Source organism: Cygnus atratus, chromosome Z (assembly GCF_013377495.2).
Source record: "Cygnus atratus isolate AKBS03 ecotype Queensland, Australia chromosome Z, CAtr_DNAZoo_HiC_assembly, whole genome shotgun sequence".
Lineage (NCBI taxonomy): Eukaryota > Metazoa > Chordata > Aves > Anseriformes > Anatidae > Cygnus > Cygnus atratus.
The window spans coordinates 5,678,132-5,822,310 of NC_066396.1; the positions used below are offsets into that span (position 1 = coordinate 5,678,132).

The window sequence follows — 144,179 nt, forward strand, 5'->3', positions numbered from 1 at the left end:
ACAGACCTATTTCTTTCATCACAAACTATTGTTCAGAGAAAAAAAATATCACTCCTCCCCAGGTGTTTTGGATTTCTTTGTATCTTCTTTGAAGAAGACAAAGAGCTATACAAGAGCCACCACATGGAGGTCTAAAGCACTTCATTAGCTTTTGCTAGGGCATTACAGAATAGATAGTATTTGATTACTTTAGAGCTTACTCTCTGTCTCTAAGATATTAGTAGGATTCAACAAGTGTTTTCATCAGTTTGCCTGGAAAATGCTAAACACCATAGCCGGCTCGACAAAACTATCAGTTAATAGTTGTTGATGCAGTCTATCTCCCTGCCTACAGTTTTGATAGTCAGTAATGCAGACAGGTTGTGGCAAAACAAGCCCAATTCCATGGAAACTCAGGATTTACATCATTTTCACATCGCTGTTATAGCGTGTCAGTGAGAACAAGCAGTAAAATAACTTAATATGCACAAAATGAGCAGTCAGCCTGCAAATAGCTGAAAATGATAATGGGTGACTGCAAGGACTGCAAACAAGCATGCCAGGCAGATACTACATCTTCCCACAGCAACAGCACCCTGCTGCAACAATGCTTTCAGGTTGCTGCTGGATTAGGATTAGAAGCAGGTCCCACCCTGGGTCAGGATGGATTAGGATTAGAAGCAGGTCCCACCCTGGGTCAGGATGCATCTCACCTGAAGCTGGCAAGTCTAACACTGAGACCTGTTATCTAAGCTAGAGGTTTTGGTCTCCCTTTGTCATCCAGGGAGAAAAAAAAAGCTGCAGACTGTGCCCCACTGTCCCATGGGTCTTTAAATCAGCCCCAGAGATGGGAAAAGCCCAGCTCCCAGAGTGTCCAAGCTTCCACACCCAGCACTGACAAGGTTCTGTACTCCTGCTGCACATCAGAGCAGCCCTCAGACTGCCTTACACACACACACACACAGACTCTGCTGGAACATAGCCACCTGCAAATGCTGCCAGCCTGCATCGCCACCAAGCACGAAGAATAAGGAGGAGCCATCCCTGCATGTCATGGTGGGACACGCATCACATCCTATTGATGGCCCCACAGCTCTGCACCGAGCCACACACTGTGATTTATTTTTTTTTCAGCAGTATGCCCCCTCCTTGCTATATCAAACTCCTTAATTTAATTATTCCTTTCTTTAGCTTTTTCTCCCTCCCAAGCCTCCTGTCTCCCCTGTCAAAGCCTTGCCATCACTCCCCAACCTAATTAGCTCCCACAGAACACCTGGGTTCTCCATGCAGGCCTGACATCTGTGCTGCACCAATCCTGGGCTCAATTGTCTCAATTAGGTGCCACTGGACACCAGGGTACGGCATTAATGTGACATCTGTACAGTTCAGGGAACGTCTGCTCTGCTATGGAGCTCTTCCATCACTTCTTGGCAAGAAAGAGATTATCGTTCCCTTAGCTGCATCCCTGCCATAACCAGAGGGATCACTCTCTGCCTCCTTGTCTCACATACAGCCACTCAGATCCTCTGCAGATGTTGAACCTTGGAAAAAATGGCTCCGCTGTGAAAGAGGTGAAATGACAGACCTCCAAGGCTTTGGAAACAGGAATTTATCGGAATGCTTAGAGCCACAATTGCAAAGCTGGGTAGAGCAGCTATAACAGTTGCACCTTGATTGAACTCTGCTCTAATCCCAGCAAAGTGCAGCTGTTCGCCTTGCTTGGGCTGACTATAAACTTGACTACCTCCTCAAGCTGCATTGCAGGATTTTAAGCCTTCATTAGGCTCAGATTGCTCAAATTGTTTGCAATAAATTGCAGGCCAAGACGTTCAGCGGTAGCACAGAAAATTTACATCTATTAGCTGCTGGCTAAATTTGCCCCTGCTCTTCAGGACTTTGGAGGACAGTCAAAAGGGCATCCTCAAAAGCTGAAACTGCATAGATAATATTGATGAATGTAAATTTAATGCTAATTACAATAAAAGGTGTAACAAAACAGCTTGTTCAGTGCAGATGAGGAGAAAAGAGGGACAAAGGTTTCCTAGCAAAGATGAAGGCTTGCTTCCTAGATCCAAAGTGAAATAATATTTTTCAACAAGTCACCAAGTTAGGCTCATACATTAGACTTTTATAAAATCCAAGCTCCTATTAGACCTTATTTTGTGGATTGGTAGGGGGAAAAGTAGCTAATTTAATTTTATTTGACAGATATCAAATCTAAGAACAGCATTTTTAGTGACATTATGCTGAATCTAGGAGGCTTATCTTATCACTTTTCATCTACCTGTCCATTCTTCCCAGTATAACTGTTGAAGTTGTTAGCCAATTTCAACTATATGTGGTGAACCGGTGAGGTCTCAAAGACATCATGGGTTTCATGGAAATGAATCTTTAATCAAGAAGGGAGAACTTATTAATTTCTCTGCTGATTAAAATGGCTGTAGTCTGAAAGCAAGAATCATTAAAAAGTGAAGTCGCACCAGACTTTTTTATGAAATCCTTAGCTTTAGGAAAAAGACAAAACCCAAAAATCCCTACCGTCACTATTTGTACTTTAGCAAGCCCCCAAAAATTCAGCTAAGAGTCTACTCCATAACATAATGATCTCTTCAGTTCTCCAGTGCTTCCACTGGTCAAAGAACAAGTGGCTATGCTGCATTATTTTGGGACTACAGAATGACCCTTTGGAAAGAAAAAGGGCAAGAAAACACTTTCCTAGACCGGATTTCTGCTGATGTGATGTGGAACTTACTATGAGTAAGATTTGAAATAGGTATCCCGAGCTGCAGCACATGTGAGCTTTCCTCATCCTTTAGGAAGAAACAGAATTAAAGAAGAGCTTTTTCTTTGCTCCTGGTGCTGAGACATGAAATCATTCCCCCTAGAAGCAGCACGTCATTTTTCATGTCTCTCTGACCAGGTGACCTGTAGGCAGTAATTTCCTTTTGACAGGGGTCTCTTTTACATGCTTAGAGGCAATGACACACAACTTACAGTGGAATCCCAGAATCAGTTCTACAGACCTTCAGGGGGAAACTCTTCCTTTCAGAGCAGACTCATGTACAGCTATTTTACGCTGGATTTTTTCTGTAGCTAATAGTATTCATATATACTATAGTTAATCTGCTGAACAACACAGCTCCACCAGCTGAAAAAACTGCTCTGTAAACTGAATTGAACTACATATATATGTATAAATACATCTGTAGATTTTACTGCTTTGGGAAAAGGGAGAAAACCCTAATGCTCACAATCCCATTTGTCAGCATAGCCAGGTCTGCTTTCATAGCAAGTCACTACATGGAAGAAGGGAATAATTAAAGAGAACAAAATCAGCATATGCTTAGTTTTAGAAAAATGTCCAATCAAAATGTCCAATGAGAATCATTGACTCACTGGAGTATAGGCTAGACTGTCTTATGGACTAAAAGTAGTTTTTCAGAGATCTTTGTCTTCAGGAATGCTATCTGTAACATCTTCCACCAGTCAATGTTCACTGTGCCTTTTCTGCAATGCATGGTAATGTGAGCTCAGGCACAATTAATAATTAGCAGCCAATAGGCTACAAGTAATGGATATGGAAACAGGTTCTGATTTTCCTCTTTTCTCTCTTCATTTTTCAGCAGAGTATTTGCATAGTCAGGGACAGGAGGGATTATACTTTAAAGCCAATTAATATCAACCAATCACCAAAACTAGCTGTTTTGGGAACTCTAATAAACAGTGAGTCCAATAGCTCGGTGGACTGGGGCAGACAGCAGGGTTCTGGCCATCTGCTTGCTCTAAACCAGGAGTAATGCTCTGGAAAAGGGCTTCAGTTCCTGATTTGCAGCCTGGCCCCCAAAAAGGGCCCTGACTTTGGCCCTCCTTTTTCTGGAAAAGTTTTATAAGTAGCAGGCAACTGGTGTGATATGGCTGGATTGATCCCATGTGAAGTCTGAGTTTCCTGAAGGACATTACACTTCCTCAAAGCAAAGCCATCGCACTGAGCCTTCCACAAACTGAGATCACCTGCCCTCTGATTCCTCATTTAAGTTTCAGTCTGCTTTAAACCTAGCAAAGCAGGCAGAATATTATCCTGAGGCACAAACTTTAAGGTCAAAGAGAGCAATTGAGAGATGTGTCAAAGTCCTGCATGACTTAGTGGGTGGTGTCAGCACCAAGGACATTAAAAATTTTCATTAAAAGCCATTTCAAGCACTTTTTTTTTTTCCCCTTTGAAGATCTCACTGTTTAAATGAAGTTTTTTTTGTTGATGTTGTTGTTTTTTCTGCATCCAGCACTGTTCCCTCAGGTTTCTTTTTTGTCCAATGCTTTAAGCGTTCTGTCATCGCACATGACGGAAAAATATTATCAAAGCAATCAGACTATAGATGAAGGGATTTAGCCACTTACAGCTGTGTTCAGCTCTCAGATGAAGCTCATGGCAGCTGCAGAAAGCAGCAGGCTCAGTTGCCAGGCACAGCAGGTCAGTAGCCATCCAGGGCAGACATGTATGTTGGGGGAAGGCTGGACTACCCCAAACACACTCAGAGGAAGAAGCAGATGCTATATTCCATGGGATCTTTCTACTCTAACAAGGGTGAGTTCCAGGTAAGTTACTAAACTAGAGTTCCTCCTTTTTACCATCTCATTCCAATAACTTGCAATGCAGGCAACAGGAGGAGAAAAACAGTCTAAAACCAATACGGACATATAATTGATCTGGGTTCCTAATCGCTGCACCACAGGGACAGCAGTGCTTTAAAAACAAGATGTATTTAATCACAGTGTCCCACTGACATCAGTTCAAAGGCAGTTTCAGCTATTCTCATCTTCAGGAGAGAACTTTCTTGCCCAGACTTCAATTAATCCCCATGCTGTCTAATTTTTCAACATTTTCAACCTTGTACAGATTCTTTGCACAAAATCCTGTCTCTTTCACTTGTTTTCTTCTCAGTTTTAATATGCAGGTCTTCAGCCACAAGGAAATAAGAAAACTTTCTTATCTATCCAGACTTCTCCTTCCCTGCACTATGATAAGACCATAGCTGCCTTTTGATATGCTTTATTTAACACAACCAAAACTAACTCCCAGGGCTCAGTCTCCTTTTAGTCCATTATGGAGATTGTCAGTTTTCTGTCTTGTGCAAATTAAGTTCTTCACTATTTTGCCTATGAATTAGTGATAAACTGTTCCTTCATCATATATTCCAGATTTTCCTAAAGAATCTTATTTTTTTTTTTAAATGAGAAACTCTTTAATATCCTAGTAAACAGATATACTTCTATGTCTTGCAAAAAGAACAGATTTCCTAATTCCAATTTGACTCTGTCATTTTATTTATATTTTTATAAGTCAGAAGTATATTAAGTCTCTGAAAAGAATGCTACATTTTCACTTGTAATTCTGTAAGTTTTTTGGTATTGAATTTTCTGTTTTATACATTTAATTTTAATTTTAAACATCTTAAAACAGAGTACTAATCAAAAGAAGACATGAGAATGGAACTTTCTCAAATCTGCATCTATGCAAACAACTTGTCTCTACTCAAGGCATATTTTCCTTTCCTAAGCTAGACAAGGCATCACAAGGTGCACATGTATTATACTTCTAAACACACGACCATCTATGCAAGGTCAGCTCCACCACTGACCAGTGACAAAAGCCAAAAGAAGAACAAGGGGAAGGGTAGCAATATGTTAATACACCTCTGTTGCAGACTCTCAGTTTCCAATAATTTGTAGGTTCAAGAAATTCAAGAACTGTATATAATATTGTGTTTAATTGACCTTGATGAATGTTTCTTCTGTGCATTTATCTAATTGCTATTTAGCATCCACAAAACACTGTGATAACGAGTTCCACAGTTCATTTATGCACTGTGTAAAAAGCACTTTTATTTGTTTCAAAACTTTCTCTTGCTAATTTCCTTCTGATACCATCTGTTCATTAAGAGAGCAAACAATCTCTTTCTGGTTCACTTTTTTTTACGTATTACTTAGGATTTTCACAAAATCAGTGAGGATGGAAGAGGGCTCTTGAGATCACCTAGTCCAACACTCCTGCTCAAGCAGATTGTCAAGAACAGTACCTCCACTGATAGAGACCTCAAAGTTTCTATGGGCAACCTGTCCCCATTAATAAATAAATAAATAAATAAAGTTTTGAGTTCAGATTGATTTTCCTGTGTTTCCGTTTGTGCCCATTGCCTCTTGTTCTGTCACTGGACACTACTGGGAAGAGTCTGGCTCCCTCTTACCATCAGGTATTTATGTACATTATGTATTCCCTGAACCTGCTTTTCTCCAGACTGAACAAACCCACCTGTCTTAGACTGTCAGAAAAACAGGCAAGTCCCATAGTCATTTTTGTGGAACTTTGCTGGACTTGATTTGCTTGCATTCAGCGTAGAGATGTATATGTATACAAGCAGTGGGCACGAGAATGTTTTCTGTACATTCTCTATTCCTTTTCTAAAAAATTCCTAACTTTCAATTGCTCTTTGAATGCTACTGAGCATGAAAAGATGTTTTCCTGAAACTATGTATTTGAACTCTGAGATGTCTTTCTTGAATGAGCATTTAACAGATGGGGCTGTAAAATGCCGATTTTTCCTTATGGTATTATTATTATTAGAATCACTTCTGAATGCTTCCTTCTATTCTTCCTTCAGTTTTTGCTTTGCTTTCTCAAAAATTGAAAAAAGGAATTGATTTTGCATTAGCATTTCTGTCCCCTTTCAATTATTTTCCAATAGGAAAACATAAAAGCGAAAGTAGGGAAAAATAGATAAGGATAAAAAGGGTGGAAATGTGTAAAGATGTGGTATTGAAGTAATGTATTGATTCTGTAAGTGATTTTCATTTCAAGATGGTTACAGCATAGCTTTTTGCCTTCTACACTCACTTGCTGGTCTATGTGCTGGTCTAGAAAATGGCAGGAATAAAAGAGGTGAGACAAAACCCCACAGGATTTGATAAGAAAGAGCTGTTCAGGGACAGAAGAGGTATGTCACATTATGAGTGAGGTAGGACTTGGAGTAATTTAGGATTTCATTCCAAAAGGATAAGAAATACTGGAAACATAGTGAGGCCCAAAGACACAACTATTTTGCTACAGGCAAACCTTAGCTATTTGTTTTTGTGACCCAACATGAGCTTCTTGGCATAGTGTCAGAAATTCACAGAAATATATTACCACCATCTTGACAGTAATAATTTTCTGACTGAAGTTTTGGACAAGGAATTTCTTCTCCACATAGTGGTAAGGGGTGCAGAGATATTTGAATATATTTTTTCTTCTCCACCGTATCAGGTACAGTGCAGCAGAATGACAAAGGATTTCATCGGGTGCTTATACGCTTCTCACTTTGATATAGAAAACAATCCCCCCCATATATACAGGTTGACCAACGTGAAAGTCTGTGAGGTGAATTATTTCTAGCACAGTGTATACACCCTCAGAGGGCTTCTCCTATCTTTCTTGAAAGTTCCCTTCTCATTTTATAGTAGATTAACCATCAACACCCAGACATGTTATTTACATGTGCCTTTTCATTTGAGCTTGGACTAATAGGTCCGTCCATAATTATTTCTATTATAGGGGTGCTCAGAGATTCCAGGCATATGAGAATCACTTTGAAAATGTAGTATGACCCTTGCTCAGATGAGCTTACAAATTTAAAAGGTCATGAGAAGAAAACACAGATGCAACAGTTAAAATAAGAACCACTTGGATCCCTGATGCCAGGTATATAGGATTTCAAGGAGACTGGATAAAAAGTTCATACATATGAAATGGCAAACAGCTGCATGATATCTACAGAGCACTGGGATCAGGTCCCTTCTTTATTGTGCCAGCAGAAATTCACCGTAGTGATTTCAAATTCCTTTCAAGTACAGCGTTCCTAATTTATTTAGATCAAAAACCCAAAACCAATAACAAGAAGCAGCCTCCTTCCCACCCTCAGTCACACTAGATTAAAAGGGATTAAATAAATTAGGAGGAATGATCAATAAAAGTTTCAAAACATTCAAAAACTGCAATCAGTACAAATTCATCTTTAGCTTCAGATTAATTCTACATCATAAAAGTTAATATTTTATGCCTCACTTAGCATCATTCTAATACCAGTATCTAAACACATTTGTTATTGTAAGCTTCATAAAACACCTGAAACAAGAGATCAGAGCAAGCACAGCTGAAACCTTGCTACCATTGAAATTGAATGCTACATGTTGATTTAGAGCCCAAAGCTGGGCATAACAGAGCAGCTAGTTGATCTCCAGCAAAGCTAGTTGATGCAATGCAGTCATCTACTCTGATATAAACTTGGCTGATGTGTCTAGCTGTGTGAAACACATTTGACTCTGCTCCAGCTTCTGAGAAAACAGCATTCCAGAAACCTGGTACCCTCTGCTGCAACATCATCCAGTAATAAACTTAGGTAAAAGTGGTCTGTCTTGTTGGGACACCATCATCTCCTGTTGTTTTGGGGGGAGATCTCTCAACCACATCATGTTAGTTAAGTTCACGGACACCTGAATGTGGGATAAGTATTTCAGTGTTCATCAAAAAGGTCTGCACTCTTAGTCCTTCACTAAAGGTGAAGCTCTGAACTTCTGCAGAGATTGGGTTCATGGAAATAGCTATTTTTTTAAGGTTAACTAGATGAAAACCTGATAGAATTAACCCTTTCTCTGAACATTTCTGTATCCTCAAAAAAAAAACAATATGTGTGACCATACAAAGTAAAGCCTAAATGTGAATTGGATGCACACTTAATCCAGCATGGTTCATGGAAATTACTCAGTACAGTAAGTGAAATCTAGTAATTTCAGAACCAGCTCATCCTACAGCAGGCACATATGCATTGATTCAATTTGGCTATAACTAAGCACGCAGTGCCACCATTTGAAATGGTCTGGGGGTAGCCAAGACCTCCACGGCAGGCTGGTAAATATACCATGGAAACTATATTTGGCTCATGCTCTTCTGCAGCGATAGCTGGAGTCCAGGAGAGATACTGGCTAAATTTGTTATCTACCTCAAACAAACTGATTTAGAAATCCTCATCTATGAACCAAATATCACAATATAAAGCTAGGGTTGATGATCCTTATCTGCTTGACTAACAAGAAAAACTGGAAGGAAGAGATCATTCAGTAGTTATCCAAGGGCAGCAAAGAACTGACCAGGATCCTGCAGATGCTCTTACCCACAGGATATGCATACATCCAGCATGCATACATCCAGCATGCATACATCCAGCAGCTTTTGTCTAGTTAACTGCCCCCAAACTGTGTCTGTATGGCACTGACTGCAATGATCCCAGATTCCTTTTCCATGCTTCTGTATTACAGTACAGTATGTTGCTCAAATACTTGTCTACAGCTTTCAGTGATTGCACTGTGCTTCTGCCATCTTCAGAGTTATTCTGGTTCAAGTTCAACACGTTGCAGGCACAAAAATTAGGATAACTGGTAACCCTACCACTGTACCTGTTCCTGCCTTTGTACTGGTACTAACACCATGGCTGAGAAATGGCAAGCTACAACAGCAAGGCACTAGAGCTCAGTATGTGAAAAACTGAGCAAACTGAACAGTTCCTATGTCTTGAAAGGCTCAAAACTAAAACTGCTATTGAGGAGCATTAGTTGGTACATGACTAGGAATTTTAACATGTGCTACATAAAATAATGAAATAGCAGGAAAACATATGCTAAGCCTTTTGTACACATACATAATGGAGGTGTAAGACTGAACTGTGGGTATGCTGATTTACAAATCTTAAATGAGTTGGACTGCTCACTTATTATAAAGCTTTAGCTGTAAATGAGAAACTTAGAACTCGCAGTTCTTAGCTGTACTTGAACACACCCATTTACAAACCATGCAGTGCTAAGCTAGAAAAACTGTACAGCTTTAAGCTATCCTTCTGGCTATATCTCGTTATTGAATAAAAGAATTTATCTGTTGTTGCATATTAAATCAGGATCAGGTACCCATAAAGCTGATGATGTTCATGCATAAAACGTGGACCCTGATAAAAAGGGCCTGACAATGTGCCTTGTGGCTACTGCTTGCTTAAGCTGAACACACAATCATCACATTTTGCTGTATTTCAGTTAACTTTTTTTGTTTGTTTGTTTTGTTTTATATTAGTTAATGAAAGCAAAGCCACATTCTCATTCTCACTCTTTTTACTACAGCTTTCTAATATGGAGAGAACCAGGAAAGCAATGTTTGACAGGAACATGAGCTCCAGCAAGTACATTTCTTCAGGCATCTTTCAGCTGTAACGTATGGGATGAACGCAAACCAACAAACCAAGGCTGAACGCAAAATACAATCAAAACGAACTGCTGCTTGGTAGATTACAATAGCACTTTCTGGATCCATCTGTAATTACAGCCCCAAGCTATGGCACTTTTGTGTGAGAAGTTAAAAGTGGGTCTGCACCACCAAGTTTACAGAGCTCAGAGGGAAATGGAAGTTCTTAAACTGAAAAATCTTCAAGGCCAATGGACAATGAAAGCTACAGCCAGAACTGTAACAGTTTCTCGACTCTCATTTCAAAAGCAGCATCTGTCAAATTAGAAGCAAAACCAGAACTGTCATCTCATTTGTAGATTAAGATGCCACTCAGCACCTTGTTGGTGGCATCTTGTTTGCAACTTGGAAAAGAGAAGTGCAATATGGCCCAATATCCTTGAAAAGATACCACCCACAGATTTTAGTAAGTTGTGTGGACTAGCCACACAAAACATCTCCAAATTATTTAACACCACTTTTTTCCTCATTCATTATTTAACAAGTACTGCTCTTGTGGTAGATAGTTCTCTGCTGTATATTTCTTCTTCAAAAAGGCCTCAGTCTTCTTGCTAAAATCTGCATTGTTGCTGTGCTCTCCCTTGGAAAAAGAAACTGAATAAAATTCCAGTGTAATGCTGCCTTGGCAGAATCTGGTTAGAAATCTCAGCTGAATCACTTCTTTATAGAAAGCTTCCTGCCATGCATGCTGTTGTCATAGAATCATCCAACGGCTTGGGTTGGAAGGGACCTTGAAAATCATCTACTTCCAACTGCCTGCCATGGGTAGGGACATCTCCCAGCAGACCAGGTTGCTCAAAGCCCCGTCCAGCCTGGCTTTGAACACTTCCAGGGATGGGGCATCCACAGCTTCTCTGGGCAGCCTGTGCCAGTGCCTCACCACCCTCTGAGTTCTGAGTTCTTAAATGTCTCCCTGGAGCATTCTTTTCTGCAGGCTAAACATCCCGAGCTCTCTCTTTCTTCATAGGAAAGATGCTCATCCTCGTAGCCCTCCTCTGGGCCCTCGTCTTTCTCGTGCTGGGGGCCCCTGACCTTGGAAAAGATAATTGCCCTGACCTGGGCACACCAGTAAGTGAGGCCTCACAAGGGCAGAGCAGAGGGGCACAATCCCCTCCCTCCACCTGCTGGCCACACCTCTGTTGATGCAGCCCAGGATGCAGTTGGCCTTCTGGGCTGCAAGCACACACTGCTGGCTCATGTAGAGACTTTTGTCCACCAGACAAGTCTCTCTCCACAAGGCTTTTCTCAATGAGTTCTTCTCCCACTCTGTGCTCATGTCTGGGATTGCCCCAACCCAGGTGCTGCACCTTGCACTTGGACTTGTTAATTCTTTCCCATCTTCTCAGTTAGGAAGCTACTTATATATGATTGTGCCAGAAAAGATACCTATTAAAAAAAAAAAAAAAGACATTTTTCTTTCACAATGTGGGTTCTTTGTCTAATCAGCCAGAAATGATGCATTAAGCAGACATGGGAGAGAAAAGGCTTTAGTTACAATTAACTTCACAGTCTGTTTCCAAGTGAAAGAAGACATTGAAGAAAGGACTGCACAAAACAATCTCTATTTTATTGATCAAGGACAGAAGCAGCAGTTTGTTTGGAAAGTGTATCTGTATGATTTACCTATTACATATTCCAAATCATGTTTAAACACCTATCAAGATAGGAAAGGTGCTGTTGTCCATCATCACTGTGAAGGTACACATTGGAGAAAACTGTTCAGCCTGCCTGTGGAAGAACCGATACCAGAGCTCCCCAGAGACCCCCACATTGGCTCAATCCTCCCTTGTCACTTTACTTATTGTCTGTCACAGTTTATGAATAGTAAATCCTCCCCTTGAACAACTCTATAAAATCATCATCTTCCAATCCGTCAGCACTGATGAGAAGGATGGGGAAAAAATTTGGATAAACACACTTCTGTGAAGGGAAGGAATTCAAATTGGTTTTGCTATGTTTTGCACAACCTCTAATTGTGGAGAGGTTTTTTTTTGGAATGCAAGTACCTTACTGTCACAAAGCTTAATCCACTTTGAAAGGATCATTCCACACACCAGCTTAACTGATTAACATCCGTGAGTAGATGAGCTATGAACTCCTCTCCAAGGAACACTCCTGCAGTTTCAGGTTAGAATCTGTGCGGGTGAACTACTTCACGGCTCAGTACTCTAGAGAAAACTACCATTAGGGATTTTCCTCTCCAAAGAGAAATTTCTTCCCCTAAGGAAGAGTCCCTTCTAAATCACAGAAGCTTGGAAGGACAGGAGGACACCAATATTGTACTTTAAGCAGACTCACTATTACAAAGAATCATCACATCAGCTGGAGGGGTTAAAAAAATCTATTTTAACACAATCTACCTGCAATCTGTTTTCAATTACTCCCTTAAGACTCCTTAGACGTACGCACTTCAGATACTTCATAATAACTGCTGTATTTTCCATCCACTGATGATACTAGGTCTTCTACGTAAAACCTCTGCTGACTGCAAAAGAAGTGCCATTTAGCAACATCACTCCTCTTTGCTACAAAGACATCACGAGGCAGTGCTAAGATTCACATTCTCTGCTCCTCCTTCCCCTTTCCAAAGCTATTATTCCCCCAAAGACTTACAAAAGTGCACACAAAAAGGCAAGATAACTGTCTATAGGAACAGGCACATCTCCTGCTAAAGAATATATGACCTTTATATTAAAGCTAAGAGCCCCTCCTTTTTTTTTTTTTTTTTCCCTTCTCCCCATGAAATATATATTTGCAATTACTGCTTGAAGACATACATACACCCCGGAATAAAAAAAAAAAAAAAAAAAAAAGGAGAAATTTGCACCGCTTTCTGCTCTGGCAATTGAAAATAACCACGATGACAGTGCATAAGTAGGGGAGGGAAAAGGAAAAGGAACTATTTCATTGGCTTCCCTCACTTTCAAACCCAACAGAAAGACCAGAGATTACAGGAAAAAAGAAAATGAGGGTGAGACCACGAAAGGCATGAATGCCAGTAGGCAAATAAAGAACTCACAAGCCGGCTTTCTAACACTTTTTGTCCCTAGTTATAGAAAATACAAATGTTGGGTAAAACAATTCCTTAGCAAAACTATTTTCTGTCTGTTGTATTTATTTTTTCTCTGTAATGCTTCCTGGAGAGATTTAACAGGATGATTTTTGACAGGTTACTCTGTGACTCAGCTGGATGGTTTTCTACCAACTACTGCTTCATGCTTTGATACATATAACGGAGCTCACATCCTGACTCTATGTAAAATTTTGTGCGTATTCAAACACACTCTCTCCATGTATATGTACAAATACTTGTTCAGGGTGAAACTGCTGTCTGACATTCCCCTGGGAGCCTTCCTCTATGATCTATCTTTGTGAAACATGTAGGGATTTCACCTTTAAGACTCGCAGCATCCCTCAAGTCAAAATTGGCAGTAGTTATTCAAGGGATTCAGAATTTATTGGAGACAGACACATAACGTGCTCACAGTACTAGATTACATACAGCCATGATAGAAAACCTGTTAAACTAAGCATTTTTTACTCCTCTTAGTCAAGGTTTCAGACTAACGTACTGAAAGATAACCCTTCATTTAAAATAAAATAGATAATTCCTCCCAAATTCTACTTTTGTTTTGCTTTAAATAATGTTGCATACAATGCTAAGAGCTATTAGAATTTACAAAATCAAGTTGAAATCAAGAACTTATTTTGGGTATCAGGATTTAAAATATATTTAATAAAAACAACTATATTGATGTGTGGACTTCCAAGAACAATTTTCAATGATATTTGATGTTTATCATATAATACTTTAAGTAATAAACTTACCTACAACTAATATATTTTAGCAGTCAGCCCGAAGACAGTCATTTCTTGGATCAGAGACACACCTGGACGGTTTGTTAGCACTCAGCTGGTGTTTATTAAATTGTTAGGAAAATATACTGAAAAAATGTGTGGTCATTTGACAAGTAGAAAGGGATAGATACTAGTTGTTTCTCTTTCACTGACTCACACAACCTTTTTGATTTCTGCAACATAGATTCTTCATTCATAATGTGATTTACAGTGAAATCAGTGTTTCCTAAGCCTCACATATCATACTTAGATCTCATTTTGGATTCACGTGCTAACGTTTATAACTGAGTTAATGTACAGTTTTTATAGGTTGCCGCACAGTCCAGCATACGAACAGGTTATTATATTCATTTTAAACCAGATGACATAGTGAAAACCCTGTATTCATTGGTAGTGTTCATAAAAGTTACATTTAACACTTTATAAATATACTTGAAAAGTGCTGTATGGTCAGGTTGATGATGTCTTCTGGGTTAATAACAAGGAGTCATCCTTGGCCTGTCTGGTCAAGTGGTGCAGCCAGCCTCAAGCCTACATGTTTTCATAATTACTCTTATGCAGGGAGAACAACAAAGATCAACACTTGGAGTAGAGACAAGTAACAATGATCAACACTTGGAGTACAGCCTGCCATTAGTACATGGCTCACATAACTATGAGGCTTTTATCTCTGGTGCAGTACAGACTTCAACAAATCCATTGATCAGTGGAGATCAAACTCTCAACTAGCAAGTGAATCACCAGTTGGAAAATAGGAAATTCAGTATGCGTGTCCCTCTCAGATGCCATCCTTCAAGTCTTAAATCCATGTGGTCTGCAGCAGCCACATCCTCAAGGTTATGCAGGGCTTCGCACAGATTCCCAGTCCAGAGGGGTTGTTAAAGTGTACCATTTAGACACTGCTCAGACAACCCTCAAATACCTTTTAGGAAGCCGTCTGTAGTACAGCCTGTTAATTCTCTCATCCTGCAGATCAGTGTCAATCACCATAAGAGAATCATGGCCCAGTTTCACTGGTGAAGCTCAAGACGACAACACTACAGAATTCCAAAGCCCAGGGACACCAGAAGGTTCAAATGCCAGAGTGTACCTTGGCTGTTGCTGCTTACCATTTTTTAGCACTGGACTGAAGCTTGCATTTTGACAGACAGAGAGTATTTTCTTCCACGTGCTCAATGCCTGTGTGCAGCAGGACAACAGCTATATTGATGGACCACAGGACAGACGATTCTGAGATCCCAGCTGGCTGGCAGGTGGGGTATTGCAGTCAGGCGCAATGACTGCCGTAATGTGTACAACCTGTGTTAGGGTGCTAGTAATTTTCTTTCACATGGGTCTCAACACCGCTCTGTTTGTGTATGCCTGGCCCTGCCCAGCACTTACAGCCTTGTGACAGGACACAGGTAAGTCCACCTGCACACTCATATCTCAGAGTAGAAGAACAATATGATGAACAGCGTTCTCCTAGCTGTGAGGACTCCTGCACCTCAACCAACTTGCAAACATACACTTTCTCTTCACCCTTTCCAACCAATACACCTCCATCAACCACTCTCCCCTTTGCTTTGGACATCTGTGAAAAAAACCTAGAAACATCAATCTTCTTTATACATCACAAATGTTTCTCACCTTGAAGGTTCCCAGAACCTTTTACTCTGAATTGCACTTCCAGTTTTCTTTGTAGCAGGTCACAGAGCGCGAATAGTTTAACTGACACCCTGAACCAGAACTCTTGCACTGCTTAACAGACTGGAAATGAATTCACTAACATGCATCGAAGTATAACCACTATGGACCTTCCTGAAACATGATTGTAAAATTTAAAAAATTGTATTACTCAGTGCTGTGAATATAAACTCTTAGTAAATAGCCAAGTATCTTCATCACAAGACAGAGAAGGACAAAGTCTCCTATGACAGAAATGGGAAACTGTCCCTGATTTCGGGGTTGATTGCTGCACTGCATGTGAATACCGTAGAACTAAGCCTGGAGCAAGTTCTCTCTACTGCTAAATATCTCCTTCTGAAGTTTTCTTCAAAAGAACTGGAGGAAAAATTAAGAATATATAAAGTGCAAAGGACTGGGGATCAAAGTGAAGAGCTGAGATGAATGAAGTGTGGCTACATCACACAAATCAACAAATTGTGTGAGCAAATTGTGTGATGGCCCTTCAAAAACAAATTTTTTAAAAAGTGGTTTTTTTTTGGTACAATATTCTCTAAGTAGCTGAAAATCCCAACCTCTCAGAAACACCTTAGGAAAATACCAAAAAAGTTCTGCATGTAAGATGAAACAATAGGAAATAAAAGCAGTAGAGAAATCCATATTTCTGCCAGATGAAGCAAGAATAAAAAACAAAAACACCCCACAATGATAATTAGTGCTCCTCCAAAGAGGAGTCAGCTAAAGATTGTAGGTACTGCGGTGCCCCCTCTGCAGCAGTTTTGCCAGCTAACACAAACATTAAGTAACAAGAGTAATATAGATCCTACTAAGTAGCACCTTATGTGGAGAAGAGGTGCTGAAACAATGTTGTGTTTAACTAGCAAATTTGGTAATATACTGAAATAACTAAGGGCCTATTACAGCCTTTAGTGGATTTTCCTCTATCAAAGCACTTCTTGTGTTTGCTAGCAGAATCAGCAAAGAGCAACACTTGATTCACAAACACCAGATTCGGATTCAAATCAGTCCTTCTTATGTTCATAACTGGGAGGACTTTCCTCCTGACAAACAAAAAAAGGAGTGTAAGTGCACTCTTTCAAAAGATCCACACATTTATGAAGAGCTAATCACACTGTTGATTATTCAAAACAGATTCATTATGCACTTAACATGTGGCACAGAAGTCATTTGATCAGTGGCCTTATTCCCGAATCAAACAAACTCAGTAGTGAAAATCCTTGCAGAAAGCCAAGAGTTATGAACAGAATCCTCCAGCATGCCATGTCTCAGCAGGTAAGATGAAAAAGACAAAACAGAATACCTCAAGACTGCAACAACAAAGAGTTTATTAGTCATGAATATATAATTGCTGTACAGAAAACATTTGTATTTAAAGTGTGAAATACTGAACGCCTCACTGTGCATCCTGGTTGCTGAGCCTGTTAGTGATGATTTAATTGACTGTGTACAGCCGATGAACTTATCAGCACTTAAAAACATTTTTGTAAGCAGGGAAGAAATGATTGTCCTTTCTAAACGATGACGTTGTCCAAGGTGAGAAATAAAGGAACACACGAATCATATTTAAAACTTACACAAGGATTAAAGTTAGTAGGAGGGGAGGAGAGGAGATTAACGTGGTTTCGTGTTCTTCTCCACTGAAGAACTGTAGCCTCACTGCTGCACTTTGTACATACACATATTCAGTATAGCAATGATTTCCATTTGTAAATAAAATATTTTAACAGGTACAAGAATCTACCATCAAATCCAGCCTCTTCCAGTTATCTTTGGCTTGGGAGGAAGTTGCTCACTTCAACCTTTGAGGCTGACATTTTTCTTAGAAAGAAATGCCATTATATCTGAGCCTGAAGGATGGTATAAATAAACATTCTCCTTTTTTTTTTTTTTTTTTTAAAATGGTTATTTTTAAACCTTTAAAGAAATGAGACTCAAAAAGCTTCTCTGCCTCCTGAGCTCTCGGTTCTCCATGCTACCAAATCGGCAGCTTTTGCCTTCCAAAACTGTTTAATGAAGTCCACAAGGGCTTGAGAAAGTCTCTTTCTTGAGCATTTGCTGAGGCTTGTTTCCATCACAGGAAAGCAAAGGGCTTATTTTCTCCAATACTACAAGGGAAGAAAAAACAGAATGGAATTTATTCAACCTGGCTTATTCTCACAGACCAAAAGTTATGTGTAAATTGAACTGGGTTTAAAAACCATTGAACACAACCCTTCAGGAGACAAGACCATTTGGAAACCAACACTGTCTGACACTGGACACAGTTTCATCCAATATACACAGTCCTGGTAGTAGATTTTCCACCTGTTTTATTTTCAGCATGCAAGACAAGCTTCTCCAAAAGGAGAAAAACAGAAGCCCTGCTATGAGTGAAAGGAACCACAGCAGCATTGGACCACAGCTTCCGAATATCCTAAAACCTTTTTGCGTTTACAGTTTAAATTGAGTTTGCTCCTTAAAGAGCAACTGCCTATTAGTACAACCTCAATTGCAATACTATATTTTAGGTGGGACACCCCTCATCTCCCAAGTTTTCACTCTTTAAAAGTCACTGATTGCTACATGGTTGCTATATATCATAGATGAAAATGGTGATTAATTAGAAGGTATTGGAAAGAGTGTAACCTGAGCATGACATAAATGGTATGGAATAAGGGGTGGATATCTGTCCTGGTTTCAGTTAGGACAGAGTTAATTTTCCTCCTAGTAGCTGGCAGGGTGCTATGTTTTGGATTAGAATGAGAAGAGCGCTGATAACATGCTGATGTTTTAATTGTTGTAGAGCAGTGCTTACACCAAGCCAAGGACTTTTCAGCTTCTCGCTCTGTCCTGCTAGCGAGCAGGCTAGGGATGCAGCAGGAGCTGGGAGGGGACAGACCCAGGACAGCTGACCCAAACTGGCCAAAGGGGTATTCCATACCATCTGATGTCATGCTGAACAATATATAGGGGTGGCTAGCCGGGGTGGAGGGGGGGGCCGGCTGCTCGGGGATAGGCTGGGCATCGGTCAACGGGTGGTGAGCAATTGCATTGTGCATCACTTATTTCGTACACATTATTACTATTAATACTATTATTATTATTATTATTATTATTATTGTTGTTGTTGTTGTTATTCTTTTCCCTGTCTTAATAAACTGTCTTTATCTCAACTCACAGACTTCACTTTCCGGTTTCTCTCCCCCATCCCGGAGAGGGAGGGGGGAGGGTGAGCGAACGGCTGTGTGGTGTTTGGCTGCCAGCCGGGCTAAACCACAACACTCATCTTGAGCAGTTGAGCAGTATTATACCATGCCATTAACTTGTTCTAAATGTTAAGTTTATTTACTTTTGAGACAAGTTTGTTGATAACCATTAAGAAGGAAACAAATAAATAGCACATAAAAGGGCCTGTAAAATATCTAGTATGACAATAAATTAGAGATACATTAGAAACTAAAGGCTTCATAACAGAGCTTTGAATTGAACATGATTTATAATATTGTTATGAAAGAACATGGCTAAGTCGGTGCCAAAATATCTAAGAGTGCTTTACTGAAGAGCTCCACTTTCACAGAGAGTGACACGGAACGCTCACACAATGGTCACTACAATAACCAACCTTATTAAAAAGTGCTTAACTATCGCAGTAGATATCACAGATTCCCTGTAGACCTATTCTGAAGGAAGCAGGATAATAAATATCTATTGATAAATTTAAAGAAAAACATGCTTAAGAGCATTTCAAATGAAAAATTGTGTGGCTTTAGGTCCAAATTTGCTATTTAAGCAGGTGTAATTATACCCGCATAGTTTTTTTTTTTGTTTTTTTTTGAGACAGTTTTTCTTACTATTTAGAGCAAGGCCATTGGTAATTCAGTGCAGCATTATACAGGAACAAATTGAAAGCTTCAATTGGCCATTGTGTAAGATGACCGCTTTACTACAAATTCAATTATGCATTAATTGTTCATTTGTTCAACAATTTAAAGACTCTGAAGACTTCAGCAGCAAATTCCTCTAACAAAGACAGTCTCAGAAAAAAGGTAATGATTTTGACTAATGAAATACTAAATATCACTACAAAGTGTCCTACCTCACTTGTAGTATAAAGATAATAGACTTATTACATTTAATTTTGATGGATTTTTGTTATTATATTTTTTTTTTAATACACGAACACGTTTCAGAATCTTAATACATGTCAACTGCCAATTCATTTGTGACTTATTTTTGTGTCCTCCTCACGCTGATACTACCCAATGTTCTTGCAAGGGGAAGCCTGCAACTGTAGCTATTTACAGAATATGAATGAAGGCAGTAATTAGAACTCCAAAACTAGCAGAATCCTACAGTGCATAAGGTTAAAAATGCCTTAAGCATTTAAAATAACACATTTTTGTTCACATTTTAATGTGCAATTTCATGTGATCCCAGGAGAGAAAAAGGATAGCTAAAAGGACACAGGTGTCAAACTCTACAGCACCACATAGAGAGAGTTCACAACCTCATGAAAAACAGCTTGTTACTTAAAACACCCTTCCGTGGATCTACAATCCTTGGGTTCAAATTCTTAGTTACTTTACCTATTCTGAACAAATCTGTCTTGCAATTTTAAAAGCAATTGTAAGTGTTGAAGAAAGGTCAAGCGAGTATACATCTTGAATGGAGAAAGGAAAGGTCACCTAAATCAAATCCATGAACTTTGACTTATTAATACAGCTTCACAAATGCATTAACAATTATCTGGGACAGACTGGCAGTCACCTAAAACCAATGAAGTAAAAAAGACGTCTTAGGAAAAGTGACTGTCAGTATGTCATTAAAAGAAAGGTCTAGGCGCATATTGGAGTCACTTAATTTTAATCTTGAATTTTTGTAATGGCCTTGTTTATTTTTAAAAACCTGAGGTAGATGCTAGAGTTTTTCACTTTCTCTTATGAAATTACCATCCTACATCCTATGACCGAAGTAATCCATAAGGAATAACAATTTTTGCAATACTTTCGTGTAATTACTCTTTTTTCTCCCACACTGTGCAAAAGATCACCCTTGTTAAATACACATGCAGAAAGATGTTTTTACTTTTTACCCTGCATTGTAACGAAGTTCTTCAAAATAAAAAATCGATTTGCAGGAAACAATAGATTAGTTGGAAGACCTTCAGCAAAACAGATAGCCCAAAACAGATAGCCATAGAAACTGAGAAGTGTTTTTATCAGATTTTGATCAGTTTTGAATGAAATTTTTCAATTTTATTTCTTGTCATGAGCCTAATACTTAAGGCAAATAGCATAATACCTTAAATCCCTCATAAATACAAACTAGCCAGAGAGCTTTAAGGAAGAAGCATTATAAATTCAAAAACGAAATTTGAATAACAACTTTCAATGTAAGATTTTTTTCCTCCTCTCATGGAACCCAACCTTCCAATTTGCAGTTCTTACCCCTGGTAAGATGACCAGTTACATTCCACTTGGCATGTTTGCCAAGAAGTTTAAAATAATTTTCTAGTACCACTGCAAGCTTGCTCTCCAGTCCTGGCAGCAAGAACACTTAACTTGTATGAACTACAACATCATTAACAATGAGCTCAAGTCTTGAATTTACTCCTCTGGACCTCTCACCTTACTCAGTTTTCAGTAAGACAACCAACTGAGAAGCTCTCTCACCTGTGCAAACTTATGTATCTGTTCCACCACAGCTGCAAAGAGGGCATGGACACTTTCATCAATTAGACTCTGCATATAATGGACAGCTTCTTCGTCAGACAGGTCCAAACGGAACTTGTCCTGCACCTGGAATGGGGTGGGGAGACAGAAAAGATGACAAATATGATTTCAATAGTTATAACATACACTATTGTATCAGACCTACCCAGTAGCAGACATGATTTAAGCTGTCAAAGTTCAGTAAAGAATCCTTATTTTACTTCTGAATTACAGCAGATTACTGGAAATTAACAACTTTTATTTAAAATGTCTGATTTTTAACTGTTTCATAAAAGTGAGCATTTAAATAAGCTAGAAACCCCTTCCAACCCTCCTCCATGAACAATCAATTGGAGACACTGCTACCCGCTACACTGATGTTTCTTTGACAATATATTTTAACTATTATAATTACTGCACCTACAACACATCTTGCTTGGTACTTGCAATTTCTCTAAGAATTAAAGCAGTATAATTAAGAATAGAGCACCAAGATCTACATTCCCCTATTACAGTCTTGGTAATGCCCTGATCCACGAATATTTACAAAGGTACAGTGGATGCCTGTTTGTGAATTCCAACTGATTCCATGGCAATTGTTGAGGACTGCTGCAGATGGCAAAATCTCATAAGCACCGTTACTACAAACATTTCTTTTAATATTCAGAACCTCTGTACATAGAACTGGCAAGAGCTTAAACAGTTTCAGAAAAAGAAACAACATTTTGCTTTTTGAGAGCCAAGTAAGTTTTGCAGACATGCCTTCTCCCTCAGAACACGAGAGGTAGATGCATAAGTAAGCATTTTGGATGAGTTCATGTAATTTGATGCACAGATTCAGTAAAGTGATAAAAATATCAAGGCATCATTTTCTCAGTTTTACGAAGTGATGTCTGTAAAGCAAGGTTTGCGAACAGGAATGGTGAGTGTTCAGATTTTTTCCAGGAAAAACAAATTTCTTGCATAACAATGCTAGCTATGGGAGCTCAATTTGGAAAGCCATTTGTGCTGTTCAAGAGCTCCTAGCAAGTCCATGATCTCCCTGAATAAAATTAAGGACACTAAGATCCCAGCATTCCCTTTGCGAAGTAGCACTGGTCACAATATAAAAATCGCTCAGCAAATTCCCATTACTTGCAGAAAATAGTTGCAGCCATCTAACCATTTCCTTTATGTTCATAATGGTAAATTTCAAAGGATGTGAGCTCTTGTAGAGACCGTTATATCCATCTACTCGATCTCTTGCATAATGAGCTAGGTAAAATAGTATAGACTTGATGCAAAAATTGTTTGATAATTTCCAGTTTATCTGTGACAATCTCTTTTACAGAGTCTCTACAGTGAGAAAGAATGCATCACATCCTAGGTAAACTGTTTCAATGATTAATTGCCTTGTTTAAAAATTGTGGCTTATTTCCTATTTAAACTTGTCCAATTTCCATCTCAAACAGTTGAGCTCATTATTTTTTTTTACATTATAGAACTGTCCATCACAGATATCTTTCACATAGGCAAATATCAAATGATTTAAGTTGCTTCTTAACCTTATCCTGGCTAAGACTGAAGAAACAGACTATGAGACAGAATCAAGTCTCTCCTGAATATTTTCCATTCATTTACCTTTACATATTGAAACAAAATACCAAATTATTTCAGCAATGTTCTTAATAAAGACATTAGTGAGATAGTATCACCTTCTCTTCCCCTTTTGCATTCTTTTTACACATCAAGGATACCACATAGACAACCGCCCTCTTTATGATAAGAAAATTCTCTGAGATATCAGTTAATTATTACTCTGCATCTTTTCCAAAGGCAAGGTATTTCAGAGGAGCACCCTTCAGTGCTACCATAAAAGCCTAAGTTAGCCTGCCAGGTACAGAAAGACAACACCACTTCACTCAAAATACAGTTGTAACTCTAAACATACTTCAAACATACTGCCACAAATTGAGTTCTTCTGCAACTTCAAAAAGTTTCATCAGTATGAAAGGCTAGATTAAGCTAAAAAATGTTCAAACTCCCAAGGAAGCAGATCACAGGGAGGGAATTAAAAGGTATTTCAGGCTAATTTTATACAACTTTCATTTTCATAACAAACATAAGAAAAAGTTTGTTATCTCCCATATATGTTAGAAGTTTGACAGTCAATAAAACATGCAGAAGAATCCAACTGAACTTGGACTACTCACACGCCTGCAATTATACACAAGCTTAAATACCTCCCCAAATGAGACCACAGACTTCTATCAAATCTTTTTTCATGCTTGTAGAAAAAGTGATGCAATGAGATTTTGCCAAAATTTCTAACTGCAGTTTCAAAAAAAAAAAAAACAAACCAAACCACTAATACTCTTAAAACTCTAGAACTCTAGTAATGGAGCACTTCAGCTGTTTTCTAATCCGTTCACAGAACAACTCAGTCCTGCAGTTACTGATGTTAAAATGCTGCTTTACTCTATGGGATTAAGAATTAAACTACTTCCCACCTTCCCCAGGAACAGACTGGCACACTGATATATGTGGAAAGAAATTTAGCCACTGCTAGACCCTAAAATCAGTTTGCAATTAACAGCAGGATCAAATGCTGCTGACCACTAGATCTTTGCCTGGAAGTTTTTCAGCACTGCAATTAAAAATGACTGCTGCAACCTAGCTGAGAAGAAACATGGCAAGATGACAAATTACCTCTTGAGCTGTAACAGCAGCAACAAGATTAATATATACTGACTTATGGTTCGTGTAACAAAACTAATAGTAATTGTTACCTGAAATCTCTCAGCTCCAAACTAAACGATATATTGTGAAAGATGGGGGTTTCTCACAGAGGAAGTGCAATTAGCAAGAGATTTCTGCATGGTGGTAGAAGGGAATTTGGGGGTCAAGTTCTGATGAGTTATACAATTATCTCATTTTACACATTTAAGAACAAAATTTCTCATTCTACACATTTAAGAAAAATGGTCACCATGAATGCATCAAAAACATCCCACCTGAATTATTTACCTGGAGTTCTCGTTTTGGCATTTGAATTAAATGAGTCTTGTTAGCTTGCTATTAGCATTGGTCGAAGAGGAAAGAAACATACTTGATGAATCTAGTTAAGCTTTTGTTTTGTTTCCAGAAAGGAAAGTTTAAAACCCCATACTGTATGCACACAATAACTTTAAACACATTCCTTTATGTCTCAACAGTAACCTTGAACATTTAAGGGTGAAAAGGCTGTATAAAGAATGACAGAACCCATGAAAATACTGACATTCAGCCTAAAGGTTTCAAATTGCCCACTTTCTATCCACCTGCACAGTGGATAATTTAGTCCTAAATACAGGGTAAAAGAAAATAAATGCAGAGTATATGAATTTACGTGACTAGGAATTTTATTGTAGCTCAGTTAAATTGGAAGTGTCCTGTAAGAAAGCTACTTAGAGACATCATGGTAGAGCTTGGTTTTCAAAGCAAAAGCAAAAGAAAATAAAAATCAGTAGGGGAAGAGGTAAAGATGAAGCATGAAGAAGAAAACATGGTGTGTGTGACTAGGTACAAGAGAGCAAAGCAGTAAGTATTTAAGTATTAATTTACCTTTGTCTGAATTGATGAAGGGTATATAAAACCTGACAATCACTTGCTGCAGAGTCATATAGAAGAGGAAGGAAACTTTGCAAAGTAACAAGCGAAAAAAAGGAAGATGTTCTATGGTATAACCATGAATAAATACCACTTTGCACCATGATTGTCCCATGTAAAATCACAGGCTTATCAGCTATGATAAGTTTGCTGGTGAAGCAAACTCGAGTGAAAAGCAGTACAAGAGGAGGAACTGGATACATAACAGCTTCTGCACCTTCCCCACATTAGAGGTCAACCACAGGTTGCAAACAACATAGTAACAGAAAGAGGGTGTTTGGTTTGTTGGGTTTGGTAACTGATACCGAAACATCAAAGGTCTTCCCACAGCCCGTAACTGTCACTCTCTGCAAAGAATTTCTCAGTATCTGCAGTGACTGAAGATTAAAGCATTAAATGAAAGGTCTTCCTTCTCTGTGCAAAGATAAACTCACACAGCACTTTTACTATCGTCTAAAACTGCATTTACATATTTTAATCAGGTCACAATTTGCAGCTATATTATGCTTTTATATTATGCTTTCTAGAATAGTTTAAACAAATGGAAAGGTGTTAACATTTTTTGCACATGGGTGGTAACCAAACAGTTGTCAGTTCTGACTACCCTTTTGCTGCAGAAATACCTGTGCTTCATTAGAAATGGAATCAAAATCAGAATTAATGCTCCCCCACCCTCCCAAAAAAGAAAATCAAGTAGTCACTTTACCCACGCATAGCAGAAAACCCAGGATCTTATAATGACGCAGCCTGATCAAAGCAAACAAACTAGAATCCCACCTGCTAACTTCTGGAGTAATTAAAAGGAGTCCCACAGCACAAGCATTGTTACTGGGAAGTAGAACATCATGAGAGATCAGACTACAGCAGGAATTAAACTATTTCATGCAAAATACTGATAATTCCCACCACATAATCCTGCACACCCAAACACCCCTTTCAAATATATGAAATTTCAAAGAAAATTAAACATTAGGTATATTTACATTTCATGTGACAACTCACTAGAAGGGAAGTTGCAAAGGTAACTCATATGGAAAGAAGATAACATCAACCAGAATAACAGACAGTTATCTGCTGGTAAATTCATACTTCACTTTTGCTTGAAGTGTCTTCAGAGAAAACTAAAAAGACTAATTTTCAAAACAGTATCAATGTGTTATATGAAGATCATTTCAGAGAAAACTCCACATCATGTCCACAGATCTCTGTACATTATGAAAATCTGGATGGCAGCATAGAGGAGACTATACTCAAAAGCCTAACCACCATATTAAAAGTCGTAGTAGAAGTGTTTAAGATAAGGGACAGGCCTCTGTTTTCTTCCAGCAAGTAAATCTCCAGGTTTGTCCTTCTCCCTTTTGCTATTTTGCATTTTTGGATGTGTGACAGGCCTGAGATTTAGAGATCATACACAAACTCAGTTCAGAAATACTGCCGGTGTAGTTAACCAATCTATGTTTCATGAACATTTGCAGCTATGATTGACATAATTACTGAGGAAAGTAGCAAAATATTTTGAGCTAACATCACACAGACATATGAAAACCCTTTCTCCACCCTATTCTTCTCAGACTAATTGCAAGTCAACCATTCCAAGACTGCTGGTTGCTCTAGTCTTATTCTTCCAGCACCATTAAGCAGCACTGCTGGTGTTTACTGCGACAACTAGCTAAGTAGCTAGTTATTGTGTAGTTTTATCACTCTAATATGGGATTGCTCTTTGCAAAGTCAGCTACTCAGATTGAATAGAAGCTTCAGTGTTCTTTTTGTTTGGGTCATAATATGCACCAACTACTATTAAAGCTCAAATAAAATAGTTGATAGCCAAAAAAGTAATGTTTAGTGAGGTTTTCATGATTTTTACTGTTTTGCCGTAAGATTGCTTCAAGAGTTAGCATTCAATGTACATGTAGCAGAAATGAGCACTAAATTCTTGGCTTAACCCTTATCACATTTCACCTATTTCAGCAAAGGGCTTTCCTGCTTTCCTTGCTGCTTGATTACAACACAGTCCAAACAACTCACTGTACAAACTCTTCAGATGCTCTATTTGAATGAATACTTTTATTTGAAGGACTATTCCAACAATAGCTTTTGTTTTCCAGGCTTTGATTTGAACAAAATGCACTTTCAAAACAAGCCTGTGCAGACTTCTATTTAAAAGAAACAGAACAAAACAAAAAACAGATTATAAACATTTATTATATTATTATATTATATTATTTATTATAACAGATAATAAAGACATTAGTGAGGATCTGTAAATTGAACTTCCAGAAAAATATGGGTTTTAGCTGACGCAATATGCAAAGATCACACTGTTCCTGTTCAGAATTTCATCATATTGGCCAAATAATTATGATCAAATGAACAGCATGATATAAAGCACCAGGAACCAGGAGTGTTCTTGCTCTCACTTCACTCTGTGAGGTTTATTCCAGCCTTTCTGGATTTCAAAATTAATATACATGCAGAATCAACAGCCTAGAAAGAGAAAAGCTGGGTGTGCAGCTGCAGCATCATTACCCAAATGGATAGAAAGATGAACGTCTGCCTAGGCAAAATGAGCTCAATGTCAATGTGACACTATTACAAAGAATAAACTTCCCCAGAAGAGGAAGTAAATATAAATACTGGAACAGACAGACTGATCAAGCAAAACTGAGTTTATTTCTCCTACAGAGAAATAATACTCCTCTTGACATTAATAAACCTCAGAAATGTTTCCTAGCTCCACCTTTCAAAAAACACTAGTATTTTCAGTTAGGTAAAAAGGGACAGATATCCACTGCAGTCTAAAAAGGAAGATCAGACAACAAATGAGAAACCTTTTCCTTTACACTGACTTGTGGACTTAACTCTCAATTATCCACTGACTGACTTCAGGGAGGAGGGAGAAAGAAGACAGGGAGTTTTACTACAACCTCACAAATTAAATCAGCATTAGAAACAAGCTGTCTCAAACTTTCTCTGCACCTCAAGTCACACTGTTTCTCTGTTTCAGCTTTTCTGCCTGTAAACAAGAATTACTTCACTTTGATGTGTTTAATGCAAAAGAAATAAAGCATGACTGTTTTCTCTTCTTCCCAGTTTCCAGACATTTCTACCACTTATTTCTCATCAGGTGTGGTGAGACGTAGTTAAAGGTTGCATAGATTTGGAAACACAAAGTGTTTTAAGTGCTACATTCTGTAAGAATAAAATTCCCCACTCCAATGAATCACGAGAATTTAACCTTTTCCTGTGTAAATCTAAAGGTGCTATCAAATCTGAACGGGGCTTTCTTAAACAAGTTGCCTTCCATCTACAATCCCTTTAAGCTCACCTATAAATGACACACTTGCAGCATCTTTGCAGCACCTTCTTTAAATCAATGGGCATCTGAAACACGGTTCAGTCAATTATAACACTGTCCTTTAATGCCTGCCAAGTTCTTTGTGTGCCAGTGAATCACTGGTCCCTGATGTTTTCTAATTTAAAGGTCAAACTTCCTATGAAGGACAGACAGAAGACATCTGGCTTTCCTGCAGAAAAATCAGATTTTTTTTTGTTGTTGTTGAGAGGTGACAATGCTGAATGCATTTGTTACATTGGAAGAGGGATGGCATACCTCCCCCTTACACAAAACTGGCTGCGTATTTGACTGCAGATTCTAGTTACCACTACTTAAAATTATAGCATTATATTATTTCAAAAAAGTAACAATTGACAATTAGCATTGCAGCTGCAAAGGAAATAAAAAGGCCAAGTAGCAGTGGCAGACAAAGGCACGTGGGGGGATTTGCATTATATCCTAAGTTATGCATTGACAAGTCAACATAAACAGATTTCAGCCCAGTCCTTTTCCTGAAAATTGAGATTTGGAAAAGAATAAACAAAGAGTGGAAAATTTAAAGGCAATTACCTCAGACGTCAGCGAAAGCAAGAGGCAAACTGGGGAGAACCTTCTGCTATTTTCCAATTTAATTTCATTTTGTAACATTTTTGAGCCAAAGGGGGTTCTCAGGGAAGCCGAAATCAAAGGGTAGCAGTAGGAGATGGTATCCTGACCCATGAGGTGAAGCACACTAGACACACTAGGTTTCTTTATGAATAGTATGGAGAGGACAAAACGAGATGAAAGGTTAAAAAAAGACAACTAATTTCAAGCTTTGCTGCTCCTTTTTCTTGGCCAAAAATTGACAAATGTTTTCAGGTTAAACAAAACATCAAGAATCTGAAGAGCATTTCTAAAGTTTTATGGGGTGAAGATAACCTGTATAGCTGGCAACCACTTTTCTGCTTTAATTTGCACACCCCGTCACCCCCCCATCCTTTTACTGGGAAAAATACTGATTGAAATTGGATTGAGGGAATTAAGTCAATAAAGCAAAACTTTCTTTCAATTTAAAGGTACTAGATGATCTACCTAGTGTTACTCGGTGCACACACTAGAAGTGGAGAGCTGGTAAAAAAATATTTTCTATACATGAAAGAATAATGGTGAAACTTGAAACCAAGAGCCTTCCTCCTCCCCCCAGCCCAGCCAATACTGACATTCATTTGCAGTTCAGTTTTAGGTGTGAGAAAGCACCATTAAGGTCAGCATTGGTTTAATTTCTAAACACAGATGTTATACAAAGCAAGTAAGAAGGTACTGTCAAATTGTGGTGTGTTCCAAATCCACAACTCCAGCTGTAATCATCAGAAGTTTCTGGTACATTTAACACTAACGAGAAGAAAATATCCAGTCTTCTCCCCCTGATAGGCAAAATCAGTTTGTGTAGAGCTTGCTCACTTTTGAACAAGAAGAATGTGAAAGTACCTTCAAAGATGCTATAAACAGAGAGTCCAGCTCTGCTTACTCCGTCCTGTGCCATAAACCATGTCAAACAGCTGTAATCTATACTTATTTTACAGAAAGTTGTACATGACAAGCTGCTATTTCAATTTTGCCTTGACTCGATACATATTTCTCCCAAGACATATCACAAGCATTGGACAGAAATGACACCCAGACAACACGCTTTTTGATTAAATGTAATTTTATAATCAAGCTTAAGATCTTCCAGTTAGCTCCTTGGGCTATAAAGTGTTACTGGAAGGTAGATGTTTCTTTGGCAAAAACAACTTACAACTAAAGATCCTGCCTTCCCTTCTCTTCCTCAGGTTACTAACATTTTCCTTAGGTGTGCCTTCTCATTCAGATTTCTCTAAAAAGTCGCTATTATAGCAGAATGAAACTGTTAAAAAACAAAGAACAATTCAGATCATCCACAGCCTCATTGAAGAGGGCATACTCTACATCATACTTTTTCCATTATCTTGGTTTGTTTTCTGTTTTGTCTGAACTTAAGAAAGGCAAAAGGTGGCAGACTTCCAATTGCCTTTTCAGAGTGATTAGTTAGTGTCTTGTTATACATACACATACCACAGGTGACAAAAGAAAGTACAAGAAATGAAGCCATACAAAATGGCTGTAGTGTTCTTTACTCGAATTAAAAATAAAAATTAAACATTCATTCATACTCAAAGAATTAGACATACTATTTTCTGAAAGTTTAGAAAAAAAGAACATCAAATATTTCTGATGTTATGTTTTACTCCCCGGTGTGTTTTTATATATTGTCCATCAGCAGGCAGATATTTCCTGCAGTATGAAGTACCTCTCTGAAGCAAGAATGACACGTTACATCTCTTTGCAAAGCTGCTCAGAACACAGCCCAAGGTACTGCCTAATAGCATAATGCTTTCCCTTTGAGGAATCAGAAGAGTAGCCATTCGAGAAAAATCCCCCTTACTACCTCGACTCTGTGGACTGTACTCTAGCATACCTGTTTCAATGAGAACAGAAACCTGTGTGGCATGAACAGTTCAGTGAATGAATTTGCTCAGAATACACTCATTTTAAGTATGTTATAAGGTGCCTTTTTTTTTGATCCTGTTAGGAGAAACCTATGGAAGTATAGTTAGAATACTTCATACTTGCTCCTAATAGCAGGATTGCTGCACCTACTAAAAAATTCCAATATCAAGGAATGCTGAACAGTTTGAACACCAAAATATATTGAAATATAATGTTCCATCTTCAATAAGCTTTCCTTTCATTAAAAAGGAAAATTATTTTTTGTACTATATACATTTCCTTACAGTTTCATCCTAAGTAATATTCTGATGTATCAGAGATTTTGAATAAAGGTAACCTATCCTGTTTCCTCAGTGACCTGACTTCAGCTGCCTGCGAGATCTGAGCCTAACTAGATCACTGGCCCTCTAAAAAAAAAAAATGAAGGCTCTACAAAACAGAGAATGAGTGTTACTACGGCACCAATAAGGAAAGTAAAGAAAAAATTTTCCACTGTAACTATTAAGAAGAATACCTTCTTAGATACAGAAATGTTTGTAAATCTCCACCTTTGTCTCCCATGAAAGTGATATCATGGTTGAAATGGCTATTGACTTGACTCACATAAAGGTAATTTAATTTTATGGGTCAGTCCAAAATGGATCTTTAGCTTATCTGAGTCTGTTGAAATATATATGGATTTTTTGCTTAAAGCTTTAGAAAAAGGCAAACAAAAAATCAATTGAGATGCTGAAGGCATTTATTCAATTTTCCTACAACAAGGTACAGTATTATCTTGTTAAATGACTGAACAAACTTGTCACTCAGCCCAAGAGATACACGACACCTTGTTTCATTTTTTATTGGTACTAACAAAGCTCAGAACTGATTTGAGACAGGCTAATGGGTATTAAACATTCAAAACAAAATTTCTAACACTATCTGAAAAGTGACCTCTTCACCCTTCTACAAAGAATTAAGATGATCCTGCTGCGAGGCCATTTTATAGCTGTTTACCTAATGTTTTTTCTTTAAAGCAAAAAAGAAATAGATAAACCAAAACCTGAACAAAACCAAAATACTTTCATAGTTGCTTTGAACATAGTTGTATTCATCCAGTAGATCATAATATCAACACCTGCTTTGTAAGAGAGTCCTCTATTCACCTGCTCTTTCAAGATCTCACCATAATGTATCATTTTTGCAGAAATTCCAGAGGTATATTTAAAGGACAATTCTTAAACCAAAAGGACCCAACCTGAACAGAATGTTATTTGGAATTATAAACATTTGACCTGTCAAAAAATGAGTTTATTCAAAATAACAATACTTGGGGCAAACGATTGAGAAGACTATACAGTAAAAAAAACATTTATGAACAAGCCAAACAGTTTAGTTATCTTTCTGATAATACCTTATTGTGTTTGTTTTACTCTGGTTTGCTTTTTTAAGGAACAAGCACACTCTAACTGAATTTACAGAACTTGTGACAGTGAAATCTGTTCTCTCAGTATACTAACTCTACCCATTTATAATTATTTTGCATCAAATTTTAAGGTCTTCACTCTTCCCCAGCTAAACAACATTTTAAAGCATGAAAGCGATCTGTGTTCCTTATAACAAATACTTGCCTCACTGACTCAGTTCTAGCTCTCAAAATTTTCAAGCCTCTAAGATGACAATGGACTTCATAAGGGTAAAAACCACAGATATAAGCTGCAGCATTGCCAGAGCTTAGTATAACAACAACTTTGTTGTACTTGACCTAAGTGACCTACCAGACAGCAAATAAACAAACTATTTGCATGAAAAAAGGAACTATTATTTATACTTAGTAATGAAATATAGAGGTAAGCACATTGATCTAATTCATACACCTATGAACTTCCTTTCAGATTTTGCTTCTTTCTTCTATTATCTCTGATTGGATAAACTATAATTATGCTTGATATGAACCTGATTTTAGCTCCTGTATATCAGTGAACTGTAACATACTTCTCAGCTGAAGAAAAGACTTGTTGGTTTTCAATTCTGTATCTTGATTTAATATTTCAAAACAAGGGAGGAAACTTCTATTAAGTACAAATTTTATAAGCATCTGAAACACTCAGACGTCACTACAGTAAAAGCACTCTTTAAAAATATTTTAGAGAATTTGACATCCTACTATCATATACTACAAAAAAAAATCTACCCTTGGTATAATTCACAGAAGTGTTGTCCAAGATAAAATGTGATGCCAAGATACTAACAAGAAAAATTTATGTTAATTGGCAATGGAAACCAGGAGACTGAATTTGATAAAAAAACAACAACAAAAAGAAACCAAACCACACTATGTCAGCCTTCACAGAAATGAAACAACGACTATATGAACTCTCTTATATCAATTTTAAATTAGGAAATTCTAAACATAGATGCTTATTATTACAGGCTACAAGAAAAACTTCGTTGGAGTCAATTCACTTACCTTCAAGAGCATTGCATTAGAACATGAAATATTAATTTAAATAATTTTGAATCTTTGCATTCATAGCTTATTGAAAACACTAAAGATCAGGTTGATCTTTAGAGAAAGTACACTGGTTGAATCAGAAGTGAACTGAACTGATTTTCATTGGATTCACAGGCTCCACACAGTCTTTTGTGGAATTAAAAGAGATAGCCCTTCACTATAAATCAGGTTATAAACAAAGCCAACATTTGCCCAAAAACGTAAGTGCAATGAAATTTATGTGAACATTTATCTGGTATTTTCAACGTCAACAGTAGATGAAATAGAGAAGAATGATTCAGGCTGGAGCAACAGGACAAAATCAGAATTAGGGGACAAACGTCAGAGTTTGTTTTCACAATAAACAAAGATTTCTTAGTGAAGAAGATGTAAAAACAGCCTCAGTTACTGTTTTATAAAACTATATGTGACTGTTCCACCTAGTTTAGAATCCTGCAATCTTTCATGATACAGTCAGTGTTGACTGCTTCATGACTGCTTTTCATTAAGGTGATCACTGTTCTTAGCAGAATGTTGAAATATCACTTGGAACAGAGGGCTAGAGCAGACTAGGCATGGACTCCATGGATGGTCGAGATCAATGCTGCATATATGGATGGGCACACATGCTAGGCAACTTCAAATGTATATTCCCACCTCTAACTTCAGTGATTCTAGAAATCACTCAGTCCTCATAAAACAGGAGCAAGCCTCCTCAGGTCATTGGTTACACACAAGTCACCAGAAGTGACTGAAAATTTCATAATATGATGGCTTTGGTTAATGAAAGACAAAGAAAGCTTTCCCGTTACCTTTTTTACAGTCTTGTCAGGTTCAAGAGCAATATCTGGAATGTTGGCATCCACCATGAGGGAAAATAAGTTCAAGATCAAGTTGGAATACCTGAGTAGAAGAGCAGATTAGATAAATAGACTTTGTAAAATGTACAAAAGACAACATTTTGTAAACTTCATATAAGAAATCATAAAATCAACTTGAGTTGGTAATGTTTCAGAGGAGATTCATACACACCACTTTATTTGGACATATTTAAGATATCCAGTAATAGGAATGACAGTTTAAACCTTGTCTTGAACTGCCAAAACTGAACACAGACCACTCTTTCTTTGGTGTTTTTTATGTTTTTTTTTTTTTTTAAACAATCTTATAAAAATAGAACATTTTTAGAACAATGTTTATCCAGAGACACACCAAATACAAACAGCTTCAAATACTGTAAGATTTAATGCCTTCTCCCACTCCTAGGAGACCAAGCATAAGTTTGGATATTGATTCAAAGGTTAACTTAATTAACAGGGGTAACAGTTACATAGCAATATTATATATATTAGCATTCAAACAAATGAAGTCTTCACAATTAGAATGATTTTTCATGTTGCTGCAAGGGCTTTCGCCATAACAGGTTGACTATGAGTGGTTTAACCAGATCTAAGTCTGCAGTTGCTCAGTTAAGCTGCAATAACTTTGGTAGTGCAGATGTCAGTTATAACCATTTAAAGAGAAAAGACAGAGTAGTTTTCAGTTTTAATACGGTGTTGGTAGTACTTTTAAATCTTTTAAAGAACATCATTTTGCCCTTGCAGGAAATTAGCTCTAAGTTGCTATTTGAAAGGATAATTTCCAAGCTGTTCAACATAAACTGAAACTTCCCTTGCTCTGTAAAGAGAGCGCGTCTTCTTTTAGAGACAAAGTAAGCAACTAGCTTCAAAATCTGAAATACTGCTTTCCTAAGAGCAGCAGGAGCTTCTTTGATGATAGAAAAAGAATTCTTAACAGTAAAATTTATTAGCAAACTTGTGAATACATATAAATTGGCAATCATAATAGTATGAAATATTTTAACTACAGAAAATGACTCTTAGCCATACTCTACAAAGTAAATATTGCTCAACAAAAATCTCTCTTGGAAAGCTTAATTCTACCAAAAACTCTTGACATTTAGTAACAGGAACTAGCACTACCTAGAACATTTCAATAGAAGATTCATCTCTTTAGAACACAATTATTTTAAACTGTTTGGACAGAAATCGTTTGTCTAATTTGTTTCAGCTGTTCTGCTTCACTTTCCCAAGGGCAAGGGGCTGGAAGTTGGAAAATATCTTTTAGCACAATAAAAATTACACTACCATTTTGTTTCAAATCTGGCTACAAACTCTGGAAGTTGAGTTGATTTAGGTGCCAGAAATGCTTACCACAGGTTTTCATGAAGATTTGTTTTACTTGCCTGAAACTAGCAAATTTCAGTTTAAACATACTTAAAAGCTTACAGCTAAGCGCTCTCAAAACTATTTCTAGGTCATTGGTAGCTTAGAGCAATAGCAATTGCCAAGGGCAGACTACTTTCTTTGCTTTTCATGCTCCTTATAATAGCATTCAGACAAATGCAACCTGAATTATGTAGCAAGAAATTGGGCAGAAAGAGGAGGTAAAGAAGGGCTGGACAAACCAGAGACGGAACAAGATGTGTAACAGGGTGTGACAGACAAAGGGCTAGAGTGCAGAGACTGATGCTAACTCCCCATAGAGTCTTATGTAGGAGCAGGGTACGCCAGGGACAGACAAAAAAAAAAAAAAAAAAACACCAAGAGCCAGAAGCAAGGGTGTATGCATACTGGTACATACTGGCACATGAGACACAGGGTGTCAAGATGCTCACAGCTGGTCCACTGACAACCCAAATTCACCCTAACATCAGACATTTTCTTGGAAAAATATCTTCAGGTATTGATTCTAGATTCTTTTCTGACGGATCCTGCTGAAGACTTGTAAACTGGGAATTCAAAGGGGAGGGAAAGCTGACACACAATAGGACTTGAGCCTTTTTAAGTAAGCTCAACATGTACAAAAAAATGCTGCTATGCCATAAGTGAGGATGCAGCTACAACCTGCCCTGCAGCACATTCAGCACACATGGGCTGCTCCTTCATTACAGCACTGCTGACAACCGCATACAACTGATCAGTGGTGTTCAAAAAAGTGGAAAGCCATCTCTCCCCAGGGGAAAAAAAAAAAAAAAAAAACACCAACCACAAAAGTCCCTCAGCAATGATCATATGCAAAACTTCTTTCATGTAAAACTAAGAACAAGACTTTTTCCACTTGTAAGTTGGAAATTGTTTTTGTTTTTGCTTTGCAACAGTATTCTACCAGGAACCCTGCAAGGCAGATTCAGCATTTGAAATATGCAGAACACTGTCTATACCCCAGGGAAATGAAGAATAAAACAGGAACTGATAGAGATAACAAATAGGGAATTTGCATTCTGACTTAGCAATTAGAGGTTATGATTTCACCATACTTAGCCAGAAGTCTCTGTGACCAGGTTGGCATCAGTGTGCAGAACCATTAGAGCTAAGATGTTCCTCCATATTTATTTTTTTTTCCTGCCTCAATAAACAAGTAATCTTGATCATTTTTAATTCTAGCTGCTTAAAGTAATAGTTATTGTAATACCAATATTATTCTATGCCTCCTCTGTTATCTTATGCCTTAAAAATATTTATCCAGAACCATTTAAAAATATTTTCCTGTAAACCTGAACAAATATTGGAGAGAGAATTACAACTACAGTCCCAGAATTAAAAATGAAGCTATCTTGATTTACAGTTCAGTTTTATACCAACATGACTGCTGCACTCCACATCTGAATATGACCTCTGTAGCAAAACATTACATAAACTAGTTAATGCAATGGATAACCCTTCACTGACATAACAGACCTTTCCACTGAAAAAAACTAAGTTTAAACAACAAAAACAGAATTACTTTCATAATACCGTATTTCTGATTTGTGAAGTTTTGAGCAAAATTTAGAACACTGAATATAAATTAGCCTTCCTGATTGTTCTCTGAAGTCACACATTCTTTGCCACTAACATGCCATTGCTTTTTCATTCTAATGAAATGCTTTTAGTAAGTGTACAAAACAACACCTTATTCTTTTTCTCCTTTTAACAACGGAGAAACTACCTGTGACTTTTTTCTGGTATCACTTCATAACACTGGCTATGTACTTTTCATATAAGTATTTTTCACATTCTTTTCATATTTCTGCTTTATTTCATGTATTTGATGGTTTACATTGTGTGATCTAGATATTAAGGTGACATTCTTTCATCTCCAGGGAAAATGTACTAAATCAGTCACTGGACACACCAAGAGTGCTTACCTGCATTCTGTGCAAACACAAAGATGAGCTACTCAGCTCAGAAAGCTGATGGTAAATTATATGGTCACTACAAAGGAATGAAGCTGCTTCAAAATCTAAAGCAGTGATCAATTCGTCCATAAATAGAAATCTAAAGAGGCCTTAGCTGCCATTGTTCTGTCTATCTAAAGAAGTTGCTAACGTACTTGACTACCACACGCAGCAGCTAGTATTTGTTCGGCAGGACCTGCATCCAACTAAGCTTATATATACCATCTTCAAGGCAAAGAATTTGATTTTGATCATCACTCGTCTGAACTGGAGGAGGGTAAAGCAGCAAATAAATAATGATTTACAGTTAAAAGGATACTTACTTGATCACCAGTAATCAGAGAAGTTGCTTAAGGGCAAAAACACATCCAAAACCAATTTAATACCCCCACAAAATTTATGAAAAAGCTGTGTTATTAAACAAGTAAACCTGAAGACCTTAACTTAAAAGGCAATTATATTCAAGCTCCGCATTATACCAGTGTTGTGACGGTTTCCTTCCTTTGTTTTGTACAAATTCTTGTTTGAATTCTGAACATAGACACAAGTTTTGAATTTTCAACAGGAATATCTTCCCTGATTCATGCAATATTCTATTTTACTGTGGCTCTATTAACTTATCCAAATAGTTTTGTTACCTGCGGAGATGGAGAAAGGCTGTGTAGCACTGCTTACGGAATTCCTGGTACTGCTCACTCTGCGTGCCTCCCATGCCTTCCACCATCTCCTTATTCAGCTTCATTGGGGGAGGTAGAGGCTTAGGGTCCCGACCCAGAATGTAACCAAAGTCTATGTGAAACAGTTTACCTACAGATGAAAGGCAAACATTTACCTCAGTATTTCACATATCAAATGGCAGAAATACTCAAAAAATAAATAAATCTTTAAGTACAATTTCCTGAAGATACTAAATTGCTCTCAAGAAATACAATTCACTATTTTCTATGAGGCTTATAACTGTAATTCATGTCTTCAGATAGCAACTTGAAATTATGGACTTAAATAAAGCTGATCTCAAATTCGCTTAGAGTACAGAGTACTAATAAATAAGGTAAGGATTTTGTTTGCTTTTTAAACATATGGAGTATATTCATAAAGACTGAACCAATGTTCAAAATAAGTAGACATTAAATAGACATTAAGTACAGAGTCATGTTACAGATACTACTAATTCTTTGCTCCTTCTTAAGAACTTCTTAACAAATTAAAGTGCTAAGGCACATATTGCTTTTTTCCTAGTATACCATTTGGTTGCCCCAGCATGCAATAAGTTATTTTAGTCGTATGTTATATTAACCAAAGGGAAAATAAGAATCATGATCCTAAAATCCTTTAAGTGTCGTCTAAGTACAGATAAAATTTAACACCTCTGAAATACTTTGAAGAAACATTAATACCATTTCAATTGTATTTTGAATGCTCTTAAGTCTCAACATGTTGAGTTTTTCCAGTACAAAAATGCATGAGTTACACCACTTGATCTCTACTTTTCCCTTCTCAGTGCAACTATGTTTATAATGTTCCTGTCGTTAACTTGACAAAAACTTCCATAAATCTCATTTCAAATGCACAAGGCAACTTTTGTTCCTATAAAGAACTTGTGTATTTGCAGGATTGTCCATAACTTCATTGGAAAGCATTCACTGTGTTCCCTTTCACTAGTGCCAAATCTCACGTGAGACGCAACATGGGGCAAAATGAAAAACTGAAACAGCAATTTCCAAATAAAACCACTAGAATATTTACATAACCTAAAGATTAAGTAACATATAAACATACAGACAGAAACAGTCATCAAAAGACTGAGTGGTTCAATTCACAAACCCTACAAAGCCAGTTTCTAGGAATATTCCTGACTTACTAAATTGAAAATATTGACCACACAGAGCAAAAGTGTTTGTCAAAGTGTTTTGCAATCAAATTTTCGGTTTGATACTAAGCTTTTAAATTGCAGAATTTAAACAACACTAAAGCTGAATTAAAAAAGAATTCAGTTCTGCCAATGTCAAAATGTTTATATAGAAGGTACATAAATGAAATTTCATAGAACCACCTAGGTTGGAGAAGACCTTCTAAATCATTGTGTCCAACCACCAACCTGACCCTACTGAGTCCCATCACTTAACCATGTCCCTTACTATCATGACTGTATCGTAAATATTTATCTCCAGGGATGGGAACTCAATCACTTCCATGGGCAACCCGTTCCAATTCTTGGCCACCCTCTCCATTACAGAAATTCTGTCTCTCCCCTGGCTCAACCTGTGACTGTTTCCTCATATCTTATCACTTGTCACCTGAGAAAAGAGACACCCCCGTTGATGCAACCTCCTTTCAGGTAGGTTGCAGAGAGTGATGAGGTCTTCCCTACACCTCCTGTTCTCCAAACTAAACAACCCCAATTCCCTCTGTCACTCCTCAGTCTTGTTTTATAGTCCTGTCAGCAGCTTCACTGCCATTCCCTGCACACGCTTGAGCAATTCAATATCCTTCTTCTAGTGAGGGGCCCAAAACTGAACATAATATTCAAGGTGCTGTGTAATAGGGGACATTCACTTCCCTACTTCTGCTGGCCTGTTAAATGATTGCCTTCAGACAAAGGAAACATGTTCCTGAAGTCCACGTTAAGAAGTATCAGGAAATAAATTAAGTACAAACAGGTGATGTGCATTTGAAATGTTAGGTAAGTTGAGTTTTGCATCCAAAGCAGAGCTCTGCAGTAACATTAGTAAATTTATTTTTAGATGACTACTTCATAGAAGAAAATGAAATGTGGATAAAATGAAATGTGGATATAAAAAAAATGGAGAAACTTTTAAATAATAACTAGAAAATGATTAGCATGACTTATCTATTCTCAGATACCATAGAACACACAAATACAAAGTCTTGCTTCAGCATTATGGAACAGAACTGCATTACAAACAGAGATTTGTTTGCCTGCAGGTGTTTTAACTTGCAGTGTCTATATTCATTTTAATATTTTCATAAGCTTAGATGCTCATCACTCTTGGAAAAAAAAGGAACATGTAGTATTTTTCAATTAGTCATCCCTCTGTCCATTTCATTGAATAACAGATGTTCTATCATCGGAGAAGCTTACTTGAAATCTGTCGTAAGCACTCTTCAAGCCAAGAAACAAACTCCATCACAGTCAATTTTCTAAGGGAGATCACAAGGATGCTTAATAAGTATTCACTAGCTGATACATACAATCATTACTTTTTGCATATCTAATTGTGCTAAAGAATTTCCTTCAATAGTTTTTTCAAGCTGTTACTGGTTACTCTTAGAGTTCACTTTTGTAAACTAAGTATTTTGAAGTAGACATTGATACACACAGACAGATTAGATTATAAAAGGTGTTTAATTAAAGTTTGGGGAGGGGTCTGTAACTTATTCAAAGCTGTCATCATGAAGAATCAAAGGAGAACACTTGAATAAAACAATAACTTTTGTGGCAGTATTTTTTTCTAGTTTGCTCTAGAGATAAGTAATAATAGGTACTAATTAATAATGTAGCCTGGTAACTAAAACATATCTAAATCATTCTAGAACATTAATACCTGAGTGATATACATTCATATACATTAGTTGGCAAATACTTTTTTATATCTCAGTCCTAAAAAAGAGTAAGCAAACTATAAGGTGAGGCCATCCCCACTTAACAATACAGCTTCCCTAGCTATACTTTGAAATTCATCAGGTTTTTAGGCTGACTCAAAATGTATGTCAAATGCTTTAACTTGAATACAGTAAATATATTTAATATTTTTCAAATCCATGTACTAAACACAGCTATAATTTGTTTTCTTTTGGACAGCTCAAGATCAATTAAACCAGCATACCAAATTACAAAATAAAGACAGAACGCTCCCTTGGTATTAGCCTGAAACTGCTACTATGCTAAAGAAAAGACTGACCAGCCACAGCTGGAGGGAACACTGCTGTTTCAGGGCTTTCTACAAAGAAGCTTGACTTATGTTGTCCTTGAGGACATAACTAAAATTGGAACAAATGAAGAAGAATCCCATTTTGAACAAATTAAATTGGTGGTATAATATTGAAAATTAGGTGGAACTTACATTATTAATGTTAATAAATAATAAACTTATCAAGATAATAAATTTCATGACTTTAATTTTTTAATGCTAAGATAAAAGGTTGCAAGTATCTCAAGTGATCATCCAAAGCAAAATTTGTATCAGGGCATGACAACCAGCATCTCACTTTCAAGATGATTAATGACTGAGATAGCTCAGCTGCATTCTTGGATATTTTTAGCATTTTTTCATCCCAAGTCGATGATGTTGAGGATGGTGTTTTTTCCCATGGCACCCTACGGAAAATATCACCTGTTAAATCTCATAAAGATGACCTATACAAAAATATGTTATGAAAATACAGTGTGTGGGAGATGCTACTTCCTTGTATTATGCAGACAGCAGAGAACGTAACAGGTAAAGATACAACAAAAAATAAATCAGAAACCAAGACAAAAAAGTGCAAACTTAACCAAAACCTGCTAAAATAATAAATAGCAGCAGAAAGAGAAGGACAAAAATAGGAACTTGAACTCTCCAGCTGTACATAATCTAGAACAGCAGCTTTGTGTGAGCTTCAAACAAAAATATCACGGTAGTAGGTTTACGTGGCAAGGTGTCAGTAGCAGGGGTGGCTTCTGTGAGAAGAATCTAGAAGCTGCCCCATGTTAGGTAAGGGCCCCACTGCTGGCCAGAGCCAAGCCAATAAGCGATTTTGTTTGCGCCTCTGTAAGAGCATATTAAGAAAGGAGGAAAAGAACTGCTGTCACACAGCAGCTGGGAGAGTGAGAGGAGTGAGAAACAGCCTTGCAGGCGCCAAGGTCAGTGAAGAAGGAGGGGGAGAGGTGCTCCAGGTGCCAGAGCAGAAGTCCCCTGTGGCCTGTGGTAAGGACCATGGTGAAGCAGGTTGTCCCACTGCTGCCCATGGGTCCCATGATGGAGCAGGGTTCCACGCTGCAGCCCGTGGAGGAGCCCCTGGTGGAGCAGGTGGACCTGCACTCATGGAGGCTGCAGCCCATGGAGAGCCCCCGCAGGAGCAGGCCTCGGGCCGGAGCTGCAGCCTGTGGAGAGAAGCCCATGCAGGAGCAGGGGGTCTGGGGAGGAAGCTGCCACCCGTGGAGGACCAGGTTGGAGCAGTTTGCTCCTGACGGATGGACCCCATGGTACAGAGACATACCTGGAGCAGTTCTTGAAAAGCTGCTGCCTGGGGGAAGCCCACACAGGATCAGTTCAGGAAGGACTGCATCCTGTGGGAGGGACCCCACGTGGAGCAGGGATAGAGAGTGACCAAGAAGGAGCAGCAGAGACGAAGCCCTGTAGACTGACCACAGCCCCCATTCCCCTGCGCCACTCAGGGGGAGAAGGTGGAAGAGGGCATATAGGGGGAAGGCATTTTTGGGGTTCTTTCCTTTGTTTCTCACTTCTCTAGCTTGTAATAGGCAATAAATCTTACTATTCCCCTTTGCTGAGTCTGTTTTGCCCATCACAATAATTGTTGAGCAATCTCCCCGTCCTTATCTCAACCCTTGAGCCCTTTGCATCGTATTTTCTCCCCCCTTCCCTTTGAGGAGGGGGAGTGAGTGAGCAGCTGAGGGGGAGCTCAGCCACCCTCCCAAGTAAAACCACCACAATCACTTTGATCTAGTACAATCGGTACAATAAGTTTAATAGGAGAGAAAAGATATTTAATTAGAAGTTTTATTCTGTGAGAAGTGACTTGCATTGTGAGTAGCGTACTCCTTAACATAGATGTCATTCCTGTTACACACCTGCAATGAAGGATGCAAAGGTGCCAGCAACTTAGTTTGTCAGCTTAATCATGACCTTTCTGCAAGAGCTCATCTCCTCAAAAACACTACTCATTCGAGATTTGTCAGCCTCAGCTGTGACAACTTTTAAAAAAAATAATCTTGGCTAGTAGTCACATCTGGAAAAGAGTCTACAGGAGAATCAGCATCGTATCTAGGTAACTATTGAGTGAGGTTTTTTAATTCTGAAATTTTAATTCTGAAATGTCACATAACAAAATCTATGATGTCTTCAACTGAAGGTTCTTTAAAGTTACATAGATGGTTTCTTACCAGCCAACTTTTCTCATCTGAATTTAGAGGATTACTCTTAAAATTTTATTTCACAGAATGGTTAAGGTTAGAAAGGATCTTCTGGAGGACATTTGGTCCAATTCTACTGTAAGTCCACCTAGAGCTGCCTGCTCAGGACAATGTCCAGATGACTTCCGAATATCTCAAAGGATGAAAACTCCACAACCTTTCTGGGTAGCCTGTACCAGGGCTCTGGTCCCCCTCGCTATTTCACACCACAGTATTTCACACCACATGTATTTATAGACAGTTATCATCAATCCTCCCAGTATTAGACTGGTTGTGAAATCTGTGCAACACGTTACTTTTTCTAAAGGCTTTTAAATTCCATGTTTTAAAATCAAACATTTCCCTCCTTCAACTTACAGTCAGTACCATAACACACGTATACCTCAATCTTATATAATGTTTTTACTCTGGCTTCTAATCCATCTTCTTCAGTTATTACATCTTAATTTGAGAAGGCTCTAAATTATTAGCCATGCTTATAATTAAAGACAAATCTAGATTACAAATATTGATTTACTACTATTCCTGAATAACTTCTAAATCCCAACCCCCACCTTTCATGAGTGATTTATTTTTTTTAAACAGAAAGAGAATTTAAGAAAATGGGTGAAACATTTGATCCTGAGTCACCTCCATTTTTGCACATCTAGATATAAAGGCCATGTATTTCTAGTATATAGATACTAGCTTCAGACAGCTATTTAGAAATTTGAGTTCCTTTAAAAAATACAGGACTTTAGGCACTTGAGAAAACACATACAGATCTAGGAAATGCCTTGAGGGAGAAATACCCCTGAAATTCCTGCCATATTTTAATTCCTGCCATGTTTTGACGTCAGAAGCAAGACTGTATGTAGGTACCTACATACAGTCAAATAACACAGCTTTGGACAAACATTTCTGACCTTGAAAGCATCTCGCTCATCAGAAGTTTTAAGGACAACATTAGCATCCTTTCAGAAGTGGGAAAGTCTGAGGAACAACTTTGAGTAAACTCAGATCTTAGAAAATAGTGCCCTAACCATCCTCCACTCCCCTGCTCAAGGATTTTTTATTTTTACTGCAAAAACTCAAAAATAAAAAGCAACAAAGAAGGCATTTACTGATTGGAAGAGGATTGGATATTTCCAGAAATATGCAATTATGAAGTGTGCAGACAAAATTTAGTTCAAAACTTAAGAGCTGATACAGTTGTATATTTTAAACTTTTGTTTTCTTTTTTAAATTTTACAAGGTTGACTATCTTTTCCATATGTCAGAAAACCAGGTGTTCAGCAGAAAAATGGAGGACAGGCCCTTGGTGAGCTCAAGGGAATGGCAAACATGTAAAGATCCCCTGACCAGCAGTCAGGCCATAAGAAATCTGAAAGTCAGTCTTAGTTCCTTCCAGCCTTGAGACTGAAGAGAACTTTGATTAACTGAAACATGAACTTGTGGAGACTAAAAATTGGTATCTGGTGCTTACAATAGCCAATAAAAAAATCGGACTGCAGCTGGGAAGGCTGGTTTTTTCCCAATCGCTTACTGCTAATATCTAGACTCTAATACAGGAGAAAGTTCCTATACAGCAGCACAGAAATTGTTTTATTTCACTGGAATACTATTAGGAAAAGTTACTAACAACCTGCACAGAACTCCACAATCCTTAAACAAAAGGCAAAGCAAATTAGACACAACTATTAAAAACTGCCACCAGTCTTATTCTATTTTAACAGGCAAGCAAGCCTCAAGTTATTCCAAAATTATCTGTTCCCACTACTGGTAAAAGAAAAATCAAATTCTGAATTTCAGTGTAATTTCTGTAAACAGCCGTCATTATTATTTTAACCTGGTTCATGCAGAAAAAAAAATACCATTTAGTGACTACTTTAACTGAATTCCTGTTTTAAATATGAACAGGATAAAAACACCTCTGATGAAAATAGGTGGGGAGACAGGGTAATTTCCTGGCTTTCCCAGCAATTTCTGATGTCACCATCAAAATCTCTCCTTTACTAATAGAGCAATGCCATAGTGAAAAAAATATCAGAATGCCTGATTTGTCATCAGTAATCTTCACGTCTTCTAACTTTTCTAAAACCGTGCAAAAAATAGGACAAAATAGTATGAACTGTTAAGGACTTACTTAGGATACAGATTTTCAACTCAATATGCTGGCAGAAAAGCAATAGCTGTAGATAAACTTTATCATCATCCATATAATGGATAAGGGCACAGCTTGTGCTAAGCATTTTAATATCCTTCCCCTAAGCTGTCCATTATCAAAATATATTCTTATGCTATGCCTGCATACAGAGAAGATACCAGCTATATATTGTTAAATAGGAAATACTGCTCAAGATACCTTTAAGAGGAAAAAAATCAGCAGTTCAACAGGTAAATACATATTCTCTTTAGCAGGTATCACAGAAATGGGTGTTGCACAGAGAAATCTAAAGGATAATATTATGTCTTAGTGTTCTGCTTTTTTTAAAAAAGGATGATCCCCTGTGAAGATCAGCAACATTTAAATGCCTATTTAAAAATTTCATCGCTTTTTACATATTATCGTAGTTGGCGACATTACTAAGTGTATTTAGCAAAGCACTTATCTAAAAACTAATGCTGAAGGAGTATTTGACTCCTACTTTTTTTTTTTTTCCATTGTCATCATCTTCAAATCTACTTTGACACAGATGTTATTAACTGAAAAGCACTGCGAGTGCTATCTTGCATATGGAAATGTTCAGATCTTTGCTGTCTTACCTTGCAACTCTTTCTGAGATATAACTTATTTTAAACATTATTCACAGATGAGGATGTTTTGACTGCAGGTGCCCTAAATGAGAAGCATCTCTTTCCAAACCAACTACTACTGCTGCCTTTGAAGTAAAATGGTCCAGCATCTAAAAATCTTAATATTTTTTATTTATTTATTTTGACATAAACAAGCCATCATATTTCTAGAATCAGAGGCAAGGAGTCATGAAAGATGATAGAAATTTTTTCAACGAGGTGACAGACATTTTCACCCCTCAGCGCAAAAGAGTTTGAGTGGAGAACAATTTGTTTTTATGAACTTCAGTATCTGTTGCTTAATATTTAAATTATACCATATCTGCTATAAACATAGCCACTTACACAATAAAAGATGATGCAACAATTTTATTGGAATGAGTCCAACAAATGCAGATACATCCACCAAATTGAAACTCAGGCAGACAGGTAGATACAAAAAAATGTACTGATATACGTTGTCATATTAAACAAAAAAGTATGTGAACCCCAGACTGGGACTCTGTCTTTTACTCTTCGAAACTTCAATTTTTTAAGTGTAGTTAAGAAATGACCATATATGAATCCTATCATTTATTAAGAAAGTTGTTTCTAGCTTATATTCTTCTAGATAAGTTAACTTTTTCATTATAAGTCAATGAGATTTTCAGTAGCAAGAAACAGAAATCTTGGTAGCAAGTCTATGCAGTGTTCGAAACGTAAGAATTTCTCTTGGTAGCTTAACAAAGTCTCTTAAAATATGACCAACACAAACCTGTCTTGGTATGTTACAGAACCTAGGTAGCAGATTTAAAGAATTTCAGACTTAGAATTTACTGTGGATGTGTGCTGCCCTCTGCTGTTCTGTTTAAATTCTTCAACAGTGCCAAACTAAGCCATGGTGTGGTTACTTTTTAAACACAAGATACACATTACCTCAAACTAAAACACTAATGACAACTCTGAGCATCCAAACAGTGCCTGCTATAGAAAATGCATTATATCATCACTTTTGACAACTGATAGGGACCTCTCAAGAGAGATTTTTAAATGTCCATTTAGACAATCCCAAGCAGATAAGGGGAAATACATTTCCTTTGGTTGCTTGTCCCCACATGAGCTTAGATCAAGATGCGGATGTTTCTCTTTTCCCCAAATAAGATTTTTTTATTTACACATTTCTCCTTCAAGAAATGCTTTATTAATTTATAAACACAACTTCTAACTCTTCTTCATGAGGAAATTAAGGTATTCAAGATACCGTAACACCTATGAGAAGCTGCAGTTCAAACATATCACAGAATCGTCTAGGTTGGAAGAGACCTCCAAGATCAACCAGTCCAACCTCTGACCTAATACTGAGAAGTCCTCCACTAAACCATATCACTAAGCTCAACATCTAAACGTCTCTTAAAGACCTCCAGGGATGGTGACTCAACCACTTCCCTGGGCAGCCCATTCCAAGGCCTAACAACCCTTTCAGTAAAGAAGTTCTTCCTAATATCCAAACTAAACCTCCCCTGGCACAACTTTAGCCCATTCCCCCTCATCCTGTCACCAGGCACATGGGAGAATAGACCAACCCCCACCTCGCTACAGCCTCCTTTAAGGTACTTACAGAGAGCGATAAGGTCACCCCTGAGCCTCGTCTTCTCCAGGCTGAACAAGCCCAGCTCCCTCAGCCGCTCCTCGTAAGACTTGTTCTACAGACTCCTCACCAGCTTCGTTGCCCTTCTCTGGACTCGCTCGAGCACCTTGACGTCATTCTTGTAGCAAGGGGCCCAAAACTGAACACAGTACTCGAGGTGCGGCCTCACCAGAGCCGAGTACAGGGGGACAATCACTTCCCTAGACCTGCTGGCCACACTGCCTCCTATACAAGCCAGGATGCTGTTGGCCTTCTTGGCCACCTGAGCATGCTGCTGGCTCATATTCAGCCGACTATCAACCAGTACTCCCAGGTCCTTCTCGGCCAGGCAGCTTTCCAACCACTCATCTCCCAGCCTGTAGCGCTGCTTGGGGTTGTTGTGTCCCAGGTGCAGGACCCGGCACTTGGCCTTGTTGAACTTCATACAGTTGGCCTCAGCCCATCGGTCCAGCCTATCCAGATCCTCCTGCAGAGCCTTCCTACCCTCGAGCAGATCGACACACGCACCTAACTTGGTGTCATCTGCAAACTTACTGAGGGTGCACTCCATCCCCTCATCCAGATCATCGATAAAGATATTAAAGAGGACCGGCCCCAGCACTGAGCCCTGGGGGACTCCACTAGTGACCGGCCTCCAACTGGATTTGACTCCATTCACCACAACTCTTTGGGCCCGGCTATCCAGCCAGTTTTTAACCCAACGAAGCGTACGCCAGTCCAAGCCAAGAGCAGCCAGTTTCTTGAGGAGAATGTTGTGGGAAACGGTGTCAAAAGCCTTACTGAAGTCAAGGTAGACCACATCCACAGCCTTTCCCTCATCCACTAAGCATGTCACTTTGTCACAGAAGGAGATCAGGTTCGTCAAGCAGGACCTGCCTTTCATAAACCCATGCTGACTGGGCCTGATTGCCTGGTTGCCCTGCAAGTGCCGCGTGATGACACTCAAGATAATCTGCTCCATGAGCTTTCCTGGCACTGAGGTCAAACTAACAGGCCTATAGTTCCCCGGGTCTACCCTCCGACCCTTCTTGTAGATGGGCGTCACATTTGCTAGCCTCCAGTCGACTGGGACCTCCCCTGATAGCCAGGACTGCCAATAAATGTTGGAAAGTGGCTTGGCCAGCTCCTCCGCCAGTTCTCTCAGTACCCTCGGGTGGATCCCATCCGGTCCCGTCGACTTGTGTACATCCAAGCGCTGTAGCAGGTCTCCAACCATTTCCTTGTGGATAGTGAGGGCCACATCCTGCTCCCCATCCCCTTCCACCAGCTCAGGGTACTGGGTATCCAGAGAACAACCGGTTTTGCTGCTAAAGACTGAGGCAAAGAAGGCATTAAGCACCTCAGCTTTTTCCTCATCCCTTGTAATTAAGTTTCCCCCCACATCCAGTAAAGGATGGAGATTCTCCTTAGTCCTCCTTTTTGTGTTGATGTATTTGTAAGAACATTTTTTGTTATCTTTAACGTCAGTAGCCAGATTGAACTCCAGATGAGCTTTGGCCTTTCTAATTTTATCCCTGCACAGCCTCGCAACATCATTATAGTCCTCCTGAGTGGCCCGCCCTCTTCTCCAAAGATTATAAACCCTCTTTTTTCTCCTAAGCTCGAGCCACAACTCTCTGTTCAGCCAGGCCGGTCTTCTTCCATGCCGGCTCGTCTTTGGGCACGTGGGTACAGACCGCTCCTGAGCCATTAAGATTTCCTTCTTGAAGAGTGCCCAGCCTTCCTGGACTCCTCTGCCCTTCAGAACCTCCTCCCAAGGGACTCTGCCAACCAGTGTCCTGAACAGCTCAAACTCTGCCCTCCAGAAGTCCAAGACAGCGGTTTTACTGGTCCGCCTCCTGACTTCGCCAAGAATAGAGAACTCTACCATTTCATGGTCACTCTGCCCAAGAGAGCTCCCGACCACCACATCCCCCACCAGTCCGTCACTGTTTGTGAACAGGCTCTCTAACCAGCTGTGTCAGGCAGCTATCTTCCACGCTCTCCAGAAACCTCCTAGACTGCTTTCTCTGGGCTGTGTTGTGCTTCCAGGATATGTCTGGGAAGTTGAAGTCCCCCACGAGAACAAGCGCTGACGATTTCGCAACTTCTGCCAGCTGCCTGTAGAACTGCGATCCGTCTCCTCATCCTGGTTCGGCGGTCTATAACAGACCCCCACCAGGATGCTTGCCTTGTTGGCCTTGCCACTGATCCTAACCCACAGGGACTCAACCTTATCATTCCCAGCCTCAAGTTCCACAACACCAAAACACTCTCTAATATAGAGAGCCACACCACCACCCCTTCTGTGCTGCCTGTCCCTTCTGAAGAGCCTATAGCCAGGCATTGCAGCACTCCAGTCGTGGGAGCGGTCCCACCACGTTTCCGTGACGGCAACCAAGTCATAGCCTGCTTGCTGCACAATGGCTTCCAGCTCCTCCTGTTTGCTACCCATGCTGCATGCATTAGTGTAGATGCACTTCAGCTGGGCCATCGCCTTCTCCCCCGGCCTTGCCATTGTTCCCCCGGCACAGCTCCAACAAGCCTTATTTCAGTAAGTATGCCAAATATTTTTTTTTAAAGTATCCAAAATATTTGCTAAGAGTTTCTGGACTTTATCTAGCTAGAAACAGACTTATCTTCAAATAAAATATTTTAATTTCCCTTTAACCCAAGGCATAAATAGCTTGATGTTCAATTGCTGTATTTCATCTAGAAGAGATCTTTGATACAACTCATCCAAGACTTTTTCTCAATACTACCAGTGTTCAATTAGAGGAATCCTAGAAGATGAGCTGATAAATGAAGCTAAGTTAGCTAGAATTCCACCTGCAAAACAATCTAAGATACCCAGCATTTTTATTTCACTACTCAGGAAAACAAACATTTCTAAATGCCAAGTATATTATATAAACAAAAAGCTGTAAGAAAATATATGCTAATTGTCTAAATGGTTTCATTGTCACTTGCAATTAAGCTGCTTAACGCTTTCGTGGAAAACAGTTTCCTTATAGATTGAGCATTTCATTTTTTTGTTGTTTTTACTGGTTTTGTGTTTTGTTTTTGTTTAAACCTCCCCCACTCTAAAAAATGAAACGTTTAACTTCAAATTAAACATTTTTTTATACTTAAAAAAACATACAAAGCACAATTCAACTTCAAATAAGCACAGAATTCCTCCTGAATTGCTGAATTATTTTAGTTAGAAAAATATATTAAAATATTTTTTTAAACTGAGTTATTGATTTAGAATTTGCTATGATTATTTATTCTACCTGGTCCATTTTTAATACACATAATGCAACAGAAATAACATTAAAAAGTTAAACAAGATAGGGAGGGAGAATCAAAACACTTACCTGCTATTTTGAACTTTTGAGATACATGGGGTTTGCTACAAAGGATATTTGACTAAATGGCAACCTTTACTATTTTCACGCCTTCAACCATGAATTTGTAGTAAGTGGAGCACTCTGTCTAGTTCCTATCGTTTTACAGAAAGCTGGAGAAAAAATATAAAATAATTCTGCTTGAGCTGAACAGTCTAGACCATCAGGCTGATGAAACACTTGGATTTTTGTTGTATAGTGGTTTGGTTTCATCAAAAACACAAAATACATAAGTAGGAGAAAGTGCCGAAGTGAGCCTTGCTCTGACAGGTCTTATGTGGCATTTCCAGTTTTGGGATGCATCATATTTATGTTTTTTTTTAGAAAAACATGCAGACCTGGAAAGCTCACAGAATCAATTTTGTTAAAAGAAAATCCAATCTGAGACAGGAATTAGCAAGGATCTCACTGAAGTCATCAAGATTATACCGGATTCCATAGGACTACTAACTATATTTGTCTAAATATCTACTGTCTTTTGAACAGTGTACATAAACGTATTAAAATACAGCCAGCATCCACTTAATAGATCTTGAAATTGCTTTCTGATAGCATGTTAGAATACCTACTAAATAGGAGTGTAACAATTTAGAAAATTGTTTGATAAAGAACAATTAGGATACTTGGACTTAGAGTTACTTTACAAATACTTATTACAGCATCCTTTTTTTCAGCTTTCAACAAGTTCTGGAAAAAAAAACAGCAAGAATGATTTTTACCGAAGTTTAAGATGACAGTGACAGGTTTCATGATCTTAAGCAAAGGCAGTCAAATTTTACCCTGTACCCCACATTACTTTCAAAAAAGGTCAGCATCACTCAAGAAAAAAATTGTGTTGAACAAAAATAACTTACAAGTCCAGCTTTCATGTGTGTAAGAAGTGTGACAGTAGAACACAAGACTGTAAAATAAGCCAAGCGAAACCTACACAAAAATCCAGTGCTTTTAAACATTCCTGAGTTTAGGTAAATTCAGGACTTCCATTACCTACAGATGCATAAATGGTTGTTACACTGACATCAATACCACATATTGGTTGTTATCTATTGCCCGATTTGATTACAGTGCACTTTATCTACTTGCTTTCTTATTCTTCAACTACCACTTCACACTACTAACAGTTTAAATCTAAACTTTGATTCACTGAATCAAATATTACCTCAGATGAGTCAATATACCTTTACATTTAGAATATATGAATATTCTACAGTACTCAATGGGCTGTATCTGCAAGCAAAATGGAGCCAACACATTTGAATGTTACCAACACACTTGAAATTAAACAACTGCTGTTATAAAATTATACTGCTAAAAAGAATTACCTGTTTTTGTTAGCAAAAGATTATCCAGATGTCTGTCTCCAACTCCAAGGATGTAAGTAATTACACAATAACCAGCTGTAACAAGTAAAATGTAAAACATCAATACAAGTACCTTTCCTGGAGAGCAACAAGTTCTACACAATTAATAACAGCATATAATGTTATCTTAATTCTTGTTCACAAGTAGTAAGTATGCCACAGAGGCTGGGAAGGTGGGAATGAATAATCAAGATTATCAGCAGTATGAAGTACACAAAGTAATAAATTAAAACTCTGAAATATATTCAGTACTGCCTAGATTCAGCTTTTACTACCCTATTATACACCTAACAGGTATACAAAAAACACTTCCATTCAATATTAGGATTAAGATACTTCAAAGTAAGATGAGGTATTTTGAGCAAAATAAATGTACACATTTTGAACTCTAGATACTTACAAAACCCACGAACAAGCGTTAGACATTGATGTGAATTTGAATGGGTATGTCAGCAGTACTTACAAGCTAAGCAGTAAGGCAGAAAGTGGTAAGTTACAACTAATGCAAACTGTTATATTTCTTTCACCCACTAACCAGAAAGGTTTAAATAAGTTTTAAGGATGGCACCGTCAGAAAGAATAGAAAAGTAGAAGATACGGTACAGCAACAACTGAATGACTTCTTTGATAGGAAAAAGCTTTTTAATTTAATGGACAGCAAATGCAATGTTTCAACATCAGCATCAGTTTACTGAACAAGAACTACACTACTACATTTTCTTTTTATCAAATGGAGTAGGAAGTTGAACACAACCTCCAAGGAAAAGATGACTTTTAAAAAAACAAATTGAACTTTTCTACTTCAAATACTGATGATTCATTACTTTACATCTCCCCAAATTATGAATATCCCAACTCATGACATGGAGGAAACATAGGTAGGATTTTTTTGCTAGAAAGAAGGGCGTACTTCTAATCTCCTTCAAGGAGAAGGAAAGAGGTCTGAGGAAAGAAATAGTGTATCACATGTCTGACTCAAAACCACTCTTTTCACTAGACAATGCCATTCCCTTGCAAGGGCTACGAAGACTCCTTGAGCGCAACATAAGCAGAAAAAATTTACAATGCTCACAAAAGGCACTAAATAGAAAGAAAATCCTAGCTCTCATGTCCCTTTATCACAAAAATCTATGCACTGATGCTAATGACCAGGAAAAATTATGACCTCTAATTCCACGCTGAAACCTAAACTGGTACATTGTTGCAGTCATGACAAATTAAAGATTAGCTTTTCACTTATTAGAATCTGACAACTAGAAATGAAAATTTAATAGTAACAACAAGAAGGATTCATCTCCAGATTAAGACATGAAGTACACATACAGCCATCTAAATATCAAACACAAATTGCTATTACAGTCAATTGAGAAATATCTGATACTCAGTAGAATCTTGACCAATTCAAACCTACCCTAATGCTGACACTGAACTTGACTGGTCTGCTGAATTAGCGTTAGAGCTCACTGGTGACATTACTAAGATCTACAACAGGTATTCTGACTGTAGGTAAGGAACTATGCAGGTACTTTCTATCATCTAATCTGAAGTGTCTCAACAGCTCACTGATCCCACCCTTTATACTTCATATCTGAAGTTATCAGTTGTAGGAGTTTAACTTACCACAGCTCTTAACATACGTGTCCATCACCTCTGCACTTATTCCATGAGGCCCAGTCTCACTAGGTGCGTGCTTTCTGAAGAAGTTCTGGAGGGAAAGTCATCAACATATTTAGTTACTCCACATGATCTCAAATGTGATTCTATAACTAGTAATGAAAGACTTAAAACAATACCACAAATGCCCAGTAGTGTAAACTGTTAAACAAAGAATTATCCCCAACAAACCCAGTGAGATCTAATTTACTTCTATATTGCTATCTTTATATTGTCTTAATCATCATATTCTTACATTCAGCAGAAAAAGATCTGAAATTTAAATTGAAATGCAGTTCTTTTAAACAGCCTCAGATTAACAATGCATTCAAGATTTACTTTTAATAAATTATGAATACAAAAATACTTCCACAGGAACAGGTTGATGTGAGATTATGAAAACCATACAGGACTAAGTTCAGGTCAGTAACTACACTTGGGACACACATTCTAACTTACAAAGTTTAACATGGTATGCCTCTATATTCTTCAATACAACTGAGTTTAAAAGGAAGATCTAAATCACCAAATGGTACATGGATGAGCCCAAACAGTCCTTCCCACTACTTAAAAACACTGTTTTTCTTGACCAAGATAAAAAGATGTGTAAATTATATCCAAGCCTAAACATAAGATTATTCCACTAAATGAAAGTAAAGGCACAAAAGCTAAGCAAGCACTGGAAGAGGAGCTTTCTAAGTATCTACAGAACAAATAACTGCCCTAATGAAACACTGAAAGGAATCTCACAAAATAAGGAGGTGCTGAAAGAAGGTAACTGTTGACTATTTAAGAAAGTTTTGCATGAAAAGCAGCCTTGTTATAAATGGAAAAAGCTTTAATTGTCTTTGTTTACACAGGAGCAAGCACTTCAAAGACATGTTCAAGAAGCTGACAGTAGAAAGATTCTGTTGCCCGGTACAGAGTTAGGAGCTGGATTCAATGATACTTGTGCATCCCTTCCCTTTGGATACTCTATGATTCTTCAAAATGAAGTCCATAAGAGCAACGTGGAACAAAAATTTTAACTGTTTAATAGCGTAGTAGAAAATTCTAGTTCCAGTGCTCCAAAACTTTGGACACTGTATGTTAAAAAACAACTTCAGATAATCCAAATGGCAAGCTGCGCAGAGTGGAACACAAACCCTCAAAAACACAAAACTGAAATCTCAAGATTATTAATGTAAATTAAATAACATTCAAACATCAAAACATTTTTTTCTTTCCTGCAGATCTGTATTATCAGTCCATATTAAATTACTTGCTTTGAAACTTCAGAAGACTTTTTTTTCATTTTCAGATACTGCCAATTTTCATTAAAACACCTGTGATGCCCAAAACAAACATTTACAAAAACAACAGAACAAACTTTCACCACACTCAGTGCTTATTTAATTTTTACTCCTTGGCCTACAATGCACAGCTATTTTATCATCACAGCACCTTCACAGCACAGGAAATCTGGGTTCTGTAATGTATTTTGTCATTGCTCTATGAAGTAATCTCAGATTACATTTCTTTTTGTTGTCTTGTCTATTTAGATTAGTAGTTCCTCGAAGGAAGAATTGCTCCATATGTCTGCACAGCAATCAACAGTGAGGCATCTACCTTAGGTTCGAATAGGATGTTATAATTGCAAAATGACAATTTCACGTTCATTTCTAAATGCATTATTCTATGAAAATATAATGGAATAGAATATAAATAGTAGGATTCTAAGATTACAGAGGACTACAGAGAAGGAAACACTTCAGAAACTGTATGGCGACTCAGTGTAATTGTAGCTTATCACAATCTTCACAGAAGTGAGAAGAAACTTGTGCAACTTTATGTTGGTCACTGTCCAATTGGAGAGATTAGTGTTTTTTTTTTTTTTTTTTTTTTAAATATATCTCCATGTTTTCAAATATATATAGTTAACAGAAGGGTGTAACTATTTATTTTGACTCCCAGTTACTGCATTATGACCAAATGCAAGCTTCAGTATTAGCTATAAAAATGTGAAAAAAGGTAACGTAATGAACTAAATGCAACATAAATATGCTGTGCTTTCATTCAGAACGTATTGTCACAGAATGGTTAATGCTGAAACAGACCTCTGGAGGTTATTTGGTCCAACTGCCCTGCTGTAGCAGGAATACCCAGAGCACAGTGCTCAGGTCCATATCCAGGCAGCTCTTGAAGATCTCCAAGGAGACTCCACAGCCTCTCTTGAGAGCCTATTTCAGTGCTCTGTCACTATTTGTGTCTATGTATCTTATATGGAAGCTTGGTATGTTTTATTTATCTGTATTTATCCTGACCAACTAAGTAAGCTCTGCAACCTAACTGGTGCTGTGCTTGAAGCTATCAGGAGTTTTGTGTCATTATTCAATTACATATCCCTACTCAATTCCATTATAATCAAAGAAAGCTTGCTCCAAATCAAATCACACAAAGTATACATCAACCACACATGGAAACAGATTTCAGAAGTTACATAGATGAGCTATTTAGTTGTTTAAACTAGGAAGCATTAAGAGGTTTGCTCTGACAACGTATCAAGCCTAGTGGCAGCTAGCAAATGTGACACCCGTCTACAAAAAAGGCCAGAAGGAAGACCCAGGGAACTAACTACAGGCCTGTCAGTCTGACTTTGGTGCCAGGGAAGCTCATGGAGCAGATCATCTTGAGTGCCATCACACAGCACATACAGGACAACCAGGCGATCAGGCCCAGTCAGCATGGGCTGATGAAAGGCCGGTCCTGCTTGATGAATCTGATCTCCTTCTATGACAAAGTGACGCGCTTAGTGGACGAGGGAAAGGCTGTGGATGTGGTCTACCTTGACTTCAGTAAGGCTTTTGATACCATTTCCCACAGCATTCTCCTGGAGAAACTGACTGTTCATGGCTTGTATGGGTGTATGCTTCGCTAGGTAAAAAAACTGTCTGGGTAGCCAGGCCTGAAGAGTTGGGATGAATGGAGGTACATCCAGTTAGCAGCCAGTCACTAGTGGTGTGCCCTAGGGCTCAGTACTGGGGCCAGTTCTACCATATCTTTATCGATGATCTGGATGAGGGGATCGAGTGCACCCTCAGTAAGTTTGCAGACGACACCAAGTTAGGCACAAGTGTTGATCTGCTCAAGGGTAGGAAGGCTCTGCAGGAGGATCTGGATAGGCTGCACCAGCGGGCTGAGGCCAACTGTATGAAGTTCAACAAGGCCAAGTGCCGGGTCCTGCACCTGGGGCACAACAACCCCCTGCAACATTACACAATGGGGGAAGAGTGGCTGGAAAGCTGCCTGATGGAAAGGGACCTGGGGGTATGGGTTGATAGTCGGCTGAATATGAGCCAGCAGCGTGCTCAGGTGGCCAAGAAACAAACAGCATCCTGGTTTGTATCTGAAATAGAGTGGCCAGCAGGACCAGGGATGTGATTGTCCCTCTGTACTTAGTGATGGTGAGGCTGCACCTTGAGAAGTGTGTTTAGTTTTGGGCCCCTCACTACAAGAAGGACGTTGAGGTGCTGGAGCACGTCCAAAGAAGGGCAATGAAGCTGGTGAGGGGTCTAGAGAACAAGGCTTACGAGGAGTGGCTGAGGGAGCTGGGGCTGTTTAGCCTGGAGAAGAGGAGACTCAGGGGAGACCTTACCACGCTCTACAACTACCTCAAAGGAGTCTGTAGGCAGGGTGGGGTCAGTCTCTTCTCCCAGGCAAGAATTTCCTCTTATCCTAAGTTGCCCAGGGGAAAGCCAGAACCTCAATATCATAACTGAGCTACACTTTATTTCAATCTTATTACTGTTAGGTCATAAGACACTCATGGGGTGATTTAAGTGTTTTCTAAAGCAAAAAATCTGATGTGTTTCAAGTTCGAATCTGTCTTCTAAACAGTAGGTAAAGATCAGTTGAGAGACTGTAAAGACTGATGTGTGAGATTTAAGGCTTCAATTCATACTGTGTTATCAGTAGAAAACTTAAAGAACCCCACATTACATACCTGTATACTTTCCTCAGTAGCAAGAACTTCTGCAACTGGCACTGACTGAATAAACTGCATGAAACCTGTGACACAAACCAAAAAATCTCCAGTGCATACAAGTTTGAAGCTACTCCACAAAGCATTTTTATTAAAGGGCACCACTAACACGTGCTTTCATTCAACTGCTTCTCTATAGTAAAAAAAATTCCCCCAGTTTTTCCCCAAAATTCAGTAGTTCTTTAACAACCAGTTGTAACTGCAAGTTGTCCAAATTTTCATGAAAAAGGAAATAAACCAGTCATTTTCTAAATGTTTATCCACAATGCATCTAAAAGTATAGTTAAGTTTCATTTTGTTTTGGTCTTTTTTCCCCCCCTATCTTCAAGCAAAGGTCAATAAGAGTGTTCACATGATTTGCCCAAGATCACACAGCAAGCTTGCACCAAAGATAATGCTGTAAATAGTCTAAATGACTGTCACGCATTTCAGAAGTTAATAACAGGTTTCTTTTATGAAGATATTTGAGTCACCTCTGGAATACCACAGCCACTCAACTTGTTTACTTCCACAACTTAATAGTGGGACACAATTTTCTTACACAAGCTCTTCTTCAGAATGCTGTCTTAAGCAAATCATCTTTCATGAAAATACTATGTCACAGCAGTCTAAGAACTGAGGGTGAAAATTCTTCCCAATACTGTACTTTTAGAAAATAAAAGTCTTCATACCATGTTTTGTACTAGTTGCCAGCACTTTATAGGGTGTCAGCTTCAAATCCAGATTCTCTTTTCTTAAGAGCTGGGAGTGGGGAGAAGGAAAAAAAAAAAGTAAAAAAACCAGCTAATTTAAAAAAAAAAAAAATCAGGAGACACTGATCTATGCAGTTCTTCATTAAACTCAGTGATGTGCAAAAGCCAGTTTGCCAAACTTTTTTTTTTTTTTTTTTTTTTGGATCTATACAGAATCTATGTCTGTCTGTAAAGAAAAAAGCCAAGTGAGGTATGAAAACCCTGGAATGTATTAGCAACATCAATAGCCATGTTAGCCACATGAACAGTTTCTACCAGTCTTGCTCTTGACCAGGAGAATCAAGAGCTTAGACCAACAACATGGGTAAGTAATTCTCACCTTATCCATGAGTGAAATAATCTGAAGAATAAGTTGATCTTGACGTAAGTCATCACCATGCTTAAAAATTACAGGATATTTACCTCCATCTTCTGTCTTGAAGAATAACTGAGCAGGCATTAAGGCACTCTGAAAAAGGAAATTTATTCCACTAAGCTCGTTCACAGCAATGTTCACATTAATATCTTTCTACAGTGAATTCCTAAGATACAAATCCTTATTTACTGCATTATTAACTATACGTGAACTAAACATGAATAAGATCATACGATACTGATATAAATTTCAGTTAGGAAAAAGCTTAGGATAATCTCATCGGTTACAAATAGCATAACAGCAAGAACCAGAAGTCTCTTAATGTTCCTCAAATTTGGCAGTAAAGAAGCAATTCTAAAATATTTCTAAAAGCAGTTACCTACTGTCTAGGTCTCAGACCATATCATTTCCAGTTACCAGAACTGTGATCTACGTATGTTTAAAAAAAAACCACTCAGGTTCTCCACTGTTTAGAGAAGAAAAAACAAACAAGAAGTACAAAGGATACATTCTTCCCCCGCATGCCACCCCATCCCTCATGCAACTGAAGAGGGAAGGACAGAAGGATTCAGATTTTGTTTGCATGCGTGCAATTCCAACCGATGTAAAAATGCTGTGCAAAAGGTCACAACAAAACAAATTGTAACTGACCAGATCAAAAAGAGACAATTACAGGATAAACATTGAAGAAATGCTAGGGGCAAGTCATCCTAATTAATTACTTTCTTAATCTATTTAGTAAAAGAAAAAAATGCCTTTTTACTTTGCTGTTTGTGAAGAACAATTTGTTTGCTCTCTCTGAACAAAATGGATTGAAAGGGATCAATTACCTACATGAATTTCATCTATTGCAACTGACCAAGTCACTTCCCTCAAAGCAAAAACAATTAAAAAATCAAGAATATGGTTTAATATTTTCACATGCAGTAAGTGTTTCAAAAAAAAAAAGTTCCATAAATAAAAGAAAAATGATTCTTTGAATAGTCCTACAAAAGCTGCCATGTGATAACCAAGAGCACCAAAAATTAGTCATTCACCTCTGACTATTATCCCGTAGCACAGGATTATAGATTAAGTGGAAATGAGTAAGCATTCAGAATCAGGACAATCAAAACCATCTCCGACTTCAAAAGAAGTTTTAAGAGCATAGAATGGAAGATGGGTCCTCTTCTACGTAAGTAGTAGGTATATAAAGAAACAAGCCAAAGGTGGGGAACCAAAGGTGGCAGAAAACTATCAAAAATGTTCAACTCTTATTTTAAGTAAACAGAAGTTACTGGATTTCACAAGTGATTCCCATGAAACTAGAAGGCATACATTTACAACTTACTAGAAATCACATTTGTTGCAACAAAAGCTTGAACTTTTTTCCCCCCTCTTTTCTTTAAAACTAGCAGAGAATGCCTCCTGGTTAGAGACCTGACTGGTAAAACACATTTTGGTCATCTTAAAACTGGATAATAGTCAACTAGATTACTTGAAATTAAACTTATGATGAGCATGGGCTACTTACACTCCAAGTAGCATATGAAGCAAAAGAACATTTTAACAGCATACTGACTGTCCAATAACTATGTTAAGGAATGGCTATGTAATCACAAGCAACTGATCTGGTTCAATTTAAGGAGTTATTTACACTTGGGATACATCATCTACTTGGCAGTCCACTGCAACATAATGAAATGGACCACCTTATTTCTTCCCACTCCCTAATAAACTAAGTTTCATTTTGCAGTACAATAATGTTAAAATGTAGATTAAAAATCAAAACAGGTACGCTACATGTAAGATTTTGAACATAAAGTGATGATCCCTCTGGACACAGACTAAGGTTCAGAGAAGTTCTGAACTAGGAAGCATTCAGCTACCTTGGAGACAATGTCTCCGGCTTGTGAACCACTTACTCTTAAGAAGATTTGCGCATAACATTTCGCCTTTTTCAAAGTAGATTATAGTTATTTAATAAAGTATATCAGTCTTATAAAAGCTGCTGTGAATTTAGCACGTTAATTTGAAATCAGCTTTAGAAAAAAGCAATGAATCACTTTAAGAGCACATTACAATTAGATTTCTCCTTGACTACATCAGCCTCTTTCAACCTTTCAACTGGTGTTTCTAAGCTTGGTGCTCATTAGATTTGTTTATATTTCAGCTATTCAGACGTTATTTACCTTGAAGAGTGTGGCTTTTTCAGGGATTATCCCTTTAATTTTCACCTGAGGCTCCAGAGGAAGTGGAATAAGTTCCATATCCGCTAAATTCATCTTTTCATTATCCGCTAACAACGCCTGAAGCCTCTCATTCTAAAAGAAAAAGAATCAAAATCTTGTGTTTTATCCCCCCACACCAAGCAAAACTATTGGGCATACATGAACAGTTAAAGTCTTAACAGCAGATAACTATTACTAATAAATCACCAGCTTCTTCAATTACTATTCCAAAGATTTCATTCTTTAAATGCAGTGAAATAAAAATTCTCCATATGTAGTAAGAACAGAGATGTAAGAATACCTGAGGGTGGTCCTGGTGGACACTGAGTTAAACATGGGCCAACAGCAGGTTAAGGGAGGTGATCCTTCCCCTCTATTCAGCACTGATGAGGCCATGCCTAGCATATTGAGTCCAGTTCTGGGCTCCTCAGTACAAGAGAGACATGGACATATTGGAGAGCATCCAACAGAGACCCACAGAAATCATTAATAGACTGGAGAACCTCTCCTAGGAGGAAAGGCTGAGAGAGATGGGACTTCTAAGTCCAGAGAAGAGAAGGCTCAGGGGACATTTTAATCCATGTATATAAATACTTGACTGGAGGGTGCAAAGAATATAGAGCCAGGCTCTTTCCAATGGTGCCCAGTGACGGGACAGCAGCCTGTGGTGGTTTTACCACGCTAGGCAGCTGAACACCACAACCGCCCTCTCACTACCCCTCCTTAGAAGAGGGGAAGAAGTAAAGGAAAGAACAACTCACAGGTTGAGATAAGGATTATTTAATTAAAGGGAAAAAATAATTATTAAGGAAAGATCATTATTAATTAAACAATTTAACTAAAGGGAAAAAAGGGAAAGGGGAAAAGGGAGGGGGAAAGGGAAAAATAATAAAAAACAAAACAAGTAAAGGCTGTGTGGAAGTGCAGGGGAAAGAAATTACTCTCTACATCCCACAAATGAGTGATGCTTGACCAAGTCATTGAAGCAGGGCCTCAACGCACGTAGCTGGTGTTCGAAAGGACAGATGTTTTCGCAATGAGAGCCCACCCCTCCCCTCTTCTTCCTTTTTCCACCTTTTATTGCTGTGTGACATCATATGGTATGGAATATCCCTTTGGTTGGTTTAGGTCAGCTGCCCTGGCGATGTTTCTTTTCTCACATCTTTGCCCACCCGTAGGGGGGTTAGAGAGAGTCCTGATGCTGTGCCAGCACTGCTCAGCAGCAGACACAACACTGGTGTGATACCATTGCTGTTTTAGCTACGAGTGCAGAGCACAGCACTGTATGGGCTGCTGCAGGGAAAGTTAACATCCCAGCCAGACCCAGTACACAGCCCTGGGCAAGCTGCTGTAGGCAGACTTGCAGGGAGGTAGGACAAAATGACCTTCAGAAGTGCCTTCCAGCTTCAGCCATTACGTGACTCTGTGATACACAATTCTCACAACTTCTGTTCCCTTCTATCTTCTGCAACTTGCTCACCCTCAAATCACTACTTCAATGATTTCTATACCTTACTTTAGCCAAAATACCCTGAGACATTTCTGAAGGGCCTCTTCTCTTTTTCCATTTCTGAAGTTTCAGAACATTTTTTAACTTTGACCCATCTAATCCTTTCTTAGGTTTCTTTAAAATTACCTAAAATTGTTATAGGATAGACAGACATCTGTTATACATTTGAGTAGTGAGAATTTTTAGTGAAAGGCTAACATTCATTTCTGGGTAGAATTTGACAATGTAAGTTTTCCAGTCCTTTATTTACCTTTTTCTTACGATTCCCACTTTCACGCTGCACTGCTTTCATTACATGAACCAGGCGATCTACAAACGTCTGCTGAGCTGCCAACAACGAACGCATCACCCTGACAGACTTATCACCCTAAGTGAATTAAAAGAAACAAAATTAGTTATTTGTTCCATAATTATTTTACCTAGAAATATTTTATTCTTTATTCTTTATTCTTACATCTTTGGGCTTTTAAGTTGTAAGTGAATAAAGATCTATTCCCTCCCAATTCAAAAGATATTTTCTGTAAAGCACAGTCAGAATCGTTGGAGCTGACAATCAATTATCTGACCTATCAGTTCACTTTAATTTGAATCAACAATTTTAGTTATGAACATTCATGCAGAAAAAAAATACTCACACAACCAAAATAAGGTAATAAGCACAAGCACATTAAATACTCTATGAAGTGTTAAGAGTCAGATTTACATAGCATCCCTAAAACAGGAATTAATATGATGTATAAGATTCACAGTCTCGCTTGATTTTAGTGCATCTACTATAAAATTATAGACTGAAATTCACAAAAGCTTTTTTATTTTGTTTTTGCTTTCTTCTCCTGTTGCTACAGCACCCTTTGCTGCTGGCATACAGAACAACACAGCTTTTGGATTCAAAAGACACGCCCTCTTGTCTAAATTTGCACTAGTAGAGAAATATTTCTAGTAAAGAAATTAGAAGTTTCTAATAAAGAAATTAGAAGTGAACTAGACTGATCATACAAGGCATAGGATTTCAGAATCAGCATGTTATTAATGGGAGCAAGCAATAAGACAGACGAAAATTTTCTCCATAGTTGTTCTTTGCTTTACCACAATCACTGAAAATTCAAACAGAAGTAGAAGCTTTCTAGATTTCAATACATGATAATGACAAGCTGTCCTCTTTCTAGAGGCTTGTGTCTTTTTAAAAGAAAAGAATCACCTATTTCCTTACACAGAAGCATTACCTTTAGCAAAGCCTGACTAAATCTTCTCATCACATTTAAGTACATTTCATGAGTCTTTGGGTCCCTCTGCTGAGTGTCTTGGTCTTCACATTCCACTATTACATACCTACAGCACAGAAACAATTCAAGTTATACTGTACTCTGGCGCTGCACAATTTGAGTGAAATACTGCAGTCCTGTATTTTTAGCTCCAGGTGTATAGTAAAGTTGTTAAAAATAAAGTCGTTCTTTGACCGATACTAGCTGAGCTCTTCAAAATTGCATAGTAATAAATTCCCATTTGGATAGGGCAGCCTATAAAAGTTTGAGGTCCTTCACTTGAAACAGTCAATCATTACTCAGACAGGACAGAAGTCCAAATCACAAGAACACTCCAAACAGGAAGAGCGGGTAGTCCACTACACTACTACCCTCTACAGCACAGAGATAAAATAGTTGCTGCAAACTTGCTATTCCAGTATGCCTTAAAAAAATCCTATCCTACTTGTTCCTTATTTTATGATTAGCAACAGTGGAAGAAACTGTATTGATCCTGAAATAGCTCTGCAAAGGCTTTTCAAATCAAGTTTTCATTTCTAGAATTTTCCAGGCAGTTACACTGACAATTTATTTTGTTGTGCTAATTAGCAGTTTGGAAACACTTTTGTGCTTATTTCTATTCACAGAACTGACAAACAAAAAGTAGCTGTGCACAGGTCTTCCTTCTGTTTACTATATTTCATAGCTTTACCCAGGCAAAACAATCCCACTTTATAAAAAAAAAATTTAGAGATTAGCAACTGTTTTCAAACACTGCATTTGGATTCAAAAGTGGCTCTACATATTCAATAAACATGCTCACACTTCACACTAATAACTATTTTTTTCCTTTTTTTGGACTTGCAACTTCTTTGCAGCTGAATGATTATAGGACAAGATTAGAGGTCTTGATTGCAGCTGAAAAAGTGACGTTTCTTCTCCTTTACAGGTGACTTTTCACATGGATAGAAGACTTTCTGTAAACAATTAGTAATGTCATATTTGGAGCCTTCTATAACTTCAGCTAGTGCTAAAGAATGCTGACTGCAGATGAGAATCAAATGAACACCACATAGATTGACTTGGTGGTGGTGGCTGTTACATTTTAGTTTTACACTGATTTCAAATCAGCTTTATATGGTAAGAGACAAATGCCAAAACACCCTGGGTTTCTATTTTAGCTGATAATCCAGAAAATTGCTATCATAAAAGGGAGAAGTTAGGAAATCACTTGTCAATAGTTTAAGTTAAAAACAACTCCCTTGCTCTATAACTCAAACCTCCTTCCTCCTGAAAAGAAGGGGCGAAGTAGGAAAGGCAAATCCATCTGAAAGTAAATAGCTACAGACCTGCACATCCCTGGACTGCTTGGAAAGTTACAGACAGATATCCCGGAAAAATTTCACTGCAGCTTTGGTCTAATTCTGACTAAATAATTTATTTAAGTTTTGGATGTAAAAAAAAAAATCTGAATTTTCTTTTTCACGTTGATGTAAGAAATCTACTAGAAGTGATTCAAAATTAATTTTGCTTGAGTCAAATTCAACTAATTTTATTTACAAATGTGCATTGTATACATTAAGGTACATGTAAAGTATTTTATGCATATTATCTCAAGAAAATCTATAACCAGAAATAACTTCCAAATCTTTGCTGATACTTTTTTCTACACACTGTTACCTTACTAAAGTGATAAAGTTAGATTGCTGTAATATGAGCAAAAAAACCAAACATATTTAAAAAAATCTGTGCACTAAAACTTCAAGGAAAAAAGGGTGTCACTAATTGAAACATGCCTTTTTCATTTGTTAAAAATTTGGGCAGTTTCTCTAAACCACCTTAGAACAAGGAGGAAGAAATACTCCACACATAGGTAAATGTCTCATACATCCAGATGGGGGAGAAGTAAAAAGCAGTAGCAGTGACTTCTGCAGGCACTGTTAAAGTATAAGAATAGGAGAACTTTACAATGACAAGTGAATGAGCAGGGAGGTTTGATTTTCAAGGGACATTGTACTTTTCCTTGATTATTTTGGTACACCCTGTGTCTGGATAGATGAAACAAGCAATTGATCAGCAGCCACAAGGATTTATGGCTATGTCAGCTCAAACAGTGGCTACAACATTTGTATTTTGTCACTGAGATTAAGATGTCTGGAAAGAAAACAATGAATGAATTGACTCTTTTGTGGTGGTGGATTTTTATTTTTATTTTTTGTTTATTGTTTGTTCCTGCAGTTGGAAGACAAAAACTTTGGAGTCCTGGAAACTTTTAAATATTCTGTAGATTCTGACAAGTTGCTGAAATTTAAGTGCAGAGTTTAGCTCATTTTTATTATGTCGATATAATCCACCGACATTTATTTTCATGAAGAAAGTTTAATTAGGTCAAACATTTGGCTTCTACACACTCCAGTTCAGCCTGCAATTATTTTAACCATTTACATTTATTAACATCTTTATTCTGAAGTCAAACATCATATTTGCCACTACAAAAGTACAGCTCCCTTGCATAAATGTGTAAGTAATGCATCTGAATTATCTTTCATTTAAATTACTGAATTACACATCTCAAATTTCTGAAAAAGCAACAGAATTTAAGAAATTTACAGACTGGGTCACTCCCAAGATAGGTTCTTAAATTTAAACAGGAACAGTTTAAGTTTATACCACCTAAAACACCCAATTCACCTAATAAGCATATACTAATGCATATGAATATTTTAAATTATTAGATGAATCTAAAAGTATACATATAATAATTATTTGATTTAAATCATTTTTAACCATGTGAAAGGTACCGAAACTGTCCATTATAAAATACATGTGCATATACAAGTATATGCTTGTGTGTGTTTATATGCATATACACATAGACACTTTCAGGGAGTACATTTCATGGAGTACAGCTCTAGTCACCTCAGCTTTAAGTGAGATCATATCTGCAAATGCTTATTTCATTAAGTACAGAAGGCATGCAGATGACTAGTTTAGGCATTTAATTCTTAAATTGCTTAAGTGAGATAACATTTTACCTCTTCACCATGTACATGAACTATTCATAACTAAAGTTCCTCCTAAAGAAAGCACACATCTGCAATGACTGCGCTTACAACATAACCACAAATTTAATCTAAAAAAACAATTAGATTAGCACAATCTAATTAACACTTGTATGAACGTTTATAAAGTATGCTCTTGACATATTTAAGTAACTTTAATATTCTAGTCAACACTGCCAAAAGTATAAACACAAAGCAAACAAAAGCAGTGCAGAAGATGAACTTGATTTCCTACTCAATACCAGAAACAAAGTGAATGACAACTTAAAAACTATACAGTTAGCTTGGGGGACTTCCCCCCCCCCTCCCCCCCAACACTGTACTTAATGCCTTACAGATCACCTTCCTTTGCCTAACAGAGAAACACCTTTTCTATGCTTTAAAAATCAGTGTCCTCTTTTTAGTGATTATTCTGTTCAGCTGCGTATTGTAAATATACTACTTCATCCTGACTGAAATTAAGATTCTGAAGTTATCTATTGCTGTGCATTCTTCTGGGCGTTATAGCTTTGATCTCAATTACATATTGATACAGTATGAATGAATAGTTTCTAACATACCAGTATAAGTAGTTCGCCAACGTGGAATTTTTGCATGCTCGTGATATCAAGAAAGTGCAAAGGTCTTGCTGAGAGAGATTTAAGAGAAGCAAAATTACATTATAAAGTAAGTCTGACACATCATAGAGATGAAGGTAAGGAAAAAACACAAATGCATGAAGGTTTGAGAGACGTTCCTTTGTAAAGGCTGAATCCAATCCAACCTAGGACTGAATTCATATTTTTAATTTTATTTCAAACATTTCCAGCAGCAACACTACGTAAAAAAGTCTATCATGGTAGCATATTTACCAATATATCACAGGCACATGATGTTTTCCAACTATAAACCTTCAATGTTAGCTTTCTATTTACAATACCTTACTTTTCTCCTATGCAATTATCCAAGTGTGCGAATCTACCCTGAAAGGGATTTGCTACCTGTTTCACATCCAGAAGAGCTGAAACCCATTAAGATGTTTTACATCTTAACATAAAGAATGAATTTGTAGAGTATACACAGCATTTAGCTGCTTTTCCAAGGTGTAACAGTCCAACTAAAAAAAAATATGAACGTCTTTACCTATATGTTCCCTTTGAGGTTTAATTTCCATGCAGTCCTGAGACCCAAACAGGAAGATTTACAAAGACAATGGATCTTTTGTTTAAAGACCAATTAACTGTACACCAGATTAAAAACAGACTCCCCCAAATTGTCTTTACCTTGCAATTTTCCTTCCTGCAATTTCTACTAAAAGCAGAAGAGTAAAATCCTTGGCAGATATAAATCACAGCGTCTTTAAGGTCTATAATGATGGCACAAATGCCGAAGAATCTGGGCACAGGAAGAACACATTGCAGGCATTAAAAAATACTTGGATAACTGTTTTCTATTTAAAAAAGGAAGGCTTTAAAACACCTTCAATACACATAGTTGTCAGTATCTAACCAGCATGTGATCACCTTTGCAGTAATTTTCTACTTTAAAAGACAGTTTGTTATTACGAAAAAATCAATGCCTAGTCCCCCAGTTTCAGGTAATGTGACCAAGAAGATAAATAGACAGCCTGTAAGAAAAATTCAGATAACCTATTGCTATTTTTTAAGCATTTAATTAACATGCATGTTCTTAGAGCACTTCAAGTATTCAGCAAAATACAGTAGAAAAATGCAAGTATGCACAAAAATGTAAAAATAGTAGTAAGTCCCTGAAGTCTCAAATATCACAAATGCAAGATAAAACATTCAACTTACATCAAGATTCTCATTGTCTGCAGGCTCCTTTGTTTTAGAGGTAAGAGGTGGCGAGGAAACAGATGGAATAGGAGTCATGATCTGGGAACTACATAAAGGAAAGCATGTAACTGGCATGATTCAAAGTTCTTGCTTGGGGGACAGGGAGCATGCAAGAAAACAGCAATGCAATTTTACTTCCACATCATGATAAACTCAGAAAACTGTAAGGTAATTATCTTTAAAAAACACTCTCAACCCTTCTCTCTCAATTCTGTTTTGGAACAAATTGCATGAACAGCAGCTTTGATCACTGTATCTGGTTAGTTACACAGCTTATGGTTGTAAAGAACATTGGGTTACATCAATCTTAGTATTTTGTTTCAGCTTCCATGAAAAATAAACAAACATTCATGTGAATTTAGCAAATCCACATTTTCAGTATAAGTTTCTGTTTTAAAAATACGCTTTCAATTAAATTACCAACACACAACACCTGCAAGCACTCAGATCTGGAATGCAATCACACATACCAGAGTAGACACATCCAATGCTTGCTAGGCAAAATTATGACACAGTAAGTTTACCTAAAAGGAAGTAATCAAACAGATCTATCGATGTCAAAGTGTCTTTGCAGCATGCATCCCAGGACACCTAATCTATAGCTTAGTGGTAAGATCAGTGGAAATCTTGTAACATAAAGAGTACATATGAGTGGCACAAGTGATTAGACACTGAAGCTTAATACTAGAAATTTGGAAACCTGTTATACATATTCACCTGAAGCTCAGAAGGAGACTTCTGTTAACCAAACTTGTCTGCACCTTAATCCGGTATTAATCAAGTATTTCAGCATTTGTTTGGGATTCCAAGTAATAGAAAGTATGCCGCCAGCAGCTACTTTATATTCACAGGATTATCCCTACATGTTCTTTTGAAGGAGCAGGAAGAAATTTATTTCCATTTCAGACTGATCAGATGTTTAGATTGATATTCTTTGTTGAAATTCAGAAGTGGAGTCATGAAACTGCTTCATGGAAAGCAACCTACCTTCTGTAAGGACAGAATTAAGCAATGTCATTGCTCCTCCTGAAGTTACCTTTCTTCTGCACAATAAGGCCAAAGGCCACAACTTCTAGATTGAGCATGCTAGTTCTGTAAACTATCTCAAGTCAGTAAATACATTCTGTGAAAGTTTAGGATTTTTTGTTTGTTATTTTAATTTAAATGTCACCAGTTCAGATTATAGAAGAACACTGAATATGCAACAGTCCCTAAAAAGGGGAAAGAATTTGAGGACTTGTTACATATTTCTGTTTTTCTACTAGAAATCTTAGCTTCTTACCTGTCTATTTCTGTACCATTAGCTCCAGATGTTGTCATGCTTTCTGACACTGAACCTTGACTATCCCTCTTGCTAGGTTCCAGTCCATTCTTTATGTCATCAAAGTTTTCATATTTCAATGCCTGGACCAGTTGTAGCAGATACATCAGCAAATCCTCATGAAGGGGAAAAAACGGAAAATTAATCAAGAGGATCAAAGCTGCACAGTTTCTTAATCTTATGAAAACTTGGTCAGAATTTATTGACTATAAGGAACTGGAAGAGAGTCTCATCAGAAACAAATATACAACAGAAAAAAACTGATCTAGGATAGAGTTTGACTCCCAAAAGACAGCAAGTTGTTGCATCACTAATTCACTCAAATTTTAGTAAGTGCTAATTAAGGATTTTAGTGAAAATACACCTTTAAAATACGCCTTTAAGCTACCCTACTTGCTTCCAGCATCCACAAAATAAACTTTCCAGTTTGGGGCTTCTGAGAATGAAACTTGAGCACAAAATGTGGACCATGGTACCAGGAATTCACTTTTCCTCCTCTCTTCTGTACAGTATTTATTTTTATCCTTAGTAATGAATCAATGCATCTGATCTACTTAAGACTGAAGAATAGAATTTTAATCACTTGCCGCTTATAATGAATTAATTTCCTCTACTATTCAACTTGCTCAGCTGACTTTAAATGTTTTGTAAAAGGTACTCTTTACAGACAAAGCAGTATGACCTTGGCTATTGAAGAGGGCTTGCTAAAATTAGAGAAATTTATGCTCCCTATTTTAATCTCAATTGATTACCAAGGATTCAAGAGCTATGGCAATACATTCACAGTTTTGTGTTTTGTTTTTTTTCCACTGTCGAAAGAAAAAATACATAATTAAAATGTTGAAGATTAACAACTATTAAGTGGGCTCTACTCACAAATCACACCTCATCACATTCTAATCAGTATACAATTAGAAATACCTTATTTCCACATATGTTTTTCTACTCATTTTCTTCAGAAAGTTTATGATGATATTCTGCTTCAGTCTACCAGGTAGTTTTGTTTGGAAATCTTGTAGTAGACTATTCAAGTTTAGCATAGTTAACAGGTTAAGATAGAAAATTTATCACTGCTTTGTGGGGAGAACATAGGGTTGTTTCAACTTGACAAAAAAGAGCTGTCACTGACCGTTCAAGCTAAGACAATTATCAATGAATATTCAATAATAGCAATTAATGTTTTAAACTTCCCTCCATAAAAAGGTTTTAGTAAAGAGTATCAAGGTGAATTTTTGTTTTGAACTTATCCATTGCTGTTATCACTTAAATGTAGCAAACATCTGAAGTACTTGGTAAGACTAAAAATCCTCCGTGCTCCAAGCCCTGAGATCAGTTAACTTCCACATGTACTCATGGAACAGCGAATACCTCATCATCAGCCTGCTGAAGCCTAGCAACAGCATATCGTCGAACTGTTGGATTAGTGAAGTGAGATGACAGGAGTTCTAGAGAGTCTTCCACGTCCATCGGCTTCCATTTGCCCAGTAGCTCCAGTGCTTGCTTTGCCTCTTGAGGTAGGTCCCAATTGACACACTTCAAAAATTTTGTCAAGGCCTAAAATGAAAGATTGGATAATTCAACAGCTGAAACCTGGGACAAACAAATCTATTTCAGAAATGAAAAGTTAAGGCAGAACCAGATTGAAACTATCTTTATATAAGCACAGACCTGTGGAGCTTTACTGACATAAATGACAATACAATTTGAAGTATTTTAATACATCTTTTGAAACTGTAGAGCGATCTTTAAGCAAAATGTAAAGTCAGTGATTACTGCTCAACCACCATTGCAACTACACAGAAGTATTTACTGCTGGGTGATTACTTAATATACTTTGATATACTTTGGGCTTTTGGTGTTCTGCTACGTATTTTGGTAACACTAACCCTTGTCTAAAAGGGATGGACAACTACTTTTGAAGCATTTTAGTTTGCTTCAGAAGAATTGGTACCACTAGTATATTAAGCCGTCACTCAGGCTTTGCAGAAAGACTGCTGCAATAATAGTTATTAGGATTTGAAAAGGAAAACTATGGTCTTTAATTTTTAAATCAGTACGACTATAGAAAAGGTTAAAATAATATTGAATAACTACGACAGAAACTCTGTATCTGCAAGGACAAAACATTGTAAAAATCAGTGCCAGATGAAATGCTTCTTCCATTAGTAAATCTTCTCAAATAATTCAACTTACCTTCTCCTGATTAGTAAGGTAATATCTGAATTTCCAAACTAGATCCTGTTCCTCATATGTCAGCTGCTTTGTTGGTGGATAACTCACTATGATCTATTAGACACACAGTCAGAAAGTGAGTTTAAAACATACAAGCAGGCATAATCACCGAGTTAAGACACTATACTGTGACAAAACACTGATGAGACAAATACAGCTAGAAAAAAGCTTTCCAACAACACAAATTTCTCATGCCATTGTGGTGATGCTCCTCAGTTATGCTGAATGAACTGGCAGTGTACGCAAACAGAAGCAGTTATTTTTAAGACTACCATCAACACCAACATAAAGGTACAATATGTGTTCTTATCCAAACAAAACTGCAGCAATAGTTAAAAAAAAAAAAAGTACATTCTGCTCATTCCTGAGTTGGACCCATATAACTGTGTAAGAAACAACTTTTCTTTATTAATGATTTTATTTAAAGTGAGGTGAAACATTTCCCTGAAGTTGTCACTACATATTAATACCAAGCTACCTAGTAACTTCAAATTTAATCATCAGATGAGTGACTTACATTAAGCTGATCTCGTGTAGCTGCATTAGGCTTCAGATCATGATCAGAAGGTCCACTTCTTAAACTTCGAGCAAGCTTGTGATGTTTGCTTTCTACTAAGTTCTCCTAAATGCAGAGGGTAAGTCAATATTTATAAATATTTAAACTCGAGAGAAAGTTACTACTGAAGTGAAAAATCCTAGCAAAAACTCACCAGTATCTTAAATAATGCATGACAATTAAAATTCACATCTACAACTACAGCATCTTCTGGATTGTTTATTTTTCGTCATTGCTGTTTACCAAGACATTCCTTCAACAATATGCTCTTTTACTCATTAGAAGTAAGGGTTGTTGGGGTTTTAGTTTATTTAACTTCACTTGACTTACAAGCCCTATGTTGCCTTTTGGTGAATTGCTGCAGAATGCAAGTGTTCCAGTCAACGCATCTGTGATTTAGACAGCACTCAAATGTGCTAGTCGCTTTGAAAACATTTTTAGGATGTTCGCAGTATAAAGCTTTGTATGCAAGAAACACATTCTCAGAAACTTTTCCCACTGTTAATAACACGTTAGCAACAGTAGGAGCCACAATAGGAGCCACAGTGTCAACAAGATTTCAGCAGCCAAGGCAGTTTTCAGCATTGTCAGACTTGCTCTTGCAGTGTTAGATTAAACAGTGCTCAAACAGTGTTGCCAGTAGAAGCCCACTTACATTAAGGTTCCCAAAGCTGCCAATACCAGTCCCACTGAATTGGCATCCACAATAATGGAAATCTTTTCTAGAACTGTATTTAGGCACTGTCTACATGAAAGACAACATACAAGAGAGCGTAGGGAGAAAATATTTTAACAGATGAAGTGACCAAGAGTTACTGCACTTTCTTCTATACTTGATTTCTCTCTTCTTCAGCTCCTTCTTACCTTATATTCCCACCCTCTCCCCTCTTTTACCAACAATCCCCCTATTTTGCTTTTCTACACTTCAGAAGCAAGCGCAAGAGGTATGGAAAGGAAGAGAAGCATCATTAGCATTAAATCACTTCTGGTATTTTATATTTACCAGAAGCAGCAATAAAAAAAAATGTCACAACAACATATTTTTCAACTGGTCAAATACATGTTTCCAGTGGAATTCTGAACTACTGCAAATAGTGATATGACAAACTTAACTCCAATTCTGAAAACTGCTCAACAAAGTACTGTTATACACATTGCTTGACATGGAAGCTTTACACACTCTGCTTACCATAGACATTTGTGGATCTGGAATCTTAACAATTTCAGAACTTGTTAAAATTGGAGATGACTCATCACCGTCCTGAATGACAGAAAGTTAAAAGCATATTTAATATTTCCAATTCTAAAAATAAAATAGCATGCCATATTAAAGCATTATATAACATACTGAAGTAAAAAACGATGCAGCTACACCTTGCAGACTTTCGTGGGTATAAAGGGGAAAAGAAAAAAATGATTTTTTGGTTAGTTTTCACTAGATGATAAATAAGGTCACAATAGAGATTGAAGTTCATCTGAGGAGATGCATCTTGGCAACTCACTACCATGGAAGCAAACAAGCGAGTGGAAAAAATTGTTGTTATCATTACTCATGTCCTCTGGAAGCGCAAAGAAAAACTAAATCGGGATCCGTGCTTCCACTAAAAACAGTTTCCTAGAAACAGCAGCAACATAGCAGAAAATATTTCAAAACAGTTCAACAATAAAGGTCCTTTGAAACAGCCAAATTTAGGAAGATTTGTGCCCATCTTTTGCAGGTTCCACATGCAGTGTGATATGGTCTTTTCTGGAAGTTCATGCTGTGCTTGCTACTCTGGAGCCATAAGGCAGATGCCTGATAGTTTTTCCTTATAGAAGACTAAGATGTTGCTGGTTTCACTGGAAAAGCAAAATATTTCTTGTTTGACCCTGGCAGAAAGAAATAATAAAGTCTGCCACCACAAGACAAAATCCAGCAATACTGTTTCCCTTCTTTTCAGTCACGTCCAGAAGACTGGTTTTGTTTTATTTTAGAAATGCAACCAAGCATTAATTGACAATGTTCTACAGAATATTTAAAAGACAATATAAAACACTAAAATAGAGAAGTCACCAAAAAAACACCAAGCCACTAGCATAATACATCCTATACTATACTTAAATAAGTTTGTTCTCATTTATTTTGGAGTAATTTTCAGGCATGAATCCTAATGAAAAGATTTGATGCCAGCATGGTCAAACAGGACAGAAGTAATGGCGAAAATTCTAAAGGCTGAATTGAACACGTAGTCCAATTTTCAAATGTGAGCAGGAACTAAAGATGCAAATAAGGTGCCTACTGGAATTATTATCTCAATCACAATCTATATTTTACCTTCAAAAACTAAGCCCTGAAGGTTTAATCAAAAAGACTATCGCTAACACTGAATCTTCCCACCGACTTCAACAAGCTTAATTTATTTTTCATCTTCAATGCGTTGCCTCTCCACAGTTTCCATAGGATGCATGGGGAGGGGAAAGAATTGCTAGATCTCATAGAAGTATGCAGCCTTAGCTAAAAAAAACAAAACTAAAAGTTAATGGCCAAAAGATGTTCCATGTAGTCTACTCAAATCACAAATAGAATAGCTTCTTATATTTTGATTTATATATATATATATATACACACACACACACATATACTTTATATATACACACACTATATATATATATATGTGTGTGTGTGTGTGTGTGTGTTTTGTTGTGTTTTTTTTAATAAATGTACACATATTAAACATACAAAAATATCAAACCTTCATTTCACAGGAATCTATTCCAGTTTTATTTCATTTTAGAGTATAATACACATTACAAAGGTAAAAGCTAAGCACTTCAGTGAGATAGGTTCAGCAGCTTCATTATAAGGGAAACAGACATTTCCACTCAAATCAATTTTATTTTTTTTTAAACATAACTCTTCTGTCAGTAATGCTTTGAGGTAATTTGCTTCAGTTTGCTTCTGCCCCTCTTTTTTTTTTTTTTCCCCCCCTTCTTCAGTCCCATATGCCTCTTGGGATGCTTTTGCTTTTATATTTTTCAGAGGTAACTTTCAAAGAATTTAAGAACTTGTATCAAGGAGGAAAAGGAAATAATTATCAACAACAAGAAACAGGAATTAATGCTGTCTTCACCATTTCAGGAGAAGGGTATTTTGTTAATCTATGTATATTCTGTGTTGCTTACTACAGTAAAAGATTTCTTAATATTAAAAAAGCATGTTCCAGAAGACAACGCCGCATTTATTAGTGTCTGATGTCTTTCTGAAGTACAATGCTATGGTCAAAATAATGGCAACAACTACACATCTATCCATCCTAGTTAAATGTTTTGTATATATATACACACACACTCTGTGGCTGATGGCGGTCCCAGAATGAGCAGTATTGTTCTTCCCATCAGTCCTCAAAAATGCATGCAAATGCACACTGAAGAGGACATTTCACATTAACCTAACTACATAGAAATATCAATTCTGAAGTAGTTCTATTATAGCAAAAATACTACCGCACTGATATAAACAGTAGATTGAATAAAGTAGGAGATACACACATCAGCAATCACATTATACTAAAACTTCTGTCACCTCACTGCAAGCATGCTTTCAAATCATGATATATTAATATTAATATTATTCAAAACCAATGAAATATTAAGGAATAATATTTTGGCAGGAAAAACCCTCCAAGAAATAAATTTAGTGACAAAGGATGACAGACCAAGTTCCATCAAATAATTAGTTATCTTCCTAATCAAAACTGTAATAAGGCCGCAATGTGATGTGTGTGTGATTGCTTTAAAAGCAATGGAGGATTACAAACGCCCCGAGACAAACAATGCTTCCCCTCAGTTTGGGCCCTTCCCACAACAGCTCTGTAGGAAAAACTTGACACAGCAGTGGAGTCACTAGCAACTAATATATGTTCAAAACCCATACTGAAGCATTTTTAACATCCATACCCCATGTAGAGTCTCTAGGGATAGGGAGTAATGATACCCATACTACATCTTTCCCTCAGTAAATACACTCAGATAAAGTAGGCAGCTGAATGAAGGAAAAATTCTGACAAAGCTTTTAGACTTGTAAAAATGGAGCACCACAGTCAAAACCCTATGACAGAGATTACCAATTCAGAGTTTATTAGGATGAAAATGACCAAGTGCCTGAAATTTGCTTAAACAAGCAAACAAACAAAAATTTAGAAAGACACCAAGCCTTCCAATGACTAGCATCAAAATGTTTATAGTGCCCTCTAAATGCAAGACTAGTATTAAAAAAACAATGATTTCCAAGCTCATCGGTAATGCATCTCTGTAAGCTCTTGAAAGAAATAAGGTTTTCTTTATCCACCTTTGCTCAAATGCAGTTTTATAATGCTGAAGAGCCAAGCTGGAAAGTTCTAGCTATTCATCTCAAGTACTAAGAAAATTTTGTTTCCTTTGTTTCCTAGCGTTTCATTACATTTTAGAAAACAGTCACATGCTTCAACCAAAACTTGCTATGAAGCCAAGTTTTGCCAAAGCACTTATGTCAAATTGCTGTCAGCAGTTACAAACATGTTAAAAACTGACTATTTTGTGAAATCCTCAAAGAAGGCCAATGTGAATAGTTTGCCTGTGTAGGAAGCCAGCTGTTTTACTCACCTTCCAATTAGATTAGTGCATAGCTCTAATTCTGCGTCATACCTGAAGAACATCACATGGATCACCATGACCCCGACCATACAAACTTATTAAACCACACCAAGGTCCGAGGGTCAAGTTTAAATTTGCATTTTGAGTTTGGTCAGGTGCATGCTTTTGAAATATCTCTCCTGATTATCCCCATGTAATAAGAATTGGTTTACGACACTGAAGTTTTAAAAATACCCTCCAACTGTTAAGAGTCATTCAGCTCAGGGGACTTGAGTAAAACTAGACCCAAGTAAAAGAATCTAATGCAGACATTAGGCCTTCAGCAACCATTTCCTCATGGGAAATCTGCTTCTCTTTGCTGCATGACTTGTTAACATTGCCAGAGCTGGACACGACCTGTTGTTTTGCAAATGGGAAACAAAAACAGTGACAATACTGAAAAGCATTAACTTGCTTTAAATTAATCTTAAGAATTTTAGAAGTATTTCAATACATTAAGGTCAGTGTAGAACTTTATATAAACATTATAAACTATTTAAAGTCAACAAAATTTGCAGTTTTCTAAACCCACAAAGTTCTTTCCTGAAAATTAGCTTCACAGTATAAATAAATAAGGAAGTTCTATTTATCTTATTCTTTACTACTTTCTTCCAAGACATGAAAGAGGTTCTCTGGGAACGTGACACTTTTAAAGCCAAATGCAGCAGTGCCATCAAGTTATTCAAAGGTTTCATTTGGAACCTTCGCAAGAATACATATTAATGAAAACTGGTGTTATTTGCACTTGGAAAATCACAGGGAACTTTTGCCTAAAAGAATCAGAAATGATGCTCTTGTCACTAGCAGGCTGCTATCCTTCACATCATGAATGTTGTATTAAAATTAACAGAGAACATGGAAAGAGCCACTGCCACTTTACGTCATTGTAATTGAAGGCCAAGTCAAGCAGTAGATGATAGAATTTGAGATTCTTTAACAGGCTATTTCTTTGTAAACACTTGAAAACAAATTTATCACCCAAACTGTGACATGTAATCTTCACTTTACCTATCGGTCACAGACAGGTGACAACAGAACCTAGTTTCAATATCCTGGGTATGTATACTGTACACTGTAATTGAAAGCATGAAAATACTGAGAAGACAGGCACTAATTTATGTAGTTTCCTACTGCTGCCAGAAAAGGGTCAAGAACTTGCTGAAAAGCTACTTCATAACAACAAACCCCTATAACTAACTGCAGCTTGAGTTTTAATATGTACTATTACACATTCAATTACTTTATCATCACAAGAGCAGACAATTTATAGTTATTTTGTTCCATGCACTTTTAATATGCCTCAGTAAAATCTGTCAAGAAATAGATGCACGTTTCAAGTCTGAGTCTTCTTTCCCTCACTTTTTATATCTTTAAGACTATAATGACGACTGGAAAAAATTGTGTGTGCAAATCAGGTATAACTCATCTATAATGGTAGGTTTCTGGAGGCTGAGGGAAGAAACCACTTTTAGGAATATTACATACAACTATACAAAGTGTCAAGACAATACAAAGCTGCATGTTAGCCATGCTCATTAGTTTGCACCTGTGACACATACAACACATTCTAATTTAAGCTTTCACCCTACTCCAGAGTAAACTTGTTAACAAGTTTTAGTAAGATGTTTCAATGTTTTGACCATGTTCCATTATGCTCTCAAAAAAAAAAAAACTTCCTTGATTCCCAAAGAAGTAAAGAACTATTTGGTTTTGAAGAGGAATTTGACACATACTAAGTTGCCTTGTGCTTTGTAACACAATGGAATTTTGTCACAGTAAGATCCTCTAAACCAGACGGTTCTAAGAGAAATCTACCGAAACACTAACAAACAAGCTATTCTAAAGGTAAAAAAAAAAAAAAGACTTGGGAAACTGGGTCCCATTTTCAAATACAGTCTGCCAGAACAAATGCTAAATGCTTGGACTCTCAGGCAGTAAGCTGGTAAACTGAGCAGGTTTTTAACCTAGACACCTGCCTAAAGCACAGAGTATCAACATTTTATCTTTTTAAACTCCTCAGGATGTTCTTAGATTTTAAACGAGCTCTGCTCATTTAAAACGTCAGTCTTAAATTCTTCTGCAGTGCTTAATGCCATAACAAAGCACCTAACACACTCCCTCTGGTCAATAAGCGCTCATTCACAAGTGACCCATTCAAATAGGACAAATACTTCAGAACTTCGAGACATAACCAGCGACTGGAGTATCTGATGCATAAGCATATTCAGTTTCCTCACCAGAGGTGCATAGAGGAAAGGACAAATAACTTCTGCCTTAAGACATCAGCTCTGTCGTCAAAAACGGAATTGTGAAGACTCAAGTCTAACTGCTGGCTCTGTGACAAGAAACACAACAGTGGGACAAGATGCAAGAAGCCATTTTTAGAAGGCAGCTCTCTACTTGGAACCCAGAACACCTTAGAACATAGAAGACACATAAAAGATAGCTTTGCAATGGAGTACTCATCCCCAAACCCAGCAGTGTTCCCTCTTATCTGAAGAACGTCTCAAGTACATTCTGAGCCTCTTGCTGTCTGTAGCCCTACAGATGGGCTGATCTTTCCTGCAAACCATCTTCAGAGTTGCACCAACCCACTGCTTGGTCATCACAGATTTACTTTAGTGTGCAGGAGAATTTGCTAAGAGCCAACTCGGACCACTGTCGCCTCCAGAAGCACTACAGAGACAGCCACTACTACATGGGACAGAACATAGCATCCACCTGCTTTAGTTCTATATCATGTCTGCAAGACTGAACTTTCACAAGGGCTTGCAAAATTTCTTAATCAGGTGCTCATTTTTGGTATGACAACAAGAAAAGCTAATTATTTAAATAACTACATTTAACTAATTTTTAAAACTAATTTCCAACAGAATAGAACTTATGCAGATTCTGATTTGTTTTCTCAGGTGTTTTTTTTTTTGGTGGAATATTGTTTTTTGCAATTTATTGCTGTATTTCTCACTGCCTTCTAGTACCTTACCTAGATCACAGTTCCACTTTTCAGACCAACCGGTAATGTTGCCACAAAAATAATTCTAACCTATCTTCCATTGTATTAATATTTTCTATATTGAATCACATTTCTTTTTTAAATTCTCAGAATAGATGCTACTTAAAGTTAGTGTCTCCAAGCTTAACATGACTCCAGTCTATCATCTTCTACTTTCTCTTTTCCATACGGCTGCATTATTCACTAGTTTTCTGAATTCTTATTAATAGAAACATACTGAAAAAGGTAATTTCTGTTGAGTTTTCTTTTTTTTGAAAACAAGCGATAGAGATGCTGTCTTCTCTATTTCAGTGGATCTTTCTACTATGCACATGTCCACAGAAACATTGATAATGCCTGCCAAAGCCACAATACTGCCTGTAAAGCTCACTGTTAATCCTTTGTTTCAATAAATTTGAACTCACAATACTGGTGTCACTCCTTAAATGTCTCACTACAACTTTACGTCTTGATCTTTTCAGTTTCAAAATCTATTTTTAAAATCTGTATTTTTCTGGATACTTCAGAATAACAAAATTGAAAAGTTGCTCAAGAAGCTTGAGTTGTGGTGTTTTAACAATTAAATTTTGCATGCATACGTACAAATTGGCAAGCCCTATTACAGACACTGAAAAATGACAGCAGGATATCCCTTTTAGTAGCAATTTCTACATACACACTTTCTGTGCAAGAATATTAAAATAGTTAGCAGCTTCAGATACTGCTTTGGAGATCTGTTTCCTGTAAACAGGAGGAAAAGATGGAAGACACTCCAATCAAGAGTCTTTTCTTAAATTAACTTTCATAACATTTTCAGCATCGAAGTATAAGCTTTTAGTTGTCGACTTTAGAGAACGTTCACAAGCTGAGCACCTGTGCAAAGTTTTAAATTTTTTTTGTATTTTATAAAATTACCAATCAATACAGGTACACTTCTTGATGAGACAATTTTGCATACAGCTACTCTGAAAGTACCACTGGGTGACTGGAAGAACAATAAATCAATAAAGTTTTTAATCACTCACTTAAAAATTCTATAATCTTGAACTGTTACATGAATGACTTCTGTAATTTCATTGCATCCATACCATTTGATTTATATGTACATAAACAGCTGCCACTGTCAGCTGCCTGCTACTATCCTGCAGCAGAATATTTCACCTCAGCAGAAAAAAATATCTATTTCAGATGCACACACTGCTTTTTAAAGAAGATAATAAAGTCTGCAAGGCACATACCTTTTCGTAGTAAACTATTCCGTATTCTTTATCATCACACTTGACACAACGGAATTCAATCATCAGGTACATAAAATTAGAACTTCGTTTTTCCCTCTGAGAAGAGAACCACCAGATGTGTATCACATACTAAAGAGCATCAATCTTTAGCATTCACAGTACAGCAATTACTCTACTTCCTTTGTGCTGTAACTGATTAATTAGATTATCAGTCATTGAAGCAGTTATTCAGTTAATCATTTCATAGCACTACTTGAGACCTTTTTCCCGACATTCTTCCTTAACTTACATTCCGAACTCACAATAAACATCCACATGTAACAAAATCATATCGTTTTCATCAGTAGCTTGCAATTATGGATTTAAAAGTCTGCAAAGAAGCAATGAAGAGTAACCAGCTGACTTTTCTTTTAAATGATTACATGTAATTATGCACATCAGTCAAAACCCAGAAGACATGAAAAATCACTGCTTTAGATGAAACAATGAAAGAGACAAATTAAGCTTGGACCAAAATTAGACTTGCAGCTTTTATACTTTTAGAGGAAGATTTGCTCGTGTACATGTTTTTTAAATGATTTATTAGTAAAAGTGTTTAGAATTTTAAAATCTTTAAAATCTAGATGGGTAACAAAGAAGTTTTATATAAAACCACTATCAGGAACATTTAATTAAAAAAAAAAAAAATGCCCTTTGATATCAAGCAACTCAAGCTCATTTCACGCCTTCATAATAGATTCAACTTGCCAGAAGAAACAATGCAATTTTGCATTTAAGACACAGCTCTAGGAATCAGAAATGTTGAATTTAATGTAGTTTTGTGCAAAAAAAGGAAGACGACAAAAATATCCATTTCTAACAAAGGATAGGCTGAGTTCTCGAAAAGACTGGAGGAGTTGTTAAAACACAAGTATAAATATAAATTCCCAGAGCTCTAATTAGCTCTAATTAAAGTAAGAATAAAAAAACCTCAAAATACAAAGCAGAATACAACAGAGTTCTGTTGTGCAAGGTAAGTATAATCAGTTAGCGAGTCTGCAGTCATTTTTCTCAGTGATTAACACCTCATTCAGGTGTTAGGTTGTGGTTTTTGTGTTTGTTTAATTCACTCAAATCTTATAAGTGTTTTACCTCAACACCCAAACATCAAAACCAATAAAGCTGAACAGGTCTAAAGCCAAAGAACAGTCTGTATGGCCAGAAAGCTTCCCATCATGATCTAAATCCTAGAGGTTATTCAATCATATCTAACAACATTTGTTCCAAGCTATACCAAATTATATTAAATACAAGTCACTTAAAAGTTGGTAAGAGAGCTTTCTATTCTCATAATTGCCAAAATCAAGTCCAAATGGGAAGCTTAAAGTATTATTTTTCCGTTGATTGTATACATCAGTAATTGAAGAAAAATAGGACAGGTTAGTCTCCCAAGCATGTGAAGGTTCCACATTAGCAAGATTCAAAAAGAAGATTACAAATCTGATCTAGGATGACCTACCTCATTTATCATTTCTATTTCTCTAAAGGTCAGCCTGTCCAGCCAGTCCACTTTCACCATGTGGCCTTGCCGATGAGACTTTGTGAGCTGCATACAAAATCACAATGATAATATTTAAATTGTTTCGAGCAAGAAAAAGAATATCATACTCAGTTTTACAGATACGTTAACACAGGAAATCAGGGAAAAAAGAAACTGTAGAAAAAAGCCTGTACATTATGCATACAGTAGATCCTTGTAAACAGTTAAGCTGTGCCATAGCAATACTTCTAATATCTCAAAATATCATGGTAAATATGAAAACCACGCGACAAGCACACAATCTTTGAATGTGTGAAACATTAAAACAGGAACCTATTTTTTAAGCAGTCACACAACAAAAACATTTGACTGAGTTACTGATTTTCATACAGCATAACTTACCAAGTCAAACACAAAAAGAATGTATTTCATAAATTATCCAAACTGAGTAATTCTGCATTTATAAGCCTTACAAAAGCAAGGTCTCAGATTGAGACTTACACATTGAAAAAGGTCAATGAAGACTTACAGCAAATCAGAGTTCATTCTCCTTTTCTTTTTAGGCATCTGAAAACAGCCTACCAGAAAGCCCGATAATATCTGGACAGGAAAGGTCTCTTTGCTTAGTTGCTATTTCCCACGGTACACAGAAGCTGCCACTCAGAAGGCAGGCAGCATCTCACCAATATTCCACCTCCCTGCTTTGCCCAGCACACCCTCACCCGCCACAGCCTTCTATTTAGAAGCCAAAGAATGCTGTTGGAAGGACTCTGGAAATTACCTAGTCTCAAAGCAGGGTTACTGACTGCACATTGCACAGGACATTGTGCAGTCAGGTTTTAACTGCACAAGGACAGGGACTCCAAAACCTTTCCTAGCAATCTGCTGTAGTAATGTTGGACTACTCTTACATTTAAAAAAAAGTTCTGTGTTTCAGTTTGCACAGACACCTTTACACACAGTAGCATTAATAGGCATCCAGCAACTGATGAGCCAATCAACGGAAAATCTGAAGCTGGCTGTATGCAAACAATGGCTATTCAGGAACGAAACATCACAAGAACCTTGTCTGCTATGGAAACAGCTATAAAGATGAAAGCTCACACGGACACTACTCAGAAACCGTATTTGCTTTGCTAGCCAGCAGCATCTGTGGATAAAATGCCTTTATAAAGGAACACAACAAAATACCAGTGAAGAAAACAGTAATATCTTTCAGAAATTAGTATCTTGAAAAAACAGCTTTCAAAAGAGAAGATGGTGTCAGCTATGTTACTAGCTATTCATTAGAACTCTCATTTGGGATGTGAAAGAATCTCCTCCTCTTCCTGAAATGTTTTGGGCCCTCATTTCCCATCTGCAAAAGAACAGGCTAGAACAGACCCACGTATTTTGAGATCGCAATACTTAGTTATTTGTTCTTGAGTAGGGAGCAGAAAGGAGTGATGGGGAAGAAAAGCGCTGATAGGGTATGATCACATTTGCAACAAAACTAACATGAAAGTGAAAATCTACACTAATACCTTTCTCAGAGACCCACCACCTCCATCACATAACCATGCAACAAACTGTAAAAACAGTCCTGATAGTCAGTGTCTATCTACAGAGCTTCCTTGGGCTAGATGGGATTTATTCTGCTACGATCAAGAAATGGGACACCATGGCTGGCAGAAAGCTTGGAGTAGATGCACTTAAGCAGAACAGGAACATACAACTACACTAACCCAAGACAAAGGTGAGTTTGTCCTCTGTCAGGTATATAAAAGCCTCCTGGCATAGTCTCCTGCTCTTCTTCCCAAACCAAAGCCTAGAGTAGTTCTTTCCAAAAAAGGTATGCTCACACCTGAGCTTGCACTGAATAAAGCAGGTTTGCACATCCCATGCTTTCTTTAGAATACTATACAATGTTAGTTTGAACTCTCAACAAAAAATCACTATTTAATTACATCACTTCTGTATCTCCCAAAGAAAAATATGTCTGCATCTCAGTGTTCTTGTAGAGCCACTCTTGAAACAAACCTTCTTCATTATAGTGACCTACTTCCTACAAGTCAGAAAACATTTATGATGAGTTTTCCATTATAAATTCAAGGTCAGCAAGACTAATTAAATAGACTGTAAATCAAAGTTTATTTCTGTGACAGAACTCTAGATGACAAATGGACATATTTATGGCACTGGACCTTTCTTTCACCTGGAGCTGAACAAAGGTGAGGATGAAAACTAGGCAACCAAGATTAAGATGCAAGTACACACACTAAATAAGAAGGGCTGAGACATCTAGCAAGCTTGAGGTAAGCTCACCTGAAGAATGAGAGATCAGCTAGTCAAGTTCAAGAGCTAACATTTTGTTGAATTCCAGAGGTAGCTTTGATGGCAAAAATACAGTCTGCCAACAAGCTGTGAATAGAAATATTAATATGCACACATATGCATGATCTTAAATTAATGCAACTTTGGTTACTTTTTGCAGGTCTACTCATTTTTCTTCTCTAATGCAGAGGTATATCATACATGCCTGAACTGTACACCAGACAGCCCTAAATCCAAAGGACAGCTACTGAAGGAAACTTGACTGTCCTCACAAGCTACTCTCAGGAGCTACTCCTCTTGAACTGGATGCAGTTCTGTTTCTGAACATTTTCAAGGTGCATTGATATTTTCATTTTTCACAAAGAATAAGGATTTTAAGTTGCTACAACAGAATGCTACATATATTACAAGTTTCTTATGCTGTCCAACGTATTTATGTGCCAATTTAAGGAATACTTGTGGCAAGAGACTTTATCCATTTGTGTAAATCCTGTAAAACACCTAAGTCAAAGTAAGATAATTTTCATGTGAGAAAACAACATGGGAAGTTTGTCTTGATTAAAGTCTAATTTTGCTCCAATGATAGTTCAAACTTTCCACGTACATCTTAAAGGTTGCTATTCTACTACCTTTGCCAAGCGGCTCATTTGATCCTCAGAAACTGTGCTGCTGGTTCTCCCAGGAGTTCTGGTGGGCTCCGAGCCATCAGCTTCTACGTTGGGCCAGACCTTCAGATCATGCATTCCTTGACGAAACATACTGCAAGGAAAAATGTGGGATCACTTCGACAAATTGAGAACATAGCTGTCAGGAATCAAAGTACAGCAGCAGCTGTACAAAAATGAACGGGATTCCTCTGCCAAACCTACAAACATGTACTGCCATGCATAAGTTAACTGAACACAGAAGTGCCTAGCACCTTATGCCCTCTGTGGCCTTCATTTTTATCAGCACGTGAAGTTTAAAAGAAAATGAGTAAATCTGAGATAACTTATCTGGCAAGTGGAAGAAAAATGGATAATTCCCGAAGTCAACAGGGTGGTACAAACATGAACTGAAGAGAGAGCTTGACCTTCATAGTTTTATTATTTGTGATGAAACAGAAAGAATTCCTCTTGACTTGCAAATTACAATATTGACTTTAGGTCCACCAAAAAAATTAAACTATAAAATGATGTAAGTTTCATCTGAAGGTCAACTGATAAAAAGCAGCTTCCTCAGCTGAAAAAAAACCCACAACCCTCATCACATCATTTTTTCCATCTATGCCTGAAATTGAATTGATAATTGAAATTGTGCAGACAGCAGAAATTTACAGGGAAATTCACCACATCTCTTCTCTTCAAAACCCTGTTTCCCTTGCATATTTGCACTGATCCACCTGTAAAAGGTACCCCAACAAATCAAGTGCAATATTTTTGTAAATAAGAGCTGATCAACTGATTAACATCTTCAGGGATATACAACTTTGAATACATTAAAAATTATTAAGAAATATTGACGAAAAGGACCATCTCACCTTAAATTCACACATTGTTGAATACTACTACAATGGTTTACATTTACAAGCCAAGAAAAAAAAAATGAAGTATTTCTGTACATCTAGTTCTCTCATCCCCCACACTCTGGAAATAAGTTTCATTTATAAAATACTATCTTTTTCAGGAATCATGATTTAATATTTTAAAAACTACCAGCAATCTTCAGGCCACAGTCCAATTGATCCAGTCTAATTTTCTGCCCTAAGACAATGTCATTTTTTTTTGTCAAAGGAAAACCTTCAATGACAGATGCAACCTCCCACTACAGAGATTTTCTACATTCAATACCACTAGGACAGGTTTCCTAGAGCCAACCATTTCCTAATGCCAACCTAAACTTGCCCTGCCTTATTACTCCTTACCCACACACAAGACACAAAGATTACTTCTCTCCATTTTCGAACACTACCTACATAGTAGGAAAGTGTTCCCACAGTCTTTTCTTCATCCCCACCTGTCCTTACTCCTCCTCCATTACACCGATTTACTAGATGTCCAGTGATATGGATTCCCTTGGGCTCCCAGCTGCCAGAAACTTGTCTGAAATTACATAGAACTGGACACATTCCCACAGAGGAGACAAATAAGAAGCAGCAGGATACAACGTTGTCCCTGATGTGCATACTTGTGAACTATTTATATATTCAATGTTGTTTGCATATTTCACAATATCATGAATGAATCACGTAAATCTTAAGATTTAATTGAATTAAATCTTAAGATTCTAAAACCCAAATTTTTTCCACATTTCTCCTGGTAGGTACTCTCTATTCTGGATTTGAATACGATCAATTACACAAAGTATCCTTAATTAATATCAATTACACACACTATCCTTAAACTGCATCCTGTATTTTTCAGTCCCCTTTGTACTTAGTCAAGATCCTTTTGGTGCACTGCCACATTCCAGTGTACTTGTAATCCCTTCCAGCTCCATGTTATCTGCAAATGTACTGACCTTGCTCTCTACTAAATCATACAGATTATTAATTTTGAAAATTCCCTATTTCCTGTATTACATGTCTTTTTCTTACAGATAGTTAACAGCTGCATTAACAGACAAATCGTATGGCAATTAAACAAATTATGTTAAGTAATCAGAACTGGAATTAATTCATTAAAAGAATATACAAGAAAGTGGTATTTTTAAAAAGCCTGACCTTTGTCTTTTTACATGAGAAACTGTATTTTTTCAAAACCATAGCACGTATGAAGCTACAGTGGGGGGGAGGAGGAAGAAATAGAATAAATCTGATCTTCTAAACATATATATATATATATATATGAGTAATTCTATATATATAAGTGTATATACATATTTTACCCATATTTCCCAAAGAGCGAGACCGTTGTTCCTCCCACAGGAACTGCTTTACCAGGCCCATATACATCCCAGATGGTTAGAGCCACCTGTGCATTGCGAGGTAAGTCTGGATACTTCACAGGCAGTTTCAGCCATTCATTCCAGCTGCAGAGAATGAATTTTTATCAGTCATAAAACCTCAGAATTCAAGTTACCCTACAGTAGTTTACAGAATACAATTTCTCCTCAGACTATGAACTTCTAATGACAGACTGACAATTTCCCCATGGGCTTTAGTTATTCAAACACTTACGTGTTGTCTTGAGTCACTACATTCATGTATGATTAAAAGGCCATCAACCAAACGAATAGTTCCTGAACTTTATGACTAAGTACCCAAGATCAGTCTATCCAGTAAACAGTGTAGAGTGTGCTAGTTCAGGCCCTAAAAAAGTTACTACATTAGTGAACCATGCCCAAACACAAAATTATATTTTTTCTTACCCATTACACAAAAAAAAAAAAATTGCTTTAGTGTTGTCAGGGCAACAGTTAATAACTATACAGAGACTTGAAACATAAATTATTTGAAAAAGACAACAGAAAATATTTTTTTCTGACAAACAAAACCCACACAATTACTTATAGAACTTGATGCCCCAGTAACTAAGATATATGAAACAAAAGGCAGTCACTTACTTCCACCTAGTGCTAAAAGCTTTATAGGAAGTTCTAACTGGAAGAGCAAGAGGCTTCCCTTCTGCAAACACCTGACAAGTTACATACAAATCAGAGCAAGTTTCTTGATACAGTCCTGAGAACTTCAGCATGGGGTCTTCCAAGAGAGCTTTGTAACTCTTCTGTTCTCTTTTCCCCTCCAGACTTCCTCTATACAAAAAAGGGAGGGAAGAGAGAAAGGAAAAGAAGAAATAAATCAAAGTTTATTTTATGCACGCTAAAAATTCTACTCTATTTCCATAAGGTATATTTAGACTACTCAGTACAGCAGCTATATTTGTTTTGAATTACTAGCAAGCAGTGAAATCTAAATATCTGAGAGAAACTCTACATTTGTTCATCCTGAAGAAGAGAAGGCTCCAGGGAGACCTCATTGCAGCCTTTCGATACTTAAAAGGGGCTTATAAAAAAGATAGAGAGCAACTTTTTACTCAGGCAGACAATGACAAGGGAAATGGCTTTAAACTCAAAGAGGGGAGAGTTAGATTAGATGTTAGGAGGAAATTCTTCACTCAGAGGGTGGTGAGGCCCTGGCATGGATTGCCCCGAGCAGCTGTGGATGCTCTATCCCTAGAGGCTGGATGAGGCCCTGGGCAACAAGGTCTAGTGGGTGGCATCTCTACCCATGGCAGGAGAGTTAGAATTAAATGATCTTTAAGGTCCCTTCCAACCCAAGCCGTTCTATGATTAGAAGTGATGAAGAAAATACAGAATTCATTGAAATCCTGATTTAGGGGAAGAGTATCAAATGGAATAATTACTTGTTTGCCTTTTCAATGGAGGTAACTTCTAATACAACTCGTAGATTCTTAGACTGTACCCTAAGCACGGTAACAATGAGATGATATATACTGCAATCATCCAAAATAAAAATTACATCAGTAAGCATCAGCATAAACTTGCTCCAAATACAATTTAGAAAAAAAATAGCAAACCTTATTTTAAAGGCACATGAAATTTGAAATATATGACTGGCTTTGGATGCCATTCATTTCTAAACTCAACAACAAATCAAAGATCAGCTAAGCAAACTATTCAAACCAAATGATTAAAGCCCTGCAACAACCTACAGGACACAAGCATTTGATCAAATAGATGTAATTTCTCAGGCCTCTGCTATACAGCGATGAAACAGTTTTGCATATTAAATACCTGATTGTGGATGCACAAGTGGGAGGGAAAAAAAAAAAAAAAAAAAGGAATTTTGGTGTTGGTGTGGAAATGAGTAAGATGTATCTTCCAGCAAATAATAATCTTTCAGTAGCATAAAATATTCAGAGTAGATGAACAAGTTTCTTGTAAGAAACAAGCACAGTACATTCCAGGAAGACACACACTCTGATGCACAAACAAAATCAGAGTTTTTGATAGGCAGTACCAATTAGCAAAGAGGACACATGCAACTGACTTTAGTTCCTATTTTCTATTCAGATGAAACTATTTAGGCCCTAATTAAGCTTCCTCAAGTTAGTTTTTCACCATAGAGAAATATACCTCAGCATAACTACATTAGGTACACATTTCAGAACCAGCCACATCTACTCTACAAGAATTTAAGCATCCCTGTGATGCAGGAAAAGAAACTCTAAGAAAACATGAACCAGAAAATACATCAGTACGTGCAAACACTAGGTTCAACAGGAGTGCTTGCATATAACCAGCTAAGCACATACTTACAAGCTGCATCTCTGCCTATAATAGAGAACCTAAGAGCGACGTGCTTTCAAAAAAGCATGCAAACAAGTAGGCGAAAGAAGTGTCTTCGGATTATCTCCTGCCTTTATCACTGAGGAGCTGCAACACCAGCAGATGACAGGTTATCAGAGGCATTAGGACTCAGCTCAATCAACCTGTGCCTTACAGCACTGCCCTGCCCCACAGGACCTGAGGCCACGAGCGCTTCTAAGACGGCCGGGGCAAAACCTGCAACGGGTGTCCCGCTCCCCCCCAGGGAGCTGCTGGGCTCCAGGGGAGCTCATAGTCCTCAGTAGGGATACAGCAACACCGACCCGGCCCCGGAGCCCCCCAAAAAGCACCGCTGCGGGATGCCCGGGGCTCCCAGCTGCGCTCCCCAGCCGCCGGACAGGGCCGGGCCCCTCCTCAGCTACCCCCAGAGCCGGCGGAGACTGAAGTCCGTGCCTCTCTCACTCACATCTTCAGCTGCACGTTGATGTCAAGGTCGCAGCTATACACATAATAAAGCTTCTCAGCCTCGCCCATAGCTGCTGCTGTTGCCGCCCGCCCGCCGCCTCAGCGGCACCCCAACCCTGCAGCGGAAAGTCCAGCGGGTCCGAGAGGCGCAGACATCTTACTCAAGGGAGGAAGGAGCAGGGACGCCCCTCCTCCCAGCTGCCCTTCTCTAAGATGGCCGCCGGCCTGCCCCTACCGAGGGGGCGGTCCTAAGATGGCTGCTCCCACGGCGCGGTCACCAACATGGCTGCCCCCAGGTGTACGGTGCGCAAAATGGCGGTTCCGTCCCCCTACGTTACCCGCGGCTGGATGCGAGATGGCCGACTGAGTTGAGAGCACTGGACCAGGCCACGCTGCAACTGCCTCCACGGCGATGGGACTGAGAGCGTCAAGGAGGTGACTCCTGCCCCGTTTTCCAGGAGAAGCCCCCAGCAACACCTACGTTTCCCCCCTTCTCTCTCCTCAGGCTGTGATTCTCCATGCTGGAGCACAGCTGGGGCAGTTACAGCAAAATTCCTCCTGACTGAAATCCTTCTGTGCCCCCAGAGATACTGCTTTCTCACAGAGGAAAGGGATGATCTGCATGGTGTACCTGTGCATTTCTAGGAGCAGTCACATGCTATTTAATTCTATAGTCAATCCTTTTTATTTCAGATTACAGACTGAAGAAGGCCAAGCAAAAATAGCAGTTGTCTTCTCCCACAAAACAGCAAAACAGTACCAGACAAGATGTCGAAATTACAGGTTGAAGGCTGTAGTCACTGTAATGATTTTGTCATGAGTCTCACTACACTTGATTTGGCAACATTTTTGCTCATTCATTTTGTTGTTGTTGTTGTTGTTTTGTTCGTTTGTTTTCTGAAGCCTTAGCTGTCAGAATCTGTAGTTGATCTCCAGTCATCACCTAACAACAACAACAAAAATATATTTGCAGAATGACTCTATAACTGAGCCTTACAGGCAACCAAAAATCACACAGAACTTATATTTTGTAAATAAAAATATGGTTGTAGAAAAATTCTTAGTATTTTGAGGTTTATAAGGATTGCAGGTACTTCAAGCAACATAAATATACATGTCATTACTGTAACAGGTAAAGCCTTGTTTGTTCATTAAATGTTGCTGATAGGGGGGTTTCAACAGTTGACTGCTTATATCCCCAATATTCTGTTGAAGGAAAAAAAACAAGTATGGGAACTTCCTGTTAAGTTAACAATTGCAATAGAAACCAGCTCCAAATAAGGGCAAAATGGCATTCCTCCTTGCATGGGAACACACACACCGCAGCAAAGACATGACCCCAACGCAGAGGAAGATGACGATCTTCATCCCCACGACCACCAGAGGACTGATGAAGACCCCCTAGCAACAGGCCGCGCAGTCGTAGAAGACACCAGGATGTGCTACTAAACCCGGAACTACTAGGCTATAAATCGAGACTCTGGCGGGCTTAGGTGTGTGCCGTTGGCTGAGCAGGAGACTCCCCGGCCACCCAGCGCTGTTTTATTTATCGCTGCTTGCTGAATTGCTCAAATAAATTGAAATTCGATCTACCCTACCCACGATGTGTTGGGAATGATTTCTACCAAAACTAATTTATAACAAATTGGTGCCGTGACTCAGATAGTGGTAGCTTGGCTGGATCCCTCCCAGGGGAGGCGCGCCCCGCTGATTCTGCGGTCCCGGTCTGGAGGTCCCCAAGCCAACGCACCCCTACCGACGAACCTAAAGTTCCAGCGATAAGTAAATAAACAACCGGCAACCCCTTAATCTTTGTGCACGAAGTTCCGAACGAAGACTCAGGACTGAGTAAGTATAGGCCGGTTATCCATTCGGTTGGGGTTGGGAAGCCCAGAGCATGCCTGTGTGAGACGTCCAATCGAGGATGAAGCGAGTGCGGACTCCCTGGTAGTGCGGTTCCCACCTCCCGCGAGGGACTGGGCCACGAACGGGAGGTGAAGACTGTGTGTGTGTGTGAAGGTACTCTGGAAGATGGGACAGAAGAAGAGCAAGTCTTCTGGTCCCATGGGTGGGTCGGAACCCAAGGCTAGGTTGCCCCCGATACCACCGGAAAGCCATTAGGGTTAATGATTAAACATTGGAATGATTACCCCTCTAGGCGGGGTAAGGATAAAGTTAAGATGATACATTATTGTATGGAAGTCTGGGGTGGGAAGCAAATTAGGAGAGACCCCTTATATTGGCCAGTATTTGGATCCCTTGAGGATTGGATCTGTCAGGCTCTAAACATTTATGTGAACTCGAAGGAGCCTTTCAGCCTAGAGGAGAGTGAGTATGCATCCTTATGGATAGGATCTGAGACCCGAGCCAACTTATACCCATTAAGAGAAAAAGGGGGGAGGAAAAGGAATGAACGAAATGAGGAGGAAGTCCCACTTTCACCCCCCCCCCTTATCTATCCCCTTCTCCACCTCCAACCCCCCCATGGCTCCAAATTACCATACTGATCCCGATTTGACCACGGACACCCCTCGGAGGACTAGACGGGTAACTCGGAGCCAAACTAGAAATCGAGAAGATGGGGGTAGACTATATCCCCTAAAAGAGGTTGCAATGGGAGGGCCCCAACCCAGCAGGGGATACGTCTCCATCCCCCTAAATACGGGAGATGTCAGAGAATTCAAGAAGGAAATGGGAAATCTCTTAGAAGATCCTCTTGGAGTCTCTGAGCAAGTAGACCAGTTCTTGGGGCCTAATGTTTACAGCTGGGAAGAACTCCAGGCCATTTTAGGTATATTATTCACTGCAGAAGAGAGGAACATGATTTGGAGGGCTGGAATGCAAATTTGGGACCAGCAACAACAGCAGGGTCCTGCGGGAGATCTTAAATGGCCCCTACAGAGGCCTAACTGGAATAACCAAAAGGAACAAGATAGGGGTCATATGCAGGATTTAAGGACTATTATTGTACAAGGTATAAGGGAGTCAGTCCCTAGAGGACAAAATATAAATAAGGCCTTTAATGAACATCAGAAGAAGGATGAAACTCCCACAGAATGGCTGGAGAGATTAAGGAAGAACCTCCAGTTTATTCGGGACTGGACCCTGGTACACTGGTGGGACAGGCCTTGTTAAAAACGCAATTTGTGGCAAAATCATGGGGGGATATCAGGCGGAAATTAGAAAAGTTAGAGGATTGGCAGGATAGAGGGATGGATGAACTGCTGAGAGAAGCTCAGAAGGTATATGTGCAAAGAGAAGAAGAGACTCAGAAAAGGCAGGCCAGGATTCTAGTGGCAGCGGTCCGGGAAGGACAAAAAGGGCTCCCCCTTCGCCCAATGGGTGTTCCGCTACCACGAAAAAGACTTCCGAGGAGCCAGAGTGATCAGAGGGATCTAAGACAGATAGAATGTTTTTATTGCCAAAAGAAGGGACACATGAAAAAGGACTGCAGAAAACGCTTACAAGATGAGCGAATGTTTAAAGAAGATTAGGGGAGTCAGGGGCTCCATCTGCTGGGGACTTCTGGTATAACGGAGCCCTTGATAAAATTGAAGTTAGGTCCCCAGCATCAAGAAGTGGAGCTCCTTGTGGACTCAGGAGCAGAAAGATCGACTGTCCAAATGGTACCCCGGGGATGTCAACCTTCCTCGGAGAAATTACAGGTGATAGGAGCCAAAGGAGAGCCCTTTAGGGTCTCAGTAATAAAAGGGGTGGAAATAGAGACCCCAGCCCAAGGTTGCACAGGGTCCTTTTTATTAGTACCAGAAGCTGAATATAACCTGTTGGGAAGAGACCTAATGATTAAGCTAAAAATTAATTTGGAGGTGAAAAATAAAGGGATCGAAGTTAAATTATACACCCTCACAGTAGAGGATGAGGCAAAAATAAATCCCAAGGTGTGGTATTCTCCCAAATCAGTAGGCTGCTTAAATATTAGTCCCTTTGAAGTCACTATCAGGAATCCTGAGATTCCCATCAGGGTAAAACAATACCCAGTGTCTCAAGAAGGCAGGGAGGGGCTGCACCCAGTAATCAAGAGATTACTACAACAGGGATTACTGGAGCCTTGCATGTCACCTCATAACACTCCTATATTACCTATCAAGAAACCTGATGGCTCTTATCAGCTAGTCCAAGACTTGAGGGAGGTCAACAAAAGAACAATAACTAGATTTCCTGTAGTAGCTAACCCACATACTTTGCTAAGCCAGCTGTCCCCAGCGCAGAAATGGTATAGTGTCATAGACCTAAAAGATGCATTTTGGGCATGTCCTTTAAAAAGGGAATGCAGGGATTATTTCGCCTTCGAGTGGGAAGACCCTGCAACCCATCAGAAACAACAATTAAGATGGACCGTGCTTCCCAAAGATTCACAGAATCACCGAACCTATTTGGTCAGGCATTAGAACAAGTATTAGAGAACTATGAACCGAATCCTGAAGTAACCTTAGTCCAATATGTGGATGATTAGCTGTTAGCAGGAGAAAGTCAGGAGGCAGTCAGGACAGAAAGTATCAAGCTACTAAACTTCTTGAGCTTAAAGGGACTAAAAGTAGCAAAGTCAAAATTACAGTTTACGGAGGAAGAGGTGAAATATTTAGGACATTGGCTAAGTAAGGGTACTAAGAAACTAGACCCCGAATGGGTAAATGGGATTTTGTCACTACAAGTGCCAAAAAGCAAAAGACAAGTTAGGCAGCTTCTGGGATTGTTAGGATATTGTCGGCAATGGATTGAAAATTATAGTAGTAAGGCGAAGTTTTTGTATCAGAAACTGGTTGGGGAAGGATTAATGAAATGGAGCCAAAGCGATGAGCAAAAGCCTGATAGACTTAAAAATGGATTTAGTGAACGCTCCCGTGTTAAATTTACCCGATGTGAAGAGACCCTTTATCTGTTTATTAACACAGAGGAGGGGACAGCGTTCAGGGTCTTAACTCAAGATTGGGCAGGAAAAAAGAAACCTGTGGGATATCTTTCTAAACTTTTGGACCCCGTGAGTAGGGGATGGCCCACCTGTCTCCAGGCAGTGGTCGCTGCTGCGCTCTTGGTGGAAGAAGCGCATAAAATCACCTTTGGGGGCGAATTAAGGGTATTGTCACCTCACAATATAAGGGGGATCCTGCAGCAAAAGGCTGACAAATGGATAACTGATGCGCGGCTCCTGAAATATGAAGGCATCTTAATCTCCTCACCTAAATTGGAGCTTGAAACGACAGCTCTACAAAACCCAGCGCAATTCTTATATGGGGAACCAAAAGGAGACATATCCCACGACTGCTTGTGTAATATAGAAGGACAGACAAAAATTAGGCCAGACCTAGAGGAGGAGGAACTAGCCGAAGGGGAGAAGCTGTTTGTGGATGGTTTCGTCGAGGGAAAAAGGAGGTCAGGATATGCCATTATCAATGGAGAAAACTTCTTTGTTATAGAGTCAGGACCTCTGAGTCCCAGTTGGTCGGCCCAAGCATGTGAACTATATGCAGTATTAAGGGCCCTACAAATGTTAAAAGGTAAAATTGGAACCATATACACTGATTCCAAGTATGCTTTTGGGGTAGTGCATACTTTTGGAAAAATTTGGGAAGAGAGGGGCCTAATAAACTCTCAAGGTAAGGGATTGATTCATCAGGAATTGATCACTCAAATTTTGTAGGCTTTGAGAGGGCCAATAGGAATAGCAGTAGTACATTTGAGAGGACACCAAAAGGGACTGAACCCATTAGTTAGGGGAAATAACCTAGCTGATCAGGAAGCCAAAAGGGCAGCACTGATGATGATATATACCAAGGAGAATCGGAAAGATTGCCCATCCTGTGGGAAGGATTTAACCGAGTTCCCCGATTATGATTGTTGGAAGGATTATGGAATAGAGGCAGTGCACTGTAGATGTAACAACCCCCGATATAGCTACTGCCATCTCCATGGGGAGCAACATTTCATCCTCAGCTTCACTGTGCAAGAGAAAGACAAATTAACTCAAATGGGTGTGAAAGAAATAACTGAAGGTAAATGGGAACTCCCTGATGGTCGAGAGGTTCTCCCGAAATCTTTAGCCCTGAAGGTCATGCAGAAATTCCATGAAAAAACTCACTGGGGAACTCAAGTGTTGGTGGACCAATTTGCCACGAAGTATACGTGTATTGGTGTATACAATATCGCTAAGAGAATAGTTAATGAAAGTATGATCTGCCAAAGAGTAAATAAGCAACAACTAAGAGAGAGACCCTTAGGGGGAAGAGAATTAGCCCATAGACCATTTGCTAGAATTCAAATAGATTTCACAGAGCTACCAAAGGTGGGACGATATAAATACTTACTGGTAATGGTTGACCACCTAACACATTTTGTGGAAGCCTTTCCAGTAGCCCGAGCTACGGCCCAGACAGTGGTAAAGATACTGTTGGAAAACATAATCCCCAGATACGGATCGATCGAGGCAATAGACTCTGACAGAGGGCCGCATTTTGTCTCAAAGTTAGCCAGAGACACTCTCTCCTCCCTGGGGACCAAATGGGAATATCACACCCCGTGGGCATCCACAAAGCTCGGGAAAGGTAGAAAGGATGAATGGGGAAATAAAAAAACAGTTAACCAAGTTAATGATAGAAACAAAAACTTCATGGGTAAAATGCCTCCCATTGGCTTTACTAAACATAAGAACCCAGCCCCGAACAGATGTAGGAATCTCCCCTTTTGAGATGTTATATATGATGTCGTATGATTTAGAGCTCCCAACTGATCATCCCCAGTTGGAAGAGTCGCAAATACAATCATATGTAGTATCGCGTATGATTAGGAGGAGGCAGCTGTGCGAAAAGGGATTAGTGGTACAACGCCCCCCTCTAGAGGTGGCCATACACAGGATCAAACCAGGAGACCAGGTTCTGATAAAATCCTGGAAAGAGACCTCTTAACTCCTCGTTGGGAAGGACCCTACCTTGTTTTACTTGCTACAGACACAGCTGTCCGGACAGCCGAGACAGGATGGGCTCACGCCAGCCGAGTTAAAGGACCAATACCAGAGGAATGGTGGAGAGTGGCCAGCCGACCTGGAGATTTGAAACTGACCCTGCGAAAAGGGACTGATGAGTGAATTCGCGATCGTATGGCTTATAACCCTCTCTAAGAAATAAACAGGTTCATTGTAAACGGGAACTGGGAAGTAGGGAAGGGGAAAATCCTTAATGTGCCAAACCCCATACATCAGAAGGGTAATGCGTCTAAGGAGGAGTGAGGCAACTGGGACTGGGAGTGGCTGGAACAAGAAAATCGGTACCTAGGCCCCTGAAGATTACCCTTGCTGCCATGAAGAAAAGTAAACCCCGCTGCTTGAGGCAACCAAGTAGGCGGGCAAGGCAGAGGGGTACAACGGTGGGGCGGATTATGTGGTACCCACCCCTATTTGAGATAATGGAGTCCGGCCGAATAAACTGCCCTAGTGCCCACCATAGCTCGAAGACCGCCTCTCCAGAATTATAGAAGGACGGTTGCCCTTCTGGTGTATGTTGGCGCTACCTCTTCCTACTGAATATCCCCTGTCCGGCTGGGGCCGATGAGGGATATTTGCATCAGCCCTTTAAGTGGACCCTGGTAGCTGGGATGACTCGAAGATCCTCAAAACTAATATTACGGCAGGTGCACCTTCTTTCAACATAACCAATTGCGAATTACTTGGGACAGTACTAGGATACGGAGGAAATACAGAACACCACCTGTGTAGTCCCCTGAAACAATACTCCTGGGGGGCTTCCAATGCAACGGCTACCTATTGGTGTCCTAGCTCAAACCCGGAAAAAGTTACTGTAACTATCCAGGGCACTATTTTTGCGCAAGCTGGGGGTTGTGAAACCATAGCTACCCCAAGGTGGTGGAGTCACCCTCCCGATAAGTATCTCAATGTTGCTTGGATACCGGAAGGTTGCCGTGAGCCTACTACAGTTATGACGGTAGCATAAACAATGCGGAACTTGTAAATCTCTGAGGGTTACGGTATTACAACCTGAACGATCGAGGGATGGGAGATAGGGAAACCTGGGGTGTAAGGTTCTGGGAACCTGGAGCCAATAGAGGAGGCCTTCATATTTATAAAAAAAGGAGGTCGCTCCACCAGATCCCCGTGAATCGGTGGGACCCAAACCCGGTATTGAACCCAAGCTTGGATGAAGAGGGTATCAAGAAAAATATTGGAAATTTTACTGTTAGTATGATACCATCATCCGGAATCCCGGAGTGACAATGGAAAAAATTCCCTGTGGAAAGTGATGCAGGTAAGCTACCAGCTGTTAAACGCTACCAGCCCTAACCTAGCTGAGCGGTGCTGGCTCTGTTATGGGGTAAGCCGCCCTTTTATGAAGCTGTAGGGGTCAATGAGAAGGCTCGGCGGGTGAATGGATCCAATCCCTTGCAATGTACGAGGGGGAAAGAGAGTCACGGCATAATGATGACCAAAAGTGACTGGGAAGGGGAGATGCGTGGGACAAGTCCCGCCTGATAAAATGCACTTGTGTGCAAATCAAACTATGTTGGAAGTGTAAAAAAAAAACAGCGAAATGGTTATTACCAGCAGAGAATGCTAGGTGGGTATGCTCAAAGATGGGAGTTACCCCTTGTCTATCCCTGGACTTGTTCGATGAGTCTGTAGAATTCTGTGTTCAAGTAATAATCCTCCCAAAGATAATCCAACCACCCAGAGAGTTTCATGTATGACAATCAGATCAATCAAGGAACACCATTTGACAAAACGGGAACCAATTTCCACACTGACAGTGGCTACCCTAATGATTTGGGGGGGTGCAGGGGTAGGCACAGGGGTTTGCCCTCGTTAATCAAACAAGGAAGAGAGATCACCTCCCTGAGAGCAGCTGTGGATGAAGATTTAGCCAAAATTGAAAAAATCTATCAGTGCTTTAGAAAAATCTATGAGATCGTTATCCGAAGTGGTATTACAGAATCGCAGAGGACTAGATTTATTGTATTTACAACAAGGAGGATTGTGCGCCGCACTCAAGGAGGAATGTTGTGTATATGCTGATCATACTGGGAATTGTGAGGGATACCATGACCAAACTTAGAGAAGGATTTGGAAAAGAGAAAAAGAGAGCGGGAGGCCCAGCAAAGCTGGTAACGAGTCCTGGTATAATCACTCGCCGTGGCTCACCACTCTGTTGTCAACAATAGCTGGCCCGCTGATTTTATTAACCCTAGGACTGGACGTTTGGTCCTTGTATCCTTAACAAAGTCATAGCTATTGTTAAAGAAAGATTGGAGGCTGCTCATCTGATGCTTATGAGGACAAAAGTACGAATAGATAAATGATAGACCCATACTAGAGGAAACATTAATCCTGAGTCAATTAGAACTAATAGATTAATGAACAAAATGATACAGAGAAAAAGGGGGGATTGTAATGGTAAAGCCTTGTTTGTTCATTAAATGTTGCTGATAGGGGGGTTTCAACAGTTGACTGCTTATATCCCCAATATTCTGTTGAAGGAAAAAAAAACAAGTATGGGAACTTCCTGTTATGTTAACAATTGCAATAGAAACCAGCTCCAAATAAGGGCAAAATGGCATTCCTCCTTGCATGGGAACACACACACACCGCAGCAAAGACATGACCCCAACGCAGAGGAAAGATGACGATCTTCATCCCCACGACCACCAGAGGACTGATGAAGACCCCCTAGCAACAGGCCGCGCAGTCGTAGAAGACACCAGGATGTGCTACTAAACCCGGAAACTACTAGGCTATAAATCGAGACTCTGGCAGGCTTAGGTGTGTGCCGTTGGCTGAGCAGGAGACTCCCCGGCCCACCCAGCGCTGTTTTATTATCGCTGCTTGCTGAATTGCTCAAATAAATTGAAATTCGATCTACCCTACCCACGATGTGTTTGGGAATGATTTCTACCAAAACTAATTTATAACAATTACTATTGTATGCCAATTCTGTCTATCTAGGCAGAGCAGCAAGGGGGTGATTAAAGAGGAGGTTGGTGTTTTATGGTCACAGACACTCCAACTTCTCGAAACTCCTGAATGCAAGTATAAAAGTGCTATTTTGGTGTAGCTGACTGGAGTGATGGAGTGATGGAATATAGCAGTACTAGTACTGAGGGAGCAATCAGGACAGGTGAACTCTCCTAGTCTGTGCTGTTCATACTAAAAAAAAAAAAAAAAAAAATGTAATTGATATTTGGAACCATGATGTTCTACTACTCTATTTTCACAACAAGAACCATTAACTGGAAGGTGTGGAAGGGCATTCATCAACTAGTCCTCTCCTCCTGCTAGTTAACTGCAAAAGGAAAGGAGGCCTCTTTAGGAAAGAAAGGACCATTTCACCTCAACCACTTTATTTTATTTTATTTATTTTATTTTATTGTTTCCTCAGATGAAGTAACCAGGAGAGATTTTTGTTTGTTTGTTTGTTTTTAACTTATTCTCCAAAATTTCTAGGAAATTAGAGAAGGCTGTGACCCAGAACCAATGTATCAGTAAAATGAAGCCTTGGCTTTCCAGCACTGCCAAGCTGGTGTGTGTCATGAGTGAAAAACATAATTTAAACTCAATAAAATTAACAAATTCCTTTAAACAGATATATTAACTTTTTTTTTTTTTTTTTAAGTTATCATTTATTCCATTTTCTATATCTAAATTAGTCACTTTTTGACCACATTATAATTGCTACTACTCTGGCAGCTGTCAGTCATATATTGCCTACCTCATAATTTCGGATGGGTTCTGTTACTTGTTAGCTTGGTTCCAGGCCAGTTTTTTACAAAAAAAAAAAAAAAAATCAGCTTTCGCAGAAGAAAGATAAATAAACGTGTTGCTCTTTTGGCTGTGGAGAAAAAGTAAAACCTAAAACTGTAAAAATGTAAAAGTCATATAAAACTCACAGTTTTAAAGTTAAACAGTTGGTTAGCTCTGTGTGCACAGAGTATTCAGACATTCATATGTCTGTACCTATTTAGTATTATTTTATCTCAGGAAAAATTGGATCCATTTTCAATTAACTGGATTAGTAATATCAGTTAAATAATCCCACCATCGATTTCACCATTACAGAAACATTTTTAGGTCATTATTCAAGTTTTGTTGTTTCTTAGAAACAGGGAAAAATATAGAAGACCTCTGAAACTGCATGTGTTTTTAAAAAAAAGTTTTCAAATGGTGTATTATCCAGTTTTCTCAGATCCTGCCTGTGTCTAAGTAAGTAAATAAATTAGGTCTGTGGGAGGCAAGAGAAGAGAAAAATGTTTAGGAAAGACATTTTTGACAGTAAAATTGTGGAAAGATGCAATTTCAATCAAAAATGTCATTTTATACTACTTTCTCATATTAATAACCTTACATTTAGAAGTTCTCAAATACTGCTGTGATGGGGATTATGTCATAGAGGCTGACAGAAAGAGTATTTTTCATCTTGAAGGATCCTAAAAGACTATAAAGAATGCAGAAATGAACATACCATGCATATCTGTGAATCACTGTCTACACCACTGAAAACCAGCTTGCCAGAGATGACATACCTAAGCTGGTGCAGTGTCTACAGTGTCTATATATACTGCTATAACTGGGGTAACACAGTAAAGCTGAATATGTGCATTTGGTATTGAGCAGATGCAGAGCTAGATAAGGACATTATCCCATTTTACTTTCTGCTGACTACTTTTGTGGATCCTCAGGGCTCTCAGCTTTGATGGCAATGTCTGTGCTGTTGAAAACAGTTACTGTAGGCTGTTGCCTTTGGATCAACTAGCACATGTGGCTCACATCTACCCTATCTTGACCTGACCCCTGCAGACTGGACCATCTGTATCCCAACTGCAATAAAAATTCGGCCTGTCTCTCTAGGTTTTGATGGCCACTCTTGTGGCCAAAAGACATAATTATTGCTGTATGTGATTTTCAGCTCAAAGTGCCTAGTGTAGCGTAAGGACTGTTTTTTTCAGCCTACAGGAAGGTTATTTTTATAGCATGACATCTAGGGCATGACGTGAAGACACATTGTGGTATTTAAGTGTTTGCGTCTTACCAAAGTAGTGTAGGATTTTTCCAAACACTGGGTATCAAACATGGCAACATCTGTTCCACCCTACAGTACAACCCATAAGCAAACTATCACTGGCAATTCTACTGGGGTTTCCACATGAACATATATATTGTTCAGGGAAATGTATATATATGCATTAATTGATAGCATGATCAAGTTTTGGAAGTAAACTGGAGTAGCAAGATTCTCGGTGTTCTAAGCACAATGTGCGAACCAAACTCCGACTTTCATCATACCAACAGAAAACAGAAAAAAAGGCATCAATCACTTCTAGACCTCTGGTGAAACTATGAGGGCCTGAGGACAAATAGGCCTTAATGGTCACCAGTTTCCCCTGCCCACGGCCCGGACACCCTTTCATAGAAGTCAGCCTGTCCATGGCTGGGCCATGGGCTCCATTAAATCAGGTCCACTCAGGACTGATGTCTTGGCCTGGCCTTGGCCCACCCCCATGGGGGTGCCTGATGCCTGCGGCTGCTCTGACTGCCCCCTAGCCTGGCCTGCTCACTGGCCAGGATCGTGGGACAGGCCCTGGCTTTCTGCGACAGCTAGGTTTTACCCAAGTGCTTTTGTCTTGAAACACCAATTTATACATGGAAGCATTTACAATTTTTTTGAATAAAGGTACACAAAGAGAAATCTATTCTATTTCTCTCATGAAGAGTATAAGGAACTGCCTAGCTATGCCTAGATTTAGGTTACCTACTACTACTGTGTCTTTCCTGTCACTGGAAAACCTGTAGTAAGCAATGCAAACCCATGGGCACTCTTCATTACTTTGCTTATGCATTAAAATGTTCCTCCTTCCTTTTCTGTTTCTCAGTTTGATAGTTCCCTGAGAGGTCCCTGATGTCTGATGAAGTGAAGCATCAAGAAAACAGTGGGAGCAGTAGAGAGCATGCTGCTGACATGATGCTCTTTGGAGGGAATGGAGCTATTTCCTTTGTTTTGAAAGCAAAGTGTCACTCGCAGTCCATATTCTATTGATAGCCGCAGATAAATATGTCATCTCTCAGTCCTGGTAAGAAATACATACCATCTGCAAGAGAACAGCATGCTTCCTCATATGCCATCCATCTTCTGCTAGTGGACTGCCATGATAAGTAGGGCAATTGATCATTTCGGGTGTTCAGCCAGGTCTCACATTCTTGGCAAAGACTTCAGCAAAGTTGCTGAAGGTAGCTGAGTTGACAGACTTGCTGTATTTCTTTTCTTTCTGAGTGTGGACATCCTGTCCACCTAGAAACAGGACTGTAACTATACATACCCCTTTACACAATCTGTCAGAGTGGTAATGACTTTCAGTCACTAATGAACTGGAACAAAACTGAATAGGCAACAGCCTTTTTCCTCTAGTAATATCCTGAGAAAGACTTTACATACTGAATATCAGCTAAGAGAATTTCTGCTATTTGAAAACCACAATGATGGACAGGTCTTTGGAAAACACAGGAGTGATCATCATACTTCCTTTCAAAATGGATTTAGAAGCAGGTTTAAGAAAAGACCTTTCCTTTCCTCAAATGTAAGTTTTATGTTTATTTATAGATGAGTGAAAGTGCCACTGATTCATACACTGTAGATATTTAAGAATTGTAAATATCCATGCAGAAAAATCGTTAGTTGTTACAAAGTAAGTATCATTATCAGAGATACTTATTGGAGTATCATTTTGTCCAGAAAAAATTACCCTTCTCACAATTCTAGCCTCGGAACAAAGCTGTCCCTTTAATGTGCTAAGAAAACTTTAAATCTAGATAGAGAGCAGGGAAAAGTCTATCAGAGAGTGTCTGGCCAACAGCATATACTTCTGTAGAGAGCTGAGGCTCTCACAAGGGTGATTCTGTGGATTCTTATCACATAGCACAAAGCCATGCATAAAGCTCTTTTTGAAACAGAGAAGCACCAGTAACTTAGGTTTATGGAATGATGTTTTACTTAACAAGATGCACTTTCCAGCTGATTATATATCTTTCTGTAATGAAAGACTATTAGATTTAGGTTTGAGTTCCTTCTGCATTTCTATTGTGCTTCTCTTTTACGGGGTTTAGCACTAACATTAGTGTGTGCTAGCCCTCTTCTCAGTGACAATGACACTGATAACAAGCTTATCAGTTCTCAATTCTTTTTTCTCAACCTTCTGCCCAAGCACAACAGCATCATTCCTTATGCTTAGAGAAACTTGGGACTTGCAAGCAGTCTCTTCACATGTTCAAGGTCCCATCTTTTACTATTACCAGTCACAACTGTTCAAATCTATCACATCAAGTTCCACTTTACAGGCAAAAAGTGTTTCAAGCTCACCCATGAGAAGGTTGTCCCAGAACACTTCTGGTTAGGAAACCTTCTTCTATTTTCTTCTGACCAATGAGAGTCTGTTTTCACTGGACCCAATCCAGACTGGTGCTGCATTTCTGCAGTTTTAGGAAGACAGAATCCTTACAGTGTCACTTGCTTCTAGACCAGTGTCATACCCATCTGTAATCCCTCTTCTATTGGCATTGATGTAGACATTGTGGAGAAGAGAAAATGGCATTCTGGTCAGCCACAGAAGTAAGTGCTCTAGGTAGACATGAAAAGGAGTGTTATTAAGTACATTTCCTGATAATATTAAAGGATTTGTTTATAATCCATTAAAAGGAGGTATGCATTTTACCATTTTTGTGCTCTGTTCCCTCAGGTTTTTGTCACATCGGTTGGAACCTGAAAGCCACTAAGCTTCTTGCAACATTTAATTTCCATTGAAATGACAACAAAGCCGTGGACTTCCCTTTATTATAGAATCATCCTCTGCAATAACCCTCTTTAGAAGAGTCCCTAAACTCATTCATCCCCATATAACTTTAACTCAATAAGTTGCACTAGGGAAGAGTTTGGCCATTAACTTTAGTTTTCTAATGCTATTTAGGTCAATAAGCCATATAATTCCCAAACAAAGAAAGAGAAGGAATAATAATAATAGGAAATATACAATGTCAACACAGTCTGTTCAGAAGAAGAAAAAAAAAAAAAAGCTAAAGCAAAACAAAACTACTGAGTTGGGTCATCAGCTAGAGAAAATCAGTGTAACTCCGGTGAAATCAATTAAATGATATTGGATTATACCAGATTCAGGATCTGGAATGTAATTTTGGTTTTCTTTCTTTCTCTCTCCCACCCCCATTTATCCCTTATATCACAAATTTGTTTTAAAAAAAATCCAGTCTGGCAGATTTTGCAAGTCAGTAGTCTGTTAACTGAGTAAGTAAGATATAATGAAAGCAATAAGTGCTGAAACATCACACATGCAGTACATATCTCCAGCCAGTCCAATTTTATGCCTAAGGAGACTGGCAGAGTTCCTGCTGCGATTCAAATCTTATGTCAAATTTATAAACTTGTTTTCTCCATTCTCCTCTCCTATCCCTGTGCCCCATCAATCAGAACTTATACCTGCACAAAAGGCTGATCCATCATTAAGGAGGCAGGTTGCAGCCAAATGTAAATATGCACTTAAAAAAAAAAAAAAAAAAAAAGGAATGATACTCATGCTGCAGGGCAGGGTCACCCTCTGACCCTAGGCAATCTGCCTCTCAATCTGCAGAACACAGGCTAAAATAACATGTCCGCCGAACAAGCAGTAAACTTTTGTGCTTCTGCCTTTTTGAAGATTCTTGGAGTTGCTGCGTCTGCCGGCTGACACTGTCTGTTTTTTAAAATATGAAAATCTCCTCCATATGCATTGAGCTCGGTTTTCTACTTAGCATTTCAAGAGCCCTAAGGACCTTTGGGGGGGGAAAAAAACATATTCTGAATTTTCAATTTTGATGACAATTTGCTTTCCCTACAGGATGTGCAGAAACACCTTGAAAAACTTCGTCAGCTGCACTAAAGGAAATGTTTCTTGCCATGGGAATGAGGGCACATCCCTTTCAACTAACTTAGGGAAAACAAGTTTGACTCTTTTGTAAGAATGGGCTCGTAGTTTCACCTGCACCCCTTGTTTTCCAAAAGTAGCTGAACATCTCTTTTAGGTTGTTTCCAAATAAGAAGCAGCAATAATAGCAACTTTTTTTTTTTTTTAAACAAACAAACAAACAAATGTGTGTTTTGCCTGTACAGTGAAAGGCAAAATGTTAGCCTGCCCATCCCTTCCTCCTTCTCCTCCGTCGCATCCTGCACCTGCCCACCCACCCGTCCTACTTACAGGAAAGTCTGTTCTGATCCGAATCCAAATAAAACTTCAGGCATCAACAAAAGATTGATCATTTCTTAAAATTAGATTGCTAGAGCAAGATGCATCATTTTATCTCAATCTAGGCTAGCCTCAACCTGCTTTAGAGTCAATGGAAGAGACAGTAACATTTAAGAGCAATATAATCACATTTACCTTCAATAATTGTGTTAGGCTGGGATGTACCACTGTTTACAAATCTGGTTTTTCTCCCAACTTGTGAAAGGAGCCTAGATAACCTACTTGTATTAAATACTGCGTTTTATAAAATATTAAGTGAGGTGGATCCCACACTTTGGTTGAGATTTATATATTTTTCCTCTGTAACCACCAGACCACTAGAGGAAACATTGCAAATGCTAGTTTTCTTAGCATCAGACCATCCTAAAGCCTTTTCAGGCGGGTTTTTCTGCTTCCACAGCGCAGATGGGAGATACTGAGGTATAGGTAATATAAAGTTCAATTTTTTTCTCACAACTGAATTTAATGACAAAAACATAATAACAGGGATCTCCTACTGGAATTTAGGAGAAAAAAAGAAAGTGTATGGCTGCTGGAAGATGGGTCAGATGATGAGGAAGGAATACAGGGATGCTGTTTGTGTTTGTAGGAGAAAAATTCGTGTGGCCAAAGTCCAACAAGAGTTGAAGCTGGCCATGTCTGTGGAGACAATAAAAAAGTGTTTTTTTAGATATAGTGAACAGAAAAAGGAGAACCAAAGAAAACATAGGTCTGCTACTAGATGGGGAGGGTCTCCTCACAGACAATGGACATAGGCAAAGCAGAGACGTTTAACGCCTTCTTCGCCTCTGTCTTCAACACCGATGATGGGGCTTCGGGACCCAGGGGTGCCCTGAGCGGGAGGACCATGACGGTGGGAATGACAAACTCCCTACCGACCCTGAACGTGTGCGGGATTTGCTGCTCCCACCTGGATCCATACAAGTCCACGGGTCCGGATGGGATCCATCCCAGGGTGCTTAAAGAGCTGGCTGACGTCATCGCGGGGACCTCTCTCAATTATTTTCAATGATCTTGGGAATCTGGAGAGGTCCCATTGGACTGGAAGCTGGCAAATGTTGTGCCAATTTTCAAGAAGGGTAAGAGAGAAGACCCTAGCAATTACAGGCCTGTCAGTCTCACATCAGTGCCTGGTAAAATTATGGAGAGGATGATCCTTGAAGTTATTGAAGCGCACCTGGGGGGACAATGCAGTCATTGGTCCCAGCCAACATGGGTTCATGAGGGGTAGGTCCTGCCTAACAAATTTTGATTTCCTTTTGTGATAAGGATCACCCATCTAGTCGATCAAGGAAACCAGGCTGATGTGATCTTTTGGGACTTCAGCAAAGCTTTTGACACGGTTTCCCGAAGGATCCTACTGGGACAAAATGTCCAGCATACAGCTAAACAAAAACATCATGCAATGGGTGAGCAATTGGCTGATGGGCAGGGCTCAAAGGGGTTGTGGTAAATGGGGCCACATCTGGCTGGCGGATGGTCAACTAGTGGGGTCCCTCAAGGCTCCAGGTTTTAGGGCCAGTCCTCTTCAATGTTTTTATAAATGATTTGGATGTAGGACTAGAAAGGTGTTTTGAGCAAATTTGCCGATGACACCAAACTTGGAGGAGTTGTGGACTTGGATGAGAGTGGAAAGGCCTTGCAGAGAGATCTGGACAGATTGGAGAGCTGGGCGATCACCAACCACATGAAGTTTAACAAAAGCAAGTGCCGGGTCGTGCACCTGGGACAGGGCAACCCTGGCTATACATGCAGACTGGGCGACGAGACGCTGGAGAGCAGCCCCACAGAGAGGGATCTGGGGGTTGTGGTTGACAGCAAGTTGAATATGAGCCAGCAGTGTGCCCTGGCAGCCATGAAGGCCAACCGTATCGTGGGATGCATCAAGCATGGCATTGCTAGTCGGTCGAGGGAAGTGATTGTCCCGCTCTACTCTGCGCTGGTGAGGCCTCACCTCGAGTACTGTGTGCAGTTCTGGGCACCACAGTACAAAAAGGGTGTAAAACTGTTGGAGAGCGTCCAGAGGAGGGCGACGAAGATGGTGAAGGGCCTAGAGGGGAAGACATATGAGGAGCGGCTGAGGTCACTTGGCCTGTTCAGCCTGGAGAAGAGGAGGCTGAGGGGGGACCTCATCGCAGTCTACAACTTCCTCGCAAGGGGGAGTGGAGAGGCAGGTGACCTATTCTCCATTATCACCAGTGACAGGACCTGCGGGAACGGTGTTAAGCTGAGACAGGGGAAGTTTAGGCTGGACATCAGGAAGAGGTTCTTCACCGAGAGGGTGGTTGCACACTGGAACAGGCTCCCCAGGGAAGTAGTCACTGCACCAAACCTGTCTAAATTTAAGAAGAGATTAGACTGTGCTCTTAGTCACATGGTCTAAACTTTTGGGTAGACCTGTCCAGTGCCAGGAGTTGGACTTGATGATCCTTATGGGTCCCTTCCAACTTGGGATTTTCTATGATTCTATAATTCACCCTAAAGGGATCAGGAACAAGTTGTATGGTCTGACTGCTTAGAAAACCCAGGTTTACAGAGTTCCAGATGAAATCACAGGATTTCAGTGTTCTGCTTGCTCAGTATTCAGCCTTCATTAGCTCCTGACAGATGAAACCAGGAGTTGAGTAAAGAACAGGGGAGATAAGCCTTGATTTCTGGGCTTATTTTCCAGCCATTAGACAGCAGTTATCTTTAACGTTCAACTCCTAGTTTTAGAGATTGGACTGATGACAATTGGTGTTTTTTTTCTTTTTTTTGGTTGTTGTTGTTGTTTTTTTTTTTATATTACCAATATCTCCATGTTCTCCATGGAATAGACAGAACAGCATGAATTCTAATATCATTTTGTATTTCTGTTGCTAATCCTGGTTTAGCCTTGACACAGATAAATCTGGTATTAAGCAAAGGAAGATGTTGCATAAACACAGTAAATGTTGTCTCTCCTCCTTTCAGTAGGCACAGAAATTCACACCAGGGCAGTCAGTTGCAATGTCCAGTTTTCAGAATATTTAATTATCTTAAAATGGAAGGGTTCATTGCAAATGCCTTTGCTAGCCTTTTATGCAGAGTAAGACATGAATACAACAGCGACTGATAAACGCAGACATGTAAATGAATGTGGTTGTTTGCCTAAACTGTATTTCTTTGCAGCTGTGGAACAAATTCTGCTCTTAGTTATACTAAGGCATCAGCTACTGATTTCAATGTAGCTAGGAGTGGGCAGCTGAGGACAGGACAGATCCATCCATCCACCTGTTGGTTGATCAAACCATTGCAGCATGTAGCATCTCAGCTACAGCCCCATGCCACCATATGGGTATATGCCTCACCCCTGTGGGTACAGAGGGACTGAAGTCCCCCTGGCCTCCCTGTAAAAGGAAGGGCTAGACAGACACCAGCAATTGGAAGTTTGTTCCTTTCTTTAAAAAGATATTTAATAAATAGCCTAAGCTCAAAAAGCAAGTTAAAAACTCATAATGAATTTTGTCATTCTTGCTTTCTTATTTGTAGGAAAAAATTAATCACTTTTCTCCCACCCTCTGATAAGACTAGGCTTTTGCACTCTATTAACCCCAGGGGCTAAAAGATAGACTGTTTTCTAACAGGTGAATTAGTGCTAGATAGCATTACCACAAATGCCAAGTCGTTAAACATGTAATTGGAATTTTTTTTTCCTATCTTAACTTTTCTACATTATAAAGGATCTTTACAAATTAATGACAGAATATGAAGCTGCCCTGAGAGCTATTTGCCTATTAAAAATATGCACGAAAAACTCCCATCCCCATCACATGAAAACTATCCCACCAATTTCCAATTACTTCTGCCACTGACAGTTCACTGGACTGTTAAGTTATATTCTGCACCATGCTGTTTAATGTGGCTAAGTCGTGCAGGTATTTGCTACTCTTCTTTTTTTCATTCTTCTTCTCCTTTCTATTTTTTTTCCCCTGATTGTGAAGCAATTAAGCTATGTCACTAATGAAAAAGGAGAATTTTAGTACCATAAAGGCACAGTTAATTTAAAGATGAATCCCTGTCAATAACTAAATGCTCACAGCACCCTGGTCCTAATATGTTTCTGGAAGTTTATTCGGGACTTTCAATAAAAGCCTTCTGATGGCACTTGCAGATACTCTGAGCACAAAGTCTTTGTAAAGGTAGCTAAAGATTATGCCTGCATGTCTGGTAATGACAATGGTAATATTAGTGGTAGTGGTAATAAGAAGGAGAGGTTTCACTGTGGGATTTTTTTTTTTCCTCTCTATTTGATGAAAACCTTCAATTGAGAATGCAAGGGTAAGATTGAAAAATATGATCACTTATGTCAAGAATTGACAAACAAAAAAAATCTCAGGCTTTGGAAGTGTAAGCAAAATGCCAGTTATTCAGAGTGCTTTGAAGCTCCACGATGGGGGAATCAAAGTGTCAGCATGTACTAGCTTTAATATAAGGGGGTGGAGCCTTTAAACAGAGATGGTAATGGTATCACTGGGTGTTGAATAAGACAATCCTAAATTTATGGGTGCCTCTGCCTGAGCTAGAGCTGCCGGTCAGCTGTCTTCTCTGTGTCCTCTGCAGTTTTGCTTCTCACCTTCCTGGGGTGCTTATGATGTCTCTAATAAAGCATATGCTCTCTGTAGATTAGTGAATCTTACCTCTTAAGCAGTTTCACTTAAATATTCACTATTATATTTATATTCAATCTGTATGATTTGTGTGAATATTTATTAAATATCCATGTGAACGAGGGTGAGATGATCTCACTGCACATGCACATGTCAAAGCATTGTTGTCAGGCGTACATCTTTTCTTCAGAGTTGCTCGAACAGTGCTGTGATTTCATCTGTAAGCTTTGGAGACACTTTAACCTTAGCAATTTCTGATTTCAATTAGAGAGATCATCAGTTTTACTGATAATGGGGAAAGACCTGGACTTTCTAGAAGTTGCATGTTGTCTATGAATTATAAAGGGTTGAATGCAACTATCAAACAAGTACAAAAGATTTCTGACAGAAACTTTGAGGCACTAATGACCAAAAAAAAAAAAAAAAAAAAAAAAAAAACCACACATCCAAAATGCAGCTATAGAACAGGACTATTAAATGAAGAGGGGGAATAAAGAACCTATTTGATGTGGAGTGATTAAAAGAGACAGGGTTATTATAACCAAAGGAAGCGAGCGGAGGGAGAAGCAGGAAAATAATACTGTGAATGTATAAGTATCTTTCATCTTTGGGAGCAAATCCCTGGAAAGAGGAGAAAAAAGTTATCAAAGTTGAAAGAAAAAAAAAAATAAATAAAAGCATGAAGATAAATGCATATTAAACTGGATAGCTGGTGTGTCTTCTGGATGGGGATGAGCGTGGAAGATTCACATTGGCCAATTTGATAACATCCAGTGTAACATTGCTGTGTATTTCCAAGTACCTCCTTATTCACATGCACTCCACTATGTGCTTCAGCATGTCTAATATGTGACTTCTTAGCAGCCTAAACTCAGCAAGTCACTCAAGCAGATTAATGCTGGGATATTTCTGGATGAGTTGGGGTTTTTATACTGGAAACAGTAACCTCATTCCATGGTGGCCAAAAAGCAGATTTACAGACCCAATGATTTCCACTAGTGCAGCTACTTCTGCAGCCTGTTTCATTTTTCCAGCCTTTTCTTTCCTCCATCTTCAAATCTCTAGCTGAGGTCCACTTTGATGTTTTTTTTAAATTAAATTTACCTTGGCTCTCTGACTTTGAGGTATTAAATCTCACTTACATAACTAAACAGAAGACAACAACAACAACAAAATAACTGACCCTTTAATGCAGTAATATATACATATATATATATTATTTTATTTTTTGCCTGTTGCTTTTCTTTCATTAAATATTGTTCTGACATCCTTTGGCTTCTAAGATCTAAAGACAGGGATCGGGATTCAAATGTCTCCTTTATGTCTTTTTTAACCTTGTGCTTATTTACACTGGTATTATTATTATTAAGGTGAAATATGCTAAACCAAAGGGACATTATTTAACACCTATTTTTCAATGTTAAAAAGATTAACCTCAGCTAATCATTTCAGAGATGAAATGAAGAATTGTGGTTTTTAAACGGCCCAGGTGTGCAGTTCAAGCACCTCATTGACTTGCTTCTACAGAGTATATATAAATAGTACACTTTAATAATGAATGGGAAAGCCTCCTGCTTCAACCTGTAAATTAATAGTTGAACGTGCTCTTGTGCACAGACATCCTGTGTCTGGGCCGGTTCACAACCTGACATCACACCAGGGCTCACGTGAAATTCCGGGTGGGCCATGGGCTTTGTGCTGGGTGTTTTGAGCAGGGCTATTTTCACTCTGCAACGAGCAAGTGCAGGACATATGTTTCAATAAGGGACTTATCCGTATAGCATGTGAAAATGTTACCGCTAATTTTTACACCTTGAAAACAAATCATGGGTTTCACAGTTTTGAAAGCAGAAACCAAATAGCTATAAACCGCAGATTGACTGTGGTGATCTCGGAATTGAATAGGTCTATTTATTCTAACAAACAGTTAGGCCATTAAATTGCAAAGCCTTCCAGTGCTTGTCCAGGTAAATAAGGACACATCCAAATTGATTATCTGTTGTTCTGGAAGGTAATGATACGTAATAAACTATTCACTCTGGGAAGTAACAAAAATGTGCTTTAGTGTGCAGATGTGCAGGATCATTCAGTGTAAGAACAGGATCTCCCCACTAGGTTGTCTCAAGCCCAGGGCTTCATCACACTCTCCTGCCCCCATTCCTGAAGGTGAAATACATTTGCCTTATAATACAGAAACATACATTTTTCTTGCTCCATAAGCCTGCATGGTGCTGTTGTTTCTGCTGATGGGGAGTCCTCAGAAATCTGCATGTGGGTACACACACAGAAAAAAAAAAAAAAAAAAAAAAGACTTCAGGGACTTTAGGATTGGTCCTGTTTCTTTCAGTGTCATTATACTCATTAGAAAGAAGAAAGAAAGAAAGAAAGAAAGAAAGAAAGAAAGAAAAAGAAAGAAAGAAAGAAAGAGAGAAGGAAAGAAAGAAAGAAGGAAAGAAAGAAGGAAGGAAAGAAAGAAAGAAGAAAAAGAAAGGAAGAAAGGAAGAAGAAGAAGAAAGAAGAAAGAAGGAAAGAAAGAAGGAAGAGGAAGAAAGAAGGAAAGAAAGAAAGGAAGAAGGAAGGAAGGAAAGAAAGAAAGAAGGAAGAAGGAAGGAGGGAAGGAAGGAAGGAAGAAAAAGAAGACAGAAAGAAAAAGAAAGAAAGAAAGAAGAAAGAAAGAAAGAAAGAAAGAAAGAAAGAAAGAAAGAAAGAAAGAAAGAAAGAAAGAAGAAAGAAAAGAAAGAAAAAGAAAGAAAAAGAAAGAAAGAAAGAAAAGAAAGAAGAAAGAGAAAGAAAAGGAAAGAAAGAAAGAAAGGAAAAAAAAAAAAAAAAAAAGAAAAAAAAAAAAAAAAAAAAAAAAAAAAAAAAAAGAAAAAAAAAAAAAAAAAAAAAAAAAAAAAAAAAAAAAAAAAAAAAAAAAAAAAAAAAAAAAAAAAAAAAAAAAAAAAAAAAAAAAAAAAAAAAAAAAAGAAAGAAAGAAAAAAAAAAAAAAAAAAAAAAAAAAAAAAAAAAGAAAGAAAGAAAGAAATGAAAGAAAGAAAAAGAAAAAGAAAGGAAGGAAGGAAGGAAGGAAGGAAGGAAGGAAGGAAGGAAGGAAGGAAGGAAGGAAGGAAGGAAGGAAGGAAGGAAGGAAGGAAGAAGAATATCTGTCATCACAGACTTCAAATCTACCAGCTGCCCAGCAATAAATCTTGTGCTCATGTCAAAATGTCTCCAGCAGAATTTCTAGGATGAAACTTCACAGCTCAACATTAGGCAGGAATTGATGATATATGATCCAGGCAGCATGAGCAGTATTCAAACAGGAGAAGTGGTAATCTAAATTTTGTCAAATGGGAAGCAGTTAAATGATTCTTGCTTTTCCTAATTGGAACTTAATTGACTTTTTTGAAGTGTCATGTAAGAATTCCTCCTGTGCACAGTTTCTTGGTATCTTCAGAATCAGACTATGGCTACTTGCAGCTCTGGCTGGAAATCTCCAGTGCAAGGGAAAGGGAATGAGCAGTAGAGACCAAGAACCAGGGACAGAAACATTTTGCATCAGCAGCAGGACCTTCTTTATGGGATCCTGCTCCATCACTTGTGACAAATGCCAAATTGAATGTTTGTGGGGATAAATTCTGAGGGGGGTAATAACCCGTGCTGAGGCAGTGTGAGAATGATAAATGTTTTATTGTCTTTATTTTTCTCACATCACTTGCCAGTTAGACTTACAGGATGAAATTAGCAACCTTCCGAGGCGGAATTTGTCTTGCCAAATTTTAGCTGACTAAAACATTGAGTGGGATGGTGTGCACAAGGGAAACACGTGACTTTAGATACCACGGGATGCTGATGCTCAGGTGGGTGTTTAATTTGTCGTTAGAGCTGGCACAGAGCTAGTCAGTGCTGCCAGTGGCTCCGAGGAGCTATTTCAGCTGTCCCGGTGCCTGCTTTGTGCAAGCAGCCTTGTCCCCAGGCCCCAGGGTCTGCACTGATGTCCCTCCCCTGCATGTTGGGACAGCCTAAAGACATGCCAGGACTCGCTTCAGGCTGTCTGATTTCAGGTTCTTTGAGGTCCTGCTGTTAGTGCCCCTAGGGTGAGCTGCTGGTCAGGAAGAGGACAGGTCTTCTGCAAGGTGTTTGATGTTCACCCAGCCCCAGGCACCCTGCACAGCCCGGGGAAGCTTGGTGTTGATGGTGAGGAACTGAATCGTGGTCAGATCATGCTCCTCACCCAACCTGCACTGGTAAGCTACCTCTGTAATTAGAGGAGCAGACAGGTGCCTTCGGCAGCATTTTTGTTTAATCTATCTTAAATGCCTATTTTAAGATGATACAAAATCTAATTTGTCCCAAATGATTATTTAAATGTGACTAGCTAAGACTTACATAACTTATGTTATGAGCTTTCTGCTGGAAAAGTATCACAGAGATTTAGTGGAAAGGAGGGGGTCACCTCTACCTGATTATGGTGTAACGTTGCTGGTATCAGCAGCAGAGTGCTGTGGGTACATTTAACCAATGTCCACTGAAATAGAAAGCAAGATAACTAATCAAACAAGCGAACCAGGCATTATCTCTCAGTGATAACATAACAGAGGGCAGGCAATATGGAAAGGGGAACACACAAAGAGAGATATTAATTTAAGACAGACAGAGAGATGGAACAATACTGTCAAATAAACATCTCAAATTGAAGGCCAGATCTCAAATGCATATTCAGAGACTGATGGGTTCAGCTCTCAATGAAAAAAAAAAATTATTGTGGCTTTTGGTGTTTTGTTTTTTTTTTTTCTTAATAAAAGTAGAAGAAAGATCATGCATTATATTTATTATTTCTTTATCCAAAAAAAAGAAAAAAAGAGGTGAAGCTTACATTTTTCTTGAGCCGCTTTTTTCACTAAGTTGCTAAATATTGCAAGTTCCTCTGGTGGAACCGAGGCAAAAGTGGTTATAAAAGACACGAATGTTTTGTTTCTTAAAAAAAAAAAAAAAGAACACTATAAGTGGAAAATTATTTCTTTTCTTTTCCTTTTCTTTTTATTTTATTTTAGAAAATGATGAGACGACATCATCTCTAGAAGGTACGAAATATAAATCTGAAAATCCTCCGACAGACCTGCAAATATATTTGTTAACCCACTAGTATGGTGCTTAAAGTACAGCGTTGAAGTGACCTGCTGTAGCGTGAAATGTATAGACAGCTACCTATGTCTGAGGCTTAGCGAGGTAGAGGTTGTTTTTATTTTCCCCATATCCAGGAGGAAAAAAAAAAAAAAAAAAAAGGAGCAGTGAAATAGAAAAAAAAAAAAGACTAATGTCTTATCATCTGACTTTTTTTTGACTTAAAAAGGAAAATGGACATGGCAAAAGTGTTCCTATTGGATTGGTACAAAAAGATGATGCATTCTTTCTGTATAAATCCGGAGATATGAGGTTCTGTCACTCTTTTAGATATAGACCTGAAATAGTAAGCTCAAATTTATAGCCTCTTGAATGAGTCACAGGACCTGTTTACTCATACAGTAGAACTGGGTGCCAGTTCCAGCAGTATCTTCTCTGTGATCAGTTACTTTATCACCTTGATCATTCAGAAGATACAATAACTCTCTTTTTTAATACATCCTACTACAGTAGATCCTTTATCAACCTTCTTTGGTTTAATCACATTCTGGGGTTAGAAGAATCCTCTCCCCAATCTCTCTCCTTTGACATGCAGCGAACCACATGCTCACAAAACCCAGAAAAATGCCTGTGTGTTACTTTTCTGACCTTTCGCAATTTTTAATATTTTCACGGGAAAAGGCTGCAAGAGGTAGGGGTAGCAGGACCGACAGAAAAGATAGCTCAGTTTAGAGCTGCTCCTTCTGCCAGCTCTGGTTTCCAAAAAGATATTCCCCACACAACTTTTTCCAGCAAGAAAGAACGCTGAGGAGGTCAAAGAGATTTTTCAGGAAATTGGGAATAGCAAATATTTCCCTGGAGCTCCTCCCATCGAACACCCTGCTCTGCAACAGGGAGCACTTCTTCCTGACCTCTTCTGCCAATAAACTGCGCCCAGAGGTATGCAGATCAATACCATTGCTTAATGTACATGAAGAGGTTATTCTGATTCTTATTCTTTAAAAAAAATAGCACTAGATCGTTTCTAAAAGTATATCAAGGTGATTGTCTCTGAGGTGTTCTGTGGCATTGAGTTCTAAAACTGGCAAATAGTTTGTTTGGTATTGCGAATTATCCAAAACCAAACAAACAATCCTGCTACATCTTTTTTGTAGTACAACCATGAGAGACATTAAAATTGGAAAGGTGGGGTCTAGAAATGTTATAAAGTATTAGGTCATCCAGAGAGTTAGTAGGGAATGGCTTTTATTACCCAGACCTAACTTTTCTTTAGGAAAAAGATGAAGCTCTGTGTATCATAACAAGGTGTCACGAATTCAACAATTTGGGCCTTGATCCAGAGCTCCTTGTGTCTGGGACAAGCTTTCTCTGAGGTCAAAATGTATTTATTAGCTTCATGGCAGCCCCAATTGGAGCAGGAATATTTTTCACAATAACCAGTTCAGGAATAGCTGTAGCATTGAGCTCATCACTGAGATTTACTCTTGAATTAATAGCTTTGGCACCAGGTGACCTGGCTTTGGTAATGAGTGTGTGTGTGTGAAATCTTTGAGCGTGAGGATTACCCTGCAATTCCTGAGTATCTGGCTGGACAGGAGCTATACTTATTTCTAGAATCAAGGTTGTTTAAAGTAAACTTCTGGGCAGTGTTTCATTTTGCTCTATGGTGTTTCATAATGATGCGTTACAGGCATCTTCAGAAGCCACACGCTGGTTGTATGTATTGGCCAGATGTTGTCCTCTAATATGGAGGATGTTAAGGCACAGACTCAACTGAAGAATGGCTTGAGGACACTTTGTTCCTTTCTTCCAGCTGGTAACTTCTTTGTAGTAATTGCAACTTGCCTCCAAGCCTCTGAAATTCCTTTCCAAAATTATGTTCTGAACTGCACAGCTCCTAACACAGCCATGAAAGTATTCACCTTTTCTTTTATCAGAGCAAATCTTATCTGTTTCTGTCTGTTGCTCCATCTGTCTGTCCTAACCTGCTGCTCTGCAGTCTAAGAAGGGACTGACAACCTTTTGGGTTGTTTCATGTACTTCTTGTAACCTCTTGCAAAGCAGCAAAGCTTTACTTGAGGGGGGCCAAACTCATCTGTGATGGTGAAACTTCATTGACGTCAAGAATTTTATACAGGGGATGAAATTTGAATCCACAGTCTTCCCTGGGGACCACTCCAGACACAAAATGTGTGTCTGTGCACTATCAGAGGTGGGGAGGGGAATCCAAGGTAAGGTTTTGCAGAGATTGTTCCAGGACAATAGTAAATCATACACTCATTGTTGCGCTGCACAGAGTACGCTAAAGGAGAACAAGAAAAATGAAGGAACATGCAATTCTGCCCACTTCAGCAGTTAGGCTTTTGTTAGAATACTCTTAAGCAATTACAAAGCTGCCAGGACTGTATTTAATTAAATATATTAATATCAGTACAAAAATAAAACCCAAGCAACACTTACATCATGCCTACAAGGTGTTATTGTTCTGTTTATTTTTTACAGATGGACATTTTTCAGGGAGAAACTTGCCAAGTGCTGTGAGGGAGAGAGGGAAAGAGAGAGAAAAGGTGGTAGAGGGATATAGTGAAAAGAAACGTTGATGCTATGGGAGAAATGGCAGCTGTTATATTTCAGAAATGCAAACGCACTACAGTGCACGTGTGATAAGGAAGTGTGACGAGTTCCCTACTTAAGGCTTCACTGAAATTGCCCAGTACTTACGGGAAAACAGATGACAGAGTAATTAGAGGTGGTGCATATAATTTATCATCCTTGGTCTTGAACGTCCTGCAGCTGATATGAATGACCAGATGATTTTTTCTTATAGACTACGTGTTTGGGGTGAGTGGGGTGGTTTGAACAGAACTGGGTAACAACAAAAACTCTTATTTAACTAGGATCCTGTATCTTTAAACACCAAAATAAAAAAGGCATGCCTGCATAAGTTAAGATGAGGGGAAATACTCTGTTGCTCTTTTGAGACAGGTTTTGCATACCTGGAAGCACTCACAGCACAGGGCACCCCAGGAAAGTACAGGTCTGCTTTGCTGCTGATGGAAGGAGAGTCCAGATGTCTATAATTTCATGATGCACTACGGCTTTGCCTACACACCTCTGTGTCTGGAGAGGATAACACCCTGCACTGGAGAGGCTGGGGAGCCTGCGTGTGTCAGATGGGAGTGGGATAGAGACTGGTCCTGGGTTAACAGCAGAGCAGCCTTTTCAAGGTGCTGTCTGGCTTCTGGCAGGATCAAGCCCCTGGAAAGATCAAATCCCAGGATCAATTGAATGCTATTTTCTGAAATGTTAGTGTGCTTCATGGATTCTACCAAGGCATGTTTCCTTTTCAGCTGCCACTATTAGAAATTAAAATACCTGTCCGATGTGCAAAACAATTTTAATTGTACTGAAATCCATCAGGTACTGTCTGGAAATCAGATGTCCTGCATCAGTATCCGGTCAATTATGCCAGTGTTGTGATGGTTTTCTTCTGCCCTAGGAGGGAACCAAATGTGCAATCACAACTCACTGCTCATTGCTTTGAGGGTGTCACCAGTCTGAGGTGACACCCAGGGACAGGACTCAGTCCTTACCTTGAGCAACAGAGGCATTTGGTCTAGTCTACATGCTGGCTGGGTGCTATTGCAAAGTGTGATGATCACCCCAAACTGATATGGCCTGTACATGAGGCTTTCTCATCATTTATTTTGCATGTGCTTTGCATCCCTTCATGACCTACAAGAGTGTGAGACTGCAAAGAAAGAAGGTTTTTTGATTTTTGTTTTTTGTTTAGAGAAGGGGAAAATGTGCACATTGTTACTAGTGGACGTGTCTTTCTCAGTCTCCCAAATGGGGAAAAAGTGTGTTTGAGATGAAAGAAACAGTTGGATTTTCATTTTACTTTCTACAGGCTGTGGCTATGTTTTTTAGAAAGGCTAAAGGAATTAAGTATCCATTTCTTTTTCAAGTGAAAAGTCCAAATCTGTGAGCTAAGCCTGTAAGATAAATGTTTTGCTTGCTGTATTTTAACCTCAGAACTGACCATGTGTTGGGTTATCCGTGCTCCCGTATTACCTTAACCATACCGTGGTATTCATTATCCCGGAAACAGACACTATGTTAATTTACAAAGAGAAAATCTCAGGGACATCCGTAAGCTCCCACACAGAGTCACTGATGAGGAAACAACTTAGCATTGGGTGCGCTCTCTCTGTTTTTCGCAGACTATTTCAGGTGGTGGCTGCAAAATGGAAATGCTCAGCCGATAAACACTTGTGAATGGTAGGTGAAGGGAGCTCTCATTTCAGGTGCAAATCCGATAGCTTCCCCTGCAGTTAGAGGGAGAGGATTAGTTCCCTTCGCCACACGTTGCTCATACCTCCGCCCACCCCCCCACCTTCAGCATCTATATCCGAACCCTCCATCTGAACCAAAAAAGCTATATCTGTCCCTCAGTAAAACATCTTTTATTTGCCAACTTGTTTTTCCCACAGCCTACCGCTCCCTTTTGTGTTTGCGCTAATGTTCCGAATGTCTACACCGCGTAGCCGATGATTATTTGTGAGACAGAGTGAGTTAATGCAGATTTGCAAGCTGTTCCCATTTGTTAAATGTCAGAAAAACACATGCAAGTCACTGGCTTTAGCACTTAGCTGCCAGCTGGCTCTTCTGAAAGGAGGGGACAAATGACAGTCTATCAAACAGCATGCTTTCAAAGAAAGAGGAGACCTGTTCCAGAACTGCAGCTTCAGAGGCTCTTTTAACAACATAAGCAAAACTGGGAGCCAACCTCATTTTCCCCCCCTGGCTGTAATGAACACATAGCTTAGCTACAGCATTCCCCCACCCCCAGTAAAATGAACTGGAATTACAAAGCTTATGAAGAAAGCAAGTGTTTTTTTTTTCTTTTTCCTTATTTTTCTTTTCAAATTTTTTTTCCTGTTTTTTCTTTCCTTTTATTTTCTTCATTTTTCTTTCTTTCTTTTTCTTTTTTTTTCCCTCTTTCTTTCTTTTTGGATCAAAAGTAAGACCAAATAATGTCAAAAGGGAAAGGAGTGGGGTTCTGAGATCAGTCTCAAATCTCAGAAGAAGAGTGCGGGGAAGTGGTACCAAATGGAAGTGTTTATCCGTGGGTAAGTGCCCAGTGTAGATTAACATATTTTAATTATGGGCTCTGGGTTTGCTGTGCTCCTGAAGAATACATGATTTAGGCCTCACTGGTGAGCCAAGGTAGCCGGGGGGATGTTCTGTTTGCCATGCATGCTGATGGGAGTTCTGCCCTCAGGACGGGCAGACCACGCTGGGTGAGCGGTGGGCCTTTCTCTCGAGATGCCGCGTTCTTTGTGCCACCTGATGTGCTCCGACCCCAACCTGGAGGCTGATGCTCCTCTCCTGCTTTCCTCGGTTCTGCTTTCCCGGGTGATGTCCACCAGATCCTCCAACATCACCCACTCATTAGGATGTCTCTGAACAGCTGTCATGTGGTGCTGACTTTTTGTCACCGCTGACAGCAGTGAGATTAAAACAGGTAGCCAGAGGCTGAAAAACTCTCTGTTTTGTTTCAAAGCCCAAGTCACCTAGCCCCCTGTTATAAATATGAGGTGTCAGGCTTGGATTCACTCTGAGTCACTGGCAGCCTTGGGTAGGACCCACTGCACAAATGGCCCCATTATATCATAGCAGGACTGTTAGTGTACATTGCCATCATTTTCAAGATATCAAAATCTGGCCATGTGGGTTTAGTGCTTCATAATTAACAAGCTGCATTGCTCTAGTGAACATCTGCTGACTATGCAGTAAGACTTTGAAATGAGTGGTCAGTTCCCAAAGTTTTCTCTGGTTCGAGCTCAGTGGCCAGCCAGGACAGCGCTTTGAGGATTTTTATATAGGGCAGGATCCATCTTTTCTGCTTTGTTACCTGAAGTCAAGCACTGCCCAAGCTAAACAGCCAGGTTCCTTCTCATAGGCAAACGAGAGACAAAACTCTGAAGAAGGTAGTTCATGCTGATAGGTAGACAAGGGAGTCCCTGCTGCTTCCCTCTGTCACTGGAGGGAGCCCAGGTGTCTCCAGATGCCTCTAGGCTCAGTGCTACCCAGTAAAATGGGAAAAGTGAGGTGAGATGAAACCTCTTCTAATTATGGACACTGCCTGCAAAGCTCATTGCTCTGTAGCTCATGAGTGCATCTCAGCAGCAGTCCCAAGGAAGGACTTTGGTGTCAAAATAGTCTCAGATCGTCATCCAAGTCCACACCTCCTTTCGACTAATCCAGGGGAAGCATAAACTCTCCATGTGTGTATGCTTTTTCTTTGAAAACATGCCCTGGGCAACCCAATTTGAAAGAAAGGTGGTTAACTTCTGTATAAATCCCCATGAGATCCAGGAATCAGGCAAAATTAAGCTTCTGAATCTGATAGGTACAAGCTGAGCCATCATTGATATCTTCAAGTTCAGCATGTGGCCTTCAGTCAAGGCCCCTTTCAAAGATAAAACAAGTCTATCTATTTAAACAAAAAATTAGATGTCCCAAGTTCCAGGCTGTCTTCATTCAAAGGAATATGAAATAAGAGACTTCAGTTGCACTAAGCTTCTTATTAAAGTCTCCAACTTTAGACTTAAGAGGATCTAAGAGTTATTACTCTGCAGCTGGAGGAATCTAACCCCATTTTGAATTGTGAGTATTCAAGGTCTTCACAGCTAGATCCACTGAGAGATTTAGACCCACAGAAATTTTGGCACCCAACTGCTATTTGTCTCATCACCTTCATCAACATAGATCACAGCTTGGATGTAAGGAGTAACAGAAAATGAAAATACCAAACATATCTGCCTGTAGATAGAGAGAAGACAGTTGCTATCTGAAAATTTCCTCCACATTAGGTTCTTATTATCTTTTCTTTGCACCATCAACTGTTCCATGCAATTGTGCTTGGAATCATTCAACTGAAAAGAAAGGCTCCCCTGTCCATCTTCCTGGCAGACCTGACCAAAAGCACCTCTTTTTCTCATTCCCTTTCTCAGATCTGGCTGGTGAAGCTTATCAAGCAGAGCATTACAACAAAGTAGCCTCTCTAACTTTCCGAAGTCTGACCCCAAATACTGAGATCACCATTGCAGCAATTTGTTGCAGGTTAGCATATGGCACTCCTACATTTTTTGTGGCTTGAGGATATTGTTAGGTAACGACAGCAGTCTAACAGAGCCAAGGCTACTGCAGCTCCATGCCCCAGGTCTAACCAGTATGGGCATGTATTCCCAGCGGACACACACACATATACACATGTATACAGCATATATATATATATATATATATATATATGTATACAGATCCACACAGGTCACAGACAAACACACAGAGCACTCACACTAACAGTCTGCACCAACAGCCTCATCCTGTCCCCTCTCTGGCTGATTAGGATGAAAGTCTGTCAGTGCAAAATACACGTATATGTATGTATATACATATATAAATATAAAATACAGATCCTCCAGTAGCTGGATTCAGCCACTCAGTCTGCCCAGTAACTGCTCCTGGGTCCCAGCCTTACCAGTTGCTGGCACCTGGACGCAGGAGGCCCTGAGGCTGCAGCTCCCCTCTAGTTGCTCCAGGCGCACAGACCCCTTGAGTACACCATCACACACATGCACAGAGTGGATCCAGACAGGAGCGCTGACCAGCCCTTTTTCACACAAAGACAGCTATTTTAATCCCCTTTTTACTCAATTTTCAGATGCTGGTCCTCCCGAGCCACCTTGAATCTCTGCTTTTCCCACCTTTGTTTTCCTCCCCTAAACATCCCCAAAGAAATCCCACTCAATTCCCAAATGCTCGTCCAGTGCATCCCATAACGTGTCCCTGAGCAGTGATCCCTCTCCATCCCAAACTGGTCCAGAGAGCAGCTCCTGTAACTCACTGTGGGGTGCTGTTCTCCCAGGGCAGCCCTGGGAGGGACTGGGGCTCATTTTTGTATATATAACCTAATGGGTTAAATAACCTAATTCTGGCGGGGGGAACCCTTAGGTTATTTTGGTTCCTCCCCACTACCAGGCTCTGTGTTCCTGTGTGTGTGGAGATGAGCCTTTTATCTCACAATCTGACAAATATCTGCTTTCTGTGAGATTTTTTGTTGCCTGGGTAGATCCTGCTCTGTCTCCAAGGCACAGAAATTGTCATACTCGTTACATGAAGAGCATCAGGGTGAAAAAGCCCTTTCTCTTCATTTTCTTGAACAATGTCAAGCTCAGACTTAAGCAGTGAGTGCTGGTAACAGCAGAAATGTGGTTCATGCAGAGAGATGGTGAAACGAGCAGTCTAGTAAATAGAGCAGGATGTACCTAGCAGCGCTCTGGAAGTCCTGGATCAGCTCATGGACTTCTCACCAGATGAAAGTCAGCATCCCCATTTGACAAAAGAGGATATTACTGCTAGCATTCTCCTGGGGCATCAGAGGCTGAAAGTAATGCTAGCAAAATACTTATGCTGTTAGTGTCAGACATGTAAGCCACTGGTAACATTGAAATCTCATTTCTAAGTGCACACAAGACAGATTTTCAAGGATGCTTAGATTAAAGATCAGAAGATGTGAGGGGGGATTTTCAAAAGCTGTTATGAATTTCATTCCTATTAACTTCAGCAGAAGATAAGCATTATTTTGTAACTTCAGTTGCCATCTATTAGTATCCTTAGAATATCTAGATGTCTTTAGAGATTTCCCTGGGAACTTTTATATAAAAAGTTCTTCATTTTAAAAGTGAACACTAAGGAACATTTCCGTTTAGTTGTTATACTGTTGGTATCATAATGCAATGCTTATCCTTTTTCTCGGGAATGGATATTCACTAAACTGCTGGCTAAACTGGATTCTTGGACACAATAAAGGGCACACTAAATATGGCAGAAGACGTGAGAAGAAACAAAAGCAAAACTTATGTCTTGCTTTTGGATTCATCCTGAACCCTGTGTTACCTGCATGGCAGTTGTGCTTATACACTGGGCAGTTGTAAAGAAGGGCTTATGAATGGAAGCATTATTTTGTTGCTGCTATTGTTGTTTTACTGCTTCCTCAGTGATTTTAGGAAAGTTACCCTGGGCATCTGTGCTCTTATTTGCTTAATGCTCCTCAGAGTACTACACACTGAGCCAGCTCTGAACGAGGAGGCTGCAGGACCTCAGTTTACCAGCACCAAGCTAGGATGGCCATCCTGCTCCTGCAGCCAGGGCTGGCTTCTCTTCAGGCGATGATGCTGCAGTGCAGACACCCAGCTATTTTGGAGCCAATTTAAATCTCTGTCTCACAGTGATGTCTTACACAGAGCGGGCTTATGATTAAAGGCTTGTCCAGAGCCCCCAGAAATGGATAGGATGCTATCCACTGTGCTTCAGTGAACTCCATCTAAATCAAGAAATTTCCCCACCTCACTTCCCTTCCTTGAAACAGGGATGGCAACCTTTTCTTAACACGGTACCCATCTTGCTCAACACAATAGATCCCTAATCATGCAGGGACAGAGAGAGGAGGGGGGAGGGAAGGGCAGATGGCATCATCCTAATGCAAATAATAAATAATCAGAATAATCCCTGCATCAAGAGTTACATTAGGTGCAGAACTGGGGAAAAACACTGTTGCATTCCCCAGGAGCAAGTCAGAGAGGGGGATGTGACATAAAGTGCTCTCAAGCTTTTGTGTGCATGTGTGTGTGTGCGCGCTTGTGTTATACTGAGGGCAGAGCAACGTGGGAGGGTAGAGGCAGAAAATTATAGTGCTGGAAACCAACTTCTGTGTTTAAAAGATTTTTGTCAGCATCTCATGAGCTGGGTGACCAAATGCTCACATTGTAGGGGTCTTGCATTCATGATCTGGATCCATATGTCACACACTTAATCAGCGAGTCATAATCGTGGGATAAAGCAGGCAGATCTGAAATGTCAGTGCTCAGGTAGAATGAAATCCCTCTTTCTCCTGACTTCTTTAGCTGAGATGTTGAGCACTTGCACTCCTATTGCTACTTCTTGGTTGGACTGTTTCTATTTCCACAGTGTCCTCATGCCTGTCATTGCTTGGACCTGGTTCAATAAACACATTAGCCACATCTGAGAGTACAAATATTTCTTCAGAGGCTTAAATGTCTATTTGAACATGTGATTGCAGTAACCGCACGTGCAGTCAGAGTCAGCCCTGTATACAGCATCAGTACTGACATGTCCAAATTTAGGCAAATCACACTTGAGAGGAGGAACTACACTGGGGTCAAATGATAGTGAATAGTGGCTGCCTGCATCATCAGGTCTGTCAGAGGTGGTCCTGTAAACAACATCGGAGGTTGGGTGGGACCACCAGCCTCTTACAAAACTTCCATGAGGTGGATGCGCATCACTGTCCAGCACATGCCTCTGCTTCTGAGCATGGCTCTCTGCCTGCTTGCTCCTGGCTCAGGCTGGGGATGACACCTCTAGCCCTGTTGATGCAGCATCAGCACTGGTGTGACAAGCAGAAAAGGGCCCAAGGTGGCATTTGCTGGTCTATTGCAACCCAAAAATTCACTGTGGAATACCTCCATAGCACCACTCAGCTATGTTGACCCAGGGACGAGGTATTAGGTTATTCCAAGAGAAGAAGTGTTGTTCTGAAGGTTCTCAGTTAGGAGAGACTGATACAAGTGGAAACTCAGCTGCACTCCTGGAAAGGGGGATTTCTTCTCATGCAATTGCTGCTAGCTGATACCAGCTTTTGCAAACAACATGAGTTGAGCAAAGTGAGTATTTAATATGTGAAGAATGATTTATAATGTGCTTTACAGCAAAGTTTTCGGCAAATCTGAATTCTCTATTAAAAGCTGCTTGCTTCATTACAGAGCTACCAAAATAGGCAAAGAAAATATTCCTTGCTTATCCCAAGACTCCTTAACTCCTGACAATTTTAATAAATCAAGGAACATTTGTAAGTACTAAATGTTAAATGTGTATTCACAGTTAATTTTTAATCAACTAACAACGGTGATGTGTTAATTGAATGCCATTAAGAAACCATAACTTGATGCATTAGCTATTTTCCTATGCAGGGGAACTTTTCCCAAGGCTTTTAGTTGTTACCCAGGCTTCTTGTGAAAAAAAAAAAAAAAAAAAAAGTATATTTTAAATGTGTTTAGACCTGGACTGTTCAAACCCTAAAATCGAGCCAAGTTCACAAGGTTCTCTGAGGTTTGTAGTTTTGTGAACCTGAGCTGAATTTTAAACAAGCCTGGGCTAAGTTTCAAGTTATTTTGTGCCTTAAGGTATGACTTACAACCTACAAAGTGATAGTATAGGCTCAACATGTAGACTCCTGGCTTCAAGATGAATTGTTTAATTTCTGGCATGTCAACCAAAAGATCAAAGAGAAAGTCTGAAGGGTGTCATTCACCCATCTCTTTGAGACTTGTGAAACTTGCTGGGTTTGCATCTATTTTATCAGCCAGCTCCTTAGTAGTAGAGCTATGCCGCTCCTCTTCCAAAATGAGGACGAGCTCTAAGGCCTTGATCTCACAGTCTCTGTGGCTGCAGTGCCACCAGCTGAAGAAGTTACTGTTACAGCCCCATCATCTATTCACCTGGGCTCTCCCTGGCTTTCTGGAAGGACTATTTGTGTAGCTTGCTCTTACCTCTTTCTCTAGTGAAAAAGCAGATTAGCTTAACAACACTGGTTAAGGAGTCTTTGCAAACCCAGCTGAATCTGGGTGATGACAGACAGCATTCACACAAGCAGCTGAGAGGGCAACACTCACGGGATGACAACCCCTGGCAGAGCAACTGGGAATGGACTGTGGCTACTCCTTTGGCCTGCTATGGTACAGATAGCAAAAAAGGTGGTGAGACCCCCAGCTTCTCTTCCGTACATAGTCCTTCTATGGATGTTTTACATATTTCAGCAGGGTTTTAAATAAGTCTGATCAGAAATGCAAGGAGGAAAGGGGGAGGAGAGATGTGAGACAAAAACAGCCAAGTTATAAATATCTCTATTTTTAGATACTCAGATGAAATTTGCTGTGGGGGTTTTCAGTGATGGTAATCAGGAGAAGAATGAAGGGCATCAGTAAAGATGATTGAAACCTATCCAACAAAAATAATCTACTGCAGTTGGCTCATTTTCTTTCTGATGTTGTGCTCAATGAAATGAATTTAAACTGTTTATTTTACAATTAACATGCTATGTGCATTTCCAAAGTAATTTATGAGAAACAATTTTCGTTTTATGTGGGGCTGCGGCAGACAGAGAGAAGAGCTTCAGTTCACAACTGCAAGGTGAAGCTCAAGGGAGGGGGAAGGTACCTTCTCATATGTGAAATTTGCCACTTTCTATAAAAGCTGCAAGCCCTTTCATGGCTCTTGTCTGTAATGTATGTAGAAGGAGATTCCCTGCTCCTTTTAAGGGTACGTGGTCAAGGAGGGATAATAAGAAAGGGAAGCAGTGATGGGAACAAAGTCTGGTCAGTCACGCTCACTGATGATTATATGAGAATATGGGAATATTTATTCCAGCAGGGTTGTCTGAAGGAGGACTTCTAAATTGGGAGACAAAGACCAGATATAAACCTAGTCAGTTGTACAAATTGATAAGGAGAGAGAGAACATGGGGATGTGGATTCAAACATGGTTTTATCTGACTGAGGATTTCTGGATCAGGATAATAAGAAAAGCAGAGTGAACAATAGTCAGAATGCTGAGACACAGACCTGATAAAGTAAAATGGAGACAATGACCAGAAACAAACCTCCCAGTCAACACTAGTCGATGGACTTCCAAACTAGAGGCCCACTTCCAGGAAGATCAACCTGGACTTTGCAGCTGGTAAGAGGGGCCCAGACTAGGAGGGTGCAGAAATTGGGTGCCATCGGGGGTGCAGGGCAAGAGGAGCAGCAGGATCAAAGGGGAATCAGTAGAAAGGGTGGAGAAGGGCTGGTTGAGTGTAAAACAGGGCAGTCAGTATTCTTGTCTGGTCAAGCCTGTGCCTGGTCACTGCAGTCTGTCCTGTGCTCTTATATTTTCTCATTAAATCTTTTCTCAACTCTCTCTGCATATTCACACTCTCCCGTGTGTATGTGTGCTAAAGGACCAGGTGCCAGCTCCCAGTGGGACCTGTGTGTGTGTGTGTGTGTGAGTGAATTTAGTGCCGGCTGCTGGAGTCAGGCCAGGGCTGCAGGCCCAGGCTGTGGTGCCAGAGGCTGGGCAGGAGCTGGGCTGGGCCCAAGCAGCTGGAGGAGGTGGCCGTGCCCTGCACCTCGCCTAACACTGACAAACTCATGGGGTACTCAGGGTGCCGGGAGCAGAAAAAGCTGGAGGAGAAGGGTGCTGGAGTCACGGGCACTTGGTGGTTGTAGCATCATCAAGGCCATGACAGACAGAGGACAACCAAGAAGGCCTTTGCCATTGCATTAGCAAAGGATTGAAGCAGAACTATAGGAAACAGTCTGCCTCATGAGGGTCCAGGGCCATACAGAGCTGAGATCAGGAGCTCTTTGTGTTGTGTAAAACTTGATCTCTTCTCTTGAGCTGGTGTGTGACTGGAAGAGGCAGAGGTAACACTGTCCTTTCTTGCAGTCTCACCTCTAAAACCCCTTCCACATTATGCATTAATAACCATTATCCGTCCCCATCCTCCAAAGGGCTGTCAACAGCAAGGATGAGCTGATGATCTGTGTATTATCATGAGATTGTGGAGGCTAAGGTTTGGTTTCTTGCTCTGTCACACATTACCTTTGTGACCATGTGCAAATTGCCTCCTAAGGGAAATGTGCTGGGTCATAAAAGGATCTTGAATCTCAAAAATAAAGTCTTAACAAGCGTTAGTGGCTGGAAGCCAGACAAATTCAAATGCAGAAAAAGGTGCACATTTGTAGTGGACCAGGGAGTTAACTATCAGGACAAAAAAAAAAAAAAAAAAAGGGGAATTCTTCCAGTTTTGATATGTTCAGTTCAAGACTGAAGAGTTAATGCAGCAAAATACAGATTATGTTTTAGCCAAACCCATGTAACTGAGTTTAGTACAATAAGTGTGTGGCCATAAATAGCTGATGATAACCAAGTGGTTAGACTAGGTGTGCTGAAACTCTTTCCAGGCCTTACATTCTCTGAGCCTATAAAGTAGAAGGGTTTTGTTTTGAAGGACCGTGGCCAGTTCCCACCTCAACAGTTAAATTAAACAAACATGACTACATAGGAAATATGTGGTATGGGATTCATCTCACCTCACTTAAGTTGTCTATAAGAAATCAGTAATTGGATCAACAAGTTTTTTTTTTTTTTTTTTTTTTTTTGCTGAAGTTGATGACAAACACCCAACACATACCATGGGCATTTCAGCCTGCCATTATTGGATGCAGAGAACTGACCACTCTCTGGTCACACTGTCTCATCAGCTAGAAAAGAGATGGTTAACTTGGACCTGATGACGAGCTTTAAAGTGGATAAAGGTGGATGAGATAAATTCCAGCCTGTGCATTCCTAGCTCAGATGTTTAGCAGCTGTGCTGTTATCTTCCCTGTTTTTGTCTCACAACACCTCTTCTTATATTTATCACTCTTGCACGACAGTCCTACATTTCATATCCACCCCAAAATGACTTTCACTTTACCAAAAGCGAGACTGAGCCCGCAAATTAATTGCCCTCTGAAGATGTTTACCACTTTTTATTATCTATGTTAGAGCCTAGATGTCTAGCTCAGACTTAGATCATTTTCTTTCCTGAAATGTACAATGCTGTTAGCAATGATAAAAATCTGCTGTGTTTCTCAACTGCGCCTGAATTTTAAGAGATGATTTTGCAAGGAAATCTGGAATTCACCCAGATGACTGGAAATATGCATATCGTGAAGCGGAGAGAAGAAGATCTCATGTAACTTCAGAAGCTGCGAAGTTATAACATTAATGTCTGACTAGTCACATCAGGCTGATGCCTTTAGCACTGTTGTCACTAGTTGCAGATGCCTGTTCCAAGATGAGAACAACTGCTGTACAAATCGTGCTAAATTCACTGATTTCAAGGACCGTGCTTCTCTGCAACAAATAAGTACAGGCATTACTTTATGTAGATGATCAAGGAATTTGGAAATAGGAACCAAATTGTATTCAATGTTTGGCTTTTCAAACAGCATGCTAAATGAGTAGTTCTACATTGGCTGCTTGGGCAGGGAATAAAACAGGCATCTCCGGAGGGTCGTTCAACCCCCAAAAGGTCACCTTGTCAAAGAGTATCTTTCTCCCTTTGCCTTTCTCTGAACTATAGAGAAATTCAAAGGTGACCAACTTATAACTTACTGCCATCAACTAAATATATAGAATTAGAGAGGATGGATCTGTGGTGACATCTTAAAAACCAAAGTAACAGAAATTTTGTTCTCTGTCTTAGTTATCGTTTTGTCTACATTGCTGGAACCAGGATGTCTTTTAATGTTTATTCAAATCTCTCTGTATAAAAATGTTTATATATTCATTGGTATACATTTATGTATTTATTTATATGCATATTTACATATGCGTATAGATATTCATAGAGATCTCTCCACCAAGCAATTCTTTAATTAGATGTTGTCAAAGAAGAACCATCTTTCAAAAACGATTGTTTGGGATTTGGGGAAAGTTGGCGTGAGGTAGCAGCTTAGGCCCCAATCTTGTAAGCACTTTCTATATATTAATATCACTACAGTGTTATTTATGGTAACAATTACATAATTAACATTATTTGTGTAACGCTAGACCCCATTATGCTAGCTGAGGTACACATATATCATATTTGGCTATAGATCAGCTATAAGTCGTATGGAAGAAAAGCATAAAAATACACCACCATATGGACTCCTCTTATGGTATGGAAGTTTTCAGTGGCATTTTGTTGTATTCAGGCATAGTATTTTTGTTTTATTTATTGGCTGGTCATACTTTTGCAACCTGAGGTAGCAAATGATAATCCAGCCTATCTGCTGACAGAGACATTTAAATGTTGTCTGTTTATGAACTTCCGTGAGGTTTTCCATTTCAGAATTTTAATTGATATTCTCTTCTCTTGGCAACTATCTCTACAAAACTCTCCACAGCTTCAGCCTTAAGTTCACAGAGTGCCCCTAGGAATGGACACATTTCTCTACCTAGGTGACCTCTGAGAGAAGAAACAAAACAGATTTCTGGACAAATTCTCTCATGTCATCTGCCACCTCACTTCAGCTCCTCTTTGGTCTGCAAAGAAGGGCAAAACTCCTTCTTTTCAGCCCTGAGATGTGGTTTCTTTTCCTCCAGCATTTCTCTGCTCCTCAGCATGAGATCTTTTCTCATTGCAGAATATGCTTTCATGGCAGCCACATGTGCCTAGAGCTCATGTAGCTCCTTGAAAAGAGTAGTCTGCTTTGATATCCTCACTCAAGAGGAAGACGCATTTGGCTCTACAACGGGGAAGAAAAAAGTCAAGTAAATGCTTCTTGGAACATCAAGAAAAGATGTAATTTCAACTGGTTTGCATTTCATCCCAAGCTAGCTATTCTGACTCCACGTATAATCTTCACTGACACTATCATGCCTGTGTTGATGTAAACCCAAACTGCTCTGAATTTGGAGAGGGGGTTATTTTCCAGCCGCAAAATGATGAGTGACTGTGCAGTTTGCTTGATATCAGAGGGAAGACTGAGCCCAAGATTCAACGTCAGAGAGTATCTGGCTTAGTGCAGTGGTCAGGATATGACTAGATCTGTACAATCACTTCTCTACAACACAAAAGGGATTGGAATTTGTCCACCTACAAAAACAACATTTAACACTGCTAGGACTTAAGGTCTGGGGTCCTGGCATGCTTGAGCATTTTAAAGCACATGTTAAGGGCCCATAAAAGTTAAGCAGATGCTCACCTAACAGTATGGATATTTTCCGCAAAGCTCAAGGTCTTTCATTTGTGGAATAGTACAGGTATGCTGATGGCAAATTTAGATTATATCTAATCCTCTTTTGACTGTGGGGGAATAAATCAAGACAAACATGAAGCAAACAGCAAAGGAATATCTCTTTTCCAAGGAACTTCATGATGTATATACCTTATCCCAGCAAAGTCAGGGATAAGCAGATTTTATCTTGGTTTGTATCTTCACCTGAAAAGCTGTGCCTAAATTTAAACTGCCAGGTCTCACTGCCCCTTATGGGAAGAAGGAAGGACGTCTCTTCCCTGTATTAGATTTCCTAATACTGCCTGTCTGACAAAAGTTATTTTGTCTTGGCTTCATTCCAGTGAGATGAAACTTGGGTTCATTATGAACTCTTTTCCTGTGTCCCTTATTCTTTAGCAGTGATATTAACATACAAAATACTGTGGTCTGGATTTAAAAATAACCTTCTGTTTTCATCCACTTCTCATGCTTGAAAGGAAATTTGTAAATTGTCAAGTTGACTTAATTTTTCCTCTGGACTTGCACCTATTTGCTGTAATAAGAATTTCCCCCTTGGGTTTCACTCATCTCCAGCGTGTGGCGGGAAAAAGGGATTAGGATTGTATTTGTCTTCTTTCTGAAGCCAATACCCTTTCAGCAAGTATGCTATCAGTTCTGGCTGCCAAAACAGCATCTTAATGCCTTACCTGAGGGTCAAATATTTTATATTAAGTTAACTTTTGCCTCTGCTGACTTTCAGTATTTTATTTACCTAGGAATCCTCACTCCTTATGGAGCTTACTATTGTTTTATGTTCACTCAAACCTGTATTATGCTTTTTGGTTCTTCCTGCTAACCCTACAAAGAAATGGGGAAGGAGTCTTGGGGCTTCTTCTTCCTCCAGTAATGGCCCATTCTAATGAGTTTATCCTGTGATTTGGAGACACTCAACCCTTTGGCATCAAGAGATGGGATTTCTTGACACTAAGTGCTCTGCAAATGCATTTTTTTTGTCAGAGCTATGGACCATTGGTACCTGGGGGGATTTACACAGTACTTAGCAGACCCATTTATTTGCAATACAAAATAACGTTTTGTTTACAGCATCCTCCCCATGGGGCATTAATCATACAGCTCCTCGTTCTAGCTGCAGATTGTCAATAATCTGGGGCTCTTTTTTGTTCATTTTTTGTCATGGTATAGAACATCTCTTATGTCTTGTGTTAAGAAGAAGGATGTGTGAAGTTCCACGTGGAGATTTTCCGAGATGACTTGCAGTTCGGGGAGGTTTGTAAGTTCTAGCTCACAGACTGATAGGTGTGCATAAACTAGACATGGACTGCTACCTACCTCTAAACAGACTGTATTGTCACAGGCTGTCAATAAAATGTCTGAAACAGTAATATAGAAGGGCAAAATTTTCTATCAGCACACTACTGGCGTCTATCATTTTACCTGAAAAATCACCTATAAGCTCTTATCTCCTATAGCAACTATCTCTTGTGCTAAAGGATGTAAGACAGTAGAACAATGATGATTTCTTTCAGTGGAAAGCTGAGTTTTACATTCCTCTCACCATCCTATTAGAATATTTTCCTGGTATCTGTGTCCCTTCGTCTACTGATTTAAAATATATCAATATGTTAGATAAATAAGTCCAAAAAATTTAATATTGTGTGCCTATAAATTTGTCAATGAATTAAACAGAATTTTCCAAGTGATGCACGAGATGTATTAGTATTCTTTTTTTTTTTTTTTGAAGACGAATGAATTGATACAAGGAAAATCAATGTAATTTCACCTAAGGGGATACAATCTAAGTAGTATCCAACAGGTCCCTTCAGTTACCTAAATGTACGTGTCATTTTATAGCGTCTTTGGCACGGAGACATCCACATGTGTAACACTGCCAGACTCAGCTGGGCACCTCAACCACACACTGGGAGCCCTCACTGACTGTATTTTCACCTCAGCAGTACTCATCTGTACTTTGATCCATGTTTGGCCTTTACTCCCAACATGCAATCAAGCTGGCATATGAGCATATAGGAAAATAAGCTTTAAAGAAAAAGCCAACCAACCAACCAAAGCTACATACCTTTTTTTTTATTATTATTATTATTTATTTTAGGACAAGAAAATAAATGATCTTGTTAGCAGATATGGAAATTTTTTAGTAAATCTACTAAAGAAAGAAAATATTTTATTTTCATTAAAATTTCTGACTTTCCAAATCAGATTTTTTTTTTTGTCATGAGATTATTATTAAAAGTATTCAGCTGTAATTTAATTTTCCCAATTTTATTTCTGCTTTCCCCTACTGAAAACTGGGAAAGTAGTAGGATGAAAGATAGAAAGAAAGGGATATCAAAAAATGATGGAGGAAAGAAATATCCAGTTCAAAAAGAAAAAATTTTGAGAAGAGACTAATCGTTGTGGGAGAAAATAGTTTTATAGAAAGCTGTTCCCCAGTTTTGAAAATGAGACAGTATATAAAAACATTTTTTTTTGAAAAGTTTTGCCTGGTTTTCTTTTATTTCACTGGTGATTTCAGCTACACCTGAAAATCTTCCCCTTGCATTACCTGTTGATGCAGTCCTGCTGCACTTGTGAATCAAGCTGGGCTTGGACAAACACCGAGTCTCCTTGCTCATTGCAGATTTTCTCTGTGACTTTTTTGCATCAATCCATACCCAGCCTCAGCCCTGCAGGCTGCTCTTCTGTGCAGGAGACTCAGTGGTTCAGGGTGAGGGTGTTCCAGAGTCTGCCCTTCCCACAATGTCTAAATCAGAGTTGGCTGTACTGCAAAATAACAAAAATAGTGATTATTGTTGCCTGAAACAGTAGTGCTTTTAAGTGATAGGCTGAGATATCTAATTTTGGAGATTAACAGCTACTCCTTGTGTGTTTGGAGAGACCAATAGCTTCCAGTTATGGGGCCTGCTGCTTTCTGCAACATCCCTCCGCAGGATCAACCCCTGCATGTCAGCATTTTCACAACCTGACAGTAATCAATGTACATTTTAATTGGATCAGATAGTCTTCTTCTATTTTTTTTTGTTTGTTTGTTTTCAATTTATGAGTGACAATTTCCCTTTCTACGAGATCGAGTTTTGCATTCACCTTTTCAGGAAACACACTATCCGCTACCTGGCATGTCATACAGCATCAGAATTGTCTGCTGTCTTCCATGAGGTTATTATGACAGGTTCCTGTGTTTTTGTGGCCTGGCTCCATGAAGCATGTCACATTTGATGAATGTCTGACAAATGTGAATTGCTATTTGTAGGCTTGATTTAGATGGGAAGGAAGTTTTGCTGGGAGAGCTGTTCCCCCTGGATATGATCTGATTCCAACCCTTTCAGTTCAGGACAGTCAGTCTGCAACCCTGGCTGAATGACGGGTCGATATCCAATAACTCATGATCAAAAAGCTGAAGTCTTCTTAGTCAGCAAGAGTTGGGTTTCCTTCAGGGGATGAGAACACTGTGCAACCACTCTGACAGAGATGCTATTTCCATTTCCCTTGATGCTATTTCCATTTCCCTTTAATCTGAGGACACTACAGGCAAAGCTAGCTTGGCATTAAACATTTCTTCCATTAATTAGCACAGCAAGATAAAAAATAATAGAATATATATTTTGGTGCCCAGCCAGTTATGATCAAACCCAATTCATTTTAGGTCAAAGCTATGCAATTAAGGTCGGGTTTTCTTTAGGATGTGTGTTTTCTGCTTAATTGAGCTATACTATCTGCAAGTTAACTTTTTTCCTCCAACTACATGCAGGAATATTAACAAGACAACACCGAGATTTTATTTTTTCATGACTAGATTGCTAAGTGTCACGTTCCTTTAATGCAGTGACTCGGAGAGGAATGACAAATGGATCTGATCTATCACCATTCACTGTGGTATCCAGGTACAGACCATGAAAATTTATGATGGTCAAAAGATTTTGCCATAAAAAACCCTGCTGTCTGCTGCTTAGTTGAGCCAGCATTGGAGATTTCTCTGTCTTCCCTGTTGGTATCAGCCAAGTGTCAGACCTGACCAGTTTTGCTTTGGGGACAGGATCTCTCAAAGGTATATGACACACACAGCGTCTTAACATTTGGCCAAAAACTTCCTGAACTGTTCAGACCATATTAATCATAAGCTTCATTTTTTCCTTCTCCATTCACTGTTTATTTATTTTATAGAAGGCATCTTCTATTGTTTAATGATCAAGTGATTTTTCAGGCATATAATTTGCAGTATTCAGCATTATTTATAGAAATTTGTCATTTCTCGGATAGTGCTTTCTGAAGCTCATCTTGGAAAATTAACCCATGTGTCTGCAACTTGAGGACAGGAGAAAAGGATTCTGCAGAACTTTTGTCCTCCCCAGTCCTGGGCCCTAAAAGGGAAAACAGCACCATGCAAGACTTGCATGTGGCAACATGATGGTAATGGAAAAAGCCTTGAGGCTCTAATTCCTTTGAAAGCCAAAGTCAGACAGCACTAACCAGAGCTAAACACAATATGGAGAAATATTTAATGACTAGTATTTCTGCTAACTCAGAGGAAAATGGCAAAGCACATCCTTAGTTAGACAAACACTGAACCTACAATTTAAATAACCCTATTGACCAAAGCTATTACCTCTTTACAACAGATGGAAAGGGACTCTGTTAACAGCAGAAGTTTTGATCACCACATTTCTAGGGTGTGTTTGGGAAAAAAGCAATCTCCCATGAGAAGGAGAGCTCATTTGGCATGTACCTGTAAACAGACCATGGTCTGGCATTGTTCAACAGCTAACGCCAAAAGCCTTGCCCCTCATCCTTTACATTTCTTCCTGTTTTTAACCGTTACTCATTTTTACAACACCTCAGGTGTGTAAGGTTTTCTGAGCTGTCATAAAAGCCAAGCAGTCCCAGTCCATTAGTGACGTGTAAAAGCTGTTTGCAGTTTTGTGTCTGCTAGTTTAATCGACTTTTCTGCAGACTACCACATGGCGTTCCTTCCATTATATCACACTGAGGTATAGCAAGAGAGCATTCAGTGTCAATAGGATCAAAGCACAATGAGCAAGAGCCATATGAAAACTGAAGAGCTGCTATATGAAAAGGATTTCCCTTTTAAGCTGGTTAAAGGCCCTTTCCTGCCTCTTGTTCTTAAAGGTGGATCTGACCGGGACACTGCAGTCTTGCATAAAAATCAGAAAAACCCTCCCAAAGAACAACAGATATCATATTAATGGAAAGGAGCCTACAGTGTACTCCAAAGCCATACTGACAGGAAAAAAAAATGGTACTAGATAACAAAAAGAGATGTGTTTTACCTAAAGTCATTGATTGAAAATTGGGTCAATGATGATGTCTCCTCCAAACAGAGCCAATTCTTCATCTCACTGGCTCAGAAGAGTGGAGTCAGGAGTAAACTCTTGAATGGGGAGAGGAGGACTGTGTGCGGCTTAATGACTGCAACGCAAAACTAGATCCTACACTTGCCTTTTGCTTAGAGAAAACTAAAGTCATTCCTATCAATAACAAGAATTAAATCTTGGAGACCCTCATGTGTCTGAGAAGTTTCAGAGGTCATATGTGGGCCTGTGATGGTCTATGGCCCCCCTCTAATTAGAGGGGTCCATCCTCCTAAATAAGGAAATGAACATATATTCTTACAGTAGTTATAAAGAAAGCTCAGAGAGTTCTTTAAGAAAATACGTAACAGTCAGGAAGACTGTTTTAGAATCGTTTTAGTTCTTTGTAAACATCAGCTCAATGCTCAGTAGTGATGGAAATGGTTAATAGCTTGTTAGTAATGAATAGGAAAGGAAATGGTAACTGAATGGAAAAATCCTGTGCTTGCAGGATGCTAATTGATCTCCCTGATAAGTTCTGGGCAGGAGGGGAAATTGTAGGCTACAAGTCTAAAATGTGGCATGCTGTTATGCTGTTTTACTTAATGCACTAGCTGAGAGCACACTCTGCCATTCTAATTCAGCAGTGCAGTCTTGGGAGTAAAAATTTGCCTGATCAAACTCAGTTCACTGACAGGCTTGGACATAAAGGCTGCTACAGATATCAGTAAAGTAGTAAAAAAAATTGAGAGAGAGGAATCATTTTGGTCAAGTGTTGCATAACTGAATTAGTGGAATGGGAGTCAGCTGTGGAAAATGTAAGATTAACAATTTGCATTTCAGCACTGCTAAAACAGGCAGAGTAGGCATTGGAAAGAGAAATATTAAGAAATATGCTGTGATACAGAGATGATGGAGATTTTTCTATCATGCAGGTAGATAGTAGGAGCTCTGAGTCTGGTTCTCAATCCGTTATGACAGTCTGCATCACTGTTGCTCCATTTACTCCAGATTTACGCTTCGGTTAGCCTAGACAAGTATGAGGGTTCCCAAAGTCCTATCCGTGTTGCTAAATGTTCTCAGCGTTTCTACATTCACCCATGTACGTCTGGTGCATATCCTGTGGTTCTGTGGGCTGAGATGCTTTAGTGTTATTTCCCATTGAGTTGCTTCATTATTTATCTGTCCCTGGAGGAGGATTTGTGAAGATGGCATTGGAGAGCTGTCAGCACTTATATGTTCTTGTTTGCATCCTCTTGGCAAAGTGAGTTCCAGATCAAGCAAAGCATGGCTCAGACTTGAATTCATATCCCAAGTAAGCACATTTACGAAGAGAAAAGCCTAAACTATTTAGGGTTTTACAGGTATTTGGCAGGTGTTGGGGAGAAAAGTAGAGTGTGTAGGCTGCATGTTCATTTTTATTTAAGAGCACAGTGCAATATGATTATGTAGACTTCTCTGGGGAAAATCAGGTGGTGACATATATGTGTCCTGTGAACGTCTCTGCGGTAAGGCTAAAGAAAATGGATTTTACTTCTCCTGGTCAGTTTTCTTTTGCTTGTCATACTGAACAAAAGTCCAGAATGAACTGGACTTTCAGTCTTTCAGGATTGAATTCCTTACTAAGTCAGGAATATTAAAATTGCATAATTAGTCTGGACAAAGAGTAGGAGAATCTCATCTAGTGGTTGTTACTGAAATAGAAAGGCTAGATGAACAACTTCTTTTCATATTTTACCATGTGTCAAAGACACTTAGTATGAGATAAGAGATTTGCGATCCATGTTTCATTTCCTCCTTAACCTATTCTATAATTCTGGCCAGGTGCCTTCATGGATGTTTTCTTTCCTATCTTATGTCTTGGTGCCTGTTTAGCAGTTCAGGGATGCTCCAACTCTTTGGGACAAGAGGGAATGGCCTCAAGTTGTGCCAGGGGAGGTTCAGGTTGGAAATGAGGAGACGTTTCTTCTCAGAAAGAGTGGTCAGGCATTGGTTGCACAGGAAGGTTGTGAAGTCACCATCCCAGGGGCTGTCTAAGGAAAGGTTGGACATGCTGCTTAGGGATGTGGTTTAGTGGGTGATATTGGTGGTAGGGTGATGGTTGGATGATCTTGGAGGGCTTTTCCAACATTAATGATTCTGTTATTCTGTGAACCCACTCCACGGACAGCACTTGCCACAGTGGCTGTGCTGGAGTTTGGGAACCAGTCTCCCACATGTTCCAACACCAGTCAAACTTCCTTAATATCTTCACCACATAAGAAATATCTCCAAACTGATGACACCAGTAAAGCAAGAGACATTTTGCTTATGCTGCAGTTTTGACATTTATCAGGAAATTTACTTTATAATGAGGGTGAACAAAGACTGACCTTAATGTTTATGAAGTAAAACAAAAATTGGAAATTTCCTCCTGAGTACTGACTGAACCTAAATATTACTAAAACTCGAGGTATCTAGGAATGGCTTATTAGTCTATATGTTTCTAGGGCAATACAGCATATCTGTAGCCTCCTAAGGTTTTGTAACCATCCACATGTAGTATTTAAAGAAGAGAAACGAGCAAAGTTGCAAGACAAGCATGCCACGACAAGGCACGACCTCCCTGAGCCAGTGCAGTGTCGGGGTTGAGCTGAGTGAGTTTTGAATGGAAAGTCTCTGGAGACACCCAGAGAGAGATTTCAGACGAGACTTTCTCCAGAAAATAAGCTAACTCTGTTGGAAAACATGTCTTCCACAGGAGAAGGAGTTCTGCCTAGTGATTTAGGGGCAGGAGATGGCAGGAGATTTGGAGTCTGTTTCTGTGGTGATGACCTGGAGCAATCAGGGGAGCCGCTCTATGCCTGTACGTACAGGGAAGCTTTGTAAAAAATGCTATTAGTAAAGAGAAGGCAGAAGACCCAAAGTGCCATAAACTATAAACACACAGGGCAAGACTCAGATTGTTAACTTTGGCATCTCAGTACCTCACAAAATAGATGCCTGGCCACAGCAGTGCAATTCAGAGTGGGATTCGGCTCTAGATTCAGACCCCTAGACAATAAATGTTTCTGTACGTCCTGTGGGTGTATATGTCTGTTGCAGTTGGTGCTGTATGGTCAATAGTCTTAAGAGATATTCCTTGGATTAGTTAATAATGTTAATACCTAGCTAGAGCTAGGCAACTGCCAGTATCCATTTTAGGGTGGGTTGAATACTGGTTGAATATCTCTTGATAAGTCATCAAGAGCTAGCCAAAAGGAAAACGAGATACAGAACTGCCTCTAAGGTTTCATGCTGCTGGCCTTAGCTTTGTGAGTTGTTCCTCTCCACTCAGGATATTCCCCTTGGCAGGGAGTTGAGGGTGGCTTCCTACTTCCAGCTTGTGATAAGCTCTCCCATGAGATAACCTTCCTCCTTTCGAGACAGTGAAGGACCCCAAACATCATTGGTTAATCCCTGGCAATGGTGTATAGCTTTTGATTTCTGTGGGGCATTGACTGCACCCTATGAATAAGCTTAATGGTAGTGCTAACAACAGTCTTGAGCCCTGATCTATGCAGTGTTGCTCTCAGCATGTTATATATTATGTAATCTATCTTGGCTCAGAACAATCAAAAATTGCTCCCAGATTTGCTTAAAACTGTTAGAGTTAAACCAGTCATAGCAAGCGTGGGAAACAGTTGCAAAACTTCCCCTTAAGATATACAAACTTAAGACACTCCCCCCACACACACCTCCCCTTCATGGAAAGCAATGAAGATAATGGCTCAATTCCTGT

At 39.1% G+C, this 144,179-nt stretch overlaps 1 protein-coding gene and 1 long non-coding RNA gene across 2 annotated transcripts; one reads left to right on the forward strand and one right to left on the reverse strand.

Moving 5' to 3' along the window:
• Positions 1-17,146: 17,146 nt before the first annotated feature.
• On the reverse strand, positions 17,147-92,394 carry PIK3C3 (phosphatidylinositol 3-kinase catalytic subunit type 3). The gene is made up of 25 exons (XM_035559960.2): positions 92,172-92,394; positions 89,981-90,169; positions 89,303-89,446; positions 87,067-87,196; positions 84,104-84,190; positions 82,606-82,701; positions 74,915-74,986; positions 73,687-73,791; positions 73,131-73,223; positions 72,306-72,491; positions 70,899-71,053; positions 69,575-69,662; positions 68,342-68,409; positions 64,702-64,807; positions 63,729-63,845; positions 61,930-62,061; positions 59,723-59,851; positions 59,323-59,392; positions 58,613-58,677; positions 54,598-54,682; positions 52,939-53,013; positions 38,331-38,499; positions 34,286-34,376; positions 21,490-21,615; positions 17,147-17,943 (listed from the first exon to the last, which is right to left on the reverse strand). The coding sequence occupies exons 1-25, from the start codon at positions 92,237-92,239 to the stop codon at positions 17,929-17,931; spliced, it is 2,661 nt and encodes an 886-aa protein (XP_035415853.1). The 5' UTR covers positions 92,240-92,394; the 3' UTR covers positions 17,147-17,928.
• A 94-nt stretch (positions 92,395-92,488) lies between these two features.
• On the forward strand, positions 92,489-93,765 carry LOC118254611 (uncharacterized). Its single transcript, XR_004780699.2, has 2 exons — positions 92,489-92,605; positions 92,864-93,765. It is a non-coding gene; the product is annotated as an uncharacterized LOC118254611 (long non-coding RNA).
• The last annotated feature ends 50,414 nt before the right edge of the window (positions 93,766-144,179 follow it).

Coding starts and splice junctions, on each gene's coding strand:
- PIK3C3 (XM_035559960.2), bottom strand. CDS start 92,239: ATGGGCGAGGCTGAGAAGCTTTATTATGTGTATAGCTGCGACCTTGAC. Junction 87,197..89,302: donor TCGCTCTTTGGGAAATATGG/GTAAAATATGTA, acceptor TTTTCCTTGCAG/TATGTTTCGTCAAGGAATGC. Junction 21,616..34,285: donor CTGACAAGACTGTAAAAAAG/GTAACGGGAAAG, acceptor ACCCCATTCCAG/GTGCAGGACAAGTTCCGTTT.